General features: G+C 45.6%; 1 protein-coding gene across 1 annotated transcript; it reads left to right on the forward strand.

The window, feature by feature from the left end:
- Positions 1–40384: 40384 nt before the first annotated feature.
- INSYN1 (inhibitory synaptic factor 1) lies at positions 40385–120876 on the forward strand. Its single transcript, XM_063142249.1, has 2 exons — positions 40385–40741; positions 120196–120876. Exons 1-2 carry the CDS (start codon positions 40580–40582, stop codon positions 120874–120876), a joined length of 843 nt encoding a protein of 280 aa, XP_062998319.1. The 5' UTR covers positions 40385–40579.
- The last annotated feature ends 5001 nt before the right edge of the window (positions 120877–125877 follow it).

Below are 125877 nucleotides of genomic sequence, written 5' to 3' on the forward strand. Positions count from 1 at the left end.
CAAACCTTAAAAAAAATAAAAAAAAGCCATGCAGAATGTTCCTGTCCATGTTTCCTTAAAGGTAAATCCCTCTGAGAGCAATGAGGTTTACTCCCAAGTAACTGTGCATTGAGATTACAGTTTTAGGCTGTCATTTTTATTTTTATTTTGTCTTTTGCTCTTTGCTTTCCTTTTTAAATTCCCATGATTTTTCACCTCCTTCAGGTTTGGATTCTGATCCCAATAAAACCAAAAGTAAATTCGAGATCATTCCAGGACATTGTGACAGCATATGCAAAAACACAGCTTGCCTTTGAAGACTTGTGGAAATACATCTAAAAATAGTCCCGTATTTTAGAAAGAGAGGTTATTTGAAATGGATTTGATTCTCTTTGGTAAGTAAGCCAAGAGCTTTCTGACAGATGCACAGAACAACTGTTGGGTCACCTTTTCCTCCTCTGGAACACAATGTGACTCTTCTCCAAGGCAGGAATGATCGTCTTTCTTTCTTTGTAGCGCCCCGAAATTCCAGCCCTTTCAAAGATCACTTCTGCATCCAGGTTTGGTTCTCCACTAATGACAACTTTATGCTTATGATATTGCTGCATCATAAAAGTCTAAAAAGAAATGGAAGTGATTACATTAGGCAGGCTCACCCTGCATTTTGGGAGCGTCATCTAAGCCCCAGGGATTCACTTCCCAACCTGGCTCAGGCAAACTCCAGCAGCACCTCTATAAACACCATGCAAAAAGGATGTAGCTGCAGACATAGATAACATAAAGAACAATTTATTTTTGTTGTGCTTAATCAATACACTTGTGAACATCACTGACACAGGAGGGAAAGGGGAGACCTTGACAAACTGTGTAAATATATACAGTGTAGGATGCAATGTTAGTCCTACATAGAGTTTCCCTGTTCTAGTTAGGGTTGCACCCCCTCAGAAAGAACAAGTGCATTTGGGGGAGTGCTCCTTGACTCATCATTGTCATTAGAGGCCCAAGTAGCATCTGTAAGGAGGAGTGCTAGTAAGGATGTACAAATCCACAGGAGTTCTCCGAATTCCATCTTGAAGCTTATTCTAACTGGAGTCCATATCTGACAAATTTCAGTTCAGTTCTAAAATACTATAAACAAACGAACAAAAATACTTGACACATGAGTCAAATTAAGTCAAGGTACATTGGCTGGACCCCACCTCTCTCCATTGACAACTAGAAAAATACCACCTTCTTCTTCTTCTTCTTCTTCTTCTTCTTCTTCTTCTTCTTCTTCTTCTTCTTCTTCTTCTTCTTCTTCTTCTTCTTCTTCTTCTTCTGCATTTTGAGCCTTTAGTCTCTGGGTTGCAGGATGATGATGGTGATGATGATGGTGATGATGATGATGAAGAAAGTGCATTTCAAGCAGTCTCCACCAGGTGGGCACTTGTACAGTGTCATCATGCCCTCACTTAACCTTCTCTTTGATGAGAAGAAATAACAACAGATTGAGCTTCTAGAGTGTCCTGCTCTAAGGCATTTCTCCCCCTCTTCAGTTCAAACTGGGAAAGACCTCTTGGTTGCACACGCCGCCGCTTCCCTTACATTTATTTGTGTATTTATTTGGGATATTCATCATCTGCCATTCTCTCTGACAACAGGCCTCCAAGGCAGCTGGCAATAATATCTAGCAGTGGAGGCGGGTGGCTCCGATGTCAGTGGGGCAGTAAATCCGCTCTGGGTTTCAGTCAGAACTCAAAAGAAGCTCTCCAAGGTGCACAATGCCTCCCTCCCCTGTGAAGCCTCTTTGATAGCTCTAGCATTCTGCCTGGTTCTCACCACCCCACTGACATCAGAGCCAACAGCCTCCACTGCTATCTATCTATCTATCTATCTCTTCTAAGCCGTGAAGAATCAGAATGGTGGTGGTGATGGGAGGAAAAGTGATGATGTGAAATGTCATGGGGTATTGATCCTCAGCCCTTTGTGCTAAATTTGTACCCAGTCCCATTCCAGGCCTCCAGGTTTTCCCATAAGAACGCACCCTTCCCCCTGACACCAGCTTTTCCGAGGCTGATTGTTCCCCGGCTTTTCTGCATTGTTTTTTCTCATCCTAAAAAAGGCTGAACATCCTCTCCCATGGCTTCATTACTGGCAGTAAGAGCTTTAAGCTATCCTGCCCCCTCCATTTCTGCCGTCGGCCCCAGGTCCTTTTGCATTCACCTCTCTCCATCACGGGAATGCAGCACAAGAGAGCTTCACCAAAATTGAATTCAGCCCTTGGGGTGAAAGAAGATTGTCGTCCCTGCCTTAGATGTTGCAGCTATTCCAGATGTTGTTCCTTGAAGGGTCTGTGATGATTCTATGGATAGTGTCATTAGATAGGTTAGCCACTGGGTGGCAGTGGATGTAGTTGCACATGGGTGGATCCAGGCATTTTAGAATACCAATCTCTTCTTGTTGAAGAGACATAATTCAGCAAAGTTGGACTACCATTCCCACCATCCCCATCATGAGTTGGCTGGGATGATGGGAGTTGTAGTCAACCCATCTGGAGAGTCCTGGGTTGGGAAAGGCTGCTTCAGACCCTGTTCTGGCATCAAATGAAGGATAATTTCTTACGCGTTCTATGGCTCCCCAGTTAGTATAATGCAAGGTACTCAGTGCATATTGCTTAGACAGCTGAGCATTGCTAGGCCAGTCACATACCCAGCTAAAATCAATACTTGCTTCAGTAGACTTTCCTCCAATGCCCATCTGAACTGAGGTATGGGAAGATTGCGAGCTGCATTACGAATCTTCCAGGCCCCATTAAGCCCTGCTGGTTTTGTCTGCGAAGGAATTCAATCCCTTCTTTGGGAAGTCGGACTGTATGCATACCAGATCGGGCATCCTTAAAACAGCTTGCAGGGCTCCGGGCACTGCCGCGGAACTCTGGGCTTTGCTTTAGAACCAATAACTTACAAGCACTGAACAAGATGCTCACAGAAACACCAAGTAGCCGAGGCTATGTGAGCAGCTGGAATGTACCTTCTTGGCTGATGCAAAGGGATACGACGGAGTTTGCGAGCTAATGGCAAGGAGTACGGGAAGGTTGAGAGCCTGGAGCAGAGCTTTAAAACCCACACCTGTACGTCAGGGGAAGCAGACCTTCTTGACAGGAGGAGGTTTTGCTTTGCTTTTTGCTAGAAGTAAAGGACAATCTCTAAGGATGCATGCTCATATTAAAGGCTAGCTGCTTCTTTGCTTCCATCATTACCCGAATAGAATCCTCTGTCTCTTCACCCCACCCCACTCACCCACTCGTGAAGTGGTAATTTTTTTTTAAGTACAGGAGCTCGACTATAGCTGTGCACCAAAGGGGACTCAATAGCCATGCTCCTAAGACAGGTTTTGTGTGTGTGTGTGTGTTTGGTGTGTGTGTGTGTGTGTGTGTGTGTGTGTGTGTGTGTGTATGTGTAATCTACGTCCCAACATTAGCAGCATAACATGTCATGTTACCCCATTTTGTTAAGCTCACTGTGACTGCAATCATTTGCATAATTATTTCAGAGTAAGCTAGGGATGGACAAATATGCAAAATTCGGTTTCTCATTTTTCCAGCCTTACATTCAGTTCATCCCAAATGTTGCATGATATACTATTCTCTGCCCCGCCCAAGCAATTTTCCGAGGAAAAGGAAAGGAACCTCTCGTGCAAGCACTGAGTCATTACTGACTCTTGGAGGGACGCCAGCTTTCGCTGATGTTTTCTTGGCAGGCCTTATAGCGGGGTGGTTTGCCATTGCCTTCCCCGGCCATTATTACCTTTCCCCCAGCTAACTGGGTACTCATTTTACCAACCTTGGGAAGATGGAAGGCTGAGTCGACCCAAGCCGGCTGCCTGAAACCAGCTTCCCCTGGGATTGAACTCAGGCCGTGGGGAGAGTTTCGGCTGCAGAAACTGCTGCTTTACCGCTCTGCGCCACACAAGCAATTTTCCGAACAGTATGCATTTTTTTTATTTTTGGGGGGATGTGATTTTCACTAAGATGTGAATTCTTGTGCATTTCCCCCTAACGTATGGTTTTTGTACATGTTTTATGATCAGAGGAGTGCAGCTTTGAAATGATAACTGAGTTCCAGTTCACATACTGGTTCAAACGTGAGAAACGAGGTTTAACTTCACAATAAAATGCAAAAGGAATTAAGTCGCCCCTCCATATCCGAGAGGAAGCCCCACTGAATTCTGAGGTGCTTAATTCTGACTGCATGCACTCAACTTGTAGAATACATCATAGAAGACACAGAGATTTAACAAAAGATCTTCACACAGCTGAAATGCAACCTTCAGCTTTTAATTAGAAATGCCAAGGAGTTTCCATTTGAATTGCTAGTGTGGCGTAGGAATCTCACGAAAGAAAAGAGGGATCCAGCCTCAACTTGATTCAATGTAGAGACGATGGGGGCTTTTGCAGGTCTAATTGCTAGGCAAGGAGGGATGATCTATGTGAAGACTGTACCACAGGGAGGGGAGGGATTACCACTGCTGAAACCTCCCAGGGTCTGTCTTCTAGCAGTGGGGGTCAGAAGCCAAGGTTGATAGAGTTGTGGATATGACTCTTAGAACCATAGAATCGTAGAATCGTAGACTTGGGCCTCAGCTAGACCTACCTGGTCTAGCACGACAGAGGGGTGAAGACCTCGCAATATTTTTATCACGAGATCTCCCCCTCTGTTTACATGTGGCACGTGATGACCTTGGAGGGAGAGGATGTTGCGCCCGCCATTTTGTTCTGTTTTTGTTAAAGAAGAAGAGCGCACGAACGTTCATGCACAAAAGGTAAGGGTTTTTTGTTATAAATAATTTTCCCCACTCCTCCTACCCCACCCCTATGGACACAGAGTTCCTGAGGAGCTCTGTGTCCTGTGTGCAGGTCCCAGCTCCTCACGAGTAACCGTGAGGAGCCAGGACAATCCGTGATACCCGCACAAACATTCCACGGTCTCGGGATCATCCTGAGACCATGGAAAAAGCAGTCTCAAAGGGTAGGGCGAGATCATATGGATGCACCGGGATGACCCCAGGGATCACCCTGGGATATCACCCTGTCTAGCTGTGGCCTTGGAAGGGGCCTATAGGGCCATCAAGTCCAACCCCTTGCTCAATGTAGGAATCCACCTTAAAGCATCCCTGACAAGTGGCTGCCCAGCTGCTTCTTTGTGAAATAACAAAATGTCGGGGTGTAGGGGCAGGCAAAGGGTTCTCCGGCAAGTTGTATTTTGATGGTTTGCCATGTCCTGCTGCTCCACCATGGCAAATTCAGAGTGACAGGCACCATTTCTTTTCCTTGTCAAATAGACCACCTGGTGCCATTGTTCACCCCTTCCGCGGGAGAGGATTTTCATTTCACTCTGTTTGGAGTTTGCACAAACACACAGGCTACCTTTTATAGAAGGAGGAGGAGGAGGAGAAGGAGAAGGAACTCATAGAGCTGAATTAGCAGGGAGATGGAAAACTGTAATTAAAAAGAAAAGAAAAGAGAGTGCTAATAAGCTGCCATGAGTATGAAATGTCTGTCTACTCACCCCAGCCAGGGATCCGAGCTTCAAAGCACAGCACAGGGTTGTTGTTGTTTTTTAAAGTATCCTTAGTTTCATCAGCTGTGTGAAACACCCATTAGCATCCTACTCAGGTCTGCCAAACATATTCTGCTGCAAGAGAGTTTATGCAAAAGCACCACCATCTCTGAGAAATTTCACGTCTGCTTCTGAGTCCTCCGCCCTGGCCGCCCGCTTGCCCCCCCCCATGTGCTCACAAAGGAGGCATTTGAAGGAGCAAAGGAAAGGAGCTGGGTTTATTACTGGAGTGGCTGTAGAAGCAGAGTTGCGGGAATGATAACACAACCACACCGATTCAGAGGTGATTGTGCCCAACTTGATATTCAAGCGTGATTCCATTTAAGACCCCCTCGCTTGGCAATAGCAAGGAAATGCAGGATGCCCTGACCGTGCAGCCTTACAGATGATCGCAGTTCATGCTGCTGTCTTGGGAACTGTGAAATCCTCCCATCAGAGAGAACAACCCTGCTACTGAGAATCAGGGTGGTATAGTTAGGCTGACCCTATGAAAAGGAGGACAGGGCTCCTGTACCTTTAACAGTTGTATTGAAAAGGGAATTTCTGCAGGTGTTATTTGTATATATGGAGAACCTGGTGAAATTGCCTCTTCATTCCCCCTGCCCTCTTTTATATCTGGTCACCCTATAGCTGCTGTAGCTTTAACTGTTGTGGTGAAGAGAGAATTTCACCAGGTTCTCCATATATACAAATGACACCTGCTGAAATTCCCTTTTCTAGGCAACTGTTGATAAAATAGTTACGAGCAGAGACACCACACTGACAACAAAGGTCCGCATAGTTAAAGTAATGGTATTCCCCGTAGTAACCTATGGCTGCGAGAGCTGGACCATAAGGAAAGCTGAGCGAAGGAAGATAGATGCTTTTGAACTGTGGTGTTGGAGGAAAATTCTGAGAGTGCCTTGGACTGCAAGAAGATCAAACCAGTCCATACTCCAGGAAATAAAGCCAGACTGCTCGCTTGAGGGAATGGTATTAAAGGCAAAACTGAAGTACTTTGGCCACATAATGAGAAGACAGGATACCCTGGAGAAGAGGCTGATGCTAGGGAAAGTGGAAGGCAAAAGGAAGAGGGGCCGACCAAGGGCAAGATGGATGGATGATATTCTGGAGGTGACAGACTTGACCTTGAGGGAGCTAGGGGTGGCGATAGCCGACAGAAAGCTCTGGCGTGGGCTGGTCCATGAAGTCACGAAGAGTCGGAAGCGACTGAACGAATAAACAACAACAACAGGCAACTGTTAAAGATACAGGAGCCCCGTCCTCCTTTTCATATGGTCACCCTAGGTATAGTGGTTAGATCAGGCTTTCCCAACTTGGTGCCCTACGGATACTTTGTACGTCAACTCCCATGAGCCACAACTAGCATGGCCATGAGCTCCAACCAGAAAGGAATGCTGGGAGTTGTAATGGACCAGCAGGCCTGCCATGAAGGGCAGACGTGATCAGGCCCACTGACGAGAGACCCTCGAAGTTGCTTCTCTACTTCACCCTTAACAAGAGAACATCAGAAGAGCCCTGATGCTGGATCAGACCAAGGGTCCATCGAGTCCATTACGCTGTTTACACAGTGGCCAACCAACTGTCAAACACAGAACCACAAGCAGGGCATGGTGCAACAGCACCCTCCCACCCATGTTCCCCAACAACTAGTGTATACAGGCTTACTGACTCTGATACTGGAGAACATGGTCAAATACTCTGTCCTGGTGTAAGTATGAATGATGAATAGAGGAAGCAATTCCTCAGACTAGAAATGGAACTAAAAGAAAGCTTCAGGAGTTCTGAATATAGCTTTAATAAACCTAGAAGATCCATCGCTGTGATGCATTAACAGAAGTACCCTGTGTCTGTGCTTAAAATTACCAGTAGGCTCTCTCTCCAGGTGGGACTTTGTGTGTGTACTATTCATCCACCTTCCAGGATCCTCATCCTTTGCAACCAATTTCCGTGGAAACCAAACGCAGCAGAAAACAACAACAACACCTATTAGTGCGTAGACCTTTCAAAACTACTGCTTTCCTCTTGGACAGATAAATTACATTTGGGTCCTACGCGGGTTTGCAGTTTCTGCTCATTTAGCTTATTGGGTGCTGAGAAGTAGGTTGGTTGGTATAAGGAAAAGATAAGGCAGAGATCACAATATAGAACACTAATCCAGCCATAGACTTCTGAACTGCTCTGAAACAGGTGAGGACTCCACCTATTTGATCCATCAGGTAAGGACTGTTGCATCAGCCCATTTCTGGTATGTGTCTGTTTCACATACATTCCATCCGAGTTCTGCATCAGTCTGATTTATTTTAAGTATTTTTATCTCACCCCTCAGCCAAAAAGACTTCCAGAGTGGCCTACTTATTAGGGGTGTGCACGGACCCCCCAATCCGCTCCGGATCGGGCCCGATCCTCTTCGCGCCGCTCCGCCCGTCTCCCGCTCTGCGGAGCGAGATCCGGCTTCGCCGCCGTCGCTACATGGATGGTGGCAGTGGTGGCGGCGCAAGATAAGCCACACACCCCGCCCCCTTACCTGCATCCGTCACGGGCTTCAATTGAGGTCCTGGTTGAAGCCAGAAGAGGCCTCGGCCTTCACTTCCGCCTTCAACCGGGGCCTCAATTGAAGCCCGCGATGGAGGCAGGTAAGCGTCCCTCCTCCCCGCTCCCTTACCTGGCGCCACCGCATGGATGGCGGTGCCAGATGAGTCCCCCTCCCCCCCACTTACCTGCAGGCGAAGCTCTGGATTGAGGCGATCCTCTTCGCCTCGATCCACAGCCCCCCTGACTCTCTTCGCCTCCGCCTTTTCCGGAGGCGAATTAGGCCGCTTCGCTCCTGCTTCTCTGAACCGAAGAGAAGCGGAGCACATCCCTACTACATATAATTAGTAAAACAAGACAGTCCCTGTCCACAGGCCCACCAATTAAAAAAGGCACAGCACAGAAGGAAAAAGGATTGAGGAGGGGAAATGAAGTCTTTTATCAGAGTCTTTTATCTCCCTCAATATAGCTTACTGGAATGGCTGCTCATGATGACAATTGAAGGAGGAGCCTTTATTTATTTATTTATTTATTTATTTATTTATTTATTTATTTAATTTATATACTACCTTATAGCCAAAGCTCTCTGGGCAGTTTACAAAAATTTAAAATAGTGAACATTAAAAGTATACACAATCATCCGAGGGCCTGCTCCTGGTGGTTCCACATAGATCCATCCTCCGATTGGAATCCACCGGGGGAAGAGCCTTCAGTGTGGTGGCTCCCCTCCTGTGGAGCTCCCTGCCTCTGGAGGTCAGGCAGGCTCCAACCTTGTACTCCTTTTGGCGCCTCCTGAAAATATCTTTATTCCAAGAAGCCTTTCCTTAATATGCAGCCTTGAATCTCTGTTTTTGCGTCTTTAAAATTTTGTTTTAACTGTTTTATTCTATTTTTATTATCATTTTATCTTGTACACCGCTCCGAAATTTTTCAGTGGGGAGCAGTATATAAATATTCTAAATAAATAAATAAATAATATAAAACTACAGTATCCATTTATGAGGACAGGGGTGTCTTCAGCATCTTTTCTTTATTTCTTTACTGTATTTCTCTACAGCCCAAGAACCAAAGATCTCTAGGTAATTCACAACAATTAAAACCATAAAAGCTACACAATAAAATACAATTGTAAAGTTTAAAAGTCGAAAACTACAGTACAAAATTGAAAAAAAACCCAAAAACCAAGGTGTTGCCACATAAATTCTTACTATTTTGGACAGAATCAAGTGGAACTATGTCTTTGGATCTTTCGACTGCAGAAAAGTGTGGGTGTGGGTGTGGGTGTGGGTGGGTGGGTGGGTGTGCATGGGGAGGGAGGGGAGAGGGGTTCCTAGGAAAGGACCCTAGCTCTCTACTTTCAGGCAATAGATTGGGATGAAAATATCACCAGTGGTTCTCAGGACATCAGCTTTATTTATTTATTTATTACATTTATCCCACCTTTTTTTCTCCAAGGAACCCAAGGCGGCGTACATAATCCTCTTCCTCCTCTCCATTTTATCCTCACAACAACAACCCTGTGAGGTAGGTTGGGCTGAGAGTCTGTGACTGGCCCAAAGTCACCCAGTGAGCTTCCATGGCTGAGTGGGGACTTGAACCCGGATCTCCCAACTCCCAGTCCAACACTTTAGCCACTACACCACACTGGCTCTCACACTGCTAGTATGAAAGGGACAAGGAACTGCCCCTGTGGTTAAGATAAGTTGCTAAAACAATACAACAACCCCCCCAAAAAAAATAACACCCCCCCTCAATAACAAAGAGGTTCCACTGTCATAAAACAGTGTGGAGCTAATAACTTGAAAATTGACATCCACGATCTACCTGATGTCACAAATTGTGCTTCCTTATAACCAACGAAAAGCCGTGGGTCAACTCACAGGAGGATTCTTCTAGCAATCCAGTAGAATCATAGAATAGTAGAATTGGAAGGGACCTATAAGGCCATCGAGTCCAACCCCCTGTTCAGTGCAGGAATCCACCTTAAAGCATCCCTGACAGATGGTTGTCCAGCTGCCTCTTGAAGGCCTCTATTGTGGGAGAGTCCACCACCTCCCTAGGTAAATGGTTCCATTGCCGTACTGCTCTAACAGTCAGGATGTTTTTCCTGATGTCCAGCCGGAATCTGGCTTCCTTTAACTTGAGCCCATTATTCCATGTCCTACACTCTGGGAGGATCGAGAAGAGATCCTGGCCCTCCTCGGTGTGACAACCTTTCAAGTCCTTGAAGAGTACTATCATGTCTCCCCTCAATCTTCTCTTCTCCAGGCTAAACATGCCCAGTTCTTTCAGTCTCTCCTCATAGGGCTTTGTTTCATAAGATAACAAAGGACAAGGACAATGTGGGGCATCTTTAACCCATAACCCATAACCCATCTTTCCCACCTGAATTAGGGCCCAATAGACCAAGGGGAAGTGCAGATGCATGGAGAGTAGGTTGCAAGCAAGCATCGTTCGTGCCATTGCACATCTGTTTAGCTTCCACTGCCTTGGCTTTGTGGAGCTCTAGCCAACACAAGATAGCCTTTAACTGGCAGGAATTTTGATCATTGAATTACATTTTGTTGCTTGGCATGCACTGATGTGGTTCTCCTTGAGCCGGGAAGAAGATTTGGCGGCGATGATTTGGCGGTGATCTTCGCATGATACCGAAAGCCGGAAAATCTGAGATGCTGACCAAAAGCCAAGTTAATCCTTTTCTCCTCCACCCCGCCTTCTTTCCCTTGAGTTTTGTAACTCACACGCTCACGGCAGATTCTCTCCTGCTCCGCGTAACCGTCTCTCCGTTACGAACAAGGTAAACAGCTCCCACGCGCCCAAGGGCCGGGCAGAGCGATGACTAGCTGGCACGATCTGGAATGTATCGACATGCCCCTCCTAATGAGGGAGCGGAGCTGAGCATGATAAAGACGTTTGGCAGCGATGGACAGAGGTTGTGGGGGTGGGGAGAATGGCTTGCAGCATTGTGTTAAAAAAGGGAAGTTTCAAGTAATCTGTGGGCGGCAGCTTGTTTGGAGAGCACCATGATCAGACAGGCTGGCAGGAGGTAAGAGGGTCTGGGAGAGAGTGTGGACCAGGTAGAAACTAGGGCTGTGCACGGAAACCACCTCCCCCCCGAACCGCTTTGTGGCCCGATCCGCAACTTTAGGATCGGGCCGATCCGCTTTGGGTTGATCCGACCCTTCCCTGCTCTGCTCTGCGGAGCGAGATCCGGAGGGGCGGATCGAGATTTTGCCCCCTTCCCTACTTACTTGCCTCCGTGGAAGATGGCGGAGGCAGGTAAGTGGGGAAGGGGGGGCAAAATGGGGCCCGAATAAACCCCCCTCCCCCCTGCCCCCTTACCTGGCTCCACCACCATTGCTGCACGGACTGTGGTGGTGGAGGAGCCAGGTAAGCCCCCTCCCCCCCACTTACCTGCCTCCGTCATGGTCCAGTGCAGGCTTTAACTGAGGGCCAGGGCTCAAAACGCAAGCAAGCTGTGGCCTGCTTCTGCTTTGAGGCCTGGGCCGCAGTTGAAGCCTGCACTGGACCATGACGGAGGCAGGTAAGCCCCTCTGCCCTCTTACTCAGCTCCGCCGCCATCACTGCACGGACTGCGCAACCGCTGCCAGGTGAGCTCCTCTCCCCCCTTACCTGTGTTCAGAGCTCCGGATGGAGGTGAACCGCTTCACCTTGATCCGCAGCTGCCCTGACCAAATCCAGATCCGCCTTTGGTAGACGCGGATCAGGTTGGTTCACTCAGGATTCGCGATCTGAATTGGAGCAGAGCACAGTCCTAGTAGAAACTTCTCGGATGGTTATGGAATACAAGCGAAGCCTTGAAGGCCAGTCCGTGCCCCTCTCATGTCTCCAAATGCGATGTCTGTGTCCCATTGAAATGTGTGTGTTTTTTTCTCGCCCTTGGCAATGGCAGGATCTACACTCCTGCACTGACAACTGTTGGGGCCCATGACTCATCTACACCAAGCAGGATATAACACTATGAAAGCGGAATGAAAGTGGTAGATGGCATGTGTCAATGGGCCCCAACAGTTGTCAGTGCACTTTGTTACTGCTATAAAGAAGGAGTGTAGATTCTACTTCCATATTCTGCTTTCATACCACTTTCATAGTGTAATATCCCGCTCGGTGTAGATCTGGCCTATGTTTTGTGGCCATCTTGGCATGAATCCTGGAATGAGGAAAACTTCCTGACTGTTAGAGCAGTACGACAATGGAACCAGTTACCTAGGGAGGTTGTGGGCTCTCCCACACTAGAGGCCTTCAAGAGGCAGCTGGACAACCACCTGTCAGGGATGCTTTAGGGTGGATTCCTGCATTGAGCAGGGGGTTGGACTCGATGGCCTTATAGGCCCCTTCCAACTCTATTATTCTTTGAATTTAGCCCACTATTTACTTGAATGTTGTTTATATTCAAAATGTAGAGAACATTATCTATCTATGTTTTTAATACGCATGAGAGACTGGTCAGCCAAGGATAAATTGTCCTTTCTCCTAAGTGGTTCTAACTATTTTGTGACCCAGAGGGTTGCTCTCTTCGCTCTTAAAGCAGCCAGTATAAGGAAAAAAGAATTATAAAAAATGGATTAATTAATAAGTTTTTATCAAATGTTGCAATATATGTGGGGTTTTATTAACTGTTACTCATATATAATGTATTAATTATGAACTGTATATTGTTTTAGAATTTTAAATCATAAATTTTAAGTATTTGTTTGTTTTTAATAATATGTGATTTTTTGAAATGGTAAGTAGACTTATTCAATAAAGGTATTCATTCATATTATTCTTTGATTCTATCTATGCTAGGCCCCTCACATCTAAGACAGGGGTATAGGACCTCAGATTTGGGGCCAAATTCAGAGCTTGAAGCTGAAATGCAATGGCATTTTTGGTATTTAGCCTTTTCCTCTTTGGCCTTTGCCATGCCCCCTTTTGCCTTTGCGATGTCCATCGCTCTGGAACCTGGCCCTTTGGTGGGCTTGACAGACTCCCGAGGAGCACATGACTCGGCCCACATTTGTGGGCCAGGCTGTGGGGCTTTTCCAAGAACTGCTGCAATAAATGTATAACTAGAAATGTGCGCAAATTGTGAGATGCAGTTTGCATGATTCATGTAAATAGCGGCCACAATTTGCGCATATTTCTATTTATGTATATTATTTTTTAAAAATGGAAAAATCTGCAAGCTGGCTCAAGGCAGATTGAGGTGGGCCAGTACACAGGGAAATGAGCCGAACTCTGGGGCGGGAGGACCTGATGAATATTCGGTGAGCTCCACCCCCTGGCCAGGTTCCTCCAACATCTCAATTTTGCCTCCGGAGCTGCGCACCACTGGTCACAGCCCCCAAGAGCTTCCCTGAAATGGAATTTTGCCCATGGGCTAGAATAAGCCTGGCAGCCCTGATCTCAGACTGCCTTCCTTGACAACAGGAGACCTATGCTACACTTACTACCTTACAAACTCACCACCACAGGCTTGCTTTTGCTGAACAAAGACTTGGTATCCATTTCCACAAATATGGATGCTGGTGGTGGTGGTGGTGGAGAAAGTAGTTCCGTTTGTATTTTAAGGTGAGCTTGCCTAGCCTTGCGCTTTTGAACCAATGCACAAACGAAACCTCCGTTATCCTTCAAAATCCATGCTTCTCCAAATTTTGCAGTGGAGTTTTCCAATCAAGGAAATGTGATTGAAACATATGTATCTTTGGGAAAAGCGCACTCACAGAACTGGATGCATTCATGAAAATAGCATCGAAATTGTAATGTAGTCATTGGCCACAGCTAGACCTAAGGTTTATCCTGGGATCATCCAGGGTTCGCCCCTGCCTGAGCACTGGATCCCTTGTGTGTCACCTAGATGAACAGGTTTGACCCCAGGACAATCCTGGGATAAACCTTAGGTCTAGCTATGGCCATTGTTTGCCTTCATTAGGAGAAATGCTTTCTTCTTGCTTGCTTGTGTTGGGAGAAATGTCTACGGGGCAGTAAAGAAATGTAATGAATCAATAAATAAAAAGAATGAACATTGATAAAATGAGAGAAACCACTGCTTTTCCCCATAAGTGCCGTCATTCTCAGAACACTCCTGCTTTCGATGGGAAACAAATGATCACATGATCCCAAAGTTGGAGGAGGGGATAGGCAAAACGGGTAACTTGGGATTCTGGGAACTTCTCTTTCTTAGTCTGAACGGACTTTTCCCAGTGTTTTTTAAAACAGTAGCCCCACCAAATGCACAAACACAACCTGAAATCATATACTAAGCCAATAATAAGAGAGCACTGCTACCCACCCTAACTTTGAGGAACAACTGAAAAGATGTGGTGCAAGGGGATGAGCTCCCCTAGGGCATGCCATGTGGACGTGCCCCCACTCTCTCCTGTACTTGGAAGGCCATCAGAGCCCTCCAAAGAGAGTAACCCGGTGGAGCAATGCCTATCATGAGTTGAAGTGAGCGTTTACTTCTTAGTGGTGGAGCAATGTCTTTCATGAGTTGGGCTGACAGCGTTGCTTCTTAAAAGACTGGTCACTAGGACCAGTCAAATTGGCAGCTGCTTCCCCCTCCCCCAGGCACATCCCCCTATTACTGGTAAAAGACAGATATAGCCTTTTTTAAAAAAGTTCTTCTTGTTGTTTATTCAGCAACACTGCTGCTTTTAATTCCACCCCTCCTTTGTTTATTTATTTATTTATTTATTTATTCCATTATTATTATTATTATTATTATTATTTTTATTTATTTATATAGCACCATCAATGTACATGGTGCTGTACAGAGTAAAACAGTAAAACAGTAAATAGCAAGACCCTGCCGCTTTACTGGCTTATCCTTGGCTCACTTCCTTATGCCCCCAGAAATGTCTGCTGCCTGCCTGCCTGCCTTCTCTCTCTCCTCCCCTGCCCGCCTTGCAGGGATGTTGTGTGTGTCTGGCTTTGACTCAGGGGAGAAGCCCTTCCTGTGCTCAAGTTAGACTTTTGGAAGTTCCAAATCCATTTTTCAAGTGTGGAAGAAGATTTCATAGGTTTATCTGTACTCCCCAATTCATGGCATGTTGGGATTTCCTTTGAAATGACCCCATTGAGATGTCTGCAGGTTTAAGCACCGCCAAAAATCAGGGGATGATGGGACTGCCTTGAGTCTTGGCGTGCGTGTATCCCTGGACAAGCTATCTTGGTGGTGAGTTTGAGATTTTTAACGTGCAAATTGACGGATCTATGGAAAGGGGTGTGAATGGGGTGCCCGATTTTCATAAATTCCAAAAAAATCAGGGGATGATGGGATTGCCTTGAGTCTTGGCGTGCGTGTGTATACCCCCATGAGGTGTCATGGTGCCAAAATTGAGGTTTCTAACTTTCACAGAAAAAAAGTTGTATACTTTTTTAGCTTAATGCAAGCCTATGGGGGGGGGGAAACGGAGCTCCGATCCGGATCCGGAGCTCCGAGCGGAGCGGAGCGGACATAGGCGGAGCGGGGGTGGGGTGGAGTGGGCCGATCTGCAAATCTCGGATCTGGAAGAGAAGCGGAGCGGGGGGTCCGTGCACACCCCTACTGAAGAGAGTCTAATCTCTTGGAAACTTCCCCCTAGGCAAAACCATGCAAACTAAGCGAGACAATTGTCCGCTCAAGAAGAATAGGAAGCCTCTTCCCAAACACCCGTAACTTCAGAGAGCCTGGTGTGGAGGCAGTTTCTGGTGCAATCCTAGTTAGACCGACTTTCTCACACCTTCCTTCCACTCCGTGCGTTTTAGATCTGGCAGACCCTAGCATCAGCTAGTTTGTCAGGACGCTCTCCTCCGGAAGAAAGCTCACTTCCCACTGAGTGTGTAGGATTTGGCCTTGAGGAGATAAGCTCTGGAGAGGGCTGACTCCCAACTGGGGAATCGCCTGTGAGAGCTTCCTCCCCCACTGGTACAGGCTGGCTGGTGTCTGGCGCTGCGTCTTCTAGGTCCGAATCTGATTCTGATTGATTACCTGAAACACCTTCTCCCAAAACAGGGGCGGTAGGGTTAGCCATGACAATAAGTTTACATGCAACTTGAATCCTAAGATCACCGTGCTCAAACTGTATAGGTGTATGACAATGTAACAACAATACATGTAACAATTTGACTTATGTATATGGTTGCAAATAAGCAAAGAAACTATATTTCCCATTAGACTGCTATGGTGAAGGTAGGCCAGGTTGAAATAACAAGGGAAAGCAAGTGGGACATTATTCAAGGAATTAAAATTGATGCAAAAAACAAAACAAAAGCCTACCAGCAGACAGGAGAACAAAACAAATGGAGTTGTAATTAAGAATATGAATGGAGTAAGTTAACAAAAAGAAATGCCTTCCACACCCCTTGTATAGATGTATGTGGATTTATAGCTCTGTTGTATTTTATTGATGTTACCAACTTCATAGCACCTGGTTTTTTTTAATGATTTTGCATTGTTTTTATTTTGCATTTTATTGCATCTGTTTTATTGGTTCTGAATTTGATACTGCCTAGCATTTTGTACTGATGAGTGGCCCATGGATGTACTAATCCTATCCTATACATAATCATATACACCCTTACCCAAGAGTAAGACCTATCAAACTCAGTGGGGATTGCACTGAAACTAACTAAAAACTAACTGAGAGCCAGTGCGGTGTAGTGGCTAAAGTGTTGGACTGGGAGTTGTGAGATCCGGGTTCTAGTCCCCACTCGGCCATGGAAACCCACTGGGTGACTTTGGGCCAGTCACAGCCTCTCAGTCCAACCCACCTCACAGGGTTGTTGTTGTAAGGATAAAGTGGAGAGGAGGAGGATTATGTACACTTACTTGGGTTCCTTGCAGGGGGGGAAAAAAGCGGGATATAAATGCAATAATAAATAAATAAATAATAAAATGCAGAAGAAGGTGCTCCACAAAATACCCAGAGTCTGGGCCATTTGGGATGTAAACGTATTGGAAACAAACTAAAGTTTAAGGAAGGTCAGCCACATTCTATACAAGTTGAAGCTTCTGATTTGATTTCCTCAAGGGTAGTCCTCAAAATTCACTCAATCCAGTAGTGTGTGTGTGTGTGTGCGTAGCTTTGTTTGTTTATTTGTAACATTTCTAGACTGCTGATTATAATAGAATCTCTCAGCCAAAGGAGAACTATTCCAGCCTGTGTATTACTCTGGGAAGTGCAAATTTAGGTCGGTTCACCTAAAAATGCACTCCAAATGAAATCTCCCCCACCCCCACCCCTTAGAGCCCAAGGAGGTACAGAGGAAGGGCGACTGCCGGTTAGAGCACAGATGAAGGCTATTGCAAGGTTTTAACAAAATGCAAATGAAACACACAGAGAGCGCTGAGCTGATCATTTCCTTACCAGCTCCATTTCAGGAGGCAGCTGGCCACTTTGCAGAACTTTTTTTTTTCCAAAAAAAAAAAAAATCTAATTAGCGCAAGGTCTCCTTGAGCAGGGTCAGCAGGCTGGGTTTCTCAATCTGATTGATATTCTCTCTGCAGAGGTCACGGCAAGGATGAGGTCAACGCAGCCTCCATCAAAGGCACCGCCGTCTTCTGCTGGTGTCGTTTCCCTTCTGCGTTTTCACACATTGTTCAGCTGGCAACAAGCAGGGCTTGCTAATTTCAGGACCTCCAGGAGGGGGAGAGGGAAGGACGGCTCAAATGACTGAATCTCAAAGATATTTCGCTCTGTGAGGTATCAGACAAGACCGCACTGCTGCCGGCCCATATATCATAGAATCATAGAATAGCAGAGTTGGAAGGGGCCTACAAGGCCATCAAGGCCATATACAAAACCTGGACTGGCAGTTGAGTCGTACTCCATCATTGGCGACAGGGAGGCATCCTCTATGGGACAACAGGGTACACCCAGGATGGTGCTCCAACCAGGACTGTCATCAACATCCCAGCATCCCAACATCCTCTTCACTGGTCCAACCTGCTTGTCCACCTGCCTGTCGCTCTGGCCTGGATGATGGCGCTGGTGAGAAGAAGGTGGCCCATTGAGGCTTCACGCCCAAGAGCACTCAATAACACTTTGCTGGCATTGATGCTACAACCACCACTTCCTCTCTTCACTCACTGGAAGCCAGAAAGGAGACTTTTCCATGCAAGATAATGCCCTCCACTATGGGACTCATAGTGCCCCCCTGGACCAAGGGGGTGCCCAGCAGCTGTCTACCCTCATCCAAAACCTCCATTGTACACAGCAATGGAAGCTCTGAAAGTAATGTAATTTCCCCCCACTGTAAAATGGGGGCTATAAAGGCCTGATTTATGCAAGAGTAAAGATGTGAATGGAGTGTTCACATCTCTACTCTTATTTATGTATTTATTTTATTACATTTATATACCACCCCCCAGCCGAAGCTCACTGGGCGGTTTACAACAATTAAAAATAGTAAACATTAAAAGTACACAAAATTTTTTAAAAAACATAAAAACAGTATAAAAACAACAACAGTATCCATTTAAAACAACAATTCTGGGGTCCATTAAAAACAAACTTAACGTTATTAAATGCTGCTTAAAATGCCTGGGAGAAGAGAAAGGTCTTGACCTGGCGCCGAAAAGATAACAACGTTGGTGCCAGGCGAGCCTTATCGGGAAGATCATTCCACAGTCGGGGGGCAACCACTGAGAAGGCCCTCTCCCTTGTTGCCATCCTCCGAGCTTCCCTCGGAGTAGGCACTCGGAGGAGGACCTTAGATGTTGAGCGCAGTGTACTCTTGCATAAACGGGGCCTTTACAGCCGCCATTTACACAATGGGGGATATGTAATTTCTGGAGCCTCTGTTGCTGTTCACAATGGAGGCTCTGAATGAGGTTGGACAGCTGCCAGGTGCTCATCAGGTGCTTGTGGGCCACGTAAGAAGCTCACGCAGCACCCTGAGTGGGGGCGAAAGGCAGTGGGGCGAACGTCCAATGAAACAGGCCCAGGTGAGTTTGCCCATCCCTACGCAAAAGGCCAATACCGTCACAATGGCAAACGCATGGGCAGGCTGCACGAAAATGCCCCCCCCCCGCCCTGCACATGAAAAGCATGAGTGCCAAGGGGGCAGGAGGACCACCCCTTCCTGTGACTCAGTGACTCTCTTCCAAACTCTGGGCGAAACCCGCGACAGAGTCCAAAATCAATAGAGCTTTCCTCGCTTATTAATTCCTCACTGAGGGAAAAACACACAGAACTTGCATTGAACTATGAAATGAAGAAGGCAGGGAGCAAAGAAAGCAAATATTAAAAGGTCTTAATGGCCTTTTGTTTTACCGGGGAAGCTCTATTAATCACCGCCACGTGTGAGGAGGAGTATTCAGGCAGGGATCCTAGGTTGAACCGAGTTTTAGCTGTGCAAACAGCGGGCGCACGTGGAAGTTGGGAGACGGATGGCTTGAAGAGAGCTCATTTCCACCGGGCCCTGGTTGGCAATTAGCAAGAGAGAAAAGCACTTACGTATGTTAGGGAAGTGTGAGCCCGGCATATTCCCCCCAACGCCCTTCTTAAAACAGTGGGGGTGACACATCGGCTGCTTAGTTTTAAACAAGACTGCTTCATGGAAACCCCTAAATCCTAAACCTAGACATTTGGGAGGTGGGTAGGGTTTCTCAACAGTGGCTGTAAAGGGGCACTTTGTACATGCTCAGAGGCATCTCTTCTCAGAAATAAGCAGGACAAGCCTCTGCCTGTCTACTCATAAGTAAGCAGGACTGAATCACTCAACAGCGTTTTTAAAAAAAAAAGAGGACCCCAAATTCCAAGCTTCTGTATGTCTACTCAGAAGGAAGCATGAGTAGAGTGTCTATTCTGTGTTGGACAAATGTACCCCAACACAAATAGGCATTTGTTCATCAAGTTCCGCATTCCTCTGTCCAACCTTGGATGAAAGTTCTCCACTGTACTGAGTCCTCAGTGGGTGCATATGAATAGTTGCCTCTACCAAGTGCATCCTATGGAATTTGCTGCCACAAGACATAGTGATGGCCAATTTGGATGGCTTTTAAAAGTGGGTTGGAGAAATTCCTGGAAGAGGAGGCCATCAACACGTACTACTCCTGATGGTTATATGCTACCTCTGGTATCAGAGACAGGCCTAGGTACACCAGTTGCTGGGGAATATGGGCAGGAGTGTGCTGTTGCACTCATGTCCTGCTTGTGGATTTCTTATGGGCAGCTGTTTGGCCACTGTGTGAATAGAGTGCTGGACCAGAGGGACCCTTATTCTGATCCAGCAGGGCCCTTCTTATGTCATAGAATCATGGAATAGTAGAGTTGGAAGGAGCCTCTAAGGCCATCGAGTCCAACCCCCTGCTATATGCAGGAACCCACCTGACAGATGGTTGTCCAGCTGCCTTTTGAATGCCTCTAGCGTGGGAGAGTCCACAACCTCCCAAGGTTTGGTTCCATTGTCATACTGCTCTAACAGTTAGGAAGTTTTTCCTGATGTCCAGCCAGAATCTGGCTTCCTGTCACTTGATCCCGTTATTCTGTGTCCTGCACTCTGGGATGATCGAGAAGAGATCCTGGACCTCCTCTGTGTGACAACCTTTCAAGTCATTGAAGAATGCTATCCTGTCTCCCCTCAGTCTTCTCTTCTCCAGGCTAAACAGGCCCAGTTCTTTCAGTCTCTCTTCATAGGGCTTTGTTTCCAGACCCCTGATCATCCTCGTTGCCCTCTTCTGAATGGCATTGTTTTATTTCCCCCCTCTGAATGGTTGTTTTCGCATGCCCTATTATTTGTCCTACAGTTCTTATGGAGCCACTGGGAGCCACTGAGGTGCAAGTGAATACAGTGTAAGTGGTTCCAATAGGATCTGCAGAAGAAGCTTGTCCATCTACAGAAGTCCAGGGCCATAGCTAGACAGGGCGATATCCCGGGGTGATCCCCAGGATCGTCCCTGTGCATCCACATGACACACAGCAGATCCCGGGAGCAGGGAGGGATGATCCCTCCCTTTCCCCAGGATCTCGCCCTACCCCTTGAGCCCGCTTTTTCCATAGTCTCGGGCTGATCCCAAGACTGAGGAACGTGTGCACAGGAGTTGAGGTTTGTCCCGGCTCCTTGTGGTTACTCATGAGGAGGCGCGAACCACGTATGGGGCGCAGAACTCCTCGCCCCATACGCGGCACCCGGCTCCTTATGAGTAACCACAAGGAGCCGGGACAAACCTCAACTCCCACACAAATGTTCCGCGGTCTTGGGATCAGCCCAAGACCATGGAAAAAGCAGTGTGGGTGGGTGGGGGAAAGCATGGAAAATTACTTAAAATAATAAAAAAAAACTTACCTTAGAGCACACAAGCATTCATGCACTCTTCTCCTTTAACAAAAACAACCCCCCCCCCCAAAAAAAAAACACAAAATGGCGGCCGTGACGTCCTCTCCTTCCAAGGTTGTCGCGCGCTGTTTGTAAACAGTGGGGTAGATCTCGCAATAAAAATATCGCAAGATCTTCACCCCTCTGTCGCGCTAGACCTGGTAGGTCTAGCTGAGGCCCAGATGTCCTGATATACACCAACCATGCTGGCCTGCACCAGGATCTCCTCCTAATCTCCTCCTCCTTGGATTCCCATTTCAATACCCTTCACAGTGCCATCCACCAGCACCCAGGACTAAAGAAAACTTTCACTTAGCAAACAAGAAAAAAAAAAAACATGTCTGATACCAGAGAGACATGACCTCAGTTGGCTAGTTGGATACAAAGCTATGAGTGAGAGAGAAATCTTGAACTAATTGGATACTAATTCACCATCTCCAAATGTGATTGATTTGTTGAATGATAACAAATCCAATCTTTTACAAGGATTGGTTTGGAAAACAGTAACTGCAGGGTTAAGTAACACCGTTCCATTGGCATAAGCATGCGAGGATTAACCAAGATTGAACTGACATATTTCAATATACTTAATATATTTCCAGCATGCCTCACATAGCCGCTGGAATTCAGTGCACGCCTGAAGTAGGAACGGATAGCAAGTACTGTATTTCTGTATCTGCACATCTTACACAGATAATCTTGGAAGAAAAGGAATTTGACAAACTCCTGCAAAAATGACTGACGTTGGAAGTCAAAATACAAAAAAGAAGAAAAATTGCTTGGCAAATACTTGTGTTTAATTAGAAATTATGTCTTCTCCAGTGACAGGTGGCAAGAGAATACCTGGAAGATTACATAGCGACGCATCAAACACCATGAAAGAAGAAATGACAGCTGTGAAGCAAAGAGCCTATGTTATAGATCTTTCTGAGTTCATTCATGTGCTCATTGTTGTTCTCTGACTGTGGGAACCGGGGCGGGGGGTTCTTTGCTTTCATATACTGACCCACAGAGGCTCATCACACAAGGCTGAAATCTTGCATTCATACCAGGGGTTTCTGCTTCTGGTTTCTTTGCAGGATTACGATGGGCTTCTTTACATTGGGACAAGTGATTTGAAATTAAAAATGTCCATTCTAGTTAATGTGCTATATGTTTCATTTTATAATGCCATCCAGTGGCTGTATTATATTGCAACACTGTCATTATATATCTCGCATTAACGTTTGTTATCGGCTTATCTCTGATTATTTTTTTTAAAGCAGGATACAGCTCTAAAAATGCAGGAGATGCTATGGAGGTTGATGCCTGCAAACTTCCATGAGTGGCCAGTGATGAGTGCGCAATAAAAGCCTCATGTAGAAATGCTCCTAGTGAATGACATTCCAGGAGAGCAAACTCAAAATTGCTGCTCTTCAACTAACAGGTCAGACCCATAATTGGTTATGTCCCAACTGAAGCATTGCATGGGTGGAATCACTTGCATTTGCCATGTTTTTCATTGTTTAGTTTGGAAAAGAGCCAAGAGAGAAAAGGAGAAAGAGTGTGGGGAAGGTTGGAGCATCTCCCAGGACAGTGAAGGATTCTTGAGGACTGGAATAACTCCAGCCACCCAGGCTAGAACTTTTGCTTAGGCGGTGATGGTCATTCCTGGCTCTTGGCTTCTTCTGATTCCAGGTTCTTGGCTTCTTCAGGCTTTCGTCCTCCGGCTATCTTATGTCAAGGTAAGAACATAAGAACATAAGAAGAGCCATGCTGGATCAGGTCAAGGGTCCATCTAGTCCAACATTCTGTTCATGCAGTGGCCTGCCAGAGACCCACAGGAAACCCACAAGCAGGACTGGAGTACAACAGCACCCTTCTGCCTATATTTCCCAGCAACTGGTGTATGTAGGCTGGCTTACTGCCTCTGCTACTGGAGGTAACACATAGCTATCAGGATAGTCGATGGTGAAGGAGGACCAAACCTGGATCAAATTCACCTAAGATTGTATCTCATGCATCTCTTCACTGCTTTGTCCCGAACAGTGCATCTTTTCCTGTCAAATGTGCTAATTTGGCTGGCAAAATACTGCCTGCCTTGCTTGGGAACTGAATGTCACAACTTTGCTAGCATGCTCTGAATTTTGAAATTCAACAAACATGAACATTGCAGGAGTGAGACATCAGATGCATAGACAAAAGTACAAAATATGTGACAACTAAATGTGAAAAATCTGTTTCAACCCCACTCCCCTCTGTATGAAAATGCATGCTTTTGAAATTGCTCTTTTGAGCCGTTTAAGCAAAACCAAACAGTATGTCACCAACCCACACACCCGTCCCCTTCTCTGGTTCACTTTGGCTCATGAAATGGTTCACTTGGACTCTCTGTGTGTCGAATGAGAAGTAAGCCCTGTTGAGTTCAATCTGGCTTATGCCCAGGTAGGGATGTATGGATTTTGTTACACATGCTCTGTCTGTGTTTTGCAGATTGTCCGATCCGGGTGCCATCTATGTGAACCTAATCTTGAAATGGGGATTGCAGAGCAGCCATGCTGCTACCAGTTTTTCCTGCAGATCATTTCATCTGCCTTCCCCAAGTCAAAGAAGAAGAATATGATGATGGAGGAGGAGGAGGAGGAGGAGGAGGAGGAGGAGGAGATGATGATGATGATGATGATGATGATGGAGGTAGAAGAGGAGGAGGAGGAGAAGGAGAAGGACAAGGACAAGGACAAGGAGAAGGACAAGGAGAAGGACAAGGAGAAGAAGGAGGAGGAGGGATCAGTATCTTATGGTATCGTCCCACAACCTCAAACAGCACTAGCAGAATCCTGCTGAACCTTTCCATTGTACAAGCAGTTGCCCATTTTGCTTGCACAAAGGAGTTGTGCAAAGGAGTTGAGCCACTTCTGGAGTTGAGCCACTTCTTCCAGAAAGCCAGAGCTTTGGGCCTTCAAGGAGCATCCTCCAAGCCTCTTGCTTCACTGAGCAGCATCTTAAGATGTGACTCCAGTGCCATGGGGCATGCCAAGTAAATAGGATGCAGGAGAGAAGGAGGAATTTAACCCTTCAGTCTTAGCTTGAGAACAACAACAACAACAACAACAACAACAACAACTCAACAGCAAATCGGGGGGCTGCTGCAGGAAAATACAAATTTCTGGTTGTTCTTTTATTCCTCAATCTGGAAGAGCATTTATTGATTTCATAATGCTTCTAAGAAGCACATTATTGTAGCGCATTGGAGCCATTGATTGCAGTCCAGGGCAGCTCCACAGGGATGGGAAAGTGGAAACTCCTGACTGCTTAGAAGAATCCATTTGGAATGTCCTCTTCCTCTTCCTCTTCCTCTTCTTCCTCTTCTTCCTCCTCCTCCTCCTCCTCCTCCTCCTCCTCCTCCTCCTCCTCCTCCTCCTCCTCCTCCTCTTCTTCTTCTTCTTCTTCTTCTTCTTCTTCTTCTTCTTCTTCTTCTTCTTCCATGTTTGTTTTTTAAAGTACCCCAGAATGGTGACAGCAATGATAAACTACAACTCTGCGTATTCTCATCTTGGATCCTGTCTGTTTTTCCTTCCTCTCCTGCATGCTGCTATTTGATCTTCCTTCCAACAGCTCTCCAGGGTTGAAGGCAAGATTATTTCACAACCCTACCTGGTATTTTGGAGCCAGGCCCCCAAGATGCAACCTCCAACTTCTCCAAGAGAGGATGCCTGCCCTTTGGAAGATGGGAGTCCTCCAAAGAACACATCCCATGGGAGAGATTCACACCGTGCGATTTGGAGCTGGGTATTCGAACATAAGAAGAGCCATGCTGGATCAGACAAAGGCTCCATCTAGTCCAGCATTCTGTTCACACAGTGGCCAACCAGCTGTCAACTGGAGACCTACAAGCAGGGCATAAGTGCAACAGCACCCTCCCACCCATGTTCCCCAGCAACTGGTGCATATAGGCATACTGCTTCTGAGACTGGAGATAGCACATAGCCATCAGGACTAGTAGCCATTGATAGCCTTCTCCTTCAGGAAGCTGCCTTATACCAAGTCATTGGTGCATCTAACCTAGGCCACAGCTAGACCTAAGTTTTATCCTGGGATCATCCAGGGTTCACCCCTGCCTGAGCACTGGATCCCTTGTGTGTCACCTAGATGAACAGGTTTGACCCCTGGACAATCCAGGGATAAACTTTAGGTCTAGCTATGGCCCTAGTATTGTTGACACTGACTAGCAGCAGTGGCTCTTCTGGCTTTCAGGAAGGTGTTTTTCCAACCTTACCTGGAGATGCTGTGGATTGGACCTGGGACCTTCTGCAATGCAAAGCATGTGCTCTACTGCCAAGATGCAGCCCCTTTGCTTTTCCCTTCCTACCCTGAAGATAGACAATCCAGCTTACATGACAGGCATATGAAGCCATTCTATTCCGTGCCAGATCAATGGTCCATCTAGCCCAATAAGAGTTGGTAGTACAGCAAAAGCAGCCCATATTCTCTCCATCACAAATCATTAGAATATCAAAGGCCTCTCAAGTCCCCCTAACACAATCTGTGCCTATATATCATCATTAGCTGAGTTTAACAGCTTCCGTGACTAGTGGAGCAAAATAAAGGGTGTAGGGGGCGTTCAAAAAGACGTTCAAACAACGGGGTCAAGACTGAGCTAAAACAATGTACAACTGAGTGTGAAGAAGAAAGTGAGCAGCAATTGCTACACGTGTCAGTGTAGAAGTAATCATTAGCAGTCTATGAGGCAACTGAATGTCCAACAAGCCACTGATGAAAAGGGGGGGGGGGCAGTCATGGATACTTCAAACAGCTTCTCACATCTTCAGGGGAAAGGAATAGCAAAGGCTTTGGGGCTGCTATGCTCTGTGTCCATTTATCTAGCAAAGCTTCTCCTAACCTGGCTTCTGAAACAGGAGTCATTTGTAATAGGCATGTGCTCCGCTCCGATTAGAAGCGCAGAAGCAGGAGCGAATTGGCCTGCTCTGCCTTGCCCAGAGGCGGAGTAGAAGTGGAGCGCGGACCCCTAGAAGCAAGGCGAAGAGAAGCGCCCATTTTCAGAGCGCTCTGGTTTCCGCGGTCCGGTCCGATCACCATCTTGAAACATTTCGCCCATAGGATTGCATTGCGGAAAAGAAAGGGGGATAACTGTGTTGTTTTTGAAGCTATCGTTCTGAAAATTCTTGTGCTCAGAGAGTCGTGGATGGGGGTCATTTTGAGACTACTCTCAGCTCTCTGCGTGGTGCGGGTCGCGCACTAGAATTTTTTAAAAAACCGGCGGGAAATACCTTTTTCGAAGGGCTGAGGGGCAGAGTCAACTCCCGGTCATGATCACATGATCCCAAAGTTGGAGGAGGGGATAGGCAAAATGGGTAACTTGGAATTCTGGGAAACTTCTCTTTCTTAGTCTGAACGGACTTTTCCCAGTGTTTTTTAAAACAGTAGCCCCACCAAATGCACAAACACAACCTGAAATCATATACTAAACCAATAATAAGAGAGCACTGCTACCCACCCTAACTTTGGGGAACAACTGAAAAGATGTGGTGCAAGGGGATGAGCACCCCTAGGGCATGCCATGTGGATGTGCCTCCACTCTCTCCTGTACTTGGGGGGCTATCACAGCCCTCCAAAGAGAGTAACACGGTGGAGCAATGCCTATCATGAGTTGAAGTGAGCGTTTACTTCTTAGTGGTGCAGCAATGTCTTTCATGAGTTGAACTGACAGCCTTGCTTCTTAAAAGACTGGTCACTAGGACTAGTCAAATTGGCAGCTGCTTCCCCCTCCCCCGGGCACGTCCCCCTATTACTGGTAAAAGACAGATATAGCCTTTTTAAAAAAGTTCTTCTTGTTGTTTATTCAGCAACACTGCTGCTTTTAATTCCACCCCTCCTTTGTTTATTTATTTATTTATTTATTTATTTATTCCATTTTATATGCATTACTGGCTTATCCTTGGCTCACTTCCTTATGCCCCCAGAAATGTCTGCTGCCTGCCTGCCTTCCCTCCCTCCTCCCCTGCCCGCCTCGCAGGGATGTTGTGTGTGTCTGGCTTTGACTCAGGGGAGAAGTCCTTCCTGCGCTCAAGTTAGACTTTTGGAAGTTCCAAATCCATTTTTCAAGTGTGGAAGAAGATTTCATAGGTTTATCTGTATTCCCCAATTCATGGCATGTTGGGATTTCCTTTGAAATGGCCCCATTGAGATGTCTGCAGGTTTAAGCCCCACCAAAAATCAGGGGATGATGGGACTGCCTTGAGTCTTGGCATGTGTATGTATCCCTGGATAAGCTTTCATGGTGGTGAGTTTGAGATTTTTAACGTGCAAATTGACGGAGCTATGGAAAGGGGTGTAAATGGGGTGCCCGATTTTCATAAATTCCCCCAAAATTAGGGGATGATGGGACTGCCTTGAGTCTTGGCGTGTGTGTGTATACCCCCATGAGGTGTCATGGTGACAAACTTGAGGTTTCTAACTTTCACAGAAAAAAAGTTGAATACTTTTTTAGCTTAATGCAAGCCTATGGGGTGGGCGGAAACGGAGCTCCGATCCGGATCCGGAGCTCCAAGCGGAGCGGAGCGGACATGGGTGGAGTGGGGGTGGGGGGAAGCGGGCCGATCCGCAAATTGCAGATCTGGAAGAGAAGCGGAGCGGGAGGTCCGTGCACACCCCTAATTTGTAAATAGTCCACAACAGTCATCATAATACCACTTAAAACTAATAATGGGCAGAGAATGCCCCTAGTCAGCCTCAAGGCGGGGGGATAAGAATTTCCCCCAAACCTCAGAAAATAGACCCTGTCACAGCAATCCATTTCCTAAGTACCCCCATGAGTCATCAAACGCTCCTTCCAATCAACCCAACTGGATACCTGCCAAGGTCCTCCCCCATCCCTCCCAGGGATGCTCACGCTCTCCAAAGTTCTCCAAACATCACATAGATGCTCAATTCAGCATGCTTCTGTTCTCATTTGTGACCTGTTCTTTCTTTGTTTGTTTTTTGTTCCGACAGGAAAAGTACGCAGATTTCAAACAGGGAAAGTGTGCATTTCTGTGTTCCTCTTTTCCAAAGGACACACTTTTCCTCCCTTGGCTACAGTGTGAAAAATGTGGTCTTTTAAGCATGTAAGAACATAAGGACATAAGAAGAGCCCTGTTGGATCAGACCGAGGGTCCATCTAGTCCAGCACTCTGTTCACACAGTGGCCAACTGGCTGTTGACCAGGGAAAAACAAAGCAGGACATCATGCAACAGCACCCTCCTACCCATGTTCCCCAGCGACTGGTGCACACAAGCTGACTGCCTCAGATACTGGAGGCAGTACACAACCATCAGGGCTAGTAGCCATTGATAGCCTTCTTCTCCAGGAATTGATCCAACCCCCTTCTAAAGCCATCCAAATTGGTGGCCATCACTACATCTTGGCGGTAGCGAATTCCATAATTTAACTCTGTGCTGTGTGAAGAAGTTCTTCCTTTTATTTGTCCTGAATCTCCCACCAATTAGCTTCATGGAATTCTAGTATTTTGCATTCTAGTATTTTGAGAGAGGGAGAAAAAAGTCTCCTTCTCCAATTTTTTAAAAAAATGTTCATAGTTTAAAGTGCACAGTTTTTGAACTTGAATTCAAGTTTGGGGGTTTGTGGACATTTTCGGAGCTCATGTACTCCCATCTGTGTTTGGGGCATTTCCCCTCCTGCCTACTTACTTTCCAGGGTGCTCCAGTAGAAGTGATTAAGGAAGGAGGAAGCTCCTTCCTCTTGATGCCTGATTTGCTGGTATATCTACACACCAGGTGCCAGGAGCACTGGGAAACGTATTCCCATCACTACTGAAATGTGCCGTTAGACTGGGAAAACTACATTCTGGAGAGTTTCTGGTGCTTGCAGCTATAGCAGCATATCAAGAGTATAAAAAGCTGAGGACGAGAGAGATCTCCCTTCTTTTTACCATCCTGCAGCTTCTAGAGCGGCGACAGCAGTAACTGGGAAAAAGGGAAAGTGGTTTTAGATGCAGAAATGTGGGTGGCAGGGAGGCAGCACTGAAGGTCCTTCCCAGCTCTGAATTTAATCGAAGGCAGAAAAGAACTCTCCACACCGTAAAGCTCACCCGGTTTTTGAGATGAGCATTCTGAGCTGCTGGGATTTGCATTTTTATTCTCAGGTTCAGGTTGTTTGTGTGTGTTTTGGCCAGGTCCACTGTAATATCAACATCTCATCACCTGGCAATAAACACTGGCCATTGCTAGACGAGGGCTTATCCCGGGGATCGCCCCGGGATGACACACGGGATCCTGGGAGCAGGGAGGGATGATCCCATCCTTTCCTCCGGATCTCACCCTACCCTTGCAGCCTGGTTTTTCCGTAGTCCTGGGCTGATCCCGAGACCGTGGAATGTGTGGCTGGGCATCGCGATTTGTCACAGCTCCTCGTGGTTACTCACGAGGAGCCGAGAACCACACATGGGCCACAGAGCTCCTCAGGAGCTCTGCGCCCACTGGGGATGGGGTGGGTGGAGTAGGAAGAAAATATTTTTAAAAAACAACAACAATCCTACCTTTGAGTGCACGAGCACTTGTGCTCTTCTGTTTTTTTAAAAAAGAAAGTGGTGGGCGTGACGTCCTCTCCCTCCAAGGTCATCACGCGCTGCGTGTAAACAGAGGGGGAGATATCAGGAGATCCTCACCCCTTGGTCGCACTAGTCCAGGTAGGTCTAGCTGCGGCCACTGTCTCCAAACAGAAAAGGGAAGTGGGAGTAACATATTGTAACGTCTGTTGGGCAACTATTCATTCGTAGGGCAGATTCCTGCTTAATAGCCTAGGGTGGTCAGTCAATGTATCCTTTCCTCTATTTATATCCTGATAGCTGAGGCCCTCCCTGTGGTTTTAAATGAGATACCCATCATAACTTTGTCCAGGTGGCCCCACCCCCACCCCCCGGCTGATAGGATGGGATAGATGTGTGCGAGAAAGGAATAGCCATTTTGCATAAGAACATAAGAAGAGCCCTGATGCTGGATCAAACCAAGGGTCAATCTAGTCCAGCACTCTGTTCACACAGTGGCCAAACAGCTGTTGACCCTCCTGCCCATGTTCCCCAGCAACTGATGTATATAGGCTTACTGCCTCTGACACTGGAGCCTCTGATACTGAAGTTTAGAAGAGGCAGAAAGAGAAAGACCTGGTAGTTTGCAACAGTAAGGACTTGAAACACCAAATAGAATAGAGTAGGGAGAACTTATCACTGGAAACTCTTTGTTCCTGCAAGAGCAAAATATCCAATGAATCATATTCTAACCAAAATCATAAATAAACATGCAAGGAAGAGAGAGGGGGAGAGAAAGAAAGCATGTGATGAGAGGCCATGAAATGCACCTCTCATAACAATTCAGGGTGATTAATCCATCAGTGGATCCTAGTCACCAGTTCTGAAGCTATGGCCTACACCACAGAATAATAAAGCCTTAAATATCCTCTTCAGCATTAAGCATCTCTGTGGTTCTTTTCCTTATTTTTTTCTTTTAGGAATATGAGCTGAATGGACAAAAATATCAGAATAAATATCTCCATTTTCAGATAGCTCTTGTACCTGGTCTGTTTTTTCATACCCTGTGACGGATGAAAATTGAAAGGGGGGGGGACACTTTTAACACCTCTTTTCTCATATCAAGAACAATCCCAAGTGTACATATTGCTGCAGGCTCTACTCTGTTTGTCTTATTGATTGATTTATCAATAGCCTGTCCTTATCTAGCAAAGGAGGTGTTTGTTCTTTAGGTTAAGGATCTGCAGGAACAAATATAAACACCCCATAATCTGTGACCAACACTTCAAAACAAAGTCTCACCAGCAGACAGTGCATATGAGAAACACACACTGTGGTGGGCTTGGCATTGCGTGGTGTCGTGGTAGTGCCCTTGTGTACATGCACATGCATTTACAGAGATGTGCACTAGACCCAAACTTCAACCTTTACAGAACCACAACACATATTCATGGAGGAAAAGGCTATTGATGGCTACTAGTTATGAAGGTTATATTTTACCTCTAGTGTCAGAGGCAGTACGCTGGGGACCGTGAACAGGAGGATGCTATTTATTTATTTATTTATTTATTACATTTCTATACCGCCCAATAGCCGGAGCTCTCTGGGCAGTTCACAAAAATCAAAATCATTCAAAGTATAAAACAACAGTATAAAAACATAATATAAAATACAATATAAAAGCTCAACCAGATAAAAACAGCAGCAATGCAAAATTACAAATTTAAAACACCAAGTTAAAAATTATTTATAGACTGTTAAAATGCTGGGAGAATAAAAAGGTCTTCACCTGGCGTCTAAAAGCTAGGGATGTGCTCCGCTTCTAATCGGACCGGCGAATTAGAAGCGGAGCGGAGCGGGGGGCCGTCGGAGCGTGGCGAAGAGGATCGAGGTGAAGGCAGATCCTTCGCCTCGATCCGGAGCTCCGCCGGAAAGGTAAGTGGGGTTTACCGGGCCCTGCCGCTGTCGCTGTCGCCCATGCGGCGATAGCGGCAGGGCCCAGTAACCCCCCCCTGCCCTCCTCTCCCTTACCTGCCTCCGTCCGCAGTCCGTTGGCTTCTTCAATTGAGCCCGCGGTTCAACCAGGAAGTCTAGGCCGCACTTGCAGCCCAGACTTCCTGGCTGAACCACGGGCTCAATTGAAGAAGCCGACAGAACGCGGACGGAGGCAGGTAAGGCTCCCCTCCCCCTTGGTCCCTTACCGGGCTCTGCCGCCATCGCTGCATGGGCGGTGACGGGGGCAGGGCCCAGTAAACCCCCCCCCCCCGCCCTCCTCTCCCGGCCTTACCTGGCACCACTCCCCTCCACTGCAGAGCTCCGATTCGGAGCCGGAGCTCCGCGGCGAAGAGGAGCGGAGTATGGGCGGAGCGGCGCGGGGCGGAGCAGGGGGTCCGTGCACACCCCTACTAAAAGCATATAATGTAGGTACCAAGCGAACCTCCTTAGGGAGCTCATTCCACAGCCAGGGTGCCATAGCAGAGAAGGCCCTCCTCACTTCGTTTGGCAGGGGCTCGCAGAGAAGGACCCCTGAGGATGACCTTAGGGTCCGGGCAGGTACATATGGGAGGAGGCGTTCCTTCAGATAACCTGGCTCCAAGCCGGGGCCAGGTTATTGCTTTCATGTCCTGATGCTTTCATGTCCTATTGCTTTCATATCCTACTTGTGGGCTTCTCACTTGCAGGTGGTTGGCCTCTGCGTGATTGACTAGATTCATTCATTCATTCCATTTCTATACTGACCAATAGACAAAGCTCTCTGGCTGGTTTACAAAGATTAAAATCCTAAAAAAATAAAAGCAACATAATATAGAAGTATTTGCATACATCAATACGATTAAAACAAAATTGCACAATTGACAATAAAAAAAATCTCAGGACTTGTTAACAATATCATTATATGCTGTCAAATGCCTGGCAGCAGAGGAACATTTTAACCTGGTACCTGAAAGATGACAATGATGGCAGGCAGATTGCACTAGGAAGAATGTTCTATAATTTGGTGGGGACACCACTGAGAAGACCCTCTCCCTTATCACCATGCTTCAAACTAGGCATGTGCTCCGCTCCGATTAGAAGCGCAGAAGCAGGAGCGAATTGGCCTGCTCCGCCTTGCCCAGAGGCGGAGTAGAAGCAGACCGCGGACCCCTAGAAGCAAGGCGAAGAGAAGCGCCCATTTTCGGAGCGCTCCGGTTTCCGCGTTCCGCTTCTATCACCATCTTGAAACATTTCGCCCATAGGATTGCATTGCGGAAAAGAAAGGGGGATAACTGTGTTGTTTTTGAAGCTATCTTTCTAAAAATTCTTGTGCTTGGAGAGTCATGGATGGGGGTCATTTTGAGACTACTCTCAGCTCTCTGCGTGGTGCAGGTCGCACACTAGAATTTTTTAAAAAAACAGGCAGGAAAAATACCTTTTCCGAAGGGCTGAGGGGCAGAGTCAACTCCCGGTCATGATCACATGATCCCAAAGTTGGAGGAGGGGATAGGCAAAACGGGTAACTTGGGATTCTGGGAACTTCTCTTTCTTAGTCTGAACGGACTTTTCCCAGTGTTTTTTAAAACAGTAGCCCCACTAAATGCACAAACACAACCTGAAATCATATACTAAGCCAATAATAAGAGATAGAAACACAGCACTGCTACCCACCCTAACTTTGGGGAACAACTGAAAAGATGTGGTGCAAGGGGATGAGCTCCCCTAGGGCATCCCACTGTGGACGTGCCCCCACTCTCTCCTGTACTTGGAGGGCCATTAGAGCCTTCCAAAGAGAGTAACCCGGTGGAGCAATGCCTATCATGAGTTGAAGTGACAGTTCCACTTTTCAGAGCTCTCGTGGTGGAGCAATGGCTTTCATGAGTTGAACTGACAGCCTTGCTTCTTAAAAGACTGGTAGACCAGTCAAATTGGCAGCTGCTGCTTCCCCCTCCCCTGGGCACGTCCCCCTATTGCTGGTAAAAGACAGATATAGCCTTTTTAAAAAAGTTCTTCTTGCTGTTTATTCAGCAACACTGCTGCTTTTAATTCCACCCCGCCTTCGTTTATTTATTTATTTATTCCATTTTATATGCATTACTGGCTTATCCTTGGCTCACTTCCTTATGCCCCCAGAAATGTCTGCTGCCTGACTGCCTGCCTTCCCTCTCTCCTCCCCTGCCCGCCTTGCAGGGATGTTGTGGGTGTCTGGCTTTGACTCAGGGGAGAAGTCCTTCCTGCGCTCAAGTTAGACTTTTGGAAGTTCCAAATCCATTTTTCAAGTGTGGAAGAAGATTCATACTCCCCAATTCATGGCATGTTGGGATTTCCTTTGAAATGGCCCCATTGAGATGTCTGCAGGTTTAAGCCCCACCAAAAAACAGGGGATGATGGGACTGCCTTGAGTCTGGGCGTGCATCTGTATCCCTGGATAAGCTATCATGGTGGCGAGTTTGAGATTTCTAACATGCAAATTGACGGAGCTATCGAAAGGGGTGTGAATGGGGTGTTGAATTTTCATAAATTCCCAAAAAATCAGGGGATGATGGGACTGCCTTGAATCTTGGTGTGCATGTGTATCCCTGGATAAGCTGTCATGGTGGTGAGTTTGAGGTTTCTAACGTGCAAATTGACGGAGCTATGGAATGGGGTGTGAATGGGGTGCCCGATTTTCATAAATTCCCCCAAAATCAGGGGATGATGGGACTGCCTTGAGTCTTGGCATGCATATGTATCCCTGGATAAGCTGTCATGGTGGTGAGTTTGAGGTTTCTAACGTGCAAATTGACGGAGCTATGGAAAGGGGTGTGAATGGGGTGTGCGATTTTCATAAATTCCCCAAAAATCAGGGGATGATGGGATTGCCTTGAGTCTTGGTGTGCGTGTGTATACCTCCATGAGGTGTCGTGGTGCCAAACTTGAGGTTTCTAACTTTCACAGAAAAAAAGTTGTATACTTTTTTAGCTTAATGCAAGCCTATGGGGGGTGAAAAACGGAGCTCCGATCCGGATCCGGAGCTCCGAGCGAAGCGGAGCAGACATGGGCGGAGCGGGGGCGGAGCGAAGTGGGCCGATCCGCAAATCACGGATCTGGAAGTGAAGCGGAGCGGGGGGTCCATGCACACCCCTACTTCAAACCTACCTCAGGTGAGGTCCTTGGAGGAAGGCCTCAGGTGAAGATTATAGCATTTGGGTAGGTTCACACACACAAATGTACAGGGAGCCAGGTAGGCCTTTGATCTGATTTAGCATGGTTCTTTACCCTAAGCATGCATTTTTCGTCCAATTCTTATTTATTTAGGTATTTATTTTACCATATATTTGTAGGGTGGTAGTGCTGCCATTACGAACTGCTTCACATCAGCTTCTGACCACCCCTTGCAGACCATTGCCTACAGACCAATTTCTCTATATCTTCCCCAAACAGTGCAGGATCCAGGACAATAGTTGGAGCCAATCATGTGATTCTTGACAACATCTATGAAAGATATACATCCCCAAAGCACAGCCAATCATTCCAGAAGAGCTTGAACCATCACAGGATACATTCTAGGGCTGTGCTCCACTCCAATTCAGATCGCGAATCCAGAGCAGAGAAGCCTGATCCGCCTCCACCAAAGGCAGATCCTAATCAGGTCAGGGGAGCTGCGGATTGAGGCGAAGTAGTTCGCCTCCATCCGGAGCTCCGAATGCAGGTAAGGGGGGAGGGGGCTTACCTGCCTCCGCTGCTGCCGTCGCAGTCTGTGCGGTGGTGGCGAAGCCAGGTAAGGGGGGAGGGGGCCTTACCTGCCTCCTTTGTGGTCCAGTGATGGCTTCAACTGAGGCCCAGGCCTCATTTGAAGCCTGTGCCGGACCGCGACGGAGGCAGGTAAGTGGGGGGGAGAGGAGCTTACCTGGCTCCGCCACTGCCACAGTCTGTGTGGCGATGGCGGCAGAGCCAGGTAAGGGGACAGGGAGAGGGGGGTTTATTCAGCCCCCATTTTGCCCTCCTTCCCCACTTACCTGCCTCTGCCACCTGCTGCAGAGGCAAGTAAGTAGGGAAGGGGGGCAAAAATCTCAATTTGCACCTCCAGATCTCGCTCTGCAGAGTGGAGCGGGGGAGGGTTGGATCAACCCGAAGCAGATCGGCCTGATCCGAAAGTTGCGGATTGGGCCACGAAGCGATTTGGGGGGTCCATGCACAGCCCTAATACATTCTGTTATTCCTGAGGACAGCAGTGCACTGGGAACAACACTCAGGAAGAATTAGCATTAGCAGCCTTTGAGCTCCTGTCTCAGGCTGTAGCTAGACCGAAGGTTTATCCCAGGATCATCCCGGGTTCGTCCCTGCCTGAGCGCTGGATTCCCTGTGTGGCACTTAGATGAACAGGTTTGACCCCAGGACAATTCTGGGATAAACCTTAGGTCTAGCTACGGCCTCAGTTGCACCTCCACATGATTTCTAGTATGTATGAGATGGTGGAAACAGCCAGTGAGAAGTTCAAGGTCAAGAGGAGAGATTTCAAGGTTGCAATGTCTCCCACAGTCACACTAGTTTAGGGCTGCATGGGAGTTTCATTCCAGTTTGCAAATCACTTGAAAATGCCCTGTTTGGAACCCCAAACATGAATGGAAGCAAATGTTCTCCAAAAAGATCCAGAACTTGGGTTTATATTTGCAAAACCTGTACCTGAAAAATGCACAATTTTTAAGAAATACACAACTTTCTCTAAATGCACAACTTTTCAAAATAATAATAATAATAATATACACACCTTTCTCCAAACGCACTTTTCAAAATTACACAACTGTCTCACAGTGAACAATTTTCGCAAAATGCACAACTTTTGAGAAATGAACAACTTTCTCCATTTGAATGAACCTCCAAATAGGTTGCAAATGAGAACGGGAGCGAGCCGAACCAACCTTTGAAGTCAAGTACAGAGAATTTCAGCAAGCTTGAGCATTGCTGGCTCTCCCATCATTAGACTACTTGAGTCCGACTGCAGTCAGTGGGATTTGAGCAACCTAACTGGTGTACATCAGAATGGCTGAACCAAGGGTCAAAACTGGAACAGACAGATTAATCCACCCAGGATAAAGGCTTGGAACGCTCATAAAAATTTGGCTTTGAATCCCTGCACATTCAACCATGTTAGTGCTAAGTTTAGGGTTGCCAAGTCTTTATTCTAACGGGCTCCTCATCTTTCACAGCTGTATGGCAGCCAAATACAAGATACTCTCCAGGCTGGAATCAGCTGCACCTGTTGGACTTGGGCATTGCAGATAGTTGAGAATTTCCTTTCAGTTCAGTTTTGATGAAATATTTATCATCAAATGTGCAAATTTCTTCATAAATGGGATAGAAATATTTTCTTAATCGTCATCATCATACATGGAAGAAAATGAAACACGGATTTGACCATCTCTACTACAGACCCAATCTGAATCCAATCATTTATTTTTTTTAACCAATGTCCAGCTTTTAAAGTTACATTTCGGAATGATTTTTTTTTAAAAAAAAAACAATCCAAATCCAAAATCAAATCAGCCATTTATGAAAATTGGTTTTAAAAACCAAAAGCAAATTAATCATTCGTCAAAATGACCTCAGAGATATATATATATATATATATATATATATATATATATATATATATATATATATATATATATATACACATACATATACACACACACACACACACACACACATACATACATACAGATATATATATCACTCACAGCTGCCTGCCTGAGGGCTGCCCCTTTAAATCCTCCTGCTCTGGGGAAGCCCCGCCCCGTTTTCTGACACAGCACAAGCCAAGCGTCTTTAAGCTGAGCAATCGCCTTCATGCTGGCAGACAACGAGGCTGTGGAGGGACAAGCGCAGTTCTCTACCGCTCACTGGCAGGAGAGGACGTGGATCAGTCAGCTGCAGCGTGCACGGGCACACACACGCACACACACAACCACCTCTCCCTCCCTCCCTCCCTCCCTCCCTGCTGGGCAGCCAACACGACCATCTCAAGGCATATGCCCCGAGATCTGGATTGCAAGAAGAAAAAAGCAATCTGTGTCTCTCTGCCTGCCCGCCTTTCCTTTCCAATGGAGCATCGGGCATCAATAGCCGGACACTCGCCTTGTCCAGCTGTCACTCAAGGCAGAACTGGGGATCCCTGAAGCTTTAAAGAAGACGTGCGTTCTCTGTTCCATGCCCCCCCCCTTCCATCTTGCCAGTTTGGCTTAAAGGACTCCTTCGCCAGGATGTGAGCTGCGTCCGAGATCAGCTGCTTATGGGTCAGGCAGAGGTGGCCAGCCCAGCTCTGGAGTTGTCTCCACCTCCTTCTCCTCCTCTTCTTCCTCCTCCTCAGTTGCTTTGCCCAGCCAGAGAGCTCCAGGGTGGCTGCTGGTGAGAAGCTGACCTAGCAACATCCTATGTGTTAGGCAGATGAGGAGGGGAGAACGACACTGACTTCCTCTTCCTCCTCCTCCTCCTCCTCCTTCTCCTTTTTCCAAACATCTTCAGCTGGAACCATGTCACCTGTGGACTGGAGACCGGGGCCCATGGGGCAGCGGAAAGGCTCCCTTCTGCTATGCAGATGGAAAGGCTGTACAGCCAACGCTTCTGAACTGAATTGATTAATCTCCCCAGCTGGTTGGCTAGCTGGTTGCAGGCAAGGGGAGGGAGGAAGGGGGCTCTCTCTTTCCCTCTCTCTCTCTCTCTCTCTCTTCATGCAGGGAGTGGGCACCGTTTCCTATTTTCCTCACTTCTCTCCTCCATACTTGAAGGAAAGCAGAAGGGCAACCATCGTGGTGCCTCCATCTGCAGTTGAAGGGTTAATCTGAGGGATGGGACCGTACCCTGGATTTCTTTTTTAAAATGAGTGTTATTACAAAAACCGGGATGTATCGGTTGGCTTACCACCAATGTCCAGATTCACCCAGCCTTGGAGAAACGGAAGAGGATCCACGAATCTGCTGGTAAATCCGAAGGAGGGAGGGACGACAAGGCTCCCGTTCCTGCAAAACTGTTCTACAGGGTTCCACAGGAGCTGCCTTGCTAGTAAGTTGGCCTTTGAAGTTGTCTTCAGCTGCAATCTTATGCACTACCCATCCACAACCTGGTGCCCTCCAGATGTTTTGGACTCCAATTCCCATCGGATACAGGCAGCAGCATGGCCAGCGGTCAGGAATGCTAGGAGCTGGAGTCCAGGGCACCTCGAGAGCACCAGGTTGGCACACTTGCCTGAGAGTAAGTCCCACTGAAAGCAAAGAGTCGTAATTCCAAGTAGACATGTGTGAGACTGTACTGCTGGTGGATTAAGAAGGCGCCGTTCTTTTCTTTTGCAGGGTTTGTTTATTTATTTCATTGGTCAGGTCCACATGGGCACTGCTGTTCAAGGGCCCAGAAGGAGATAGCTTTGGGTGTGTGTGTGTGTGTGTGGTGGGGATGCTAAAGTTTATACGAGGTGGTGTGCAAAAAGTCATCACACAAAGTGTATTGATTTATTTCTGTGCCGTGTGTGTGAGAGAGGTGGGGTGTATCTGGAAAGCTGTGGTTCACTGTCCGAGATAATTCTCACCCAAATGTCTGATCAGTGCAGTGATGGAAAAGTGATGGAGTTTGTGGGGCAAGACAACAGGGGGGGTCTCCTAGAGCATAAGAGAGCTACGTTTCTTCAGGAACCAGGGGCCCTTTTAAATGAGAGCACAGCCCTGTCTGGTGGCTTTTGTTGGTAATCTTAAGGAACCCACGAGGACTGGAAGCCACCACACAAATCCCTGGTCACGTTGGAGTTCAGTGGTTTGGAAGAACCATGGCATTCTCCCTAGGAACACTCCTGGTGATGCTGATACCTGTTTTTCCTCACACTCCCTCCTCTCTTTCTCTGCCTGTAGGACATGGCGTGGAATTCTCTGTGCTTCCAGCATCCCGTGGATGCCCCCTTCTTATGCTGAAAACCACATTTGTCACTTTAAGGAGCTTCCCTGGATCCTGACGAGAAACCTCCAAACCTTGCTCAGGTTGGAAGCCTCACAGAGCCTCATTAAGCACTCCAGGCAATGCAAATGGCAGGAGCACCAAAGCCATCCTGTCCCGCGGGGGACCCCTCTGCAGAAAAAATGTGGAGAGAACCCTGAGAGAAGAGGAACGAGAAGAAGCCTGCAGCATCTCCTGGGAATTGTCCCAAAGGAGCATGATGAACTAGCCCGTGGTGATGCCCTCTTTGATGGGACAGCAAACATGGCATAGACTAGCGCCATCTATCAGCGTCTTTCTGCACTTTATCTAGACCCTGGTGTTTCAGAGCCGGCAAAATGGAGCACACATAGGAAGCCTGAACCCCTTAGATTGGCTGTTCATGGCAATTTCTCACAACCAGCCTTCCAGTCACATGGTGCTCCCAAATCTTTTCATACCCATGTGGCTTTTTGATCTCCAGTTGGAACACATTTGTTGGATCCGTTTTTTATTTGACCCTCTCCCAACTTTCTGGTCCCAATCCAGCTAGGGTGGGGAGATCAAAGGGTGGCAGGTGAGCGTGTCGCTGGGACTTTCTGGGGCAGGGGGGGGACGTTAAGATGTGGAGACCTCCCCAGCCAAGAGGGGCTCCGTGGAGGCACAGTCTGGCTGGGCAAAAGCAGGATGCACAGCGGCACTCTGCCCCAGCTCCCCGGCACCCTGTGAAGGATGAACACCCGGGGCTTGCAGGATAAGCAGCCCACTGACAACGCTACCAACGGCAGTAACCACAGCGAGAGGGAACGCATCCGAGGGCGCATGAAGATGGTGATCGGGCAACTCGAAGGCATCCTGCAAGAACTCAAGGAGGTGGCCAAGGAGCTCCGTGAAGTAAGTTCTTTTCAGGATGTGAGTGGGAAGATGGGAAGTTTGTCTGGAGTTGGGGATCGGTGAAAAATGGGACTTGGAGCAAGGGCCTGGCCAAGCAGGGGTAAGATGGGTGTGAATAAACTGGATTGAGGGCTACCAACAAAATGTACAAGCATTTGCGGGGGAGCGGGGGAAGATAAAGTATGGGTATGAGTAATGATAACAGAGCCCACAGAAGAAATTCATCACTAGCTCTGTGTTGAAAGGCCAGCTCCATTTCTCTGGCATCTTTTTTTTTTTTTAATATTGGCTTGCCTTCTTGAAAGATGTTTGTCTGTCATCTTAATGCTAACGAGCGACGTGCATCATGGGTGTGGCCCTTTTAAGGTTGCATCCAGGGTCCATGGCTGAGCGTTTTGACGGTGTTGCGCTGCGCTGTGGGCTTTGTAGTCTTAAATCTGTGCAAATGTGTCTTCGCCAAACTCGAGCAAACTGGGCATTTCGCTCTCGGTTGCATGGACTACTTCTCTTTAGCAGGGGGTGGGGCGGGAAGTGCCCTGCTACCAATCCCCCCTTTCCTTTGAGAGAGTGAGTTACTCACTTACTGTGCAGTCTCCTCCTGACTTCCATTACTGCTGCTAGGAGAAGGCGGAGTGAGGCAGGGCAGGGCTTTCTGGCTCTCCTAAGCATGCCTGCTTGTTCTCCAATTTCCCCCCTTCCTTTTTCTAGCAAAGGCATTCTCCGACACTATAATTAATTTCTCTATGAATGCAGCAGGCAGGCAGATCAGCCCTTTTGGACACTATTGGATTTCCAAATATGGTGCTGATTGGTTCCTCTAGAGCCAATCAGAACCCAGGCACTTGCTTGTGAATAGGGCAGCCCATCAGAACTCCCACAGTGCTCTTGGTTTTTAGTTTTCCCCCTGGAATATCCAGCACCCTTGTTATTTTTCCCTTTTAAAATATCATATTTTTTATGTTTTGTCTATTTTTTCTTGTTTAAAACCCAGCTCTTTGGGGCACAAGAGAGTGATCATGGTGTGTGTGAGTGTGAGTGAGCTGCCCCTAGAATATCCAACTCTTTGCCATATTTTCCTACTTTTGCCATCCCCTCTCCATTTTTCTGTCTGCTTGATCTTAAAGTTGACTTGCCTCAGTTTCCATTTTCTGTGCAATGGGTTGCTGCTGGTGTGGATCCAAAGACGGGTTTTGCGTGTTGCTGTGTGATCTCCCTCTGCCCGCCCTCTGCTTTGCACACAAGGACCATTTCTACACCTGCCATTTTTCCAGGGATCATTCCAGGATCATCCCGGTGCATGCAAATGACACACAGGGGATCCCAGGAGCAGGCAGGGACGATCCTTCCATTTTCCTGGGATAATCCTTCGGTGTAAAAAGGGCCAAGTTCTCAGTTGACTTGCCTCAATTTGGGTTTTTTTACCCAGCTTTCACATCTGTAAATACAACTTATCTCACCTTAGTGAAGGAAATTGACCGGGTAACTTGTGTACTTGCTTTCTCTGCTGTCCAAGTGCTAACTATAGATGGACTCACCCTACTTAGCCTTCTTTATCTTTAATCCTGACTTGCACTGGACAGCCGTTCAAACAGAAGGCATCTTCAGTTGGAGGTCTGTCCTCTGACAGCCCATTAAAGAGAAGATGCTTTCCGATAGAGGACTGGCCTCTGTAAAGTAGGACATACAGTTACCATAGCCTTAAAATGTCCATTCACAGCCTTTGTTACTTTCCCTTTTCTGTGCAATGGGTTGCTCCGTTGACTCCACCTAGTGCAACCTCCTTTACTGTGCTGTCTTCTGCCCTACCAGACTCAATGGGCACCAGCCACCACTGCTAGGATGAATGTGAGATTGTGAGATTACAAGAAACAAGCTGGAGCATGTTCAGAGGAGGGCAACGAGGATGATCAGGGGTCTGGAAACAAAGCCCTATGAAGAGAGTCTGAAAGAACTGGGCATGTTTAGCCTGGAGAAGAGAAGGCTGAGGGGAGACATGAGAGCACTCTTCAGGTTGTCACAAAAGGAAGGCCAGGATCTCTTCTCAATCCTCCCAGAGTGCAGGATGGAATAATGGGCTCAAGTTACAGGACGTCAGATTCCAGCTGGACATCAGGAAAAACTTCCTGACTGTTAGAGCAGTCAACAATGGAACCAGTTACCTAGGGAGGTTGTGGGCTCTCCTGCACTAAAGGCCTTCAAGAGGCAGCTGGACAACCATCTGTCAGGGATTCTTTAGGGTGGATTCCTGCATTGAGCTGGGGGTTGGACTCGATGGCCTTGTAGGCCCCTTCCAACTCTACTATTCTATGATTCTAAGACCTACCTCTTAGTCTGCAATGGAGGGGTGAAGATCTTGTGATGGTTTTATCATGAGATCCCCCTCTGTTTACACATGGCGTGCAACGACCTCAGATGGAGAGGCGTCATGCCTGCCATTTTTTCCAGTTAAAGGGCTAGCAGCGCATGAATGCTCGTGCGCAAAAGGTAAATTATTTTTTTAAAAAATAATTACTTCCCCTGTTCCCCCATCCCAGCTCCTCAGGAGCATTGTGTCCTGTGCATGTGTCCCGGCTCCTCGCAAGGAATCACAAGGAGCCAGGACAAACCACAGCACCCAGCCACATGTTCTGATGTCTTGGGCTCAGCCCGAGACTGTGGAAAAACCAGGCCTAAAGGGGGGGGGGGGAGATACCAGGGTAAGGGAGGGATCATCCTTCCCTGATCCCAGGATCCCCTGTGCATCATCTGAATGCACAGGGATGATTTCGGGGATCACCCTGGGATTTCGCCCCATCTAGCCATGGCCTATGATTCTATGAGATGGTTTAGCTCGTGATCGCAAGAATGCAACTGCTTTGTCAGCTGGCAGACCTAATGGGAATAAGTCATCCTCAATAATGTAAGTGGAGAGGAATGTTGGTCTAGGTTGTGTGTGCGGTAGCTTGGCAGTAGAACAAGTTGGGCTATCTTTTTCTTTTCTTTTTTAAGTGTGGAATCTGAAGTGACATCACTACAACATTTGGCATTTATGGTTCTTATTTGTGACTATCGTTTATCCTAAAAGACCTTTTGTGTGAGAAGCAAAGCAATAAATTGCACTCTTGGAAACTAGTTTTGACCTCTGCAAGAATGCACCCTTGGACCTTATGTACACTGTTACTGTCTAATATTATGGTATCTCACTGGGCTTTGATTCAAATAATAGGTTCAACCTAAATTACAAAGCACAGTGTAATCTATAATTTTGGGTGAACACACCTTCAAAATCCAATTCAGACAGGAGTGGAAATGTCACTGCGAAATCTTCTTCTCTCTCTCTTTAAATTGATGGAGTTCTGTGGAGTGTTTGTGTTTGTGAACAGAGATGTGGGATTTTCCCTGAACTATGAGATTTTCCCCCCACATTTTATTTTCCTTGCAGCTTTCACAATTCCTGAAAATTATGGCCAAATTTGCACAAATTGCAGCGAAATTTCCTCAAATTAGGGTGAATCTGCTCAGAAATTTGCACAGATTGTGGAAGCAGCAGGAAAAATTCACTTCAGAATCCAATATAAACTTCTCCTGTTGACCTTCAAAGCTTTTCACGGTCTAGCTCCTTCCTATCTCTCCTCTCTCATCTCACACTATTGCCCCGCTCGTGCTCTTCGCTCCTCTGATGCCATGTTTCTCGCCTGCCCAAGGGCCTCTACTTCCCTTGCTCGGCTTCGTCCATTTTCTTCTGCTGCCCCTTACGCCTGGAACGCTCTTCCAGAACATTTGAGATATACAAGTTCAATTGCAGCTTTTAAAGCTCAGCTAAAAACCTTTCTCTTTCCTAAAGCTTTTAAAACTTGATGTTGTTTGGACTTTATACTGTTAGTTTTACCCTACCCTGTGCCTGTTTACCCTACCCTGTGCCTGTTTGCATTCTCTTCCCCTCCTTATTGTTTTACCATGATTTAATTAGAATGTAAGCCTAAGCGGCAGGGTCTTGCTATTTACTGTTTTACTGTTTTACTCTGTACAGCACCATGTACATTGATGGTGCTATATAAATAAATAAATAAATAAATAAATAAATAATAATAATAATAATAATAATAATGTCAATCTGCAAACTGGCCTGACTCACTGCAGACTGAGTTGGGTGCCACAGTGTGAATCAGAATGAAATCTGTGGGCGAATCTAGGAAAAAACATGTCAAACTCCACTCCCCAAACGAATTCCACCAACTTCCCAAGGTGTGTGTATGGGGGGGGGGGGGGGCATAGTCAACTGGATCAAATTTACCAACACTGTGGGATACCAGACTTTGTGGAATCCCTAGAAAATATGTGTTTGTTTCTATTTGTTGTTTTTAATTGTCTTAATAATTTTTAAATGACTATTAACCATCATTAAATCATTGCAAAAAGGAGCTAAATAAATGCTTAAATAAATTAATCAATATGCTTCCAGAGATGGGTAAAAATTCAATTCATTTCATTGATGTTTATATGTAAGGACTTATGGAAATTCTCAAATTCCTTGAAAAATGATGCACATATATATATATAAATGGAATGTGGGAGAAATAAAAATGGACAGGTTCATAAATCCCGGTGGAGTCTGGTTGCTCCGATTTCAGTGGGGCTGAGACTCCATTCAGGGTTTTAGTCACAGCCAGCTCTTACTCTAATGGAGCTATGCAATGGACTGAATCTATTTTGGCAATTGGAGTTCAAGCACCTTGGATAATTCTTTCAGAATTCCATCCAGAGTGCTTTAAATACTTAGTTCTCTAAAATTCTGGATTTGAATCCCTGTGTATTCAACCATGTTCGTGGTGCTGTGCTGAATGAGGGTTGATTGGATTTGATGGATTTGATGGATTACATTTATATACCGCCCCATAGCCGAAGCTCTCTGGGCAGTTTACAAAAGTTTAAAACAGCGAACATTAAAAAGTATACGAAATTTAAAACCATCAGAAACTTAAACAGTAGAAAAACAACGGTATCCATTTAAAAACAACAGTTCTGGGGTCCGTTAAAAAACAAACAAACTTAGCGTTGTTAAATGCCTGGGAAAAGAGAAAAGTCTTGACCTGGCGCCGAAAAGGTAACAATGTTGGTGCCAGGCGAGCCTCATCAGGAAGATCATTCCATAATTGGGGGGGGGGCACCACTGAAAAGGCCCTCTCCCTTGTTGCCATCCTCCAAGCTTCCCTCGGAGTAGGCACTTGGAGGAGAACCTTAGATGTTGAGCGCAGTGTACGGGTAGGTTCATGTTGGGAGAGGTGTTCCATCAGGTATTGTGGTCCCAAGCCATGTAGGGCTTTATAGGTTAAAACCAGCACCTTGATGGAGTATTCTCTCTCTCTCTCTCTCTTTCCTGAACATGGTCCTCTCCATGCTAGGAATAGTTGTCCCTACTGAATTTTGCCAGTATACAATGGTGAGAATATTGTTTCTTTTCTTTTCTGATAAGCACTTACCAAAACTTGCAGATTTCTTCATAAATGAGATAAAAGGAACTTGAAATATTAAAACTTTGAATGCAGTAGGAACTGAAACTCACAGGTTTGTCTAGATGATAGAGGTGAGAATTCCACCCAGCCATACAAACTTCAAAAATACTTGCAATCGGCAAGCCATTTATTAATCATACCAAAGGGAGCTTGTCTGTCACTGAAAGAAATACACTGTACAAGTCTGTATAAAAACTACAGGGAAGAGATGCAACCCTCTATATTTACCACTCATATCACTGTCAGCAAGATGAAGTGCACACATTTACCCTCATTGCTCTTACAACACAAATTTGTGGCAGGGAAGGCCTGTCATGAAATATGCTGGGTTCAGCAATGTGGATTTATCCCGGTGATGGGGTTAGATCTGCCACGTTGTTTCAGGTACAATAAACTAGTAGACTTGCTGTAACAATAGGGAACGCCAGGTAGACTAAGGAGGTGAACATGCTTGTCTATCCTAAGGCAGGGGTAGGAACAGTACAGCTTGTGGGTCACAAGAAACACCCCCCCCAATAGGCAAATCTGCCCCCCAGGAAAAAAAACTGGGGGGAAACCCAAATATTTTAGGAACAGGGACTGTCAAGAAATACTTTTGTAAGCTGCCGTGAGAGCCTTTTTTGGCTGAATGGCGGCATAAAAATCCTTAAATAAATAAATAAATAAATATGTTTCTTGCCATTGAAGTATTGTTCCTAGAGCAGCCCCGTAAGTTTTTTAAAATAATAAATTAAAAAAAATCCCTGCTCCCCCCACCTCACCCCATCCCAAGGATTCTTGGATGGCTGGGTAGTTTGAGGCCTGAGATTTCTGAGTTTGGATTTATCTAATTTATTTATTTATTTATTTATTTATTACATTTTTATACTGCCCAATAGCCAAAGCTCTCTGGGCGGTTCACAAAAATTAAAACCATGAGGAACATAATAATAAAGCAACCAACAATCTAAAAACCCAAATCCAAAATAAAATATAAAAAGCACAACCAGGATAAAACCACGCAGCAGAAATTGATATTGGATTAAAACACAGAATTAAAACAGCAAAATTTAAATTTAAGTTAAATTAGGTGTTAAAATACTGAGAAATGGAAAAGGTCTTCAGAGCTGGCGATGAAAAGAATGCAGTGTAGGCACCAGGCGGACCTCTCTGAGGAGCTCGTTCCACAGCCGGGGTGCCACAGCAGAGAAAGCCCTCCTCCTAGTAGCCACCTGCCTTACTTCCTTTGGCAGGGGCTCATGGAGAAGGACCCCTGTGGACCCCTAATCAAAGCAGGTGCCAGGTCTCTGAAATGCTGTTGTGCAGGTGTTGGATTTGAGAGAGTGAGTAGTGTGTGTGTGTGTGTGTGTGTGTGTGTGTGAGAGAGAGAGAGAGAGAGAGAGAGAGAGAGAGAGAGAGAGAGAGAGAGAGAGAGAGAGAGAGAGAGAGAGAGAGAGAGAGAGAGAGAGAGAGCTCTGTGTGTGTCAGTAAGGGTATTGTATGTGAATTGTTTCTGAATGTTTGCATAGGCCTGTTTGTGGCCACCACCCCAGCAGACATCCGATGCATCTCTCTGAAACTCAACACTTGCTAAAAATTCTCTGTCTCCTATACACTAAATTGTCCATCGAAAAGATGTTTCCAAAATCCACAAGGGTATTATAATTGAAGGAGTGACCTCTCAGTGCATCTGGTGACAAAGGAGCTCCATCTCCAAATACGTCCAGCAACATCCACTATTGTGTTGCTGCCTGGTTCCTATTTAGGATTAGACCTACTGCTTATAAAATGACAAACCTGTGTCTTGATTCAGTCTGGGAGCTAACTTGATTGAACAACCTGACATAAAACAAAAATGAAACGTACTTCCTTTACTCTGAATTGACTTTTCCGTCCATACCTCCTTCCCCCTAAGGGAACAGATCATTTTAAATGCACAGTCCTTTGTAAGTGAATTAGAGCGGGGGTGTAAAACCTCAGGCCTCGGGGCCGAATCTGGAGGGCCTGAAGTTGCAATCTAGCCCTCCAGAGTTTTCCAGAAGGCTCTGCCCCCTTTCACTAAGCCACCAATCATTCCGTGGCTTCCTGGCTTTTCTGCAATCCCTGCCCCATCCTAAGCCCTAGATTCTGGCATTTAAATTTGTAAACCGCCCAGAGAGCTTCAGCTATTGGGCGGTATAGAAATGCAATAAATAAATAAATAAATAAATAAATTTAAAGCTTTACGGTAAAATATACTGATCTTCTGGGTATTTTGGCCAAACACCCTTTTGCCCTCAGCCCCACCCACTGCTGGAATGTAATCCCTGAGCAATGCTTCAAAATGGAATCCATCTTTAAACCCTGAATTAGGGGTACAACCTTTAGTCGATTAATCAATTAAACAAGATTATCAGCATCCTCATAACGAACGAATAGGATTACATACAAATTCATGGTGCCGGGATGGGTGGGGGGTACTCTACCATCTTAGAAAAGACAGCCTGCCTCTTTTGAGAGGATCATGGCACAAACATATGTTTTCTACAAACAAAGGCATTTTATTTTATTAATGAGCAAATGTATGTCCACTTAATTGGCCTATCAACATTGGTATGATTCTTTGATTTCACCATCAGCCAACAACCCTGACGTGGATGCTGAAATGCTGGAAAGTTCTACATTTATCTGATGCCGGTTGGGACTATCAATATACTTAAAAGAATCAGGATTTGTCCTTTCTCAGCATTCATCTCACAGGCTAGTAGCTGGATTATCCCTAAAGACTGACAGGATCAGCCAGGGGTCAGTTAAGGATTCAGGCTTCATGGCCCTTCTTATCCAAAGATGTTTCAGGGCTTGCTAATTTAGGGTGTAGAAAGCTCTGCCTTTAAATAAGATTCTCTACATTTTTTTCCCTCCTGTGGTGCAAGTTCAGCATCTGTCTACCTTCATAATGCATTCAATGGACAGTATCAGTAATTTGAATACTGATCTCAGTCATTTGTCTTCCTCCGAGCTTCAGTCTGTGTTTTTTGTTTTTGTTTTTTTAAAAAGCATGGATGCTTATTAATTTAAAGCCCTGTTCATCACTTTGTTGTTCTTGTTGTTGTTAAAAAAACATGCTTTAAAATGCACAAAGCCTTCCTGGATATGGAGGGAAAGTGGTTTGTGATGTCACAAGTACCAGACAATCGGTGCTGTGCACAGTTTGCTCAAGTTTTCCCTGAGCTTGAACATGGATAGGGAATTGAACATCTGTATACAAGTTCATTTCTACAGTGGTTCACAGTGGAATGCTATGTGTGTTTACTCAGATGTAAGTTTCTATGTATTAGGGATGGGCAGACACAGCTCCGTCCAGGGTCACCGGTTGCTCACCAGCTGCCGCCACAGCCCAAGCCTGCTCGCTGCACAGTGTGAGCTCCTGGATGGCTTATCGAGTGACCAGCAACGATCCTCCCAGAGTGCAGGGCACGGAATAACAGGCTCAAGATAAAGGAAGCCAGATTCAAGCTGGACATCAGGAAAAACTTCCTGACTGTTCGAGCAGTACAACAATGGAACCAGTTACCTAGGGAGGTTGTGGGCTCTCCCACACTAGAGGCCTTCAAGAGGCAGCTGGACAACCATCTTTCAGGGATGCTTTAGGGTGGATTCCTGCATTGAGCAGGGGTTGGACTCGATGGCCTTGTAGGCCCCTTCCAACTCTGCTATTCTATAATTCTATGATTCTATGATTCTACATCTTGAGTTTTGGGTCTTTCTGGAAAAGTAATGCTGTGTAGACTGCAGCCCTGAAGGGGCCATCTATGCCCACAACATCCCTACACTGTATTCAATAGGGCTTAATCCAGGTGTTTATGATCACAGCCTCAGTGACTGAAATATTGTACATGTGTGTACATTCTTTGGGAGTTAGTCTGAATCAGCCACTTTCGTGTACCACAGGAAAACATCTCATGGTTGTGCTTTTTTCCTCTTCCTCTATTTATTTACTTATTTTGGGAAGGGGGGGTCATAGTCCTTTGTTTCCTTCACCCTTGAAACACCAGATCTATATTGCCTTGCACTTGCAGTGTTGATGGCTGCTTGTCTGAGCTAGTGTGATGTCGTGGAATGCCATGCATGAGTGTGAGCCATTCAGGGAATACATTTAGAATATTTGCAGTTTGGCTTCTATTAAGGAAGGGAAAGTAGTCAGTTTGGGTGGGATTAAACCTAACCCGTGTCTTAAGGATGGCAGCAGCCTTGTGGTGCAGCTTCAGCACAGCTTCAGTAGGCAGATGAAGCTCAGGCAAGCAAGCATTAGCAATGAAGAGAAAGAGGAGGAGCTAGTGATAATGGTCATGTGAAGGTAGCCATGCTGAGAGAGGGGGGCATTGAGAACTCTGGACCCAGCACTGACTCTACCAGGCACCTGCTCCCTGCTCACTCAAACAACTGCTGCAATGCAGCAGCAGTGACCTGCATGACATGAGTGGAACAATGCATGTGCATGCACGATGACTGCTGGCATGCATGGCTGGAGCAGGCTGGCTTTCGGCCTGCTCTTTTAGTCAGGGGGCCTTTCTCAGTAGTCCTGCTTGTAATGCATTCAGAGAAGGCAAGTATGTCGGTCAGCCAGCCTGCTAGCCCAGCAATAAGGAAGCATCACCAACAACCCTGGAATGCTGGCTCAAGGGCATGGAAACAACCAGTGGGGTTCAGAAGGAATAGCTGTAGGGCTGATGCCATCCTGTCCACCCCTGTCTACCCACTCCCACAAGCATCTACTACCTACGGAAGTCACTTCTCCCAGCCCAAGGGGGAGATGAGAGGCTACCTCCAGGTGTTTAGAGGTGAATTTTGGCATGCAGGCACTCATCCCGATTGTCCTCATAGCCACGCACCCAAGGAGAGTCCAACAATTCAGGCAGCTGTGTTGATATAGATCAACAAACCAGTTCTAGCGATTCTCAACTCCACCAAGAGCAGGTCTTTTGTAAACCAAATGGGCCTTAATTGCCCATTCAAGCCACCCCGGGATTCTTGGCATTGCAACAGGGAACAAAATAATGTTGCTGGGAAAATTCACTTCCTCCAAGCTACTGTGAAGATTGCAGTGAAGCTCAGAGGGAATGAGGAAGTGTGTGTGTGTGTGTGTGAAAGAGAGGGGGGGGCAGATGATCTTGGCATCCCTGCTAATCAAAAAGTGTCAGTATCATGTCCCTGTGAGCCATGGCTCCACTACAGCGCTCGCCACCTCTAGGTACGTCTAGCCAACCCTATAGGACTGTGTGCTGGTGGAAAGGAAGCAGGGGCAAGAGAGAGCTGTGGGGCAGGGTAGGCGTTAAAGAAGTGACACTGGATAACAATTGGTGGGGGGAACATGGAGAAAGGAGGAACCAAGGAGAAAGCCAAGGTGAGCCAAAAACCTCACTTTGGTACTAGGAGACACAAGGACATGAGAAGATCAGGGAGATTTGGAAGGCTAAGAACATCTGAAGAGCCACACTGGATCAGACTGAGGGTCCATCTAGTCCAGCACTCTGTTCACATGGTGGCCAATCAGCTGTCAACCAGGGGCAGGACATGAGTTCAACTGCACCCTCCCACCCATGTTCCCCAGCAACTGGTACACACAGGCTTACTGCCTCAGATACTGGAGGTAGACCATAAACGTCAGGGCTAGTAGCCATCAATTCTCCTCCAGGAATTGATCCTACCCCCCTTTTAAAGCCACCCGAATTGGTGGCCATCACTGCATCTTGTGGTAGTGAATTCCATAAGAAGTCCTTCCTTTTATCTGTCCTGAATCTCCCACCAATCAGCTTCATGGAATGAGCCCATTGGGTTCTAGTATGGCAGAGGGAGAAAAATGTCTCCCTCTCTACATTCTCCACACCATGCAGCTCCCTCCCTCTCCCTCCCTCCCTCCCTCCCTCCCTCCCTCCCTCCCTCCCTCTCTCTCTCTCTCTCTCTCTCTCTCTCTCTCTCTCTCACACACACACACACACACACACACACACACACCCTCATAAATAAACTTTTATCCAGTGGAGGCTGGTGCCTCTGACATCCATTGGGTGGTGAATCTTCTCCGGTTTTCAGTCAGACCCAGCCAGAATTATAAAGGAGCTATCCAAAATGGGATAGGGTTCAGCACAGTAGATAGCTCCTCACTGTATTGGCCTTTTCTGACCGAAAACCAAAATGTATTCACAGCCCCACTGAAATCAGAGCCACCAGCCTCCACTGCCTGTAGATCTTTGAGCTTCGGCTCTATGGGCCCTTTACTCTCTGCTCTGTTCGGGGTGTGGGGGAGTTAAAAAAAAGAGAGTTAAAAATGAATACTTTACTATCATCCCCCTCCATGGACTCTATGCTATGGGCAAGCATGTTTTCACATCTACTTTCATCTTCCAAATCTGTTGTTCTACAGTATTGTATTAGGTGAAGCACCTGGGAGCTCCTGTAGTCAGACTAAGACCCAGAACAGATTCACCACCCCACTGACATTGGAGTCACCGCCCTCCCCTGCTGTTATCAGAATTCAGTACACACACACACACACACACCAGTAGACTTATCCTTTTAAAAGGGGTGTCATGTCTATCGCAACTTCCCTTGGTTTTAGCGCCTGATTAGCCTCTCAGTTGTATCTCGGGGACTGAGGCATGTTGAGAGGTTGTTATTATTTCAGGGTGATTCACCATATTCAAGAAACTTTGCATCTGATATATTGGACAAAATGAAAATTCATGAGAGCCAAGGTAATAATATCCATGAACAGTCTGTGAACTTAATATCTCCCCTGCCCAACAAGGGCTTCTGTTGTGTCTGATCTATGGATCTACTATTCCATCGGGCTAGAGATGGAGGCCTTTGTCATAAGTGACATTTAAAGTGTGTTTTGCAATGTACAGGGAATGAAGAGGTAACACTGTCTAGAAAGTAGATTGAAATTTGATAATATGCATCCGCAGGACCTTCACAGTATGCGCAGATTGAAGTGGGAATTTCTGAGCATGACTTGTGAAAGCACCCAGCTGTTTTTAGCATGGAATGAGCAATTCCTCTGAGCTCCTTATGGAAGGCAATGCAATGGCCAGGATGACTAAGCAAGGCTTACGTTTCCCCCCTGGGTTATTTATCAAGGAGTGGGCAACCTGTGGGCCTCAGCCTAATTTGCGTGGCTCTTGGACTAATTTCGAAAGCCTCCTGCAAGTGAACAGTTTAGACTTCTGACAAGAGCAACGTTTCCCCAGCAACCCACTGGGTGGGGAGGGAAAGAGAAAGGGGAAAAGGAAGGGGGTGGCAGAGAGAGAGACAAAGAGGGTGGCAGAGAGAGAGAAAGGGGTCACAGAAGGGGTGGCAGAGAGAAAGAGAGAAAAATGGGTGGCAGAGAGAAAAAGAGAGAGAAAGGGGTGGCAGGAAGAGGGGGGTGGCAGAGAGAGAGAGAGAGAGAGAGAGAGAGAGAGAGAGAGCGGGGGGTAGAGAGACCATTCCCACTTTTGGCTCTGACACTGATCACCACTGGCCTTGGCTTGTCCACTGCTGACATGCAGCCTCAAAGGAGTACCCTTAAGGCAATACTGCCCTGAACAGGAAAAAAAGCTTCTTCTGAAATAAGCTCCTTCTTCTCCTGCCCTTATTTCTTTCCGTTGTTGCTTTGCCTTGTTAAACAGTTCCCCCGGTGCCAGTTCACCAGGGAGCGAGGGGTGCATGTCAGTGACTGAGAAATGATTGCATTCTGTTTGTGCTGCCTGCAAATCTCCTTGGGAGGAGGCTGAAGTCCATGAGTGAAACACGTAGTCAGAGACCTGGAAATCAGCAATATTTATTGCCAGCGAAGCCGCCCTCTGCCTGTTCTTCCTGCGGGAGTTGACCAGTGCCATAAATTGTTTCCAAGGCCTGCTGATGGGTTGGTTGTTGGCCACCCAAGTGCAAATCAAAACCTGGGAGGGAGAGTTTTTCTGTGTAGGGTAGGTGGTGTACTTGGTATTCATCATTAATCAAAGTCCAGAGCAGCAATGGTTCCCTATTAAAGAATAGAACCTCATTTGCTCCTATTCCTCTGCCTGTTCTTGGCTCTGGATCCAACAGGCCATGAAACAGATAGTGGATGTGTAACACACACATGGAAATGTTTATATTTATTTATTTGTCTCATTTATAGCATGACTTTTTTCTTCCAAGGCAGTGTGTATAATCCTCCCTCTCCATTTTAGCTGCACAACAACCCTGTGAGGTAGGTTAGACTGCGAGTTGGTGACTGGCCCGGAGTCACCCAGTGAGCTTCATGGCTGAGCAGGAATGAGAACTTGGATCTCCAGAGTCCCAATTCAGCACCCTACCTACTAACTTTATATTTGTGTGTGTTTCTGCTACTAGGGATGGGCAAATCTGTCAGTTTCATTTTTTTCAGCATTAAATTTGGTTCATCCTATATTTTGCAGGCAAATTAGTACACATTGTGTTCATATTTCTCCTTATACATGTGGGTTTTGTATGCAATTTTGCCTAATATACACTTCTTGTTTCAGCAAGCAATTTCCCTTATATAAAACACATTTCTGAACATTATTTTCATTAACTTGCACATTTTTATACAGTTGTCTTTGATTGATTGATTGATTGATTGGCGAGAACTCTATTGCAAAATTCAGAGTTTTGCAAATTTTGAAGGCTAGCTGTTTGATTTGTATATTGGTTCAAAAGTGCAAAATTAGGGAAGTTTGCATTAAAAAAGGGAACCAAAAAAAAAAAAAACTCCCCCATCCCATTTGACATCTATTTTCAGTATTGGTGATATTTTAAAACAGATCTTTCATTTGATTGTAAGCAACCTTGAGAAAGTCACCCAGTGAGCTTCATGGCTGAGATGCAACCAGAACCTGGTTCTCCCCAGCCTCAGTCCAAACTTAATTTCAGTTCTTCCTGAATGTTGAGGGGGGCGTGTGGTTTATCTTAACATGAAAAGTTGTCTTCACTTTTATGCACACTTCGCCTAAGTACATGGACATTTTATGCAAATTTGCCAGATATACATATTTTAGTAAGCAATTTCCCTTAATCTCATGCATCTTTGAATGTAATTTTCATAGAATCATAGAATAGTACATTTAGAAGGGGTCTCTGAGGCCATCTAGTCCAACCCCCTGCTCAATGCAGGAATCCATCTTAAAGAAAAGATGGCTGTCCAGCTGCCTCTTGAAGGCCTCTAGTGTGGGAGAACCCACAACCTCCCTAGGTAACTGGTCCCATTGTTGTACTGCTCTAACAGTCAGGAAGCTTTTCCTGATGTCCAGCTGGAATCTGGCTTCCTGTAACTTGAGCCCATTATTCCATGTCCTGCAGTATGGGATGATGGAGAAGAGATCCTGGCCCTCCTCTGTGTGACAACCTTTTAAGTATTTGAAACGTGCTCTCATGTCTCCCCTCAATCTCCTCTTCTCCAGGCTAAACATGCCCAGTTCTTTCAGTCTCTCTTCATAGGGCTTTGTTTCCAGACCCCTGATCATCTTGGTTGCCCTCCTCTGAACACGCTCCAGCTTGTCTGCATCCTTCTTGAATTGTGGAGCCCAGAACTGGATGCAATACTCTAGATGAGGCCTAACCAGTGCACTTGTGTGCACTTTCCACTAATATATACATTATAGGTTCTTTTGGGATCAGAATGCTGAGTGTTGTAGGAGGTTTTTTTCCCCCCTGTCTAAATATGCATAGTATTGCACCCTAAGTTTCATTTTGTGTATTGGTTTGAAAGTGCAAAACTAGGTACAATCAACCCTAACAAATTTCTCCCTCATTCCTAACTTGGCCGGAGTTTCCTTCTGATCAAATTCTTTTTTACAAGGCATTCTGTTACGAGGACAGAGGCCTGTCTCTAAAGCTTAACAACTTCTAAACAACTTTTATAACATGCCCATATAACTTTATGGCAATTTAGATCATTTATATAGCATTCCATAAAAATGCTGCACAACAACACAGCTGGAAGGTGCAACATATTGGCACAGAAGCACACCCAGCTATAATCTAGAACTGGATATACACTCCTAAGGATGGGACTACATATTATCAGAAAGAAACATGGGTTTGCCATTAAAAGCATAACATGCATGTTTATAGTCATTCTCCCCTTTTTTCCTGCAACGTTTAGCATCTTGTCTTAAGAACATAATTATTGCCTTGCTGGATCAGACCAAAGGTCAATATAGACACCATTTCTCCCAGTGATCCACTAGATGTTCTTCAGAAGTCCACAAGTAGGGCATGAATTCAATAGCCCACTGTCCCTCTCCAGCATTTATTTATTCCAATTCTATGCTGACCAATAGCCGAAGCTCTCTGGGCAGTTCAAAACAATTAAAACCACAAAATGCATCATAAAATACAACATAAAATTTAAAAATACAATAGAAAAGACATATTGTCCCAGAACATGGTTAATAAGAGAGCTTTCCACTCTGTGTGTTGGCAGAAAAATTGAGAGGACAAGTTCACCACATTTCTCCAGGAAGACGAGAAATTCTCCAGTGGTTTCTCATAGCTAGGGCCCACATTTCATAGGGCTTGTATTTTATTTATTTATTTATTTATCCATTACATCTCTATACCACGCAATAGCCAAAAAACTCTGGGTGGTTCACAATAACTAAAACCACAAAATCACTGGAGGTTTGTGGCTTTGATTTCAGTAGGGCTATGAATTTCAGACAGAACCAAACTGAGCTCTAAAGGAGTTCTCCAATGTAGTTCAGCACCTTGGATAGATCCTTTAGTGCTGTAAACCCAGGATGGATTTACTGCCCTGCTGAAATTGGAGCCTCCAGCCTCCTTTGCATAAAACCCAGCATAAGATATCATATAAATGTTTAAAACTCCAGTATAAAATAGAAGTAAAACCAAAAATAAAACCTAGCAGCAATGCAAAGATTTAAAATGCAGCAATAGACTTCGAAACAGCAGATACTGAAAAAAACTGAAATGCCTGAAAACATAAAAAGGTCTTCGCCTAGCATAAGAGCACAATGCAAGTGTCAGGGGAGTCTCTCTGGAAGCTCAGTTTCATTGTAGCATCACTTCTATCTTTTTTCATAGTGACCCTGTTCAGCCAACACATTAAGCCTTTTGAGCTAAACATTATGGCTTAGCATGTCATGTGAACCATAACTCAGTGTGTTGAGTGAATTCCAAACCATTCCAAACCATGATGGCTACATAACCACAGTTTAAACACACTCACTAACCATTTGCTGCAAAAGGGTTAGCTGCCTAACCATAGTTCAGTATGTCATCTGAACAGCCTTAATGTTTTTTCATGCTGCAAGCGGCAACGGCGTCTACTCCATTGGCAGGCTGCTCCCACCCCCATTTTACGTCTACCACAATGAGGTGCTTAGCTCCAGGGCAGAAGTGGTGCTAGTGGTGGTCCAAAATCTGTCCTCCACTTCCCCTAAAGTTTTCTTCCCAATGAAAGAGGTTCCTGTTTTTCTGCTTGCTTTTTGTGGTGTTATCTAATAATGATGAGGTGGCTGAGAGCACTGTGTGTGTGTTTCTATTACAAACCTGTTGTTCTGCAGCCCCCTGGGCTGCCTGCCTCTGCCTCATGCCTGGAAAGGATATTTCAGCACCATGGATAGCTCCCCATCTCTCTCAACAAGCACACAGCCAGGATCAAAAGGTAGCTCTGAGACATTAAAAGTAGGGATGTGCTCCGCTTCTAATCGGACCGGCGAATTAGAAGCGGAGCGGGGTGCTTCGCCTCCCCTTAAGGTGGAGGCGAAGAGGATTGGGGGGGCCATCGGAGCATGGTGAAGAGGATCGAGGTGAAGGTGGATCCTTCGCCTCGATCCGGAGCTCCGCTGGACCGGGCCCTGCCGCTGTCGCTGTCGCCCATGTGGCGACAGCGGCAGGGCCTGGTAAACCCCCCTCCTCTCCCTTACCTGCCTCCGTCCGCGTTCCGTCGGCTTCTTCAATTGAGCCCGCGGTTCAACCAGGAAGTCTAGGCCGCACTTGCGGCCCAGACTTCCTGGCTGAACCACGGGCTCAATTGAAGAAGCTGACGGAACGCGGACGGAGGCAGGTAAGGCCCCCCTCCCCCTTGGTCCCTTACTGGGCTCTGCCGCTGTTGCCGCACGGGCGGCGACAGCAGCAGGGCCCGGTAAACCCCCCCGCCCTCCTCTCCCGGCTTTACCTGGCACCACTCCCCTCCACTGCAGAGCTCCGATTCGGAGCCGGAGCTCTGCGGCGAAGAGGAGCGGAGTATGGGCGGAGCGGCGCAGAGCGGGCCGAAGCGGGGGGTCCGTGCACACCCCTAATTAAAAGTATGCTATCAGTTCTCCCACCCACACTGATTCAATGTTGCTCTTTTGTATGGGTAAATGCAATTTCCCCACCTTCTCCCTCCACATACAAGCTGGTATGACATACTCACCTACTCAGAATATTACTCCGGGATTGCCTGCACTTCCTGATCTGAAATAGCCCCATGAGTGGAGTTAACTTATGCTGCCTTCCCCTGGTCTTTAATTGAAGTGTGGGAAGCCAAGGATGTTGCAGGCTGCCTGAGAGAAGATTGTAAAATGAAAGATGGGGCATCGCTGCCCTTACACCTGTATTGGAGAGGATGCCAAATGGAAGCCAGGCTGCCAACACAGCTGCTGCAGTAGCCACTTGCAGTGGCAGCATGAAAAACTAAATCCCTTAGGAAAAAAGAAAGAAGTTGTGCTACAACCTTTGCCAATGGTGAGCCCTATCAATGAAGAATTTCTGCTCCTCTGGAGAAATTTTGGGGAAATCGTTCTCCCAATTTCTCTGTGTGCACTTATAGGGGTGGAGAATTTGGAGAGGCCAGTTGTGCAAAGCTCTAATAGTTTGGTTTTCTACAGCTCAAGAATGTTTATCTTTCGACAAATCCTCTGTGGCATTCAAATGCTTATGGCAGATCACAACAGAATTCACTGAAAGATGAGGAACAATCTTCTTCTCTTTTTAACACTTCCCAAAATTATTTGTCAGTTATTCTTCATAGTGATGAGGATGATTCTCACCCACCCACCCATCAAAGATATTTGTCATTTGAAGAAAGAAAGAAAAAGAAAAGCATGATGTTGAAGGGTGTGCGTGTGTGTGTGTGTGTGTGTGTGTGTGTGTGTGTGTGTGTGTTTCAAGCTGCTCAGGAATATGAGGAAGAAATCAATGAGACAGAAAAAGCAGGCTGGTTATGGTAGGGAAGTCAGAGAACTCTGCAATGGATTTAAATGAGATCATATTTCTATGACTCTGACCTATGGATTCCACAGCAGTCTGGCTTTTTTCAAGTCATGATAATTCCACAGTCTTCCAGAGCAGTTTTTTCACTTTGGGGGAGGGGTGTGTGTGTGTGTGTGTGCTAATTCAGATTAACTACTGTGAATTAGTTGTAATCCAAAATATCTGGAGGGCACCAGTTCACCAACCCCTCTTCTAAACTCTTTGGAATCAGAGAGGTTGGATGGAAAACTCTAGTGAGTATGTGGGCAATTCTTTTCAAAATGGGATGTCTTCCACCCAAAGGGGAAATAGGGAAGTAACAGGGATTTCTTTTATCAGGGACCACTGACAGAATATAAGAACAAGAGCCTTGTTGGATCAGACCAAAGGCCTATCCAGACCAGCATTCTTTCCCCACAGTGGGAAATTCAGGATCATGACTCTAGTGCAGGGGGAAAATATATACCCATCATGACTAGTAGCCACTGAAAAAGCTAGGAAGGATAGAACCGCTGTTTCATTATCCATCTTTGGGGGATTCAAGTGCTTACAGCAATCCCCGATGGCATTTCTTGAGGGGTTCTGTGGAATGCCCCAGAATTGCAGAAGCGGAGAGGTTAAATGGAATCAAGGAAGAGCGACAGCTTGCAATCCCTTCCTTCCTGTCTCTGGGTTTGATGCATTTGTTCCCCTGGTACAAAGAAGGACCGCTTTCCATTGATACGTCTCTTCCTGACTCCCATTGCCCTAGAGACCCGGGGATTGTCTAACGACGCAGCAAGCTGGGATCCGTTCCAAATGGCACACACATCACTCGCCGAATCCATGGAGGATGCTCCGAATCCCTTTGCCAAGCTGCTGTTGCCATCCTGGGGGCTTGCTTAGATTAAAAGTAAACCTTCATTAAAATGAAATTACATACACTGGGCCTGAAGGTTCCCGGCAAACAGCAGCTCCGTAAAAGCAGATAGGGCAGCTAAGTGAATTGGCTAAAAAGGAGAAGAAGAAGAAGAAAAAGCCAGTGCGAGCTTAGCATTTTCCCCCCCTTTTTCTGAAAATACCAGTGAGAGCTTAGCATTTGTGAGGGACAATCCTGGTCCTGCACTCCTGTCTTCTTCTTCTTAGGGTGCCTTCTCCTTTCAGAGGTTAGCTATCATTACAGCTATTTTTGTTTTTGATGCCGCTGCCCTAAATAATTGCATAGAAGTACAGCTATACCGTTCCCTCAAGTCCTTTGGCCGTGATGTTCGTCGTCTTCCCACGGCTCTTTTTCCTTCAATTTCCCCTTGTATAATAAGTTGGAGAAGGGTGTGTTTCTCTCCTTGAATAACATGACCAAGATTGCAATTTTGTTCTTTTGATGGTATTTATTAATTCTGTTGGTTTGTTTACTCTGTGTACTATGTCCTGCTTTCTTATTCAGTCAGTCCATGATATCTTCAACATACATCAGTAATATTCACATTTCAAAAGATTTGATTTTGTTCAAATTGTTTTTCTTAAGTGTCCAAGCCTTCAGTCCATCAAATAATATTAAAATCACATTGCATGTTACCATCCGAGTTATTGCACTCCTACGGGCACATGTTTTGGGTGTTTATTGACAGACATCAAGAAAATGGAGCCATCTGGCTTCCCGCTCTCTGCTGTGCAGCTCTGTCCCCGTCCTACACACACACACACACACACACACACACAGAGAGAGAGAGAGAGAGAGAGAGAGAGAGAGAGAGAGTAGCCCCATTTCTCTTACTCTACCAGAGTAGATTCCATTTCTCTCTGGTGCGGCCTGTCTCTTTAAAAGGGGTGGGCCTGGCTTCTCTTCCAGCTGTTGCCATGGTGATCCGAGTGACCATGGCAGGCAGCCTAAAGCAAATATCAACTCTTTTGAACTGTATGATTTATATTCCCAGTATTCCACAAATGTGTTAAATACAGCATCTTAATTGACTCTTTCCTCAGAAGTCAGGTCAAATTAATTAAATAATAATAATACACTGCGTTTGTGATCTGGCAATCTTTTTTGGGGTGGGGTGGGGGAAGGATGGAAGCAGGGGTAAAAGACAACTCTTGGTTGATCTTCAGATGTCTGCCAAGCTATCATGAATAATTATATTTCTTTAAATCTTTCTCCGTCTTCAGCAGCGTTAGGATGTGCCACAGAGGCCTATCAGAGACGTGGGCCCAGGCCAACGATACCCTTTCCAATGGCTGTTGCTTGTGCATAACTTAACATGTGTAACTTCCCCCCTGCAAACACACACACACACGAAAACACAAATTGGGAGGAGGTCACACAGTTTGGCTCACACCATGTGAGTTGTCTCTCTTGACCCCTGACACATCTCTCCACCCCCACGACCAAATGCATCACCAAAAGGAGGATGAAAGAAGACACAGATTTGCATAACATTTGCATAGGCGTGTGCAGCACTTTTAATTAGGGTTTGCATGCAGGGATTTATTTATTTTTTAATGGTGAACATTTACTGAATGCCCAATCATAAGGGACATTTTTTATTCATTTATTTATTAAACACTGTTGACAGCGATGCTCTACTCTGCATTCAGCTTGTCAGAGGGCCATTGCAGATGAGGGAAGGATTGAGGAGAGGCTTATTGCTTGAGACATTAGGCTGTGCCTGGGCACACCTGGCACATCCCTTGTGCACACCTATGAACATTTGCTTATTTATTTATTTATTTATTTATTTATTTATTTAATTTATATCCCGCCCCATAGCCGAAGCTCTCTGGGCGGTTTACAAAAGTTTAAAACAGTAAACATTAAACAGTATACAAAATTTAAAACCATCAAAAATATAAAAACATAGCTTTGGCGATGGTGCGGTACACAAATGCAATAAATATATAAAATAAATAAATATAAAACAACAGTATCCATTTAAACAACAACAGTTCTGGGGTCCATTAAAAAACAAAACAAACTTAGCATATGTTGTTAAATGCTGTTAAATGCCTGGGAGAAGAGAAACGTCTTGACCTGGCACTGAAAAGATAACAGTGTTGGCGCCAGGCGAGCCTCATCGGAGAGATCATTCCACAATTGGGGGGGCCACCACTGAAAAGGCCCTCTCCCTTGTTGCCATCCTCTGAGCTTCCCTCAGAGTAGGCACAGAGGAGGACCTTAGATGTTGAGCGCAGTGTACGGGTAGGTTCATGTTGGGAGAGGCGTTCCGTCAGGTATTGTGGTCCCAAGCCATGTAAGGCTTTATAGGTTAAAACCAGCACCTTGAATTGGGCTTGGAAATGTATAGGCAGCCAATGCAAGCGGGCCAGAATCGGTGTTATATGTTCGAACCTTCTGGTTCCAGTTATCAATCTGGCCGCTGCATTTTGCACAAGCTGCAGCTTCTGAACCGTCTTCAAAGGCTGCCCCATGTAGAGGGGCATGACCACCTCATTCCATCCCCCATGCTCTCATTGCTCCTATTTACTGGGGACAGTCCCCAGGCTTTCTGGTGCCCGGTAGATCACTGCCTCCCTTTGCCCCACTACTTTTGGGGATGTCTGTTTTAAAAATATTAGAATCAACCCACAAGCCTTGTTCTTCATGATTTGACTTCGACCTTGGAGGTTTTCAAGTTTCCTCCTTGATCAGACGTGTTTGGCACAGTGAATATGGGACTTTGCTTATCTGACTAGGGGGAGAAAAGGACCTCTTTTCGTCACAGGAACTTTGTCTGCTTGTCTTTTCCTCTTGGTAGAATTTCCCTTGTTATTCCTGAATTGCCTGTAACCATCTCTCCTCCCCTGCCCTTGCTTTTGTGTATATAATTATGCTCCAGAGAACTCCCAGAGTGAGCCGTTTTGCAAGGATTTCAGAGCTGTATATAGGCCCCACTGATCTCTAACAATGAATTCCCAGCACCTTCCTGATACTACAATCACCTGAGTTTGGGATGTGGGCGGGAAACAGAACATACCAGAAAATTAACTCATTTTCCAACCTGTTTAAATGTCTCAAGTAGATGTGCCCTAATCCACATATGCACAGGCTCCTGCTTTCACCAACCTTTGCCTCCTGTAGGCCAGTAGGGCTGACAGTGCCTATAAAAGTAAGAGCATTTATGGGATGTTCCCCAGCTGTCCCTACTAACCATGGGGAGTCCCAGTTTTCTGGTAGAACATGGCCCCTGTTAGAGCTGCTTATTTAGAGAAGACCTAGGATTATGCTGCAATTCCCCATACTCATTTCTGTTAAGGAGCATTCCAATTCACCATTTTCTTCTGTACTCTGTGTATCCATGAGGAAGCCACCTCTACTCTTGTGGGCATGTTTAGCCTAGGGAAGAGAAGGCTGAGGGGAGATATCATAGCACTCTTCAAGTACTTGCAAGGTTGTCACACAGAGGAGGGCCGGGATCTCTCCTTCATCATCCCAGAGTGCAGGACACGGAATCATGGGCACCAGTTACAGGAAGCCAGATTGTGGCTGGACATCAAGAAAAACTCCCTTGCGGTTAGAGCAGCATGGCAATGGGACCCATGACCTAGGGAGGTTGTGGGCTCTCCCACAGTAGAGGCCTTCAAGAGGCAGCTGGACAGCCACCTGTCAGGAATGCTTTAAGGTGGATTCCTGCACTGAGCAGGGGGTTGGACTCGATGGCCTTATAGGCCCCTTCCAACCCTACTATTCTATGATTCTATGATTCTGTGATGAATTGTTCAGCTTCTACTGCTGGGATGTATGCAAGAGAGAGATTATAAATAGAAGTAGAGACTACAAAGTCGAGTTCCTTAGATGGATAGTTAGCCCAAAGTTACCCATATTCACCAAAACTCTAGCTCACCAAAACTCCAAAATCCATCTTGAAGCTCATTCTGTATTGGAATGAGACCTTTGCTTTTGTCTTTTCACATGAGAATACGTGTGCATTTTCACGTGCATGTCCCCAAATGTATGCATCAGTTGTCCACATCTTTTAAAACATGTGCATTCTTCTTCATTGAAGAATTACTTCTGAAAAAACATCCATAGGATTTCACTATAGATAAGCTAAGTGATGCATCATCATCATCATCATCATCATCATCATATCGTTTGGGTAAAACTTCATGGGTAACACAGTATATATGCTTTATTCAATATCCAGCTCCCCGCTCCCAAATTAGCTAACCCCCATACCAGGGCCTAATCTACACCAAGCAGGATATTACACTACGAACGTGGTATATAAAAGGCAGGAGCCACACCAGGCAGGATATTGCACTACGAACGTGGTATATAAAAGGCAGGAGCCACACCAGGCAGGATAGTGCACTACGAACGTGGTATATAAAAGGCAGCAGCCACACCAGGCGGGATAGTGCACTACGAACGTGGTATATAAAAGGCAGCAGCCACACCGGCCGGATAGTGCACTACAAACGTGGTATATAAAAGGCAGGAGCCACACAGGGCGGGAAAGTGCACTGCGAACGTGGTATATAAAAGGCAGGAGCCACACCGGGCGGGATAGTGCACTACGAACGTGGTATATAAAAGGCAGCAGCCACACCGGGTGGGATAGTGCACTACGAACGTGGTATATAAAAGGCAGGAGCCACACCAGGCGGGATAGTGCACTACGAACGTGGTATATAAAAGGCAGGAGCCACACCGGGCGGGATAGTGCACTACGAACGTGGTATATAAAAGGCAGCAGCCACACCGGGCGGGAAAGTGCACTACAAACGTGGTATATAAAAGGCAGGAGCCACACCAGGTGGGATAGTGCAGTACAAACGTGGTATATAAAAGGCAGGAGCCACACCGGGCGGGATAGTGCACTACGAACGTGGTATATAAAAGGCAGCAGCCACACCGGGTGGGAAAGTGCACTACGAACGTGGTATATAAAAGGCAGCAGCCACACCAGGCGTTGATAGTGCACTACGAACGTGGTATATAAAAGGCAGGAGCCACACCAGGCAGGAAAGTGCACTACGAACGTGGTATGTAAAAGGCAGCAGCCACACCAGGCGGGATAGTGCACTACGAAAGTGGTGTATGGCATGTGTCAATGGGCCCCAACAGTTGTCGGTGCACTTCAATACCACTCTAAAGCCGTAGTCTAGCTCCTGCCTCTTATATACCACTTCCACAGTGTCATATCCTGCTTGGTGTTGATTAGGCCCTGGTCCACCACTTCCTCTTCCTGACCCGCTTTCAAGGGTCACAGCATCAAGAGATGTGACAAATAAATATCCTTGTCATGAATTGAGGAGGCGACAGAGGAGAAGAAAATGCTCTGGGAGGCAAAGCGTTAGAGAGAAGAAGGTTTATTATTCTAATGGGGTTTTATTGGGATCTGAGTAAACGATTTGAAATGGTTTAACAGATGATTATGTTGCAAATGATCTAAAGCCTGTGTCAGCATAGACAATGGCGCGTCATCATTTTTTATACTGGAGTCCATGGTGAGGCTGTTAGTGCTGCCATCCAGCCATTTACTCGGGAGCACGCTCCACTTCATCACGCAAGGCCTTATCAATTATTTACACATGTTGCTTTCCGCTGGGAGGCTTTTGGGAATGGGCTAGCGTGCCTCTTCCAAGAAAAGGAAAGAAGAAGTCTGTGAATATTGGGTGTGGGTGTGATTCATTTCGTTTCGTTCCACTTATTATATTTCTCTACTGCCCAATAGCCAAAGCTTTCTGGGTGATTCAGAGGTGAAAAACCTTCCAAATTAAATATTGTACAAATAGGGGGGGAATGGTTTACATATAAACATATAGACCTTCGTTCAGACAACACGTTAAACTATGCTGCTTAACCACAAAATGGTTAACGGAATGCTTAACCATGGTTTACGGTCTCGTCTGACACACGTTTTCCCTAAACATCTGCCCTGTTAACCACATTGTGGTTAGGCTCACTAAGGAAAACTTATTATTATTATTATTATTATTATTATTATTATTATTATTATTTATATAGCACCATCAATGTACATGGTGCTGTACAGAGTAAAACAGTAAATAGCAAGACTCTGCCGCATAGGCTTACAATCTAATAAAATCATAGTAAAACAATAAGGAGGGGAAGAGAATGCAAACAGGCACAGGGTAGGGTAAGCAGGCACAGGGTAGGGTAAAACTAACAGTATAAAGTCTGCACAACATCAAGTTTTAAAAGCTTTAGGAAAAAGATATTATTAAGGAAAAAGAAGGTTTAAAAGTGTTGTCTGCAAGCATTCCGCATGTGGTTAGCGTTATCCACAGCTGAACATGGTTAAGGTCACCGCAGAGCCCAGAGAGTTGTCTGAACCAGGCCAGTCAGAGACAACGTACACACATGCATCCACACAATTTTAACAATATACTATAAGCAATCCCATGACTTGATTAAAAGCCTTCTCATATGCTGCCAAATGGCTGACAGTGGTGGAAGGTCTTAACCTGGTACCAAAAAGTGAATGATGTTGGCACCAGGCAGGCCTCACTGGGCAGTTCATTCCATAATCAGGGGGCCACCACAGAGAAGCTCCCTCAGAGGTGGCATCTAGAGGAGGGCCTTAGGTGATGAGCTGAGTGTATGAGTAGATTTACAAGTAGTTTAGTGCCAGGTCTGATTTTAGTGCTGTTCTGGAGGCTTATGTCAGTTAGGATTTAATCAATTCTTGAATATGCCCATGGCCCCCCAAAGTTGCCTACTCCTGAGCTACAACATCCCTGACTTATGTTGATGCAGGGATCTTAAATCCCTCCAGTGAAGGAGGACCCTTCCAGCTCCTGAGACAATCCATCCTGCTGTTGATCAGTTCTTACTGTTTGGAAGTTTCCTCTAATGTCTACAAGGAATGACATTTTTATTCCACCCTTCCTCTAAGAAGCCCGGAGTACTGTGAATGTTTCTTCCTCCTTCTCCCTGTGAGGAAAGTCAGGCTGAGAGGCAGTGACTGGCCCAGGGTGACCCAGTGGGCTTTGTAGATGAGCGGAGACTTGAGCTTGGACCTTCATGATCCTCCTAGTCCAACACATTAATCCTGACGCCAAGTTGGCTGTCAATTCACATAAGCTTTCCATGATGGGTGTCGAACCTATTTCAGCCCAAAAGCCATTTCAGAGAAGATCTCGGGGGCCACATTCCAATAGTCATAGGGCAAGGTTGTGCACCCAGGAGATACAATCAGCTCTCCCCCTGCCCTTGTTTTGCTGGCAATTGGGCCTAAGAGCAAATGGTGTGGGGTGGAAGAACGACTCTGCCATGGCTTCCTTAGTAGAAGGAGCCATTGTGGTTTCGTGATGTGCAACGCCTGGGTACAGGCCTGATTTGTTCCTCCTGCTGTTCTGAACCATCGCTGCTGCGGTTCATTGAGCAATGCAGGCTGCTGGTGGTTTCTCTCCTCCCTGCTCCTCCACCGCCAACAGGAGACCTTGAAACTAACAGGGGTCAATGGGAACAGATTGGCAATCTGGCGGCCTGCTGAGCACCTTCCAAGGCGGCTGGCCCTTCAATCACTCACGCTGCCTGCATCGGGCTTGACTTGTTTTGCTGTGAATACAAGGAGGCCGGCTCAAAAGCAAGGCTGTGAGATCCTCTCTGTGGCTGGGAGCTAAGAATGAGGCAGTCCTCTCCCACTGGGCCCGGGACCTTTCTTTGACTAAAATACCAGGAACGCAACGGGCCCATTGGCTGCCTGCAGTGGCAACGTGAACCTCAACTCCCTTGGGCTTAGGGCAGAGGCGGGGGAAACTGGGACCCTCCAGAGGGTATTGTTCCCCAACTCCCATTAGCCCCAGCCATTGTGAGCAATGGGTGGGGATGATGGCAGTTGCATGATTACTGGAGGGCCACAGGTTTATTATTTATTTATATCCCACCTTTTTCCTTCTTAAAGAACCCAAGTTGGCAAACCTAATAAGCCTCCTAGAACTGTGATCCTCCTTCTAAACGACATGTGCATGCCATGTATTCCTGCAAAATTACTCAGGGTGTTGCCACTGGGGGTGCAGCAGGAGGAAAACTGACCCCTCCAACCCCAAGAGTTGCCCGCTTCGGGTGTACATGGATGGGCAACAGCTCTGCAGAGTTTGGGATAGGTGTCTCCCCCCCCCAAAAAAAAATGCTACCTGGAGAGCCAGGGAATGGACTTTTCGTATGCAAAGCATGTCCTCTGCGACTGAGCTGCAGCCCTTTCCACATCACTTTATTGAATATCAAAAGCACATTTACTTTCGGTTGCTTGCCTGCCTGCCTGCCTTCCTACAAGTATTAGCCGTTCTCATTGCAAAGATATTACATTGCCCAACCTGTCTTGGAAAGTACCTATACTTCACTTCTTGGGAAATGTGATCCAGCTCATCATGGATAACACATTCATTGCAATTGCAATTACCATATAGAGTGTTGTTGTGTTTTGCGAGTGTCAAGAGTCCCGACCGGCTTCCATGTCCAGCTGCGTTAAATGGTAGCAGTAAAAGCAACAAAACAGCTGTGTGCGGAGAAGTAGTGAAGCCAAGGCTCACAGGGATGTAGCACTGGCACTTTTTTCTTAGCAGGAACTCTGATGTCATCTGCCACCCCCCATCCCTCAGATGTTCCCCATCCCTCAGATGTCCCTGTTCCCTCTGGGCTTAGATGAAATGATCCCCCACCCCTCAACAAGGATATACTGCTCCCTGTTGTAAAGTGAAGCATTTTATGGTGACTTGGTCTTGAATTGGTAATTATGACCCACTAGCTTTACAGAATATGGAAATGAAAACTGCTAGAACTGGTTGCTGATATGGGTCAACACATTTTTGGATTCTCCTTTGGGTTGCTGAAGTGCAGGGACACTAAAACATTGGTCTAGGGTCACCCTAACTCCACTAAAATGAGTAGGTGCCAAAAGACTACCCTAAATGCAGTTGTCATTGCAGAATTTACACAAAAGTAGACCTGTAACATAGTCCTCCCAAGACACCTGCATAACATCTCCAAATTTCAGCCACATGCTACTTACTGTTTACTTTCTGTAAACAAAAACACAAAGGTAACATGCAAAGAATCTCTTGATTTTCCAAGTAAGGTAATTGTTTTTGGTCCCCAACCAATATAATGTATTGGAGTAAAAAATAAATAAATCATGTGAAGTAAATGCATAGGGATTAAAAAAAACACCTTTCCCATAATACTAGGATCTGAGATCATCCAAAGAAGCTGATTGCTGAGAGATTCAAAAATAGACAAAAAGGAGGCCCATGAATCACTTAGACTATGGAATTTTCTACCACAAGAAGTAGTGATGGCCGCCATCTTGGATGGTTGGATTGCTTTGCAAGGGAATTAGACAAATTCATGGCAGATAAGGCTATCCATGGCTACTGGTCATGGTATGGCTAGATGCCTCCAGAATCAGAGGTGACATGCCTCTGAAGACCAGCTGCTGCCCCTGGGCCCTGCTTGTGGGAATCTGGTTGGTCACTCTGGGGAAGTACTGGTACTGGTGCCAACGAACCTTTGGTCTGATCCAAAATGGCATACACATGGGACAGAGTGGTCAATGGAATGACACTGGCTTGCATTGAGCCATGTTGTACTTATCCAAACCTAGCATGCCTTTTTGGCCAGTATGGTCTTTCCTGCTAACTCCTAATCAATATCACAAGCCCAGCATTTCAGCAACTCATCAAGAAGATCACTCTAATGGGGCTTAATTGATAAGATTAAGAAAAGGAGGAGGACGGGGAGATAAGACATCTTGTCCAGTAGCCAGCTGATCTTGGCAAGGTTCCATTCTTTGGGGAAAGCTAGTAGATAGCTGGCATGGTTTCTGCTAACTGTTTCTATATGTGGTGGAACGGTTACTGGAAGATTATTTTTTTCTGCCACCTTTTGAAACATAAAGGTTTCCATAGGTGCCTTACAACCAAATTAAAGATATATTTTAAACTATCACCAATACCTATTCTAGATACAAGCTCAATAAGGATGGGGAAGATAATGCTTTCTGTAAGGAAATTTGCTTGCCAAAGAAGTTAAATTAGGCAAAAATGCATGCAACGACCCATGTATTAGGAGTAATGTGCTTGAATTTTCATGAAGACTTTAAGGGGGGAAAATTCTTGAAGTGCAAGATGAACCAAACTTAAGGTTGGAAAAAATAAGAAACTTAGAAATTGAAAGTGAGAGATTTGTCCATCACTTGTAGCAAAAATGTCTCAGAATCACAAACAAATATAAAATCAGTGGTTAGAGTGTTGGACTGGGACTCAGGAGATCCGTGTTCTAGTCCCCACTTGGCCATGATGCTCACTGGGTGACTTAGGGTGAATCACTGACTCTCTCAGCGTAACCTACCTCACAGGGCTGTGGTGAGGATAAAATTCAGAGGAGGACCATGTAAGCATTTTTGTGTTCCTTATAAGAAGGGGAGGAAGGTGGGATATAAATGTAATACTAAATAAATACAATATCGTGTCTAATATAGTGCATTTGCTACACTGCATCATGTAAGCACGTCCTTCAACTGTGTTTATTTTACCATGATTGTCATAATCATGGTTAATGAATGGATGTTTTTCTACCCATCACTGGAGCATATCATCCAAACATATCTATCTGGCTGATAGAAGACCACCCTGATATGATTGATGAGGTACTCTTCCTCGCTGGAAGTAATGGAATCAGGGTTAGGATGGGTGAGAAATTCCAAAATCATTTCTGACTCCTTTCCAATGCAGATAATCTCACGAAGCATTTGCACCCAAAATGAGCATATCATGAAAAAAGTGTGCACAAGTGTGAACAAGTCTGCAGCCATGTAAAGTACTTGAGAAAATGCATACACTTTAATGCGTACATTAATGCCTGCATTAGGAAAAATTGTGCATGAAAATATACCGATTTTCTTCAGGATTAAAACAAGGCAAAAACAAATGCAAGCTTGTATAAAATTAGGACCGAACGAGCACGACCTTAAAAGAAAAAGGAAGAGTGACAATCGTAGAATCATAGAATAGCAGAGTTGGAAGGGGCCTACAAGGCCATCGAGTCCAACCCCCTGCTCAATGCAGGAATCCACCCTAAAGCATCCCTGACAGATGGTTGTCCAGCTGCCTCTTGAAGGCCTCTAGTGTGGGAGAGCCCGCAACCTCCCTAGGAAACTGATTCCATTGTCGCACTGCTCTAAAAGTCAGAAAGTTTTTCCTGATGTCCAGCCGGAATCTGGCTTCCTTTAACTTGAGCCCGTTATTCCGTGTCCTGCACTCTGGGAGGATCGAGAAGAGATCCTGGCCCTCCTCTGTGTGACAACCTTTTAAGTATTTGAAGAGTGGTATCATGTCTCCCCTCAATCTCGTCAAGACCTAGGGGGGATCTACACTACTGCTTTAAAGCGCTTTATATCAGTTTTGACAACTGTTGGGGCCCAGGACACACTGCATATACAGTTTTCAAAACATTTTCAAAGTGCTTTAAAGCGCTTTAAAAGCAATAGTGTAGATCCCCCCGAGGATTGACAGATCTGGTGGTGCCTAACTGAGGGCTTGATGGAAAAAGTCCGGCCCCGGAAGGTTCCAGACGAAGAAATGTAGGGCAAAAAAAATAAACATAAAATCTTCATTCAGGTTTGAAGAGGAGAAGCTGTGAATTTGCCAGTGCTATGATGTCAGCACTTTGCTTGAATGGAACTCTGGGAATATTTGCAATCGCTACAGGAAGCTGAGAACAACGAGGGAGGCTGCTGGACTCCTTTACACCAGAGAGCTTCGTCGTTTGATCCGCATGACAGGGAAAAGGGAAGTTACTTGAAACGAGATGAACAGAGCAATTGCAAACTGACATCAAGGGAGGCCAGCTGGAGTTAGGGAAGGATGGCACTACCGAAGGGCCCCACCAGCTAGGCCCAGCAGCAGTGGGAGAAGTGACTTGAGTTGGTTTGGTTCCACTCCGAGGATAGGACTAAGGCTGCCTTGCTAGGCACACCAGGCAGGGGTGAGGAACCTCTTTAGACACAAGGGCCGGATTCCATTTCCATTAAACTTTTGGGGGCTGCATTCTAGCGGTGGGCAAAAGGGCTGGGGCCAAAATAGGGGTGGGGGAGACCAGGGACTTTGTCATGCCAGGCAAGCTTGCCAGCCATCCAACCTCACTCTGGAAATTACATCTTTCCCCTTTGCATAAATGGTGGCCACAATGAGGCTCCAGAAATTGTGCATTTCCCCCCTTGTGTTCGTGCCTTTACTCTCTTTTCCATCATTTAATTCTCCCTCTTTCTCCCCCACTCCCTCTCTCAGTCCCACCCCTTCTTTCTCCCCCTCCCTCCCTCTCTCCCCCTTCTTCTGTGATATCTTCCCTCTCTCAAAACATTAGAACCTGGGATCATAGAATCATAGAATAGCAGAGTTGGAAGGGGCCTACAAGGCCATCGAGTCCAACCCCCTGCTCAATGCAGGAATCCACCCTAAAGCATACATGACAGATGCTTGTCCAGCTGCCTCTTGAAGGCTTCTAGTGTGGGAGCCCACCACCACCTCCCTAGGTAACTGATTCCATTGTCGTACTGCTCTAACAGTCAGGAAGTTTTTCCTGATGTCCAGCTGGAATCTGGCTTCCTTTAACTTGAGCCCGTTATTCCGTGTCCTGCACTCTGGGAGGATCGAGAAGAGATCCTGGCCCTCCTCTGTGTGACAACCTTTTAAGTATTTGAAGACTGCTATCATGTCTCCCCTCAATCTTCTCTTCTCCAGGCTAAACATGCCCAGTTCTTTCAGTCTCTCTTCATAGAGCTTTGTTTCCAGACCCCTGATCGTCCAGGTTGCCCTCCTCTGAACACGCTCCAGCTTGTCTGCGTCCTTCTTGAATTGTGGAGCCCAGAACTGGATGCAATACTCCAAGATCCTTCTCGTTTGTACTATTGCTGAGCCAAGTATTCCCCATTTTGTAACTGTGCCTTTGGTTTCTATTTCCTGAATGTAGAACTTGGCATTTATCCCTATTAAATTTCATCCTGTTGTTTTCAGCCCAGCACTCCAGCCTATCAGATCACTTTGAAGTTTGTTTCTGTCTTCCAGGGTATTAGCTATCCCACCCAATTTTGTGTCATCTGCAAATTTGATCAGCGTTCCCTGCACCTCCTCGTCCAAATCATTAATAAAAATGTTGAAGAGCACTGGGCCCAGGACTGATCCCTGCGGTACCCCACTCGTTGCCTCTCCCCAGTTTGAGAAGGTTCCATTGATAAGTACTCTTTGAGTCCAATTCTGTAGCCAACTGTGAATCCACCTAATAGTTGTTCCATCTAGCCCACTTTTAGCTAGTTTGTTAATCAGAATATCATGGGAATATCATGGGGCACTTTGTCAAAAGCTTTGCTGAAGTCAAGATATATGATGTCCACAGCATTCCCACAGTCCACAAGGGAGGTTACCTGATCAAAAAATGAGATCAAATTAGTCTACATCTCCACCTTGCTCTGAATTTTCTGCAGCATAGATGGAGAACCTGTGGTCTGAGAACTGTATGTGGTCCTGGACCTAGTTTCAAAAGTCCTCGGTTCAGACTGCTGGTGAGAGAGCTAACTCCTTAAGAACATAAGAGGTGCCATGCTGGATCAGACCAAGGGTCCATGAAACCCCCTTTTAAAGCCATCCAAATTGGTGGCCATCACTACATCTTGTGGCAGTGAGTTCCATAATTTAACTTTGTGCTTTGTGAAGAAATACTTCCTTTTATTTGTCCTGAATCTCCCACCAGTCAGCTTCGTGGGATGAAATGGGAATCTGTAAACACCTTGAAATCAATGCAGAGATTACTAGAAGCCAACATGGATTTGTCAGGAGCAAATCCTGTCAGACCCTACCTCACAGGGTCATTGTTGTGAAGATTAAACAGAGAGGAGGATTATGTATACCACTTTGGGTTCCTTTAGGAGGGGGTGAAAGAAGGTGGGATATAAATGTAAATGCAATGTAATGTAATATGCTGGGGTGTTTTCAGTTCCACCCGTTTTGTCTTTAGCCCCTCCCACCACTGGAATGCAGCCACCAGAGCTTCTCTGAAATTGAATTTTCCCCTTCCAGCTGAGAGAGTTTCCACAACCTTGGTATAGATCCCCTTATGCCAGGCTTGGCTGAAGCTCCCTTTGCAATCATAACCTAAAAGATGTATTGGCAGAATAGCTTGGAAGAGCAATGTCGATACACCTCTGTGATCCTCACAGTTCAGGTGCGTGATCCCTTGAGCAAGGATTGTGTGCATGGTATTCTCGGCTTTGTTCAGTGCAATGCGCACACATGAGGTTGCGTATGGTGTGCGGAATTCAGATTGCTGAGAAACCAAGGCGGGGATGGTGGGGAGGGGGAATGGTTCTGCCTGTGAAGACAGAAAGTGTTGGGAAGGGAATCAAAGCAGGAAATATTTCCCTGTTCTTCGTTCAAGATTTCTTTTTCACTTGTCTAGGGCATCATTGATCAGTAAAACAGCACATTGCAGTTTTAGGCGGTGGCCAACTTCACGTCCCCATTTCGAAGAAACCACTCGAGAATTTCATAAAAGGAAGAAATATCTGTGGCTATTAACTAACGTGGTTACGAGACATCCCCGTGCACCAGTTCCTTATCTAATTATTTTTAAGCAGTCATTATAGGGACATAAAAAGCTGCTTTAATGAAAAGACCAGCAAATGATATTGTTTTAAAAGCTGAAAAGGTTTAACAAAGACTGGAATACTCTCTCTCTCTCTCTCTCTCTCTCTCTCTCTCTCTCTCTCTCTCTCTCTCTCTCTCTCTCTCACTCTCTCTCTCATATTTTATTGATCACTTGGAAAACCCCATTTCAGTTAACCTGCAATGCCTCACCATTATCACTTCTCCCATTCTAAATGTCACCACTCCCCCTTCCAGCCAGTACAAGAGAAGACTCTCTTTCCATCTGCCTGTTCCAGTTATAGCCCCATTCTGCCTTGCAACTAGGGCTGAGGGAGAATGCCATGTACATTTTAATGTGGATGTACCTCATTGTGTACTTTTTGGGTCAATACAGGAAGCAAATCTCATCTATCCTTCATAAGTTACACTCCTTCAGATTTTGCAACCGAGTTCTCCTGTTCAAAAAATGTGTATATTAGGGAAGATCATGTTAAATGCATTATATTCAGAAAATTACTTCAAAAAATATGCATATCAGACAAAATTGCATTAGGAGGAAATGCACACAAAAGTGTACATGAATTTTGATGTACATTTTTAAAAACATTCCCAAAGAAAAATGTTTCTGTAAGGCCTGCCTGCCTTACCACTACATAAACAACAGAGAAGAGCCCGCACAGTTAACAAACACAAAACAGGAGACCTTTAAAATAATATCAATATCAATATAAACTGTGCAAATTCCTAACTGTATTAGCTGAACATTCGATTCTTTATTGACATAACACACACACACACACACACACACACACACATATATACAATCAAAGCAACTTTTTTGCTGTAAGAACAATGCATGGAGTGATACGTTATTATAAAGCAACGTATTTGCTATGAAAACACTGCATATATGTGTTATGTCAATAAAGAATTGAATGTTCAGCTAATACAGTTATGAATTTGCACAGTTTATATTTATATTGATATTATCATTTTAAAAGTCTCCTGTTTTGTGCCTTACCACCTGATTATTCCCTTCCTTAGTTTCCAGTGAAACTGACAAGGTCTGTGAAACTGATTTTCTTGACTTCCACTACTCTTGAACAGGGTGATTTTTTATTATTATTATTGTATTTGTTCTAGTAGTACCATGCCTTATTTATTTATTTATTTATTACATTTCTATACCACCCAATAGCCGGAGCTCTCTGGGAGGTTCACAAAAATTAAAAACATTCAAAGTATAAAACAACAGTATAAAACCATAATATAAAATACAATATAAAAGCTCAACCGGATAAAAACAGCAGCAACGCAAAATTACAAACTTAAAACACCAAGTTAAAATTTATTTATAGACTGTTAAAATGCTGGGAGAATAAAAAGGTCTTCACCTGGCGTCTAAAAGCATATAATGTAGGCGCCAAGTGAACCTCCTTAGGGAGCTCATTCCACAGCCGGGGTGCCACAGCAGAGAAGGCCCTCCTCCTGGTAGCCACCTGCCTCACTTCCTTTGGCAAGGGCTTGCAGAGAAGGACCCCTGAGGATGACCTTAGGGTCCGGGCAGGTACATGTGGGAGGAGGCATTCCTTCAGATAGCCTGGCCCCAAGCCATTTAGGGCTTTAAATGTTAATACCAGCACTTTGAATCTGGCCCGGAACTGGACTGGCAGCCAATGAAGCTGGAAAAGGACTGGCGTGATGTGGTCTTGTCGGCAAGTGCCATTAGAACTGATGCCTATTCCAGTACAGAATATTTCTGTAAGATCTTATTTGGCAATCCTCTTCCTCTTCCCCCAACCACTAGCTATTTGGAATGTGATAAGCCGAAGTTACTTTACAATCAGCTTTGTTCTCAAAAGGCAAGGATGGAAGCTGTTTGATAAGGAAGGTCATCAAAGGCCGGAACTTTAATATGGAACAAATGTTCCCAAAACAAGAACATGACGAGGTCTGTATTACAATGAGGGCTGAGAGCTAATTTCAGAGAGAAGGGAAAGCACTCGCTGCTTCAATTGGTATTTGCACCTGGGCTCCTGTAAATGTCAGCTGGGTATATTTGAGCCCACACCTAAGGATGTCAATACTACAGCAGCTGTCCCTCCCTCCCAGCTTTGGCACATCTGCCAAATACACAGGAAAGAAGCAATTTCATTCTGCAGAAGGCCACACTACCACCAGGCTGCTTGAACGGTTTCCAGCCTATGTAAAACAGTCAGAAATAAACTGGGCTTCTGACGCCTGTACTTTGTTTTGTATGGTTGCATTTGTGTTGGGTGTTTGTTTTTGAATTGGTCTTTAAAAAGGAGATCCTGTAACCTGCCTTGAGCATTCTTTAGCGGAAAGGTGGGATGGAGATATGTACCCAAGGTATACATTTCTTATAGAATCATAGAATAGTAGAGTTGGAAAGGTCCTATAAGGCCATCGAGTCCAACCCCCTGTTCAATGCAGGAATCCACCCTAAAGCATCCCTGACAGATGGTCGTCCAGCTGCCTCTTGAATGCCTGTAGTGTGGGAGAGCCCACAACCTCCCTAGGTAACTGGTTCCATTGTCATACTGCTCTAACAGTCAGGAAGTTTTTCCTGATGTCCAGCAAGAATCTGGCTTCCTGTAACTTGAGCCCATTATTCTGTGTCCTGCACTCTGGGAGGATCAAGAAGAGATCCTGGCCCTCCTCTGTGACGACCTTTTAAGTATTTGAAGAGTGCTATATCATCAATATGTCCTCCACTTTTTGTCAATTATACCTGTCCTGGATCAGATTTGGATACTGTTTGCAGACAATGATGTATATATCATGACCCAGGTTTCAAAATTGGCCCTGGCTGCCAGAAAATTAATGGCCAGGAATCATTGTTGCGGTGGTTCTAGAAGGGGTGTGTAATTTTAATGTGTTGTTTTAATTATTCTTTGTGTATTGCTTTTTTAAAAAATGTCCTCTATTTTTATTGTATTTTATTGTCTCTGTCCATATGGAATTGTTGTGGCTTATGGCTTTGAACAATAAAGTAGACAGACAGACAGATAGATAGATCTGCATACATACCTGAAAGACCAGCTTCTCATCCCATGGCAAAATAGGCTCTGACAAAATCAGCTTGAACTCTGTAGAGCCGGCAACTCCATTTGTTTGATCAATAGATGTGGAATACTTTATTATTGCTTTAAACTCTTTGGAGTCATGCAGTTTATAGCAGATCTTTTTGGGGTTGGAAAATGCATAGCCAGAGAACCCAACACCGAGGAAAGAAAACAAATCCTTGTGATTTTAAAATGAGTCTAGACTTTTGTCATTCTAAGGGCAGGGGGTCTGATTCCTGGCGCTTCAGATTGGGGATACAACATGAGCGTACGCCTGAAAATATGGGAATTGTTTTCTTCCACAGTCAGCTCCCCTTAAACCCTGTGATTCTATCAGTGGGGCTTCTTGACTGGTTGTTCTCTTGTTTGCATTATTTTGCCTGGCTGACTATGGCGCAATTACCTAGTGCAATTAGCTATAAAGCTGTTTTATAAGTTAAATGAATAAATTGCCAGCTTGCATTTGCCAGATTTGCACTAATAACCTGCTGTTGCTCCCTCTACTGTTGGGGTTGTTGTTGTGTTGTCGTCACTGTTGCTGCTACTGCTGCTGCTATAAGAGTTTGAACACCTGCCAGCAATAAGACCAGGCCTTTAGTGAATGTCGAATCTGTTTCTTGTAGAAACCCTAATTCAATTCAGATGGTCTCCTAGATGTTGAAGCCATGCATGTTTCAAAGAATTCTCTTTGTCTCCTGTTTTTGCTACAATAATTCTTGGTGCTGTGAACTTCCCAACCTGGTGTCTTCCAAATATATTGCAGTACAATTCCCATCAACTCCAGCTAAAGGTTGGGAAGAATGGGCCTCGTTGGATAGGGTGACCATATGAAAAGGAGGACAGGGCTCCTGTATCTTTAACAGTTGGATAGAAAAGGGAATTTCAGCAGGTGTCATTTGTATATATGGAGAACCTGGTGAAATTCCCTCTTCATCACAACAGTTAAAGCTGCAGATTTAAAAGAGGGCAGGGCACCTGCAGCTTTAACTGTTGTGATGAAGAGGGAATTTCACCAGGTTCACCATATATACAAATGACACCTGCTGAAATTCCCTTTTCTATGCAACTGTCAAAGATGCAGGAGCCCTGTCCTCCTTTTCAGATGGTCATCCTATGTTAGATAAATGTGGCAAACACCAGGTTGGTAGCTGCTATGGGGCATCATCGTCGTCATCATCATCATTATTATTATTACATTTATATCCCACCTTTTTTCCTCCAAGGAACCCAAGGTGGCACACATAATCCTCTTCCTCTCCATTTTATCCTCACAACAACCCTGTGAGGTGGGTTGGGCTGAGAGTCTGTGACTGGCCCAAGTCACCCAGTAGGTTTCCGTGGCCGAGTGAGGACTAGAACCCGGAACTCCTGACTCCCTGTCCAACACTTTAGCCACTACACCACGCTGGTGCACTGAACGCCTCTCTTAGTGCCTACCAGGCTCTAATATATGGATTCTAAGAACGGTTTTGTGTTTTCATGCTCAGTCCCCACCTCTGCCTTCTTATTAGTCCCAGAGCCAGACCAGGATTTATTTTACCGAAGAGTGCAAAAGCTTAGTGAATGTGTGTGTGTGTGTGTGTGTGTGTGTGTGTGTGTGTGAGAGAGAGAGAGAGAGAGAGAGAGAGAGAGAGAGAGAGAGAGAGAGAGAGAGAGAGAGAGAGAAGTGAGTCTTACAAAATTCCAGTGGTGGGGGGCTGCGTGATGATGTCATCAATATGGCTGCCTTACTATTATGTAGTTGCCACATTTAAATATGCATAACTTCTCACCCGTTTATGCTACAGAGGTGGGTTTTTTTTTCCTGAAATGTTTCAAATTTAATGACAAATACTTTTTGTAATTACACCTTTCAACAGGGCATTTGTGCAGTTGGAAATTTTGTTTAACCTTCCCCCCTACACCCCATTGCCGCCATCCACCCGCACTCATAGAACCACACAAGCTCCATCTGAGGTTCAGCTTGGCTGGACGAGACCTTGGCAGCCGTGCCAAAATGGCACACCTTCCCCCCTCGCTGCATCAGTGGGGCTTTTACGGCCACCATTCACACAGTGGCGTGGGGGAGTGTGCCATTGCCGGAGCCCCCCTTGCTTACATGGGTCTGCGCTTGTGGTGCAGGCACCTGACTGGGCCAGGGGGGTGGGTGGATGCAGGGGAGTCCATCAGAGCTTCATCACACCAGGTTTATACTAAGCAATCACTGCAAATTGTGTGCAGAGGACTCTGAAGTTTTCCAGTTTATAATCTGCTTTGATTGTGAAGTCCTCCCACGCATCCTGCTTTAATTGTGCTATAAATCCAAAAGACTCGCCCTATTTTGCTACTAGTTTTCGAGCGAATCATTTGTTGTTTTCCGAGCGGCCACTGGAGGTGCAGGAGCAGGATTTGATATGTTTAAAGAAAAATTAAACAAATGCTTACATCTGCGTAAGTTTTAAAGATAAAGACATCAAAATTGGCACAGTAATAGATATTAAGGAGAGCTTTGAGCATACCAAATTTGAATTGGATTGGGTCATCCGTTGAATTTTTATGATTTTTTACATTTCCCCCCTGAAACCCATTTCCTGGTATGCAAAGGATCTTCGGAGCGCTGCCGCCGGGGGTGTGATTTAGCTAGCAACAGCAACAACAACACCGACAGCATAGCTCTGTGGGGGATAATTCAAGGGAAACAGGTACGTGGGATGAAGATCTCAGACTCCCGGACTCAGTTGGGCACTCACAACCTCCCTAACAGTAAAGTGGGGAACAGAAGGGCTGGGTCTTGGGATGTGGGGCAGGGCGGCTTGTTTCTGTGCCCATCTCCCCTCCTCACTTTTCTCCCTCTCACTCCTGCTGTGGCATTTTCTGTTTGTTCCTCTCCACCCTACAAAATCCTTCTTTTCCTGCCTTTATTAGATTCTTGTAATTAACATGCCAGAATCCACAGTGTCTTTGCTTCTACTCCCTTGGATTACATTTCCTCCTGTATAAGATAACCCCCCTTTTTTGCCTTTAATATCTTCTTTAAGATTGCTTTAGCAAATGCTGCTATTCCACACACACAAGTTTTAATTGGGGTTTATATTTATGCAGAGCTTCTGATGTAGTGCTTTAAAAACAACTTCAGGTTTTAATGTTTTCTCCCCCTTATTAGTAACTCTTTTGATTCCCCTCCCCTAGCCAACATTCGCCTTTGTGAATCATTCTCCCATACCGAATCAAACACCAAAGAGAAGGATAAGCCAAAGTGGGCTACATTCCATCCTCTATTTGAAATAACTTGCGATCCTGAACTCTCCACAAATTCTACCCTATTCTGACTCTGGATTAGATTTAGCATTTGGCATGAAAATGACCAGCTTGGAAATGTTTTCCCGTGCTCAGTATACTCAAGAAGCAAGGACATTGTAGTCCAAGAAGGCAATGGCCATACTCATCAGGGCCTTCTCGGTGGCTGCTCACAGGCTCTGGGACTCCCTGCCCAGAGAGGCTAGGTCGGCTGCCTCCTCTCTGCTGTCCTTCCAGCAGTAGGCAAATATGTTTTTATTCAAGCAGGCCTTTGGCATGAAAGCGGGTGTGTGGCTATAGCTTTGTTCTGTTGGCTTAGTGCTGTTTTTAGTTCTTCTCTTGTGTTTTTAATTGCGCATTTCAACTATTTGATTTTATGACTGTTTTAACTGAGTTAATTTTAATCTTGGTTTTATTACTATTAGGCACATTGAGTGCTCTGTGTGTGTGTGTGTGTGTGTGTGTGTGTGTGTGTGCACAGCCCTAGTTCCCCCCTCCCTGTGTTTTATATTGCATTGTGCATTATGCATTGCAAGCTGGTTTGAACATTGAAGAGGAACCACAGCTGAATGGTAGGCAGGACGCACAAGGTTCTTTGTTGACTCACTGGACTCTTTAGCCGAACTAATCGTAAAACGTGAAGAGTTGTAGCTGCCAGTCAGAGGAGACCAAACTAAGCTAAATGGATGAATGGTCTAATTCAATATAAGGCCCTTTTTACACCAGTTGCTGGGGAACATGGGCGGGAGGGTGCTGTCCTGCTCGTGGGTTTCCTGCAGGCAGCTGGTTGGACGCTGTTTGAAAGGAATGATGAACTAGATGGATCCTTGGTCTGCTCTAGCATGGCCCTTCTTACGTTAACCAACCTGGAACCCTCCAAATATTTCATACTACATAGTCCATCATCCCTGACCATTGGTTTTGCTGGTTGGGACTGATTGGAGTTGCAGCCCAAAACTTCTGGAGTGGCCCTGGTTGGGGGAGGCTGGTATAAGGCATGTTTATAACGTTCCACCTGGAAAGGAAGGAAAGGAAAGGAACCTCTCGTGCAAGCACTGAGTCATTACAGACTCTTGGAGGGACACCAGCTTTCGCTGACATTTTCTTGGCAGGCCTTATAGCGGGGTGGTTTGCCATTGCCTTCCCCAGCCATTATTACCTTTCCCCCAGCTAACTGGGTACCCATTTTACCAACCTTGGGAGAATGGAAGGCTGAGTCGACCCGAGCCAGCTGCCTGAAACCAGCTTCCGCTGGGATCGAACTCAGGCCATGGGGAGAGTTTCGGCTGCAGAAACTGCTGCTTTACCGCTCTGCGCCACATGAGGCTCATTCCACCTGGAAAAGCAGCACACAAATAACATGGAGCATGAGAAGAGCCCTGTTGGACCAGCCCCAAGAGCACCCCCCCCCATTTCTGAGTAGCCCCTAAGCAAGGCATCACTCCATAGGCCTCTGTTGCTGTTGCTGCCCAGCAACTGGTATTCAGAGCTACGCTTCCTCTGCACCTGAAGGCTCCACAGAGCTACCACTGATCGGATAAATCTATCATCCATGAATTTGCCTAATCCTTTTATCCTCCACGAGTTCATCTAATCCCTTTTTAAAGCCACCTAAGCCAGCGACCATCGCCACATCTGCTGGCAGTGAATTCCACGTTTTGTTTGTGCACCACGTGAAGAAGCAAAAAAAGTGCATACATAGAATTGCAACCTCTTGGAGTCGTAGGGGTCTAGAAGGTCATCTACACCAGCCTTCCTGCTTGATACAGGATCTACAATGCAGGATGCAACTACAACCATCTCCTGCACTGGTGTAGCAGAGCCAGTGTTTGCAGGGATGTAGCTACACTTATTATTATTATTATTATTATTATTATTATTATTATTATTATTATTAGCAGGGATACTGATCTTGGATAATACATACTTTGCTACTGCAATTGCCATATGCAATTGCCTATCTCTCCTCTCTCATCTCACACTATTGCCCCACTCGTGCTCGTCGTTCCTCTGACGCCATGTTTCTCACCTGCCCAAGGGTCTCTACTTCCCTTGCTCGGCTTCGTCCATTTTCTTCTGCTGCCCCTTACGCCTGGAACGCTCTTCCAGAACATCTGAGATCCACAAGTTCAATTGCAGCTTTTAAAGCTCAGCTAAAAACTTTTCTTTTTCCTAAAGCTTTTAAAACCTGATGTTGTTTGGACTCTATACTGTTAGTTTTACCCTACCCTGTGCCTGTTTACCCTACCCAGTGCCTGTTTGCATTCTCTTCCCCTCCTTATTGCTTTACTATGGTTTTATTAGAATGTAAGCCTATGCGGCAGGGTCTTGCTATTTACTGTTTTACTCTGTACAGCACCATGTACATTGATGGTGCTAAATAAATAAATAAATAAATAAATATAATAATAATAATAATAATAATAATAATAATAATAATAATGGAGTGTTGTGTTCTGTGAGTATCAGAGACACCTACTGGCATTATTGAACAGCCATGGTAAACTGTAGCAGCAAAAGAGCCTTGAGTGGGGTTGTAGTGAAGCCAAGGCTCACAGGGATGTAGCACCAGCACTTTTTCATTTGCAGGGACTCTGATGTCATCTGCTACCCCCCTCAGATTTCCCTGTTCCCTCTGAGCATAGCTGCAATCTTCAGAGCTGCTAGGGGAAATTTTCCCAGCAACAATACATATTGTTCCTTGTTATAATGTAAAATGTGTAAGGTATTTTGGGGTGGCTTGGTCATGAATGGGCAACGAAGATCCAGGAGCTTTATAAAAGACTTGTTCCTGGTAGTGATGAAAAACTGCTAGAACTGGTTCATTGATATGGATCAATGCAGTTGCCTGCAATTTTGGACTCTCCGGGCATTGCTAGATGATGGAGTAGCCGGGCCGGCCCCTGTGCATCCAGATGACACACAAGGGTCCCGGGCTCAGGCAGGGGTAACCCTCCCTTGGCCTGGGATAACCGGCACTGGTTGTGGCCCGGTATTTCCTGTGGTCTCAGGCTGAGCCCGAGACCACAGGCGTGTAGGCTGTTCTGCCACTTTTCCTGGCTACCACATTTACTCACAAGTAGCTGGGGAAAGCGGCGGGAGGAGCGCTGAGGCCATCAGGGTGGGGAGATGGAGGGGAAACTGGAGCCAGGGGGATGGAGAGGAATCGGAGATCGCGGGGGATGGGGGGGATTGAAGATCGCAGGGGGATCAGGGGCAGGGGGGAAACCGGGGGTAGGGGGAACGGAGAACCCTTTATTTTATTTTAAAAAAAACCCTACCTTTATCGTTGGTGCGCTCCTGTGCACATGACCCCTTTAAGGAAGAAACAAAATGGCCGACGCGACGGGCTTTCCTTTACCCCGTGGCGTCGACTTCTGGATAGCCCGTGCTACTTCTAGCGCAGGCTGGCCCCTCCACACGCCTGGATTTTAAGGTAGGTCTAGCAAGGCCCTCCTTGTGGGCTTAGCTATAGGTGAGGTGGGGGCTGTCCTGATGAGTATTGGCGCACTACCACACCACTGATCACTAGGAATGGCCCTGAAGCTTCTGTTCCAGCAAAGGAGAGCTACCACCTCCACAGCCTGCTCCTCTTTCAAATAGCACTTACTACTAAGAGATCCCTCCTCTTGTTGAGCTGTCATCTGCTCCCATGCTATTTCCACCCATTGGTTCTAGCCCTGCCTTCTGAAGCAACGGGGAGCAAGTCTTCTCCATCTTCTGTATCCATTTCGTTTTGGAGCAGAAGGTTGGTATCTAATGGGAAAGTGAACTTAATCTCAAGATGAACGTTCACTTAGGATGCCTTCAGCCCAGCAATCCTAAGTATGTTTACTGAGAATTGAGTCTTAATGGGTCGGAAGGAGCTTGCATAGGATCATTTGGCTGTGGTGATGATCATCCTGTACACCATTCTTTGCCACCCCGCAGGTGACATGTTGAACATCAACTAGCAAGGCTGCAGTCGCCTATTGGTTTTGAACCATAAAAATGCCGCATTAGATTACAAACATGGCATGCGTGCAGATAAGAACATAAGAAGAGCCCTGCTGGATCAGACCAAAGGTCCATCTAGTCCAGCACTCTGTTCACACAGTGGCCAACCAGCAGGACACAGTGCAACAGCACCTACCCACCCATGTTCCCCAGCAACTGGTGCACACAGGCTTACTGCCTCAGGTGCTAGAGGTAGCGCATAGCCATCAGGGCTGGTAGCCATGGATAGCCTTCTCCTCTATGAATTTGCTAAGCCCCTTTTAAAGCCATCCAAATTGGTGGCCATCACCACATCTTGTGGCAGTGAATTCCATAGTTTAACTATGTGCTGTGTAAAGAAGTCCTTCCTTTTATCTATTCTGAATCTCCCACCAATCTGCTTCATGGGATGACTACAGAGCTTTTGATCCAAACGCTGCACAGGGGATCTGTCCTTTTTATCCCGGATATAGTCTTCATCAAAAACATTTTAAGCCTGAACTCTTTGTTTCCACCAGGTAGGGACCTGAACTCAGGTAGGGACACTGCTTTGTTCTAAGGTTCTGCCCCATGCTGCAATGAGACCATTTGCTGTCTTATGTTAATGCAGATAAGCCCTCTGCCTGTACACTTCTGGGATTCTTCTAAGCCTTTCTAATCACTTCTGAACTCACCAGTCCTTAGTGTCTCACTGCCCTGACCCTGCAGGGTGCATTCCTACACACACACACACACACACACACACACACACTATTTTCTTTTTTTAATAGCCAGTAATTTAAAGCTGCATTATTGACTACATGGAGTTTCTACTGTTTAGTTGTTTTTTATTCACACATGACTCCTCCTCCTAGTATGAGAGCTAATTGGAGCTTAAAATGTGGGGTGGAGTGTTTAAGGAGTTGCTGTGACATTTATTTTTTTATCCTTTTAAAATATTGTAACACATTTGGGGGGGGTCAAAAAGAGTGGCTAGCAAATAAGACAATCCTGAAACAGCAATTAAAAAGACAGCAAAAAACTAAAACTGAGCCAAAAATTGTCCCTTGACTTAATTTTGGGCATTCACAGAGTGGGGGGGGGAAGCATTTCCCCCCACAGCTCACCATTATTATTTTTTACATCTTTGGATGCTGCTAGAAATCTCATGCACGGCTAATGCCACTGGACCAGGCAGATATCTTAATAGGGACATGAGAACATCACTACATTAGAGGTAGAATCATATAATAGTTGAGCTTGAAGGGGCCTACAAGGCCATTGAGCCCACCCCCTGCTCAGTGCAGGAATCCCCCTTAAAGCATCCCTGACAGATGGTTGTCCAGCTGCCTCTTGAAGGCCTCTAGTGTGGGAGAGCCCACCACCTCCCTAGGTCATGATTCCATTGTCGTACTGCTCTAACAGTCAGGACATTTTTCCTGATGTCCACTCAAGGAAGATAACCTTCCTTCATAGGGGAGATGCTCCATCTCCTTGATCATTTTGGTTGCCCCTTTCCACCCTTTTTCCAATTCCACAATGTCCCATTTGGGGTTCAGTGACCAGAACTGTATTAAGTATGGTCAGACCATAGATTTGTATAAGGGCAGTATGATATTGGAAGTTTTATTCTTGATTCCTTTCCTTCGTCTTTAATTCAGACTTGGACCAGACAGTCATGGGAGTTGGTGACCTCTCCTTTCTCAATGTATTCAATCATAGGCTAAATAGCCACCTGCCAGAGATACTGTACATTTGTATTCTGCCTTGTAGATCCTCCATTGAAGGTGGAACTAGACGACCTTTGAAGCTTTGAACCCTTGAATTATATGGCTCTAAGGGTCTAAGACACTACCCAAAATATTTCTGCCCCTCCTCCTAATGTGGCATTGCAATGGGAAAGCTGGCTGTGAGTAAACCTTAGCCCTTCCTAATCCACAGCTATGCTCTACTTTAATTTGGATGAACACAGGGTGTGCTATTATCCGATTATGTGGGGAAATCCAGCTAGAAATATTAAGGAATCAAGAATCAGCTCTATATCGAGGGGGTAGGGGGCAGGCCATTCGAATTTTCGGTCTCTTTTAGTCCCACCATCCTGGAACAATGTGCTGCTGCCTCTTCCCTCTTCCTCTTATTACATGTTTCAAATGAGGTCAGGGAAGCTGCAACATAGAATATATTTTCTTCCCGTCTGTGGCCAGTGGCTGAGGAGCTGGTTGCATAATTGTGACCGGGGGACAAAGAACAGCTCAGAGACAGAATGAGGGAACTTGGATATTGCTGGAAATCAGGGCAGCATCTGTGTGTACCTTGTTCCATATTTTTTTTTAAAATACCCATACAAATGGCAAGGAAAGCTAAAATCTGCCCACAGGTTGTATGACACAGATTAAGCAAAATTGCATCTGGTGACTCACTTTGCACCATCTATTCTGCTTTCAAATCCAGGTTTTGTTTTCTTTCTTTGGCTTTTCTTCTTTTTTATTTTGATAGAAGTGGCTTTGAATGGCTTTAAAAGGGGGTTGGGCAAATTCATGGAGAAAATCCAGGAGTTCTGCACCTCGGGGGTGGGGGTGGGGAAGTGGGAAAAATTATTTTAAATAAAAAACCCTTACCTTTTGCGCACGACCGTTCGTGCACTCTTCTTCTTTAACAACAACCCAAAAAAGGCGGCTGTGACGTCCTCTCCCTCCAAGGTCATTGTGCACCACGTGTAAATAGAGGGGTAGATTGTGTAATAAAAATATTGCTAGATCTTCACCCCTCCATCACGCTAGACCAGGTAGGTCTAGCTGAGGCCAATGGGTACCAGTCCTGATGGTTGTTTGCTACCTTCAGTATCAGAGGCAGTATTATTATTATTATTATTATTATTATTATTATTATTATTATTATTTGTATCCCGCCTTTTGCCCAATGCTGGGCCTCAAGGCGGCCTTACAAAGTTTAAAAAATACATTGGGGTGGGGGAACAAAACCATAAACATTTAAAATACACAACAAAATTATAAGACATTAACATAGATGGAGGGCCAGATTATTCTCCAAAGGCCTGCTGGAACACAAAAGTTTTAGCCGGCTTCCGAAAGCCCATCAAGAAGGGAGCCAGCCTAGCTTCCCCGGGAAGAGAGTTCCAGAGCACCGGAGCAGCCACCGAGAAGGCCCTCTCCCATGTTCCCACCAAGCGTGCCTGTGAAGAAGGTGGGACTGAAAGAAGGGCTTCTCCAGAAGATCTCAAAGCACGGGCAGGCTCATAAGGGAGAATACGTTCTTTCTTTCAGTATGCCTATGTACGTGAGCTGGTGGGGAACATGGGTGGGATGCTACTCTTGCATTTGTGCCCTGTTTGTGGCTATCCCGTGGGCAGCTGGTTGGCCAATGCATGAGACGTATGCTGGACTAGATGGACCCTTGGTCTGATCCACCAAGGCTCTTCCTCTGTTCTTAATAGTTGTGGAATCTTGAGCAAGGGCTTAGCTTGCAGATAGCAATGGGAATGTGATGGAGAAAAGAAGGTCAGGCTTGGAGATTATTATTATTTTGCTTTTTGTCTGACAGGCTCCTTCTCATTAACAACTACATTGCAGGAAGGTACAATATAGTCCTTTCCATGGGAATAGCTATATTTATCAAAGGCCGATGCAGATGGCTGAAAATTTCATTCAATTCATTGTTTCATAAGAACTCATCAGACTTTACAAATCATCAAACTCATTAAACTTTGCAAATGTCTTCTTAAGCAGAATGGAGAGAACTTAAAATACTTAAAATACAAAGGTGGGAGAATATGAAAAGGAGGACAGGGCTCCTATATCTTTAACAGTTGCATAGAAAAGGAAATTTCAGCAGATGTCATTTGTATGTATGGGGAACCTGGTGAAATTCCCTCTTCATCACAACAATTAAAACTGCAGGAGCTATACCAGAGTGACCAGATTTAAAAGAGGGCAGGGCACCTGCAGCTTTAACTGTTGTGATGAAGAGGAAATTTTACCAGGTTCCCCATATTTACAAATGACACCTGCTGAAATTTCCTTTTCAATACAGCTGTTAAAGATACAGGAGCCCTGTCCTCCTTTACATATGGTCACCCTAGAGAATGTGAAACTGACAGCTTCAGCCATTCCTTATTTGAATATACATTTTTGTGGGGTTTTTTTAAAAATACACATGCACACAGAGGGGGGAGAGAAAGAGGGACAGAGACAGGGATCGGGGGCATGTGTACACCAGCCATTAAATCCAGGCTGGTCTCATGTGGGTCTCTGTGTGGGCTTTCCGCAGGATATCAGGAACTGCAGAAAACCTGTTGGGCAATGTGGCTGCTCCTCCTGCCTCTTCTTTCCTCCCCATGAGTAGTGGGGCTCTGAAAATGGGCACAGGACTATATGGGGAGGCTCCATCCCCATGGGGAGTGGGGAGGGGAGTGGGTTTGGGTGAAGGTCTTTTTATTACTTACTTTTTGGTGGTGCACAATTGTGCTCCATCTCCCCTGTTAAAAAAAACCATGGTTGACGCTATGACCCTCTTCCCTTCCGAGACGTCAGACTGCCGTTTGGATGCTGGGGAGGATCACAGAAGTAGGTGTGTTCGCAATTCTCCTCCTCCCTCCTCCCTTAGGTGTAGGCATGCCGAGAGAGAGAGAGAGAGAGAGAGAGAGAGAGAGGGACTTATGAATGAGCATGTACATAACTGACACCCCAGCTGAAAACAAACTTCTCCTTGCATCCTATCTGTGGAAAGAGACAGGTTTGCTTTACTTCTGAAACTACTGCTGAACACGCACTGACTTCGTAATTGACAAGCTATATTGCTGTTAATTTACTGCTGAATCATCCACAGTTTCCCCAGGGACCTTTGAAAGTGACATTTTTTTGGAGCAGAGTCTGTCTATTTAATTCCTGCTAGGCATAAAGAGTTAGGTAGTGTTTCATTTTCAAAGATAACAGCCTCCGTAATCAATGCAAAGGAAATCGGATGATCTCTATTTCCCCCACAGCTATAATTTAGCCCCCAATGAAATAGGTGTGTGTGTGTGTGTGTGTCAGAATTTTACTGAAGTAATATTCTTACTGGTGCAGTTAAAGTAGTAAACTAAGGCTGTTTTAACCCACCCCAAAGTCAGCTGCCTCGAACACATTCCAACACCCTTCACAAAAAGTACTGATTGAACTTTGAAATTTAATGATATGGTACATAGCACACTGAAAGATCAATCGTGACCTCAAATGCCCGGATAACTGTAATGTATCAAAGCTGAAAGGTCGACACCTTCAGGTCTGCAAGTGCATCCTTCACACATACATAAAAAGCTCCATTTACATCATACGCAGAACAAACCAATTTGCGATTTTTCATCCCCTTTTGAAATGCTTTGCAGAACCCAGAGACAAGAAAGAAAAACATTTAATGGAAAACAGTATTATGATTACATATATAGCAGACAGTAACCAAGTGACATTCCACTAGTGTAAATGATGTTGCACTAGCAGACACTGGATTCTGTGCTACGTGCAAGAGGAGAATCCAACTAAGGCATCATTTGCACAAGTGGTTGTGCAATCCGTGAGTAGAAGATGGAATGAAAGACACTTGACCATCCCCAAAACACAAATGGAATGGATTTAGCAAAATCTTTGGTGAGGGAAATCCAGTTGTGCTGGGGAATTTCTTCTTGGTGATTCTGCCAGTTCCAAACACCCCTCACTTCTTGACATGCCTAAGGAAAAAATAAAAGCCTGATGCTGCATAGTTGCCACCATGGGGGAGGCATAGCTTTTCCCCTTCCATTGAAATCAACAGGAGGAGGGGGGAAAGGGAAAAAAAATGTTGGCACAAGCTTCTGGAATTGTCTTCTGCAGAAGATGTGTAAGCACTGAGGCTGTGTGTGGTCAAATAAATACCCCACTGCCCAAGGGCATAGCTAGACAGGGCGATATCCCGGGGATTGCCCTGGGATCATCCCTGGGCATCCACATGATGCACAGGGCATCCCGGAAGCAGGGAGGAATGATCACTCCCTTTTCCTGGGATATCACCCTACCCTTTAATCCTGCTTTTTCCATGGCCTCAGCATGATCCCGTGTGGGCAGGCATTGCGGTTTGTCCCGGCTCCTCGTGAGTAACCGCGAGGAGCTGGGAGCTGGGCCTTGGGGTGGGGTGGGGTGAGCAGGGAAATCATTTTTTATTTTAAAAAAACTCACCTTTTCCACACGAGTGCTGATGCTCTCCGTCCCCTTTAAAAGTTTAAAACAAAATGGCAGGCGCGACGTCCGGTTCCTCATAGGATGTGGATGCGCCATGTGTAGACAGAGGGGAGATCTCGTGATAACCACATCGTGAGAGCCTCACCCCTCCATCGTGCTGGACCAGGTAGGTCTAGCCATGGCCTTAGTTTAAAGCAAAGGGCATTCAATGGAAGAGGAACATCAATCTTTCCTCCCACGGGAGCTGGTGAACCAAGCTATCATTCTCCCGCACATCAACAACCCACACAAAAACGACTCCAATGAGTTAAATGTGCTGATCAGGCATAATACAAACAGGTGGGGATGTAGGATGTAGAACACAGAGACACCAGAAGCACATGACATTTGCTGAGTTTTTGGCTCTGCTTCAGCATGGAGGGTGAGCTTGCAGGGATCAATGGGAAGAAGAGGAACATTTGCAAAGAGGAAGGGGGCAAAAAGTAAGAGAGACAAAACATAGGAAGATGCCTTTTTATGACACCCAGTTTCTGTTGGTTTGCAAATCTGGATTATAACCAGGACATATTAACCTTTTGATGGTGATTAGTTGTGATGGCTACTTTAGCAGTGGCCAAATCTGTCAGTTTTGCCTTCTCCCGTATTCCAATTCTTGAAATACGTCAAGTTTATTTTTCCTCTCCCAAATAGAAAGAACTTTGTGAATTTTGGTAAATTCTTGTCAAAACAGAACACAACTGAAACTCTCACTCGCCTCCATCAGCCAAATTCAATAGGTACAGCTGTTTTCAGCATTTACAGGACTGCGATGTATGTATTTATTTTTATTTATTAATTAATTACATTTCTATACTGCCCAATAGCCGGACCTCTCTGGGCGGTTCACAAAAATCAAAAACATTCAAAGTATAAAACAACAGTATAAAACCATACTATAAAATACAATATAAAAGCTCAACCAGATAAAAACAGCAGCAATGCAAAATTACAAATTTAAAACACCAAGTTAAAATTTATTTATAGACTGTTAAAATGCTGTGAGAATAAAAAGGTCTTCACCTGGCATCTAAAGGCATATAATGTAGGAGCCAAGCGAACTTCCTTAGGGAGCTCATTCCACAGCCGAGGTGCCACAGCAGAGAAGGCCCTCCTCCTGGTACTTGCCTTATGTACTATATGTACTTGCCTGAAGTTTAGGGGTTAAAAGATAGGAAACCTCTCAGGAAAAAAGAGAAGTGAGAACTCTAATTCAACACTAGGACACGTGCATACATAGGGATTCAAACCTAGATTTTAAAGGGCAAAGTCCCTTGGGCCTCATTGGAGAGACCATTCCAGGATTGGGAGGTCACCAATGAGAAGGCCCTGTCACTTGTTGCCACCTTCCGAGCCTCCATTGGAGGAGGCACCTGGAGGACAGCCTTAGCTAATGAATGAAATGTATGGGTAGGTTCATGCCAGGAGATGTGCTCCATCTGGTCATAACCTGGAAAGCCTTACATGACTCCATGGGTCCTGTGGTCCTGAGCCATGTCAGGCTTCACAGGTTATAACCAGCACCTTGGTATTCTTCTTTCTGTTGTTGTTTTTAATCTCAATTTCTTTTTTGTCCCCAATATGGAGAACATCACCCTTTTGGGTAAATTCTTATCAAAGCCAAACTGAAATGAAATCCTCATCTGTCTCTGGACTATCGGCAGCCTCCAGGTTTAAGGCATTGAGTTACTGAATGCCAAATGTTGGGGAGCAGCAAGAAGATGGACAATCTCCTTCCTGCAGGCAACTGATCACTCGCTGTACGAAGCAGGATGCTGGACTAGATAGAGCAGCCTTCCCCAACTTGGTTCTCTCCAGATGTTATGGGGTACATCTCCCATCTGACACCTACAGTCCCCATAGGGACTGTACCAATTTTCATGCTGAAAAGCAAGGTCAGGATGAAGGGCACAGCCTATGTGGTACCAAACCAGGTGCCAGTAGTATCTACATGGATAGGTGCCACTTCTTTGAAGTAGCTCCTCTCTGGGCCGCACCATCAATGAGACTGCCTTATATGCCCCAAACCATTGCTCTGTGTAGCTCAGTATTATCTACAACATACTCCGCCAACCTAGTGTCCTCCAGATGCTTTTTAGACTACAACTCCCAGCATTCTTGACCATTTGGCCATGCTGGCTGAGGCTGATGGAATTGAATATAAACCTTTCGTCAGATCCACAAGATATGTTGTTATACCTAAGCAGTAGCATTGACCAGAGCCTACATGCCTGTGGTTCTCCAGAGATCAGAACACAGAACATGGAATGCTGCCTTACACTGAGTCCATCTAGTTCTTGGTCCATGTAGCCTAGTATTGTCAACACTGACTGGTAGCAGCTCTTCAGGTTTTCAGGCAGTATTCTTGCCTCACCCTACCTGCAGATGCTGGGAAATGACCCCAGGACCTTTGCATACAACACAAGTGCTCTATTATTGAGCTAGAGACCCACTTCAAGACCTACTATGATCCAATGATTGAATCAATCACAGCTCTCATCATGCCTGACCCTTGGCTATGCTAGCTGTTGCTGATAGGGGGATTGGATTCCAACCACATCTGGAGGGGCACAGGTTCCCTACATGTGCATTAGGAGCAATGCAGAGAGAAGCTTAGTACCCCAGTCATATCAAAGAGCCACAAAGTCTCCTTATGGGACATGTACAAGAAGACGAGATGTGCAAAATAAATCAAATCAACTGCACAGGGAACCCCACACACATTTTTTAAAAAAAGAAAAGAAAAAAGTCTGATGCTGGTCAGGATTTAGAAAATAAAATGGTTTGAGGTTGCCTAATAACCACTCACATTTCCAGAAGGATTACGGGCTTCAGTAGAAGGGAGGAATTCTGATCAAATGTCCTTGCACAATGCCCAGGGAGCTCATAAAGCCCTGGCATCAAGCCTGGTAGAGCTACGTGATGTTGGCCCTGCCAGGATGGGTGAAAATTAAATCCTGTAGCTGATCAGTGGTGCCAGATGCTACCAGGATGGGCTGTCCAGGGTTTGGGAAAGGTAGGAAAACTTCTTCAGACCACGTCTGCCTCTTGGTCCATCTAGTCCAGAACTGTCTGTTCTGACTGACAGTGGAACATTAGGGAAGCCTTCTCCAGCCTAGTGCCTTCCGAATGCATCAAACCACCTTTCCCAGCAATCCCCCGTCACACTTCCTCGTCCAACATATCTGAAGGTCACCAGGTTGGGGAAAGCTAAGAAGGTACAGATTTTTGTAAAATCCATTCTGCCTGCATTTTGCAGATTCCAAGTTGACTTTCATTCCATCATCCACTCATGAACAGACATGGTGTTTGTTTGTCAATTTCCCAAACTTGCAAAACTTTGCACTCACAAAAAATATGCAAATCCCCCTGAAATGCATGTTCTCATGCTTAATCTATGGGGGAAATTTCTATGCTCCCCACCTCTCAGGCTGCAGGGTCCTGGATTTCATCCCCATGATCTCGTTTAGCTGCACCACTGTCCTCAAATATTTTCCTTGAATGGTTAAAAAAAACCCACCTTGAGGGTCTGTGTAGGTCTGTGTGTAGAGAGAGAAAGAATACTCAGAAAGCTTAAATCATTTCCAAGACTAGCCGGTGGAGGTTTGCACATCACTAATTCTAATCTCTGTTCCAGTAAACACAATCTAATAACCATGACAGTCCCCAAAGATGCTGTTCAGTCACCTTCGGCAGAGGAAGAGTTAGGGGAGCTCTCTGTGCACAATCATCCCTGAATCAATAATGAGAGGAGGGGAAAAATGATTTCACAAAATCAAATCACAGGCCCTCACCAAAGGGAAAAAGCTACTAAGAGTCTGTCTGTCTTTACGGAAGATGGAGAAGATAACTAACCAGCCAAGAAATCTAGTCCCAGAGATGTCAACTGAGAAAGGATAATAATCATAGAACAGATCCCTGGCAGACAACCATAAATGTAGTGTGAAAGGATTATGGCCAAGCTGGTAAGGTTGAATAAGTGCAGAGGGGGTGCAAAGCCATGCTGGGGCTGCCATCCTCTTCCAGTCTATTTATTTTTATTTACATCCTGCCCTATCACGTATTATGTAGGACGTACATGGCGAGATGCATGAGAATTTTGTTTGTGCTTGCAAAACATGTCGGCATGCCCAAACATGAGCACAAGTGGGAGAATGCATCCACCCAAGATGTTCGCAAATCCTTCAAAAATGTGCCCACGTTCAATTTCCGATTTTGTGCAAAGTTTAAAAATCTGCACGTTTAAATCGCCTGCACTTTAGTCTCTCTAGTGGAAATTTGTGCAACTTCGGGAATTTGCACAACTTTGGGAATTCTTTTTTGCACAACTTCCACAACTGGCAGCTGAATGACTTGAACCTGCAAAATAGTGTGTGTGTGTGTGTGTGTGTGTGTGTGTGTGTGTGTGTGTGTGTGTGTTCATGTGTAGCTTTGTGATATATGACTCGATGGCATGTCAATATTTAGGTGACTTTGGTGATCATTCACCATCTGAATGATTTCCAGAGGAGTCTCTATGTTCATCTGCGGCAGCAAAAACAACTTCATTGCTCAGCTAAGCAAATGCATTAAGAGTTAGTCCGGCTGGTCGTTGTTAGGGGTGTCCTGGGAGTCTGCACAGCAGGTGGTGTGCAGTCCGACGGCCTCCCCTGCACTCAACCACCCAAACCCCACTTCCGAAGCTGCTGCCACCTACTGGACCCAGTTGCCGGGTGCACATGAGGTCTGCAAGCACCCGGTGGCCGCTCTTCCGCTTAGCGAGATGCCGTTTTTCCAGAAGTCTAATATTACATAAATGGCGGCCATAAAGGGGAAGTCTGTATGCGTCTCTGAAGTGTGAGTGTATGTGTGTATTGGGCCTTAGTTAGAGCAGGCTGTATCCTGGGGTGATACCCGGGATTGTCCCTGTACATCCAGATGATGCACAGAGGATCCTGGGATCAGGGAGGGATGTTCCCTCCCTTGCCCTGGGATATAGCCCTCCCCTTTGGCCCTGCTTTTTCCATAGTCTCGGGCTGAGCCCGAGACCACAGAGCGTGTGGCCCATTTCTGCAGCTTGACCCCGCTCCGCGCGAATACTCGCATGGAGCCAGGAGTACTGCGCCCACCGGAGTTTGGGGGGCAGCGGGGAAATCATTTTTTTAAAAAAAACTTACTTTGAGTCACTTGTGCACTGCCAGCCCTTAAAAAAAAATGGCAGGCGCGATGCCTCTCTTCTTGAGGTCGTCGTGCCTTACATGTAAATGGGGGCGAGATCTCGCGTTATTCACACCGCAAGGTCTCCCCTCCTCTCTCCCGGATTTTACAGTAGGTCTAGCTAAGGCCTTGGTGCATGTCTGTGTCTCTCTCTGGGGAGTGTCTCTGTATGCATCTCCGAGGTGTGCGTCTCTCTGGAGTGCGTATCTTTGAATGTGTGTGTGCGTGTCTGCTGTGTTTGGATCTGTATGTGTCCCGGTGGTGGGTGTTGAATATTCATAAAGGCAAGGGTGATGAACTTCAGGCCCGTGGAAGAAATTTGTGCAGCTCCCCCACATTTTTATAAGGTTGAAATGGCCCTCCTAAAGCTAGGTTGTTGGCAGTTGTTTTTGTATTTTGGGCCACAGCCTTTTTGCATTTGGTTCCATCTCCCTGACCTCCAGCCCTGCCTATCACTGAAATGCAGCCTCTGATGCCTCTAAAGTTGAATTCAGGATTCGGGCTAAAAGAGGTTCCCAACTCCTGCATAAATGTATGGATGGTAATGGACAGCTCCCTTTGGCTCAGCTCCCAATCAGCTCAGTATTGATGAGCTTTCACTGAGGATGCACAGAGAAAAGCTCAACTCTTTCTCCCCTGGCTTCTACCTTTGCCACATGAGTGTGGCTGAGAGCCATATGGATGCCGGAGATGCAGCCGTTTAAAAATGTGCTTCTGAGTTTGTGACCATTCGTTCTTGTTCAAGCATAACGCAGCTTCAGTTCTGATTTCTTTGGGAGAAGGAAATTAAATGAATTACACGAGCCCCCTCAAAAGGAAGGCTGCAGAATTTGGCATTTCTATGTGCTTTGATGAGAGAGGCAGTGCGGTGTAGTGGTGAGAGTGTTGGACTGGGAGTCGGGAGATCCGGGTTCGAGTCCCCACTCAGCCATGGAAACCCACTAGGTGACTTTGGGCCAGTCACAGACTCTCAGTCCAACCTACCTCACAGGGTTGTTGTGAAGACAAAATGGAGAGGGGGGTAATGTACGCTGCCTTGGGTTCCTTGGAGGAAAAAAAGCAGGATATAAATGCAATAAATAAATATTATATCAGCTTGTGGAAGTGAACCAACAAATGGTTGAAGGTTTTGGACTTCAACTCCCATCAGGTCCAGCCTTCATGGACAATAGTCAGGAATGCTGGGCATTATTATCCAAAACAGCTGGCGGGTATTGGAGTCCGTGGTCATGTTTTATCATTAAAATACCAAATATCCCCAGGACCGCCTCTCCTTGTATGAACCTACCTGATTCCTGAGGTCAGCTTCAGTGTTCCCCTTCAGAGAGACTCCAAGTGTGTCTGGATATGGTACACGGATGGATGACAAAGATCAAACTTTATACTCTTCCTGATATTCAGCAGTTTTTTTAAAATCTGCCTGCTGAAGTGTTCTGTATATCACGAAAGCTTGCTCATTTTCTGTGCCACCAAAAGTTGGTCCAATCAGCCATGAAGCACTTTTGCGTTGCTCATCCTCAGCAATGAATACAGGAAGGAGTATGTTTTTGTTTCGGTTTTAAACTAGGCCTAAATTGTATGTCAGGTTCCAAAATATGGGTTAAGGCAGGGTCTCCAGGTGCATTAGACTGGTGTGCGGGAGACTGTACGCAGCAGTAAAGTCCTCTTCCTCTCTTTGAATCGAAACAGTTCATGCATAACCATGCGTCGGCTTTGCTCATTCTCCTCCATTTATTCTGGCGTGCATCTGTGCTCAAAGATTTTTCAACCAGGCCAAAGCTTCTTCCCTGCAGCCTGTTTGAAATGTTGATACTGGAACTCTTCCTATAACGTGAAGGAGATTTCAGCACCATTAATAGCTCCCTCTCTCCCTCTCCCTCCCCGTCTCTCCCTCCCCCATCCCTCTGCAAGCACACAGCAAGGATCAAAAGGCAGCTCTGAGCCTTTAAGAGCAGGCTATCAGTCCTTCCCACCTCATTCAATCTCGCTCCTTTGTATGGGCAAATGCAATTTCCCCACCTTCTCTCTCTCTCTCTCTCTCTCTCTCTCTCTCTCTCTCTCTCACACACACACACACACACACACACACACACACACAAGTCAGTATGACATACTAACCTACTCAGAATATTACTCAGAGATGTGTTACTCTTCTATTATTAGGGATAATGATAATAATATGGGGTGTGTGTGGGTGTGGGTGTGTGTGTGTGTGTACTGCTTTAAGTGTATAAAATGGGTAGGACCACCTGCTGATCTCTGGAAACCTGGAGCACCTGGCTAAAGTTGGAGACCTCTAAATTTTCTAAAGGACTCTCAGGGTAAAAGGGAACTAAGTGCTGAACTCCACATTGTGTGGATGCAATTAATCTGCTCTCTCTTTTTTAGTGTAAATAGACATCACAATGAGGACAAACCAGCCTTGGACAACGGGGGAAAGGTATTGTTGGCCTCCCGTTATCGCAGTCTGGATGAAATTCCTCTTCAATTGCTATTAGCCCCAGGAGGGAATCTCCTAAGCCAAATAATATGGGTGTGTGTGTGTGAAGCCATCAGGCCCATGGTCGGGCAAGGGTTAATCCCCCTCCCCATCGTGGTCCTAATCCTTCTTACCCCCATGTCATATGTACATACACATATAGGATGGCGTGCAAACCGCCTCTCAAAATTACCCACCCTATTTGCGAGCAGAAAAAAAAGTGTACGTGCAAAAACACACAAACCCCCTGAAATGTGTGTACAAGTTACCCAATATGCTTCAGCCTATGGGGAAAAATTGCATTTTCAACTGCTGTTGTTGTTGTTACTATTATTATTATTATTATTATTATTATTATTATTATTATTATTTTAATATTTTTTCTACAACTAAATTTGCGTAAAATTGTGGAAAGTTAAAACAATAGTAAAATAATAATAATAATCCGCAAGTCTGTGCAAATTGTGCAACTCCGGAAAAGCTGTTCTGCTGTGGAATCCCCAGGTGACATTAATAGGAGTCTAAACTCATTTGATTCCATTGCGGAATTCTCTGACATTCCTAGCGGATCCCCTCCCTTTTCTTTCTGAGGGGCTCCATCGTGACTCCAGTGCTGTCAGGCCAGAACTGAGTTTGCCAATAATAATAATAATAATAATAATAATAATAATAATAATAATAATAGTTACCCGCCTCTCCCTCCAGATTAAGAAAGGGTGCTGCCCTAGCTGCCCTTCCCTGGAACGCGTCCCTATTGTCCTCTATTTGATCTCTTTCTCCCTGGGAGGACGAAATGTCCGTGTCTTCTTGGTGTTGCCGTTCTTCAGGAATCCGCTCCTTCCTGAGTGGGGAGCAAATGCATCATCTCTGGTGTCAACGCGCACTGTGCACAGCCGTGCCATTTTTCACACTGCAGCTGCCGAGGTATATTTTGAGCTGTTGATCATCTATTGTAGGGCAATTATTATCGGGGTAATTGCTTACCCAAAAATATAGCAGAGTGCGAAATAGCAGCAGCGTAGAGTCTGGAAATGGTTTCAGCTTGAATTTAGGAACAAAAAGAAGCACTCACGGTCTTTGGTCAGTAAGAAGCTTTACTGACACTAAATAAATTACTTACAGAATAAATGGTCATATATACAGTCCTTTCACAGTACAGCAACAACGTAGCAGTATAACATCAGCAGTAAGTTCCAGCAGTAAGTTCCAGCAGTAAGTTCCAGCAGTAAGTTCCAGCAGTAAGTTCCAGCAGTAAGAAGCCATACAACATGGACTTCTTAAATACACTTTTCTCCTTGGCCCAATTAACCAATAGTCTCTTCATCTTGTACATCTCGTACCGCACGTAGGCCAGGGAAGAATCTGCTTCATACTGGACTTCTCCTGGCAGAGACAATCTGGCCAAGGACATCTTTTTAACTCTTTAGAGTCCTTTTCCTTCTGTGGGTAAAAACCTAACCACAACACCCTTTCATTTTTAACTACAGAAAAAATACAATTTACATTTCATTACATTTTACCTGTAAGAAATCAACTTTACATGTTTACAACAATCCCAACATTGTGTACATTTCTCTGTGTGTTACATTTCCCAGAGACTTATTTATATGTAAGTTTTTCTTTTCTTCTTCTTCCAAGCACTGTTAAAAAACTTTGTGCTTTGGGGCGTTGAATTACTTTGCAATCTTCCAACTTGCAAACTTTCAGCAATTTTAAAACTTTCTGCTTCTGGCTTTTTAGGTAATTTCCTTTGGAAACTTTTCTACCTCTACACCAAGGTAACACCTAACTTTCCCCAGAGACTTCAGTTTCAACCCTTCCTGCAGCTTTGGGCTGAGTTTTCTTGAATGTGGTCTTGGGAACTCCCTGCCACCAGTAGACGAACCACTAGCTCCACAATCATGTACTCTTTTGCTTGCCCCTTTGCATACAGACACATGTGTTTGAAAACACCCCCTTTCAGTTTTCGCTGCCTGAAAACACTTTTCTTGCTCTTGTTCAGACAATTTCAACACACCACTGTAACTTTCAGGTTCAGACTTCACACAACACACACTGAATTCATCTGAATACTTTAAAGGTGGAATTCCTTTGTTTTTTTCTTTGTGAACGACGAGGTACACTGGCAATTTCTTCCTCCCTTTCATTTCCCTCCTCCCTTCCACTTTTGGGAGTGGAAACACTCTTCTCAGAGATGTGAGGGCTCTGAGAAGTTAACCCCTGAGTTACTGTTTTCTCCTGGTTGTTCACAGTTTCTAACAGAATTTGGGAACCTTGAATCCTGTCCCAACCTGCCTCCTGAAAAGTAGCAGACCTAGAAACAACCACCTTCCCATGACTTAGGGAAAATCGCCAAGATTTGGATTGCATGCCAGAATAACCCACAAAACGTAATTTCACAGACTTGGTTTCACCTTTAGACCTTTTGGACTTTGGGATATGCACGTATGCCCAAGACCCCCATGTTCTCAAGTGAGACAAATCTGGCTTTGAACCAAAAAGTAAACAGTAAGGCGAACTGCCTGTAACCCTGCTCCAGGTTCTATTACACAGATAGTTTGCGGTTAAAAATGCTTCTCCCCACAAATCTTGCTCAGCGTTTGCATCAGCCATGAGAGAATCTTTCTTCATTTGAAGTACTCCAATTCTTCTCTCAATTGACCCATTTTGAAAAGGAGTTTGGGGATCTATTAACCTGTGTGTGATTCCTGTTTTCCTAAACCACTCACAGAACCTTCCAGAAACAAACTCACCCCCATGGTCCGACTGCACAGAAATAATGGGCTTGTTAAAGAACTTTTCCGCCCAAGTTTTCCAATCCCTAAAAGTTTCAAAAGCTTCTGATTTTCGCTTCAGTAAATAACACCAACTAAAGCGTGTGTAATCATCCAGAATTACAAGCACGTAACTGGATCCCCCTTGTGTAGGCGTGAATGGCCCTACCAAGTCAATAAACACCAGTTCAAAAGGCTTTTGTGACACCCTGTCACTTTTCCTGCAGATGTTCTGCACCCGGGATTTGGTCTGATGACAGATTGAACAATCCAAGAAATTTTTACAGTTTCGCAAGCTTAACCCTGTACACACTTGAGGCATGTGACTTAACACTTTAAAACTTGCATGACCTAAACGCCTGTGCAACTCATGAACACAATTTTTATGGTCTGGCACGTTACCAGTTTGTGCCACCCTTTCTTTACCTGCACCCATGTAAAACAGTCCATTTTTAACATGTCCCAGTGCCACATTTTGTCCATCCTTAATCACTTGGCACTCATCCTTCTGAAACGTAACAACGTATCCTTCAGACGTTAGAGCACTAACAGAAAGGAGACAAAAATCTAAATCTGGAACATACAGAACCTGTTCACACTCCTTTTGCAGACATGGAACGTAGCAACAGCCAATTCCTTCCACCCTCGACGTTCGTCCATCTGCAAGCGTGATTGACTTCACCTTGCTTGGTTCCAACTTCCGAAACGCCTCTGGATTATTAGAAATTGTTCTGGACGACGCAGAATCAATCAGCCAAACCTCTTGGGCCTCGTTACACCTCACTGTGGCTGAAACAAATGCATTCGAGCATTCCTTCTCCTCTCCAGCCTGTGTAACTCCCTTCTTCCTCTTTTTACAGAAGCGTTTGATATGACCCGGCTGTTTGCAAAAATAACACTTTCTTATTGCAACTGCGGTTCTCTCCACACTGTTGCCTTGGAAACACTTATCTCTCTGCATTCTTTCTCCGCTGCCAAGGGCTGACTGCTTAACCCTTTCCTGGCAGTTTTCCTCCTTCCTGGAAAGACGCCGTTTCTCTTCTTGGAGCAAACGACCCGTCAAATAATGAAGAGTGAGTTCATCAGTCTTCATACTTTCCAGACTGGTTGTCAGAACGTCCCAGCTTTGAGGCAACGACCCCAAAATCAGGTAGCACTTATGCTCTTCCGTAAAAACGATTCCGACCTCCTGCAACTGGACAAATAGAGATCTCACCTGTTGGAGATGATTTGCCAAACTTCCAGCCTCCTCCAACTTTAACCGATACAGCTCTCTGGTGAGGCTCAGCCGTGTGCTTGCCGACGCACGCACATAAATCTGTCTCAGCGCATTCCAGCTGTCTCTTGCCGTCTCATCTCTGTTGATATGGACAATTTGCGAGTCCTCCATACTCAAGACAATGTTTGCTTTGGCCCTTTCATTCTGCTCTTCCCACACTTGTGCTTCTTGAGCAGTCTGACCAACCGGCCTCGGGACACTCACGACGTTCCAACATCTGTCCCGCTTCAAAAACATTTCCATCTTGAATGACCACGTTAAGTAATTTCTCTCATTCAGCCGTTCCACCGGAATACTGGATGCCATCTGAACCTGGGCCATCCTCACCGGCTGGGCTGGAGCGCGACTCACACTGGATACAGACCCGTCTGAGCTCGATGAACTGCCTGAGCTCGACTCCGTCTTTCCCTCCAGCGTTCCTTTGCTCTCAAGCTTTCCAGCAACCAAAAATTATGCCTTCCAGACTTTCTCTGGGCCCATAACCTATCGGGGTAATTGCTTACCCAAAAATATAGCAGAGTGCGAAATAGCAGCAGCGTAGAGTCTGGAAATGGTTTCAGCTTGAATTTAGGAACAAAAAGAAGCACTCACGGTCTTTGGTCAGTAAGAAGCTTTACTGACACTAAATAAATTACTTACAGAATAAATGGTCATATATACAGTCCTTTCACAGTACAGCAACAACGTAGCAGTATAACATCAGCAGTAAGTTCCAGCAGTAAGTTCCAGCAGTAAGTTCCAGCAGTAAGTTCCAGCAGTAAGTTCCAGCAGTAAGAAGCCATACAACATGGACTTCTTAAATACACTTTTCTCCTTGGCCCAATTAACCAATAGTCTCTTCATCTTGTACATCTCGTACCGCACGTAGGCCAGGGAAGAATCTGCTTCATACTGGACTTCTCCTGGCAGAGACAATCTGGCCAAGGACATCTTTTTAACTCTTTAGAGTCCTTTTCCTTCTGTGGGTAAAAACCTAACCACAACAATTATCTCTTCTCCCCCACTTTTTTTTCCCTAAGTCTATATTTAGCCAAGAGAACAAAGACCCTCCTGGTTTTTGAATCAGGGGAAGACAGGCAATTGTAGTGTAAATTAATGTGCGAAGTTGGACTTTCAACAACGTGTGATAGTTGTGGGGGTTGGGGCATTGATCCCCAGTCTCCATTCGTCACTGATTAAAAGGGAGACACCCTTTCATGATCTGAATAATAATGGCATCTTCTTGCCTTCATTCTGCCGTTTCGATCCAACAGGCTATGGATTTCTTTTTGCCAAGGCACCTTCATGCCAACAGCGGATCCCTGATGGTCAGCTCCTGCTTTACCAAGATCTCTGATCACCTGTACCATCCACAGCTGTGCTCATGTTCAACAGCCATGTCTCCCGACGCACGTAACCCTGTGCGGCGAAAGCATGAATATTTATTAACCAAACAAGATGTGTAAGGACATAAGTAGGCATCCATTATTCAACATGACAAGGGTAGCTAAATGTGTTTGTGCTCGGAGACCTGGCTGGTGAGCTGCCAACCCTGGCGGTCCGTTGGTTTCTCAATAGCTTTTGCAATCAAAGTGTTGCTGTGCCCAGTAGTTAGAATAGTAAAATTGGACCATTTGGATTCAATTTGCATTCAAGAGGCCCAAAGTATTTCCTGACAACAGGACTGCCCCTGAGTGAGAATGTTCGCCTTTTTCACACTCATGGACGGTCGTTCAGTGAAGGCTGGTGGCTCCATGTTCGGTGGGGCTGTGAATCCACTCTGTATTCCTGTCAAAACCAACCAGAACTCTAAAGGAGCTACCCAAGGTGCTGGATACATTTGGGTGATAGTGTTCAGCACTTTGGACAGCTCCTTTAGAGTTCTGGTTGGTTCTGAACAAAACCCCAGAATGAATTCACAGCCCTGCTAAAATCAGAGCCATCAGCCTCCACTGCTTTCTGTGCTGCAATTGTTTCATTATTGCTTAGGTGAGGGGTTCTTTACCTTTTAGTAGTAGTAGTAGTAGTAGCAGCAGCAGTAATAATTTACGATATTTATATACTGCTTCATATCTAAAATAGATTCCAGAGTGGTGCACATAGGCATAAACAGAAGAAGGAGGAGGAAGAGGAGGAGGAGGAGGAGGAGGAATACTTTAAAAGCAAATTGAAATTGCTCAATTTAAAACAATGGACCAGTCAAAACAGTGGGTCGTCAGTTGAGGAAGTCTTCTCCAAATAGCGCTGTTTTCAGGAGGCACTGGAAGCAGCCTAGTATTGGAGCCTGCCTGAACTCCAAGGGCAGGGAGTTCCAAAGAGTGGTTCTAGTCAATCAGGGATCCCAGTCATGAACATGATGATACACCATGATGCTACATAACCACTCAGATTTAGCTGTATGCTGATGTAATTGAGGACTAACACAACTGGTTTTAAAAGCTGTTCACATGCCATCCCCCATTGCATTCACTGAATGCTTTATGGGGAGTAGGATCATGCCTACAAACCATGCGCCCAACATTGATGTGCCCATTGGCCACCATCACCCTGATGACCATATGTCCAGTGTTACTGAAAAGGGATCCTTAATGCATACATCTACATGTATGTCTACATGTGGGCCCTTCATTCTGAAGGCAGCCTCATAACCACTTGGGAAGAAGGGGTAACCAAGTAAGTAGGGCTGTGCACGGACCCCCCCCCCCAAACTGCTTCATGGACCGACCCGCAACTTTCGGATTGGGCTGATCTGCTTTGTGTTGATCCAACCCTCTCCCGCTCCGCTTCGTGGAGCGAGACCCAAAGGGGCAAATCGGCATTTTTCCTCCCTTTCCTACTTACTTGCCTCTGCAGCGGATGGCAGAGGCAGGTAAGTGGGGATGGGGCCCCAAAATGGGGGCCTAATAAGCCCCCTCCGCCCTGCCCTCTTACCTGGCTCTGCCACCTGGCTCTGCCACGGACTGCGTCGGCGGAGCGAGGGAAGCCCATCTCCCCACCACTTACCTGCCTCCGTCGTGGTCCGGCACCAGCTTCAACTGAGGGCCAGGCCTCAAACCAGAAGAGCAGGCCACAGCCTGCTCTTCTGGTTTGAGCCCTGGCCCTCAGTTGAAGTCGGCACCGGACCGCACCGGAGGCAGGTAAGCCCCCCTCCCCCCACCACTTACCTGCCTCCATCATAGTCCAGTGCCAGCTTCAACTGAGGGCCAGGGCTCAAACCAGAAGAGCAGGCTTGAGGCCTGACCCTCAGTTGAAGCCGGCGTTGGACCACAACGGAACCAGGTAAGTCCCCCTCCCTCCCTTTCAGAGCTCCAGATGGAAGCGAACCGCTTCACCTCGATCCGCAGCTCCCCCGACCCAATCCAGATCTGCCATTGGCAAAGGCGGATCAGGTCGGTCGGTCCGCTCCAGATTCAGTATCTGAAACGGAGTGGAGCACAGCCCTACAAGGAAGTACATCAAAATTTACCTCCTAAATTACCTACCAGCTTCTTGGAAATTAACACATGGTCAGCGCAAATGGATCTTCAGAGCCAAAAGACTAATACTATCACATTGGAAGGATAAATGCGCGCCTCCAATAATGCAATGGACTGAGGACTTAATAACACTATCAATATTTGAACGGGTGTTATGTAGGCACAACTTGCAAGTGGATAAATATATGGCTATTTGGTCTGCTTTTCTTGAAACCTATGTATAAGTCTCTCTCTTTTTTCTTTTCTTTTTTATGAATGGTATACTTGATGAAAAATAATGATATCCCTATGTATGTAATATGGGGGGAGGCGTTTTCCCCCCCTTTCTTTTTTTCTCATGACTCTTTTTTGTTCTGTTTTGTTCTTATTCACAATAAAAAAGGGGGAAAAGATTTTCATCCCTTTTGCAGCAATCCTCCCCCCCCCATCACTCAAACAGAACCCCTTTCAAGAGGGGGTGTGTGTGTGTGTGTGCGTACGTGCCAAGAGATTTAGCATCCCCCTCCAAACTCACACTTTTTAAAGCCCCGGCACCTCTCTTTCTTCTTTAAAGAAGGTGACTTGAAAAGAAAAAGAGACTGTCTAAAGCGCTCCAGAAAATCCAGTGCTCAGTTTTTGTGCCTAATTTGCTGAACAGGATTGTATTTCGGCTTCAGTAAAAGCCAAATGGAGCCAAGAAATGCAATATTTTGGGTTTCGAAGCTATGATGTGAACAGCAGTGTGGGCGGCCTGCATTAGGTGTGGGTTGTGGGCTGGACAGTTGAGGCTGCAAAGCTCATTAAATTGGAAAGTAAAATACGATGAGCAGTTAATGCATTCTGGCTGGTCAGTGAGAACTTGAGGATGGGAGAAAAAGAAGATCAACATTTTATCAGCTGCTGACGCGTTGCAGGGAGGACGTTTTAAGGGGTGGGCTGTAAATGTCCGTCCTTGGCAGTTTTTGCCATTCTGATCTTGGAAAGGAGAGTGATAGCTTGATATGGACAGGGGGAGACATCCTAAATGAGGCTTTGGCTTTCAGCAAATTTGGGTGGTAGCTTTACATGAGAACATCAGAAGAGCCCTGCTGGATTCAGACCGAGGGCCCATCTAGTCCAGCAAGCTGTTCACACAGAGGCTGTCCAGCTGTCGACCAAGAACCCACAAGTAGGACATGAATGTAACAGCACCATCCTGGTTATGTTCCTCAGTATATGCCTACTGCCTCTGGTAGCGCATAGCCATCAATACCAGTAGCTATTGAGAGCCTTATTCTCTATGAATTTGTCTAACCCTCTCTTAAAGACTACATCACTACATCTTGCAGAAGTAAATTCCATACTCTGGCCTTAGCTAGACCTACCTGAAAATCCAGGATGGAGGAGTGAAGATCTCATGTTGGGATTAACACAAGATCCCTCCTCCATTTACACGTAAGGCGCGACGAACTCAGGAAGAGAGGTGTCGTGCCCACCATTTTTTTTTTCTTAAAAGACCGACAGGGAGCACACAAACACACATGCACTGAAGGTAAGGGGTTTTTTTAAGTTTAATTTGGTTTCCCGGCTCCCCCCATCCTAACCCCGATGGGAGCAGCGCTCCTGGCTCCACGCAAGTAATTGCGGAAATGGGCCACACATTTCGTGGTCTCGGGCTCAGCCTGGACCGTGGAAAATGTGGGCCCAAAGGGGAGGGCTATATCCCGGGGCAAGGAAGGAATGATCCCTCCCTCATCCCAGGATCCCCTGTGCTTCATCCCCTGTGCTTCACAGGGATGATCCTGGGGTTCGCCCTGGGATATAGCCTGGTCTAGCTAAGGCCTCTGAGTGCTGAGTACTGAGTGAAGAAGACCTCCTTTCTAGGTGCCCTGAACCTCCCACCATCCAGCTCCATGGGATGACCCCTTTGGGTATTAAAAGAGAGGGAGGGAAAAGTTCTCCCTATCCATTTGTTCCTCACCATGCCTACACTTCTAATGTCTCAGCAGTGTTCCAGCTGCAATGCTCTGAACCCATTGATAAGCTCCATTTTCCTGCGTCAGCCTCTAAAGTGAATGCCTTATTGGGTCATGTGTGGATGTATAATTTAATGAATCCAGTGGGTCAATGTGAGGTTGAGAGTGCTTAATGATGATGGTGGTGATGATGTAGAGTACAATTGTTTTTCTCTTGGCTATGCAGAGTTGGAGGGCAGGAGTGTGATGCTCTTTAGGAGCACTCCCAGGCAGTCACCTCCAAATGGCCCGAGACAGCCTGCAAGCAAAATTCCCATTGCCTTCCCTTGAAGTGAGATGGAGTGTCTGCTTCCAGCAGCCAATATTCCAGAGGGAGCATCATTTTCCTGACACCAGCCGCCCTCTGTGTGTTGTTCTAAAGACGAGCAGAGGTGTGGTGTCTTCTTGAGTTTTCAAAGTATATAGAACACCGAAAGCCAGCCCTGAATATAAGAATGGGACCATTGTAAGAACATAAGAAGTACCCTGATGCTGGATCAGACCAAGGGTCCATCTAGTCCAGCACTCTGTTTGCACAGTGACCAACCAGCCATTGGCCAGGGATGAACAAGCAAGACATGGTGCAACAGCACCCTCCCACCCATGTTCCCCAACAATTGGTGCACACAGGCTTATTGCCTCGAGTACTGGAGATAGCACACAACCATCAGGGCTAGTAGCCATGGATAGCCTTTGCCTCCAGGAATTTATCCAACCCCCCTTTCAAAGTCATTCAGATTGGTGGCCCTCACTACATCTTGTGATAGTGAGTTCCATAATTTAACTATGCATTCTGTGAAGAAGTACTCCATCTCATCCAGCATCCTGTTCCTTCAGTAGTCAAACAGATGCCTCCGGGAAACCCACGACAAGCCAGGCAGGAAGGTGATAGCCAGGGAAGTACAGATTTTGTTAAACTCATTCCGTCTGTGTTTCACAGATTGTCATACATTTTTCATCCCATCATCTGCTCATTGACGGAATCTGAGGGGTGAACTTCAAGGTTAAAATCCATACAAAAATAAATATTTTAGAAGAAAGTGTACACAGAGTATTTATTCCTTAAAATGCACTATCCGTTTTTTTAATTTATTTTTATAACATACAGAAATAATAAACAGAAATAAAAGTACAATCATATTTATCCCTCCCCTCATAGTATATCAATGATACCATTATATCTAATACAAAAATATCTGTTACAATATATTAGCGCGTACGTATCTTTCTTCATCACTTAAACATTTTCTTATTTTCTTTGTTAAACCATCACAAAAGAGCTACCTTTCATTATGTCAATTCAGGGATTTGAATTCTTTTGGGATGTTATTCTCCCATTCTGACGAGGTTGTGTATACCATGAAACAATACCAATCCTTATTAAATGGATGCACTATAGCGGGGGGGAAATCTTGCAAAAATGTATATGTTGTACAAGATTGTAGACCAAAATGCATGTATTGGGAGAAACACACACAAAAATGCACATGGATTTTGAAGTGAACTTTTCAAAACAATGCTCAAAGTTTGAGACAAACTGAATTTATGTTCGGGGGTAATGTCTCAAAATTTGGGATGACCTGAATTTAAGATTGGAAAAAATGAGAAACGAAGAGAAAATGAAGTTGGCAACCAGGATGATCAGGGGTCTGGAAACAAAGCCCTATGAAGAGAGACTGAAAGAATTGGGCATGTTTAGCCTGGAGAAGAGAAGATTGAGGGGAGACATGAGAGCACTCTTCAAATACTTAAAAGGTTGTCACACAGAGGAGGGCCAGGATCCCTTCTCGATCCTCCCAGAGTGCAGGATACGGAATAATGGGCTCAAGTTAAAGGAAGCCAGATTCCAGCTGGACATCAGGAAAAACTTCCTGACTGTTAGAGCAGTATGACGAATCAGTTACCTAGGGAGGTTGTGGGCTCTCCCACACTAGAGGCCTTCAAGAGGGAGCTGGACAACCATCTGTCAGGGATGCTTTAGGGTGGATTCCTGCATTGAGCAGGAGGTTGGACTCGATGGCCTTGTAGGCCCCTTCCAACTCTGCTATTCTATGATTCTATGATTCTATGACTCCTCCATGCCTAGCTCCTGGGAGTTTATATTGGGAGCTGACCATGGTCCTGACTGCCATGATCTGGCCGTAGCTCTTTATGGGAACCTGGATTGCAGGGTCACCTCTGCTAGACCTTACCTAGCTCCCTGTGGACTCATAGCTTTTCCAGAACAGGATGAAACTCATCTATCTGATCTGTCTCTGGGAGACTGTTCTTGCTCCTTCTAATCACTTTGCTTATTAAAGAACAGGAAATTAAAACCCTGCCAGCCTTTTACACATTGTGATTTGTCTTGTGGCTCTCTACAGGCAGGTCAAACCAGGCTCTCCTGTGTGGAATACAGTATAAGTCAGGATTTATTTATTTATTTATTTTAAAAAAAACTTGCCTCTTCCAGAGATGGAACAACCGAAATAGGCTGTGCTTGCTGCAGGCAAAGTGAGAGGAGAAATGGCAATAGAGAGTCAGACACGGTGTCCCACCTCTCATCTGTACCTGGGTTCTTTGCTAAAATAACAGAATGACTGGGTTCACACACTCTTCACCCACACTCAGAGGTTGAGTGTGGGTTGTTGTGAGTTGTTGAACTGTGGGTTAGTGTGATGCCTGAACCCTGGACATTTTCTGCAGGGTGGCTTGTTAACCATGCAGTGTGGGTTATTTTTCTTGAACAACAAGCCACTTTGAGAATCCATAGCTTATTATTCAGTTGTTATGGGTGGTTGTATAGAAAAATGAAGTGTTTTTACTTTGTTTTATATTGGAATGAGGCAGTTCAGGATTCATTCCAAACCTATTTACTGTTGTGACTATTTGACTGGTATGAATTTGGTTATGTTTATAGGTCTTCTTTGTTAAAACAAAATGATGAATAGATGTAATAAAGAAATTAATTCATAAATTAATTTGGTATGATTTAATGAAAGTTGAACTCAGTTTTTAAAAAAAGAAAAAAGAAAGAAAATAAGAAAGAGCACCATACAAGATATAGGGCTCATCTACACCAAGCAGGATATTCCATTATGAAAGAGGTATGAAAGTGGTATATAAAAGGCAGGAGCCACACTACTGCTTTATAGCAGTATTGAACCGCACTGCAGGATCTACAGTACTGCTTTATAGTGGTAGTGAAGTGCACTGACAACTACACCAAGCAGGCTATAGCACAATGAATGCTGTATGAAAGCAGTATATGGTATGTGTCAATGGGCCCCAACAGTTGTCAGTGCATACTGCTAAAGTAGCAGTGTGGCTCCTGCCTTTTATATACCACTTTCATATCACTTTCATCATGGAATATCCTGCTTGGTGTAGATGAGCCCATAGTCAGATGTTATACTTTTTGTATTTTTATATATTTTAATCTTTGTATTTTATTGTAGATTGTCTTGAATAGAGATAGATAGATAGATAGATAGATAGATAGATAGATAGATAGATAGGATAAGATAGATAGATTTATTGCCACACAATGACTGTTAGTTTAGATGTCTTTAAAGAGGATTAGGTAAATGCATGAAGAATGACCATTTGTCATGACGGATATGTAGATCCTCCAGATTTAGAGGCCATATACCACCAAATGCCAGATTGTGGACAGGAAACCACAGAAGAGCACTATGGCCTTCATGCCCTGGACAGATGGGGAACTGAATGCTGGACAATACAGACCTTTGGTGTGATCCATAAAGGGAAACCATGTATTTTATGTTTCAGCACCATGGACAGTTCTGCCAGTAGTTGTAAGGTTAAATGGCAGATCCAACTTCCTAGTAAGTACTACCAAAATAGAAGTCAAGCACACTTAGGCCTCATTAGAGTCCTTACATCTTGGGAAAGAGGAGACTGAGTGCTTTGAAAGGGTCCATCTGCTCTAGGGGATGTGTGCCACAGTAATAGCCCCTGCTGGAAGCCATCCTGGATAACTGGTAGCTGTTCTCTTATCTCTCACTTCACCACCCATTACTCATCTCTGGTGTGTCTGACTCTGCGAAGCCCATGGAATGGATTGTCATCAGCCTTTTAAGCAGAGGTGTGTTGCGGGCTTAAATACGGTAGGAGAGGGCATGGATTTACATGGAAACATGAATCCCTAGTGTTGGACATCAGAATGTAAGAGTCTTGCCAGTCCCTATAAAGGGTCCATCTATTCTATCATCCTGTTTCCAACCAGGGACAACCAGACCCAACTACAAAGCTTCCAAGGAGGGCATGAAGGCTACACCCCTCATCTACTTGCCCCCTAAGCACCTGATATTCAATTATCCACTTCCTCTGAATATGGAGGAGGATCCATTTCACTGTCATCACAAATATTGATCAATACAGTCTGAACCAACCCTGGAAGGGAAACAAACTCCTGCTATTTAATACTCTCTGTAGTAATTCAACCTTAACCATTTGTGCCAATTGGCTTACACTAAGGGTGGGGAACATCGGTGCTTCTGCATGTTGTTGGATCCCAACTCCCATCAGCCTCAGCCAACATGGTCAATAGTCAGGGGTGGTGGGAGCTGTAGTCCATTGATATCTGTAGGGCAAAGGATTCCCTGCCTTAGACACTCCACTCGAGCAGTTCTCAACAAAGAATACAGAGAACGAGGAATGCTACGAAGACGAGCAGGACGAAAGTGATAAGGATACATGTCTTTCTGTCAGCACCATAGCATGAAGACTGTGTAACCCAGACTCCTGAAAATTGGCATGCATAGTAAGGAGACCCTAGGCATGTACACCTTAAGATTATTTTGCTCTTGAAATGCATTAATTGATTTGAATTTATTTAGATGCATTTATGTGATTGAAGACTGCAGCAACAACTTCAGCCACTAGGGACAGTTTTTCGTAGCCAGTACAAAACTTTGCAGTTCACACAGTCTGAAGCCACGGAGATATACACCTGCCTTCTACCCCTGCTGTGGGGCAGGGGGAATGGAATGGACAGACCCCTCCCTCAAGATCTATAGGGATATACCATGGCAGGGGTCTTGGCTAGGGGTCCCAGAGGACATGGCTTCAGTCATGTGGGGCAGTCACAATACGTCCAACTCTGACAAATGCGTAAGTTTGCTTGAAGGCTTCACTATCTCAAACTAAGGGCTATTCGAACCCATACAAATCCAAGTCCATTCATTAGTGAGAAATAAAAAAAGAGCAAAGTTTACAAAGTTTATCTTTGAAAGTTTACAAGTGAAATAAAGACACTGATGGAGGTATATGAAGATCATTAGTGATACCGCTGGTACAATGGGCAAGGATGTGGCATTTCCTTTCTCCCATAAAAATAGACCTCAGAAGAACCCAATAAAATGTACGGGCAGCTGAGTTTACAAGACACCTTTAAGTTGCAGTCACTGCATTTTCCTAGTGTGCACACACACGCACACACACACACGCCTGCGGTGCTCAGTGGCATGTTATGAAGGCCAGTAAGATAATTGACTTTTCAAAGAGGATTAGTCGCATTCATGGAGGACAAGCAATCACCCTTGGATGCTTACTACCGTGCCAGGGTGTACGGAAGGTTCAGCCTCATGCCAAAGACGTCTCTAAATCTCCAAGAGGCACAACCCGGAAGTGTTTGGTGCAGGGAGGGGAGGGGGCAAATTGTCCTGCAGTTTCTCGTTCACTTTCTCCTTGAGCATTTCGACTGGCTAACGCAAGGAGAACAATGTTGCCTCTCAAGTGATATGCAGCACTTGGCCCTCATTAGATGCAGTGTCAAGCACAGACACTGCGATGAAGAGAGAACTGCAACAAAATGTCGCAGTATGGAGTGCTGGTATTCAAGATTCCAGCCACTTCTCTTCCATCCTCTCCCAACCACAAAGGGTTTTTGGGGGGGAAGCAACAGTTAGTTAACATTCCATGGCCAGTCCAGAGGGCAGGAGCACATAAACAGAGGTGATATGAGGGTGGCCATGTGTTCCACTTGACATAGGACAATCCTCTCTTTGACAGGCTGTCAGGAGGGAGTCCTCTATTTTTTAAGGGAAACAGAAAACAACTCAGGACCAGAAGTTTTAAGAAATCACTCAACCCTCCTAGATGCCTGTTTGGTTGTTGCGCTCATCAGGAGATACCCTAGGATTTTAGAGGTCCATTCCGTGATGGCTCAGAAGAGGACCATTCATATCATAGCGCCACTCTCTAGAACCGTCTTGCAGTACAAATTGAGATAGACACTAACCCTTCTGGGTTTTTAGCTGCTACTGAAAATGTACTTGTCCCAAGAGGGATTCCGAGAAAGGTAATCTTCTCCTCTGTATAAAGCAATAACACACAGGATTGTATTATCGTCTTATACTGTACGGATTTTGTAAAATCTGTTCTGTCTGCATTTGGTGGATTGCCGGGTACCTTTTGTTCCACTACCCACTTGTTGATGGAATTGGATTCCCCCCACCCCTAATTCCCTGAATGTATGCAAATCCGCATTTGCGCAAATTCGCATTTGTAAAAACATGCAAAACCCCCTAAAATGTGCAAATTCTCACCAAATGCACAAATCCCCTCCCAAAAAAGTGTGTGTGTGTGTGTGTGTTCATGCTTTAGCCTATGGGGAAAATGTGCACCTCAAGAACCACTACCACCCAAAAAAAATGAAGGTCATGCCAAATGCCACTTTGGCTTAAGGTTTAAATCATTTGGGGGGGGGAGTGAAGACGAATGATTGTAGTGTTGAGAAACTTGCCATGAGGATGCCAATGTATGCATTGCACACATGGCGCTAATGTCACTGAGGCTGAGAATCCTCTCTGGGTTTCATTCAGAACCAGTCAGAACTCTACAGCAGATGTCCAAGGTTCTGAACCCAATCCTAAAATGGTTTCAGCATGTTGGATAGCTCCTTTAGAGTACCAGCTGGTTCTGACTGAAACCCAGAGCGGATTCACGTCCCCACTCACATCAGAGACGCCAAACTCAACCGGCGCATGTAATGACAAGGCTGGCTCTTGGTGTAGGAGCTTTCAATTCCAGCTTGTCATAGCTGCGCACTCAGACTCTTCGTGTACGTCCCATAATGTGCTCTGACTGGCATGTTGGTTGACTTAAATTCCCTCTGATTGCCTGTTCAATTAATTGCATAACCATACAGTCTGCAAAAGTGCAAGAGCTCATAAATTACATCTCCTGCGCTGGTCTCACTTTCATCTTGTAGCACGCAAACTTTGTGTGTGTGTGTTTGTGTGTGTGTGTGTGTGTGTGTGTGTGTGTGTGTGTGTGTGTGAAGAGGAAGGAAGGAATAAACCGTTGGAAGCTAGTCACCATATGTTGAAAGCTATTAATGCGCTGATGCATTTTATGTTTTGCTTTGTTTTAGTTGCTCCTGATGAAGAGGCATTGCCTCAAAACGCACTGGAGCAGAGATGGGGAGGATTTTGTTGCAGTTCAGTTTTGATAAGAATTCATCCAAATTCACAAAGTTCTCTATTTTTTGCATCAAAAAGAGCTTTTAAAAGAAACTGTGGGTGAAACAGACAGATCTACTCATCTAGGCCCAGGGCTTTGAATACTTTGTTCCCTGTGAATTCAACCTTGTTGGTGCTTCATTGGTGGCACCACCTCTGCTTTGACAGCAGGCTCCTTATCAGCAATACGGCAGGCAGGAATCTCAAGGTCCTCTCCAGGCTGGGAATAGCTGGACCACTTGAATTGGGTTAGAACATAGGAACAGCAGAAGAGCCCTGCTGGATCAGACCAAGGGTCCATCCATTCCAGCACTCCATTCACACAGCGGCCAACCAGCTGCTGAACCAACAAGCAGGACATGAGTGCAACATCACCATCCCACCCATGCTCCCCAGCAATTGGTACCTATAGGCCTACTGCCTCTGCTACTGGAGGCAACGCATAGTTATCAGGGACTAGTAGCCATTGATAGCCTTCTAGTTGGTGCAGATAGGGGAGAATTTTGTTTCAGTTCTATATATAAGAATTTACGACAATTCGTGAAGTTCTTCATATTGAAGAGAGAAAGAACCTGAGATTTAAAATTTGAACGCGAGAGAAAACTATACTGGCAGATTTGCCTATCCCTGACATTGCGCTTTTAGGAATAATGGATGACGTAAGTGAGCATGTTTAGACAGAAAAGAAGTCCTTCAATTCCCAGCACTCTCCAGCCAGCCATGCTGGTTTGGGGATGCTGGGAGTTGTAGGACATTTTTCTGTCTAACCATATCGCCCTAAGACAGTCTTCCCCAAATGAATGCCTTCCAGGTGTGTTTGAAAACAACTCCCAAGATCCCCAATCTTCATACTGGCAGGGGATGATGGGAATTGCAGTCCAACTCACCCAGAGGGCACTGGGTTGGCTAAGTCAGGCAGAAGTCATGCCAGCAATTGTATTCCCTTCATTATGTCAGCCCTGGCCCCGTGCCATTTCTGTTTCATGTCATCCCTGTTGGTGTGCCACTGCTCTTCAGTCTAACTGCATTAAGAAGAGCACTGAACAGGACGCTCGGACAGCATGCGTGCTCACTGGTCTTCCTTTTCAAAGGATGCGAGATGTTCAAAAGGAATTCTTCGCAGTCAAAACGAATTTGCTCGGGGTCTACTTGAAGCAATTGTTAAATGCCTTATTCCTCTCCGAGAAGCAATCAGCTCCGCTTGACTTCTCATATCCGGTCTCCATCTACTGGGCACTTAGAGGGATGCAACTAGGGAGCCACCTGGATGGTGGATATTATTGGCTGCTGTTTCTTCAGCCCTTTATAAGTGTAACATTTAGGGCAGGTTTAGGGGAAGGAGATGGCGGGGGAGGGGGCAGGGGGAGGGGCAGTGATGGGGGGCATTGCTTTGCTTGTGCTCCCAGGCTCTGTTACTACGTACCCTCATGGCTGATGGTCTCAAAGTTTGGGCCTAGGCAGTACTTTCATTATGGACTTGATTAGATTGTCAACTTTTAGGCAGTGACTTGTTTCTTTAAATTTGGGTTGGGGAACCCTTTTTTTCTAACAGGGGCCACATGACAGTGGTGGGTGGGGCTAGAACAGTGTTGGCGGAGTCAGAAACAAAAGTGAGTGGGACCAACCCCTTTCTCTCTTTTTCTGCCTCCCCCTTTCTCTCTCTCTCTCTCTGCCACCCCCTTTTCTGTCTCTTTCTTCTAGATCATCCCTTCTCTCTCTGTGTGTGACCCCTTTTCTGACTCTTTCTTCCTGACCATCCCTTCCCTCTCTCTCTCCTTCTCTCTCTATGCCACCCCCTTTTCTGTCTCTTTCTTCTAGACCATCCCTTCTCTCTCTGTGTGTGACCCCCTTTTCTGACTCTTTCTTCCTGACCATCCCTTCCCTCTCTCTCTCTCTCTCTCTCTCTCTCTCTCTCTCTCTCTCTCTCTCTCTCTCTCTGCCACCCCCTTTTCTGTCTCTTTCTTCTAGATCATCCCTTCTCTCTGTGTGTGTGACCCCCTTTTCTGTCTCTTTCTTCCTGACCATCCCTTTTCTCCCTCCCTCCCTCCCTCTCCCTCTCCCTCTCTCTGTGACCCCCTTTTCTTTCTGTTTTTTCCTGACCCTCCATTCTCTTGATCTCTGCCACACCTTTTTCTGTCTTCCTCTTTCTGACACCCCCCTCTCTCTCTTATTCCCCACCCAATAGGCTGACAGAAAAAGGCCATCTTTCTTGTCAGGCTTCTGAACTCGTTTGAAGAAGCCATTTGAAATTTGGGTACATGATATTAGGCCGCAGGGTTCCCCACCAGATTAGAATTAATGCCTAGTTCTATTCAATTCTTTGATAAAATGTTGTTGTTGTAGTTGTTGTTGTATAGTTATCCTGCACTCATTTTATTAGTAAATGAATTACTACATTTTATTATTACATTTTTATTAGGAGATCTAAAGTGCTCAAGGTGGTGTACGTGGGATTTCTTTCCCTCCCCTGCCCTGCTTAATATCCTCAAAGTAATATTGTGAGATAGGCCAGGATGAAGAAATATTGATTGGCTCGACATCACATAGTAGGCTTAGTGAGGAATTTGAATGCAGGTCTTCCCAGCCCAAGTCCAACACTCCAACTCTATCACAAGAAGAAGAACAGCCAAGAGATGAGAGAAAGAGACTGCAGCCTCAGGGGTAGATCTGGGTTATTTGTTGAAACCACGGGGAACCATTTATTCTGTAGGGGGGTGTTTTGCAGCACATCCTGTGTGCACCAGTTGCTGGGGAACATGGGCGGGAGGGTGCTGTTGCACCATGTCCTGCTTGTTCATCCCTGGCCGATGGCTGGTTGGCCACTGTGTGAACAGAGTGCTGGACTAGATGGACCCTTGGTCTGATCCAGCATGGCACTTCTGATGTTCTCATCCTCACGTCAAGGTGTGGCTTGCAGGAGCTGTGATTTGTGTAGACAATTGTGTGGACAATTGTGCCTCACAGCAATGAGTACTGATTGGATAACCTCTATCTTCAAAGGAACCTTCACAAGTGGTGACATGGCCAGCAGCCCCACATCTCCCAGGGAATGTCTGAAGAAGACATGACATCACTGCGGTGAATGTGATGAAGGGAGTACAACAGTGTGGCGAGAGACGTTTCTGGAGCCGAATGGTTCCTGTTCTTTATGAACATATAGAGCAGCCTTCCCTAGCCTGGTCCAGCCCAGATGTGATCAATCCCTAGCATCTCTGGGAAGGGCTGGGAAAGAATCCTGCCAGAAACCCTGGAGAGCTGCTGCCCGTCAGGGTTGACAATCACTAGGCAAGAAGGGAAATGGGCTGACTCAGCAGAAAGCCAGATGGACCAAGGGTCTGACTCAGCAGAAGGCCAGATGGACCAAGGGTCTGACTCAGCAGAAGGCCAGATGGACCAAGGGTCTGACTCAGCATAAGCCAGCTTCCTGCACTCCTATCCTCCACCTTCCCCAGCCAGCAATGGCCATGCTAGCTGGAGAAGATTGGAGTAGTAGTGCAACTCACTTGGAGGGAAGCAGGCTCATGAAGGCTGCCCTAGAGATTCTCCCTCTGGTTACAGATCATGGAGGCAGTGATGAAATGGCCTGAAAAAGATGACGGTTAGGGAGGTGGGAGAATTTTGTATCCATTTGTTTAACGCCTGAACCCGTCCTTTGTGGGCAAAGCTGGCCTATTCCCAATCTTGTAATTGCGTTCACGAAATGTGCACTTGAAAAAATGTGCATTTCAGTGGATTGGGGGGAGGATAATTCATTTCCATGCTTTAGCCAATGGGCGAAGTACGCATTTGGGTGCGCACTTAAAAACATTCACCTAAACGCCTGCTTTTCCCATTAAGGCATTGGGGCGGTGGGTGGGGACTTGCAATCAGAAATGAGGTGGATCGAACTTTGGGATGGAACTCTTTGAGGAGCTACAGCCCTAGGGAAGATGTTGGTTGGTAGATGGCCAACGCTGCCGCCGGTCTCTGTTTGTAACCACTCCTTTGCCTTTCTCCCCAGGTGGTAAGCCAGATTGACAAACTGACGTCAGACTTCGAGTTTGAGCTGGAGCCAGACGACTGGACGACTGCAACGGTGAGCAGCACCTCAAGCAGCGAGAAAGGAGGTGGCATGTTTGACCTTGGGCACCTTGATTTCATGACCTCGGATATCCTCTCTGACAGCTGGGAGTTCTGCTCTTTCCTTGAAGCCTCCACCCCGTCCGATTCCGGCGATGGCTCTGAGCACCAGCCGGCCCAGCAGGGACGTCAGCCCGACTACCGGCTGATGAACGGCGGAGTCCTGATCCCCAACGGACCCCGGGTAGAGACCCCAGACTCTTCTAGCGAGGAGGCCTTCAGCTCTGCCCCGAGTCACAAAACCCAGCACCAGAGGACGCCTGGCACCAGGGAGCGGGTGCGGTTCAGTGACAAAGTCCTCTATCACGCTTTGTGCTGCGATGACGACGACGAGGATGCCGACGGGGGCACGCCTCCCGAGGACGCTCTCGAGGAGCCCGGCGAGGTGGCCCACAAGGTGGCGCCCATCTCCAAGGCCACGCCCCGGCGGTCGCCTCACCTCAGTAGCGCTCAGCAACGGAAGCTGACGCGGAACAGCAGCACTCAGACTGTGTCAGACAAAAGCACGCAGACGGTGCTACCTTACATCTCGGGCAAACAGAAAATCAAAAGCAAGAACTGAGGACCGGCCGAGCTTGGGGGTGGGGGAAATGGGGAAAGCTGCAAATATATATATATATAAAAAAATCTCTATATATATTTAAGTCAATAAATAATAACAATATGATTTAAAAAAAAGTGGCGGGTATCATCGTGAACTGCGTAGCCGTTGTGTCAAGACTCAGGGAATTTAAATGGTTTTATTGATTGATTGGTTCCCCACCACCACCATGGTGCCACACATGCGCACACCAGCTCAATGAATGCTATGCCTACCCACAAGTCGAATGAAACACATCCCCTCGCTGAGCAAAAAGCTGGGGGTGGGGTGGGGGTTTTTAAAGAGGTCGACAAATATGTTCAACGTGATCACCCAGCTGTCTGCAAATGGAGCGGTTGACAAAACAAAGCACCTTTTCCCCAAAGGATGTTGGGAAATGGAGTTTATCTCAGAGGCCAAAGAAAGGTAGTAACGGGCAAGGGAGACCAGACCAATTTCGGGCACAACCCTATGCATGGAAAGGGAAGTCCTACAACTCCCAACATTCCCCCGAGAGCATGGCTGCCTGGGGAGTGCCAAGAGTTGTAGGATATTTTTCCATCTAAACATGCATAGGATTGTACCTTTAGACATGTTGGTTTTTTGTTTGTTTTCATACAGTTACTTCTAGGGTGCCATTTCGTGTTATTGTTGTTGTTGCTGCTGTTATTTGGGTGGAGGTGCAGCCCAAAGGGCCCGGGGTCAAAAATGGAACCAAGACCTCCTGAGGTTTCCTAGCCCTGAGACACAGGCAGGTTAGACCTCCCAGTTCAGGACCAATCTTTTGCCACGATGGGCGTTGATGGGGGACGGCGCCTGTGACATGGAAAGGGCCCTGGTGCATCGATCAAACGTCCATCAACTCTGAACATTCTGTTTCCTGCCAGATGCTTCCAGAAAGCCACAAGAGGGTGGAGGAAAGGCACAGAGGAGCAGAAAGTGTACAAACCAGATTTGCCACATACTGTATTTCTTCCATTCTAAGACGCCATCGATCGTAAGACGCACACTAATTTCAGTACCACCAACAGAAAGAAAGCGTTGATTCTAAGAAATAATAAACGCACCCGCGGTTCTAAGATGCACCCCGTTTTTAGAGATGTTTATATGGGGGGAAAGTTCATCTTAGAATCGAAGAAATACGGTATTCCTCTTTGTGATCACTCCGGACACAGTTCAGGCTCACAGTGACATGACATCCTCCAGGTCAATGTATTATGCACATTTAGAGCCGAGAGAAAGGGCAGGCTGTTTTTCTTCCAGATGTCACAATCAAAAAAAGGAGCCAGGGAGACTTTTGCCATACCGAGAGATGCAATAATTTGAAAGAAGGGACATCCCTTTAAAACAAAGTATTCTCTCTCTCTCTCTCTCTCTCTCTCTCTCTCTCTCTCTCTCTCTCTCTATATATATATATATATATATCTTTCTATCTAATAAATAGGTACATAAATAAGGGGCATTTGCATATTTATTTGTAGCTGACCCAAAATAAAACTTTTCCAGGTGGTGTTGCTGGTGGAGAATAGTCACACGAGACTGATTTAAAATTAGCCAGGTAGAAACCCTCAAGGAAAACATGGGGGCGTAGGACTGTTGCCGGTAATTAAAGGAACACGTTTTCATTTTATATAGTGCTCTACCAGCCTTTCCCCCCACCCTCACAAAACTTGTAGAGGAAGTACATTTTATGCCAATTTTGCAGATGGGAAACTGAGGCTGGAAGATATGGTGGGTGAGACACTTCAGTCTTTTTTCTTTTTTTGAGACGCTTCAATTTCCCTCAATGTTGTGACTCTCCCGTAAGTCACCCCAGCTTCTCTGGCAGGCCGCTTGGCGGCTGCTTCCGCATGCCTGTGTCACAAGGTGGTCTGCTTAATTGGATGATTAATTGGCAGTGCTGCCTTCCTTCGTGTTTCATTATGATGGGTGCCAAAATGGCATTCGCAATCTCTCTTTAACAGTGCAGGCTGCAGAATGGGGTACCCCGAGGCAGACCTGAAACATCCCCCAATGCAAGTCACTTAGAATCATAGAATCATAGAATAGCAGAGTTGGAAGGGGCCTACAAGGCCATCGAGTCCAACCCCCTGCTCAACGCAGGAATCCACCTTAAAGTATACTTGACAAATGGTTGTCCAGCTGCCTCTTGAAGGCCTCTAGTGTGGGAGAGCCCACCACCTCCCTAGGTAACTGATTCCATTGTCAGACTGCTCTAACAGGAAGTTTTTCCTGATGTCCAGCCGGAATCTGGCTTCCTTTAACTTGAGCCCGTTATTCCGTGTCCTGCACTCTGGGAGGATCAAGAAGAGATCCTGGCCCTCCTCTGTGTGAAGAGTGCTATCATGTCTTCCCTCAATCTTCTCTTCTCCAGGCTAAACATGCCCAGTTCTTTCAGTGTTCATTATAATTAACTCATTCTCCGAGTGCCAATACTTATGTATTGAGTCCCAGCATTGAGGGAAAGGTGGGATATAACAACAACAACAACAATAACAACAACAACAACAACAACAACAAAAACAACAACAACAACAACTTATCACCATACACAAGAGCATCACCATACACAAGAGAGAAGTATCAGGCGAGAATATTAGACGTTAAAGGCAAATACCTGAATATTCCCCTGGAGTATCCCCCACCCTTCACCGAACTCATATCTGTGATGAAATCAATATTTACAACATTAGTTCAGGTATTTTGTTTTCACTCATTTAGATCATATTTCTCAACAGATGGTGCAGAGCTTCTTAACGTAAGTTCTTAACTTAATTAGTAATTTAGCTGTCCTTCCTTTCTTTCTTTTTAAGGCAGAAAGGGCCATCTGCATGTATCTTCCACTTGCGTGCATGCTGTTCGACACGTTACTTATACTTGACCTGCAGCTGACCTCTTGCAAAGCTTACTTTGCCCTTGGTCAGCTAATATCAGAGCTGAGCCTTCGCGAGGGTCTGTGGATTTAACACCTTTCTCTTGCCAATGATTATCTGAACTATCGGGGGCGTTATGCACTGACAATCTTAGAGTAAAGGAAGCAGACCCAAGAAGACTTTTAGAAGGAAATGTGTCCACTGTTTCGTTCTGCACTTGCAGAGGTCTGGAAGGAATCAACTGAACCAAAGCCACATTGACAAGCAAAGCTGATAGGGAGGGATTGCAGCTGCAGTTGTTGTTTATTTGTGGGGGTGGGTTAATCCGGACTCGCAACGAACGACATGTCAAATAGCCATCTCCAGGCAGCCTGACTTGTCAAAGAAACGAATTGGAGGAGATTCTTCCCTCGGCAGCACTTAGCAAAGGAGCCTTTGACAGCAGCATTTGACTGATCAAAAATGTCAGTGGAAACAAGAAGACACCCCTGGAAGATGCTCCCTGCCTGCCCAGAGCAGAAGGGATGAAAGGGAGTGTAATAATAATAATAATAATAATAATAATAATAATAATAATAATAATAATAATAATAATATTCTTACCCGCCTCTCCCGAGGTTACGGAGTGCAGCACTGATAAGGAGGAAACGTCCCTTTCCATCCCAGCCACATAAGATTTTGAATTTTACCATTTTCACTGTTTTATACAAAAGAAGAAAAAGAAAAAAAGGAAGGAGAGAAAGAAAGAAAGAAAGAAAGAAAATAACAGAACATCACACACTTAATTAACAATACAGTACAGTACAATGCTTAAAAACACATATACGGAACATATAAGGCCATATTCCATTTAAGGCATTCTTCATGGCAGACATATAGGTAGTCAATTACTTCACTTTAGTCAGCCCAGTATTATGTATTAAGACCACAGATTATATGTAAAAACCACAAACATATAAATCATTCTTTTGCAACTCTTGCATATATTCTATAAGAGGTTTCCAGTCCGATACAAACGAGGTTGTTGATTTTTCTCTTACTAACGCCGTAAGTTTAGCCATCTCCGCCAACTCCAAAATCTTAAGCAGCCATTCCTCCGTTGATGGTACTCGTGTAATTTTCCAGTATTGCGCATAGAGTAGTCTGGCGGCTGTTGTCACGTACAAATCAGCCACATAAGATTTTGAATGAAATTTGTCCCCACTTGGTTTATAGAGATCAGGCAATGGTTGCAAAGCAACAATAAACCCATTGCATGAACAGAGCTCTTTATCGCGGGATTGTTGTACGTGGTTAATACGAAATACCCTCCAGACGTAGGGATGTCTGAGGAGTCTGCAACGGAAACAAATTTGTTTGGTTTTCTATGAATTCAATCCATGAATTCTGCAGCAGACCAGGTTTTCTTCAGTCACATGGATTCCGCACACTTGCGGGCCTTTAAAAATGAAAAGAAAAACTTTCCGGAATTTTACGCAAAATCTAACAGTCGGGAAGTTTTTCCTGATGTCCAAGCCGGAATCTGGCTCCCTGTAACTGGAGCCTGTTATTCCGTGTCCTGCACTCTGGGATGATCGAGAAGAGATCCTGGCTCTCTTCTGTGTGCTAACCTTTCTAGGACTTGAACAGTGCTGTCATGTCTCCCCTCAGTCTTCAAACCATACTTAAGAATGGGAAACTGAGATGGACTCAAGTTGACAGCTTTGCTCATCCCTAAATAACTCTCTTCAAATCCCTGTCGGGCTGTCTCAAGGAAGAGGTCTAAGGTTTGTTCTCTACTGCCCCAGAAGGCAGGACAAGACCTCATGAGCTTAAGAGCTTTATCACACCAGCGTTATACTGTGCAATCACTGTGAATTACATGCAAAGGACTCTGAGGTTTTCCAGCTTATAATCTGCTTTTATTGTGAAGTACTCTGAAGTTTTCCAGTTTATAAACTGCTTTGAATGTGAAGTACTCCCGTGCATCCTGCTTTAATTGTGCTATAAAGGGAAAAGAATCGAGGTATTTTGCTGGCAGTTTTCGAGCGAATTATTTGTTGTTTTCAGAGCGGCCACTGGGGCGCAGGAGCAGAATTTGATATGTTTTTAAAAAATTAAACAAATGCTT

This window comes from Elgaria multicarinata, chromosome 16, assembly GCF_023053635.1.
Source record: "Elgaria multicarinata webbii isolate HBS135686 ecotype San Diego chromosome 16, rElgMul1.1.pri, whole genome shotgun sequence".
Taxonomy (NCBI): domain Eukaryota; kingdom Metazoa; phylum Chordata; class Lepidosauria; order Squamata; family Anguidae; genus Elgaria; species Elgaria multicarinata.

What these genes read in the sequence shown, in the direction of transcription:
- INSYN1 (XM_063142249.1), top strand. Translation starts at nt 40,580, where the DNA reads ATGAACACCCGGGGCTTGCAGGATAAGCAGCCCACTGACAACGCTACC. An exon ending in TGGCCAAGGAGCTCCGTGAA is followed by an intron (nt 40,742 to 120,195) that starts GTAAGTTCTTTT and finishes CTTTCTCCCCAG; the next exon opens with GTGGTAAGCCAGATTGACAA.